The 142,705-nt window shown below is 39.0% G+C and overlaps 10 protein-coding genes and 5 long non-coding RNA genes across 34 annotated transcripts in view; 7 read left to right on the top strand and 8 right to left on the bottom strand.

The window, feature by feature from the left end:
- The first annotated feature begins 2,218 nt into the window (after positions 1–2,218).
- Positions 2,219–39,423, top strand: LOC133732228 (dnaJ protein homolog). The gene is made up of 7 exons (XM_062159729.1): positions 2,219–2,368; positions 37,147–37,342; positions 37,668–37,845; positions 37,941–38,076; positions 38,190–38,466; positions 38,578–38,776; positions 38,886–39,423. Exons 2-7 carry the CDS (start codon positions 37,184–37,186, stop codon positions 39,212–39,214), a joined length of 1,278 nt encoding a protein of 425 aa, XP_062015713.1. The 5' UTR covers positions 2,219–2,368; positions 37,147–37,183; the 3' UTR covers positions 39,215–39,423.
- Positions 2,362–4,691, top strand: LOC133732229 (dnaJ protein homolog). Its single transcript, XM_062159730.1, has 6 exons — positions 2,362–2,551; positions 2,864–3,038; positions 3,128–3,266; positions 3,386–3,662; positions 3,771–3,969; positions 4,081–4,691. Exons 1-6 carry the CDS (start codon positions 2,396–2,398, stop codon positions 4,401–4,403), a joined length of 1,269 nt encoding a protein of 422 aa, XP_062015714.1. The 5' UTR covers positions 2,362–2,395; the 3' UTR covers positions 4,404–4,691.
- Positions 10,053–11,249, bottom strand: LOC133734003 (uncharacterized). The gene is made up of 2 exons (XR_009858008.1): positions 11,041–11,249; positions 10,053–10,214 (listed from the first exon to the last, which is right to left on the bottom strand). It is a non-coding gene; the product is annotated as an uncharacterized LOC133734003 (long non-coding RNA).
- LOC133733700 (tropinone reductase homolog At2g29330-like) lies at positions 19,083–20,839 on the bottom strand. Of its 2 annotated transcripts, XM_062161341.1 has the most exons (5): positions 20,665–20,839; positions 20,160–20,370; positions 19,665–19,887; positions 19,487–19,593; positions 19,083–19,414 (listed from the first exon to the last, which is right to left on the bottom strand). In XM_062161341.1, the coding sequence occupies exons 1-5, from the start codon at positions 20,751–20,753 to the stop codon at positions 19,232–19,234; spliced, it is 813 nt and encodes a 270-aa protein (XP_062017325.1). In that variant the 5' UTR covers positions 20,754–20,839; the 3' UTR covers positions 19,083–19,231. The 2 variants fall into 2 exon arrangements, with proteins under 2 accessions (XP_062017325.1, XP_062017326.1); XM_062161342.1 differs by lacking the exon at positions 19,487–19,593 and having other exon boundaries at positions 19,272–19,414.
- Positions 25,351–26,257, bottom strand: LOC133733615 (uncharacterized). Its single transcript, XR_009857801.1, has 2 exons — positions 26,044–26,257; positions 25,351–25,948 (listed from the first exon to the last, which is right to left on the bottom strand). It is a non-coding gene; the product is annotated as an uncharacterized LOC133733615 (long non-coding RNA).
- Positions 39,424–40,228: 805 nt separating the features above from the next.
- LOC133732230 (probable receptor-like protein kinase At1g49730) lies at positions 40,229–44,662 on the bottom strand. 2 transcript variants are annotated; one of them, XM_062159731.1, is made up of 7 exons: positions 44,379–44,631; positions 43,054–43,309; positions 41,697–41,749; positions 41,551–41,618; positions 40,961–41,050; positions 40,770–40,839; positions 40,229–40,560 (listed from the first exon to the last, which is right to left on the bottom strand). In XM_062159731.1, exons 1-7 carry the CDS (start codon positions 44,440–44,442, stop codon positions 40,256–40,258), a joined length of 906 nt encoding a protein of 301 aa, XP_062015715.1. In that variant the 5' UTR covers positions 44,443–44,631; the 3' UTR covers positions 40,229–40,255. The 2 variants fall into 2 exon arrangements, with proteins under 2 accessions (XP_062015715.1, XP_062015716.1); XM_062159732.1 differs by having other exon boundaries at positions 40,366–40,568; positions 44,379–44,662.
- An 11,449-nt stretch (positions 44,663–56,111) lies between these two features.
- LOC133732224 (uncharacterized) lies at positions 56,112–60,543 on the top strand. Its single transcript, XM_062159726.1, has 4 exons — positions 56,112–56,351; positions 56,547–56,648; positions 59,099–59,259; positions 60,140–60,543. Exons 1-4 carry the CDS (start codon positions 56,261–56,263, stop codon positions 60,245–60,247), a joined length of 462 nt encoding a protein of 153 aa, XP_062015710.1. The 5' UTR covers positions 56,112–56,260; the 3' UTR covers positions 60,248–60,543.
- An 814-nt stretch (positions 60,544–61,357) lies between these two features.
- On the bottom strand, positions 61,358–63,040 carry LOC133732223 (anthocyanidin 3-O-glucosyltransferase 5-like). Its single transcript, XM_062159725.1, has one exon. The coding sequence runs from the start codon at positions 62,925–62,927 to the stop codon at positions 61,482–61,484; it is 1,446 nt and encodes a 481-aa protein (XP_062015709.1). The 5' UTR covers positions 62,928–63,040; the 3' UTR covers positions 61,358–61,481.
- A 183-nt stretch (positions 63,041–63,223) lies between these two features.
- On the top strand, positions 63,224–64,996 carry LOC133732225 (uncharacterized). Its single transcript, XR_009856987.1, has 3 exons — positions 63,224–63,580; positions 63,709–63,899; positions 64,273–64,996. It is a non-coding gene; the product is annotated as an uncharacterized LOC133732225 (long non-coding RNA).
- A 15,397-nt stretch (positions 64,997–80,393) lies between these two features.
- Positions 80,394–81,884, bottom strand: LOC133728809 (uncharacterized). The gene is made up of 4 exons (XR_009856017.1): positions 81,723–81,884; positions 81,495–81,621; positions 80,892–81,192; positions 80,394–80,784 (listed from the first exon to the last, which is right to left on the bottom strand). It is a non-coding gene; the product is annotated as an uncharacterized LOC133728809 (long non-coding RNA).
- A 2,487-nt stretch (positions 81,885–84,371) lies between these two features.
- On the bottom strand, positions 84,372–87,851 carry LOC133728082 (uncharacterized). Of its 2 annotated transcripts, none has more exons than XR_009855608.1 (3): positions 87,596–87,851; positions 84,925–85,183; positions 84,372–84,845 (listed from the first exon to the last, which is right to left on the bottom strand). It is a non-coding gene; the product is annotated as an uncharacterized LOC133728082 (long non-coding RNA). The 2 variants fall into 2 exon arrangements; XR_009855607.1 differs by having other exon boundaries at positions 85,071–85,183.
- A 1,039-nt stretch (positions 87,852–88,890) lies between these two features.
- Positions 88,891–92,812, top strand: LOC133734032 (uncharacterized). Its single transcript, XM_062161693.1, has 3 exons — positions 88,891–89,319; positions 90,800–91,047; positions 92,130–92,812. Exons 1-3 carry the CDS (start codon positions 89,016–89,018, stop codon positions 92,484–92,486), a joined length of 909 nt encoding a protein of 302 aa, XP_062017677.1. The 5' UTR covers positions 88,891–89,015; the 3' UTR covers positions 92,487–92,812.
- A 4,453-nt stretch (positions 92,813–97,265) lies between these two features.
- LOC133730662 (uncharacterized) lies at positions 97,266–98,632 on the top strand. The gene is made up of 2 exons (XM_062158213.1): positions 97,266–98,135; positions 98,564–98,632. The coding sequence occupies exons 1-2, from the start codon at positions 97,266–97,268 to the stop codon at positions 98,630–98,632; spliced, it is 939 nt and encodes a 312-aa protein (XP_062014197.1).
- A 4,661-nt stretch (positions 98,633–103,293) lies between these two features.
- On the top strand, positions 103,294–114,520 carry LOC133732218 (ubiquitin carboxyl-terminal hydrolase 8). Of its 3 annotated transcripts, XM_062159717.1 has the most exons (13): positions 103,295–103,528; positions 103,782–104,036; positions 105,515–105,656; positions 106,871–106,930; positions 107,010–107,102; positions 107,664–108,008; positions 108,158–108,298; positions 108,395–108,565; positions 108,965–109,222; positions 109,373–109,518; positions 110,412–110,966; positions 111,637–111,910; positions 113,469–114,520. In XM_062159717.1, exons 1-13 carry the CDS (start codon positions 103,437–103,439, stop codon positions 113,583–113,585), a joined length of 2,649 nt encoding a protein of 882 aa, XP_062015701.1. In that variant the 5' UTR covers positions 103,295–103,436; the 3' UTR covers positions 113,586–114,520. The 3 variants fall into 3 exon arrangements, with proteins under 3 accessions (XP_062015702.1, XP_062015701.1, XP_062015703.1); XM_062159718.1 differs by lacking the exon at positions 113,469–114,520 and having other exon boundaries at positions 103,294–103,528; positions 110,412–110,974; positions 111,637–111,858; XM_062159719.1 differs by lacking the exon at positions 113,469–114,520 and having other exon boundaries at positions 110,412–110,970; positions 111,637–111,816.
- A 27,861-nt stretch (positions 114,521–142,381) lies between these two features.
- The window catches only part of LOC133734435 (adenosine kinase 1-like), a 5,198-nt gene continuing 4,874 nt past the window's right edge, over positions 142,382–142,705 (bottom strand). For all 15 annotated transcript variants that reach the window (XR_009858278.1, XR_009858272.1, XR_009858277.1 and 12 more), the window contains one exon: positions 142,382–142,705. This exon is cut by the window's right edge and continues 308 nt beyond it. The gene's annotated coding sequence lies outside the window, so the exon portion shown is untranslated.

The following is a 142,705-nucleotide window of genomic DNA, read 5'->3' as shown; positions in this document are numbered from 1 at the left end:
GAACCAGATTAGAGGCAGCACGAATTAGATCGAAGTTAACCAACCAAATCCGCGCACTGTCGATCCCATCTGGATTTCGAGCCGCTGAACTCGAATCCGCCCCTAGAAGACCACGCAGCAACACCAGCCATGTTCGCTAGCCAACACACCGCCGCCTCCACCACCCAACTGCCCCTTCAAATTGTCTGGACAGCGATCCCATCACTACATCACCTTCACTTTGATTGGGCTTACCTCCGGGAAGACCCACTCTCGGACACAAGGTCTGCTCTCTCTCTTGCCCGTTCGACAACGACGCCTCTAGGGCGTGCCGCCGGACAAGGCATGAACTCTCAGTAGAAACGACTAGGCGCGTGAGGCGTGTTCTTTTTTGCTTTTTAGTAGGTACTGTAAAATTTTCACCTCTCTCTCTCTCTCTCTTTATACTTATTCTCAGTTCTTATAATTCGTCTTTATTCTTCTTCTCATTCTTCATCTTTTTTTCTTCTTCCTCCTCTGCTTTATTCATTTGCTTCACTTTGCACAAATCTAAGGCTTATGAACCTCAAGATCTAAAGAAGTGAGATTCATAAAACCTTTAAGAATAGTAGATCTACATAAGTTATGGCCCGATTATTGCTCGATCTTATTACTACAACCATTTACTACCTCCAAATTGCGATTGTTTGAATTCTCAAAAACTAACCGAAAAGTCAGTTACCCTCATTAATATACCGATTCAATTGGTCTGCTGCGGTTTGAGATTTGGAGAAACAGACTAATATTAGTTCAACATCTGTAATACTCATCCACCAATTTACTTGGTTTGCTTTGTGGCCTGGTTGTTTGTAGACCATGTTTGTTTTGATAACATAAATGTTTCCTTTCTTTTATAAACTTGGTATGAAATGTTTTTTTTTATTGGACCATATTTGACAGAACCCGCCCCAGATTTCACCCTGAAATCCTAAGTGGTTCTGTGGGGGCTCACTTTAGAAGAAATTCTACCAAAAATTTGGTGGAACTTCCCCTAAAGATGAACTACCCAAAACATCAAACCTGTAAACAAAAGGAACACTTCTAATATCGACAAAGCCAACCAACCATCAAGAGTCTAAATGCTCTCCTCAAATAATTCAACTCTTACAAGACATATGTACATACATAACACTTGTCAGCCATAATCAGCACTCATACTTAACCATGTCACCTTGTCGGAATGACTTCAACGGTGTGACCCCTGGAAACACAGCAAGACAACCTTCACCGGCAAGCCAACTCCAGGCCGAAATATGCCTCGACGCGCCGACATGCGCCACCCAAAGTTGTCTCTGCAGAAAGGACCAAAACTCAGCAAATTGAAGTATATCAGTCCCACATCGAAAACAAGAGTGTGGTAACTCACTATTTCACCTATAAAAGGTCCACTTCTCTCTCTTCATTCATTACGCATTCAATAGCTATCTACCGCTACATTTGTCAATACAAGTACATCGTCTAACTTTAGCACCGGAGGAGCGAAGACCGCCAACTGCGGTCTCCCCTCTTGATGCCGTTGTATTTCTCTTGACAGATTAACTGGATTTCCTGAACTCTATACATATCAGAAGATTGGACATCAGTCCACGTTATCAGAAGCCGACATCATATGGCAGTATTCTGAACATTAACAACATATGAGAAAACTTAAACTCAGATCTCGAGTCTCAAATTCAGTAAAAATTGGTGATAAGATTTAAGATTAGGTTATTTTGGTCTTTTGCCTTTTTTTTCTCTCGACATGCTTGCCACGGAGACGTCATGGAAATTTGATGGAAGTTTGTCATCAATAGCAATATAAGACTTCACGTATCACATTGATAGCTTTGTGAGTCTGGGTATCAAATTGGAATTGGTACCAAAATGTGGACAGTGATGGTAAATTTTTCTCTGAAAAAAAATATTCAAGCCGAGCCGAACTTGAGCTTGAAAAAAAATTAAAAAATTATTCGAGCTAAACCCCGACTTGAACTCAATCAAAAACATTGACCCGAGTTAAATCACCTTAATAATATTAATTTCGACACGAGGCATAAAGGCTAGTCAAAAAAGTTCAATTCCTGTTTCTTTAATAATCAACAATTCTCTGGATCACACCATCGATCGGACGGTCCAGAATCCACAACCAATAAAAACCCTGCGGGACATGTCATTCTAGATCCTTCTTTAACAAAACCAGAAACGTCCCCCACTCTCTCGAATAATAATCACCTGCTTTCCTCCTCTTGCTATAAAACCTCTTCCAAGTCTTCCTCATCTCTTTGAGTTCAAGTCGTTGCGTTTAGGTCGTGTTGCTTCCCCCAAGTCTTCGTCGTTGTTGTCCTCCTCGTTAAGAGAGAGAGAGAGAGGGGTCGTTTTAGTTAAATCGAAATCGAAGATGTTCGGAGGAGGTAGGGCGCCCAAGAAGAGCGATAACTCCAAGTACTATGAGATTCTTGGAGTCTCCAAGACTGCCTCGCCGGAAGATTTGAAGAAGGCTTACAAGAAAGCCGCCATCAAGAACCATCCTGATAAGGGCGGAGATCCTGAAAAAGTACCAATCTTTACCCTTTTTCCATGAATCTTTGTCGATTTAGAGTTTTTCCAGATTTGGGTTTTGAGTTATAATCTGAATTTTGATGGGATCTGTTTTTTTTTTTTATTGATTTAATTGCATATATTATGGTGAAGAATTTTGTTAAATTATTAGTCTTTTGTTGGTTTATGACTCATGGGTTGGGGTGTTTTAGTTGATTTGAAGCTCTGGGTGTAGATTTTAAGCGAGATATGTTTGTGGGTTGAGGTGTTTAGAGTGATTGAAACTGTAATATATGTAGGCCTAATTAGATTTTGAAATTATTTGCAGTTCAAAGAGTTGGCTCAGGCTTATGAGGTTCTGAGCGACCCGGAGAAGAGAGAAATTTATGATCAATATGGTGAGGATGGACTTAAGGAAGGAATGGGAGCGGGTGGCCATGACCCGTTTGACATCTTCTCCTCTTTCTTTGGTGGTGGTGGCAGCCCATTTGGAGGCATGGGAGGTGAGAGCCCTGTGATTTTGTTTAGGATTATGCTGATTCATAAGTCGCAAAGAGATTAGCAAGTGTCTGAATTTCCCTTATATGAGCAGGTGGTAGTAGCAGAGGACGGAGACAGAGACGTGGAGAAGATGTGGTTCACCCATTGAAGGTCTCTTTGGAAGACCTATATCTTGGAACCTCGAAGAAACTTTCCCTATCTCGCAATGTGTTGTGCTCTAAGTGCAAAGGGTGAGTATTGTTTCACATGCCAGTACTTTTGCTAAGTATTGCACTTTCTGGTAGTGTTAGCTTTGATTGAGTTGTGATTTGCATATGATGCTTATATGGGCACCTGTTGTAAATGGCAGCAAAGGATCAAAATCTGGAGCCTCAACCAAGTGTGGTGGTTGCCAAGGAACTGGTATGAAGGTCACTATTAGACATCTTGGACCCTCTATGATTCAACAGATGCAGCATGCTTGCAATGAATGTAAGGGTACCGGAGAGACCATTAGTGACAAGGACCGCTGTGGACAGTGCAAGGGAGAGAAGGTTGTTCAAGAGAAGAAAGTTTTAGAAGTCCATGTGGAGAAGGGTATGCAGAATGGACAGAAGATCACATTTCCTGGCGAAGCTGATGAAGCTGTATGTTTTCAATTATCCTGATAGTAATGTATACTTCTTAGTTCTTTCATGCTTAGTGAAGTGTGGGATTGATTGGTTTGCCTGCTTCCATTGTTTTTGTCATTGCAGCCTGACACAATCACTGGTGATATAGTGTTCATCATTCAGCAAAAGGAACATCCCAAGTTCAAGAGAAAGATGGATGACCTTTTTGTGGAGCACTCTTTATCGCTTACAGATGCTCTATGTGGTTTCCAGTTTGTGCTGAACCATTTGGATGGCAGGCAGCTACTTATCAAATCAAACCCTGGCGAAGTTGTGAAGCCTGGTTAGTAGAGTTCATGAACTCTGTACTTAGTGTGTTTTTTTCTAGCTGGATGTGCCAATTGTAATTTCCTCACATTGTTATTAATCTTGTGGGTTAATTATGAAATTGCAGATTCGTTTAAGGCCATCAATGATGAGGGTATGCCAATGTACCAGAGGCCATTCATGAAGGGCAAGCTGTACATCCATTTTTCGGTGGACTTCCCTGAAACTCTGAGCCCTGAGCAGGTCAAGGCTTTGGAAGCTGCTCTTCCAAGGGCATCACATCAGGAGCTGACAGACATGGAGTTGGATGAGTGTGAGGAGACGACTCTGCATGATGTGAACATGGAGGAGGAGATGAGGAGGAAACAGCACCAGGCTCATTCGGAGGCGTATGATGAGGACGATGACATGCCTGGTGGTGCACAGAGGGTGCAATGCGCACAGCAGTGATTGTATTCTTAACTTATAAAAATGTTGTATGTGCAGTTGTGGATTGGTTATCTTGAGCATAACATGCTAATGTGATGCTCTCTGTTTGTCTCTTGGCAAGAAAAGTGAGAAACTGTTTGACCAACACCTATGGCACATTTTTACACATTTGTACTTCTCTCATGATCTTCAAATGTCACTAACTGTTGGTTCCAGATCCAAGCTGAGCAAGCTACTTTTCGGTTTGTATGATCTATGTATTCTCCTCGTAAAATTGTAGCGCAATGAACTTGGTCATTTTCTTAGTAAGTTCAACTTTGTTTTGTGGGAGCTCCTCATTGCAATTCTTCGGTTGAAGAGTGATGCTTTGGCGTATTTTACAGATCTCTACTAAACTATATTCCAAAGTCATGTTTCGCTATTCCAATTGAATGATTTAACAGATTAGGGTATCACATAAGGGCCGTATAGCTTGTGGAATGATGAGTTGATGAATTTGCCAATTTTTTGTTTTATATTGCTTGCTGCATTTGAGGCTTCTGAGTGGAGAGAAATATTCTCCAGCTGTACTAACACGTAGTACAGGTTTGCTTTCACAGCTACATAACAAGTTTGTGAGGACTCTCCGTCTTCTCGAGATGATATTCTACAAATTAGTTAACACCAAAATTATGTTGTCAGGCTGGGGATTATGACCTCCCTTTTCTAGCTATGTGAGTGAGTGTGAGAAAGTAACTAGTAACTAGCTCACATCTACTACTGTTCTCTGTGTTATTTTTTCATTCATGTCTAAATTCTATTCCTTCATCATTTGGAGATGATCTTCTGCAAAACTTATTTTAATATATATAAATGTTAAATGTCTTCCAAATTCCCATTAAATTATTATGAACAGCAGAAAGTATTTAGAGGCAACACATTAGCTAAAGAACAGCAGAAAGTTCTCAATAACAACGTACTGGAATCTTTATATATACCGCTTCAAAACCTTAAAACAAGTATATCCAATCTTTATTAGCTTTCTATTTCAGTTTTCCCCAATCAGATAATGTTTATCATTCAATATTGTTCTAACCAGTTAGTGGAAGTTATAGCTTCATAATTAATGTTGCTCACTGAGGTATTTCAGTAATGGAAAGCAGATTTGAGGTATGGCCAAAGTGTCAAATTTGAGGTATTTCAGTAATGTAAAGCAGATCTAAAACTGTAAATAAGATGGTATAATCTTGATTTTCCATTGTGTTAGTATAGATTTTATTGTATATTGGCATTATGAGCAAAATTCTAGTAGTGCTTTCTTGTTTTCGATGTGGGACGGATATGCTTCAATTCCCAGCTTCTGATGCTTCAACGAGGTGATCTTGGCGTGGTGCATGGTGGTGCATCAGCGGTGATCTTGGACTGAGCTGGAGCTAAGGTGATAGCCTGGTTGGCGGTATTTTCGTAGGTCACACCCTTGATAGTTGTTGGTACTGCTGGCGGTAGTATGAGCATGACTCATTATAGCTAATTATGGTTAGGCAAATGAAGACAAACAATTATAGCATGACTCATTATAGCTAATTATGTAAGTACAATAGGCATGTATGAAGACAAACAATTTCTTCCAAATAATCGATAAGGAGACTATTTGGTCCACTCTTAGTGAACCGTTCACTTGCACAAATTGGTGACGTGGCAGTTAAGGTTATCTAGCTCAGCCGTTAGTCAACACACAGTAAGACAGTTAAAATGAAAATTACCAAGATCAACGGGAAACGATGTTTGACCTTCGTATTCCCATATCAAAACACCAGCACAAATCAATCTACTCTTGAGTGCTTATTCCATTTGATTTTTGTAATGAAAGAAACCATAACACAAAATTCCTCTCGACCCATGAAGCTAAAACGGTGACCCAACCGTATCTCCCCTTCGTCAGGCGACGTCGTGGCGGCGCACCAGTCCCATCCGACTCGTCTTTCCATCGTCGATGTCCCTGTGGTCTTGGTTTGTCCATTGGTCGAGTGTGGAGGGAGACTTAATGGCCATAATCTTTCGCAGCTCCGGCCGTTCTTCTACGCTTTGCGACTTTGGTCACCTTTGGCTGTGCATGAGTTATAAAACGTGATCCCTCTCGTTAAGTCGGACAGCCAGAGTGACGGCCCACGGAAGAGGAAGTCGCGCTGGGCCAATGAGGAGCTAAAGCCAGTAATTCAATTGCCACAGTTCATGGGAGGTATTGAATTCGATCCTGAGGGGGTGTATTGTATTTGGATTTGTGCAGACTTTTTTTAAATGACAGACTTTTTGAAAAGTCCATAGACTCTTTAAAAAGTTGATAGACTGTTATGGATTTTTTTTTTTTGAATAAACTGTTATGGATTTCTTAAAACCATTGATTTTAGCAACAGACTTTTATTGATTCATGAAAATCTATATACTTTATTATGAATGACTTCTACAGATTTCCTAGCATGTACAAAATATAAAAACAAAACAAAACAAATGCAGCCCAAACACAAAACAAGATAATAACTCGTTGTTTCTTCAATGCTCAAGTATCTTCTAATAGAAATTGACTCAAATGAATGATCGTTAGTCTGTCTAGAGAGTTTGTTCTCATTCCTAATCTCCCAACAACATAAATATGCAATATAGATCACTTGATGTTTATGACTAATTATTCTCATCAATTTTGTTTTCGCCGATTAACATATATTGTAGCAAATATTGGTCAATGTCTTGATATAATCAATCAATTGAAATTCAATTGTTCAACCTTTCTTTGAACCATAGTATAAATTCAAATTAATGAGAATAATTAATTAATAAGATAAAATTTAGTATGCCATAGCAACACTATTCAAGGTCTTAGGGGTAGACCACAATATTTGGGTTTTAGGGTTTCATAAATCATTTTTATTGCTATTAGGGTTTGAAGTATCACAATTGAAAAAAAAAAAACAAAAACAAAAACAAAAATCACATTCAAGAACTACAATGAACATGTTGGGTATCAAAAAACGTTGATATCATAAAAGATTAGAGAAAAAACAAAAAATTAAGAAAGAGAGACGATGAAAGACTAACTTCTTCGTGCGTAGAGAGAAGAACTTTGACAGACCTTTTTTTTTTTTTTTAAGAGGAAACTTTGATAGACTTTTTCAAATCTTTGGTCTGGAGGCTAGAAAATTATTGGAGTGTATGTATAATTAACACTACAAAGTCCATGATTATCCATGATTTTCTAATTCCATAAGTATGAATGATATTTTGAATACCTCTGTACTTTTATTCATTTTTAAAAGTCCTAATTGAATACCCCTAGATTTTGGTGGAATTCATGAAGTCTTTAAAAATCCTAATTGAATACCTCAAGACTTTCATGGACTGTTAAAAGTCTATATTGAATACACCCAGACTTTTAAATTCCATAGATTTCTTTAAAAGTTCCACTAATTCCATGTACAATACACCCCTCCTGAATTTCAAGCTTTGAATAGTATTGAGATCAAAATCTTGCATATTAATTTGGATCCACAATCACAGTTCTTTCCTTTCAATTGTATATTATTTCATTCCTTTAATTGTATGTTAATTCCTTCACCGTAGGATCTAGTCTTGCTCACCAAGCAACTAGATGTTATATATATATTGTTGTAAATGGCTGATTGTAAAAGTGTGAGACATTCAATAAAAGTCTTCCCTTTTTAACATGGTATCAGAGCCCTCGTAAGGTTCCTGATTGTTTTTTTTTTCTCTCTGCACAACCTTATGGTGATCATAGAAGAAGTAGAAGCCAAGAAGAAAGAGACCACAGAGACAGCAAGAGCCATGACGGGACAAATGATCCTTCAAGCCCTTATTACATTCATCATTCTGATCACCCAAGAATGTTTTTGGTTTCAAAACCATTAATTGGAGAAAACTACGGTACTTGGAACCATTCCATGAGTATTGCTCTTAGTGCAAAGAACAAAACTGGCTTCATTGATGGAACAATCGAGAAGCCTTCATCATTAAAGCAGCCATCTGAATACTAGTCTTGGAAAAGATGCAATGATATGATCCTATCATGGATCCTTAACTCTCTTGAAGCGGACCTTGCCAACAATGTGATTTACGCTGGTACTGCACATGAGGTATGGAATGATCTAAAAGATAGATTTTCACAAAGTAATGCACCCTGTATCTTTCAAATTCAAAGGAACATTGCTTTGCACACACAAGACCTTTTACCTCTTGCAGCATATTATACAAAGTTGAAAGGTTATTGGGATGAATTAGCGTCCTATAGTAATGATATCGAACCATGTACTTGGAGGGCAATGAAATCATTGGTAGTCCGTGAAGAAAGACAAAAGTTGATGCAATTCTTGATGGGACCTAATGAGTCCTATTCCGCAACTCGTGGACAAATTCTGTTGATGCAGCCTCTTCCCTCTGTAAAGAAGGCTTATTCTATGATTTCACAAGAAGAAAAGCAAAGGGAACTCACAATTGCTCGCACGAATGGTAGTATGGCTATGTTAGCCATCAATAAATCAAGAGACCAACCAGGTTCATCAAAGCAGAACACGAGGAACAACTACAAGGGAAAGAGGGAATCATTGTATTGCACTAATTGTAAAAATGAGGGTTATTCCATTGAAAGATGTTATTGGATCATTGGATTTCCACCTGGACATCGATTACACAAGGAAGGAGAAAGCTCCAAGCCTACACAAACCCCCAAGCAACAACCTAGTGCTCATAATGTCTAGACCACAACAACTATAGTACAGCAGCTCCAAACTATTGCACCAGGCTTAATGGCAGAGCAATATGATCAAATTATAGGTGCAGTGAACAACGAGTGCATTAATCCCTCAGAATGTCTGTCTTTTTCTACTTGTTTATTGTCTCGAAGTTCATCTAAATTGTCTGATGCTTGGATAATTGATAGTGGTGCCACAGATCATATAACCAAGTCCCCACACCTTTTCACTAATACCTCATCCACTCTAGTTACATATGTTCATTTACCTAATGGACAAAAGGCAAAAATACATTCAGTAGGAACAGCTTCTTTAGATTCAAATTTAAAAATCGAAGATGTTCTTTGTGTACCTTCTTTTAATACCAATTTGTTATATGTTCCTAGACTAACTCAGTCCCTCCATTGTTGTGCCATATTTTTCCCCACCTTTTGTATTTTACAAGACTTGGAAATGAAGAAGATGATTAGCTGGGGTAGGAGACATGGGAACTTATACTACATCGAGCCGGCAACCAAACCTTTACCTTCTCATCCAGTTATACATCACATCACCTCTCCTTAAGATCTATGGCACTTGCAACTTGGACACCATTCTGCTGCTAGACTTAAATTTTTATCTAAAAATTTTTCAGATATTTCTTTTGATTCTAATAAGCAGTGTGATATTCGTCCCTTAGCTAGACAAACAAGACTGCCATTTAAGTTAAGTTCTATTTCAAGTAGTCATCCTTTTGAGTTAATACATTGTGACATTTGGGGTCCTTATAAAACCTTTACATATTCTGGAACTCGTTATTTTTTTAGTATTGTCGATGACTCTACCCGTTGCACTTGGATTTATTTGATGAGCTTTAAAACTGAAACTGGAGGTTAACTTAAATCCTTTTTTGCTTTCGTTGCCAATCAATTCAATCAAAAAATTCAGAATGTGCGTGTGGATAACGGTGGTGAGTTTTACTCTTTAAGATATTTCTTTGCATAAAATGGGGTGATTTATCAACATACTTGTGATTATACTCCCCAACAAAATAGGGTTGTTGATTGAAAACATCGTCATCTGATCACGCTAAAAGTGAGCGCGCAATTTAACCCTGCAAAATGTAGTTGTCAGTATAGAATAAGTAGGCATCGTTCTAGCCGGGGATTAAGGGTACACATGTAATTGCAAAAACAAATTAATAAAAGTAAAGAGTATTATTTACAAAAATAAAACAAAGAATGAAAATATATACAAGTACACACAAATAAGGGGGGTTTGGAGTTATAAAATTGAAAATTAAAAGAAACAAAAATAAAAATGTAAAATATATATACAAGGGTGGAACGCAAGGAACAAAGATCAAAACCACATCCATATGCAAGAAATCCAATCACAATTCCTATAGTTGATTATCTATGTCATGAGAAAGAAGTTGACCATGTGAAACGTTAGAAAGCAAACGATTTCCCATAATTTACTTTCCTTCAATATTTAATCTAAGTGAAAGCACCTAAATTAAACCTATTGAACATGCAATCATAGTCTAGAAAGCTAGCTACTCAAGAACACATTCAACGCATGAAGAACAAAGAAAGGATGTCAACCAAAGTGCACAACCTAGTATGAAAAAGTTCATCTATTTGCAATCCTCCTTAATTGATTCCGACTTTTGTCCAAAGCCTTTACTACTTAAATCTAGCTCCAATTACATGCATATCCTAAGTTGGCCACCAAAGAACATAAACATGCAAAAGTTTTCTGTAATCCAAAATCAATCAAGCAATCTCACATAAGCAACATAGAAATCAATATATAAAAATCACAACTTTATTTCAAAACATATAAACGGGCTTTAAACTTTGCCCTTAACGTCATGTTAACTAGAATTCATAACTCTACGAATCAAACAAAGGAAAAGAAAAGAAAGTATGAAATACACCGTGAAAGATGGATGACAAGCCTTGAGATGAAGAACTTGAAGATCCTTGAAAGCAAGCAATCTTCTAGGGACGACACAAGGGTGCATGGCGGATAGGATCTTGATGTATTGCATGACTTCTCCTCCTCCTTCGTTGAAACGCAGAGCTTCTGAAGACTAGAGAATGGAGAGAATTTTTCTGATGTTTATTTTCTGAGGGAGAGAGGTGTTGTGTTGTGCTGTGTAGAATTGTGTAGAGAATGCTCCTATTTAGAGGAGGATGACAACTTAGTCTTCAAGATTGATCCACACAGCATCAGTCAATCAGATAATTCCACGTCAGCTTTGCTTTGTCATCCAACCAATGAGAAACCTCCAATTTAACACCTTGATTTAGGGAGATTATTTTTGAATTAATTGCATGATTATTTTCTGATTTGTCTCCTCAATTTCAGCCAAGAATAAATGTGGACATCAATGAATGTATCTGGACCTGTTTTCAACCTTTCTGCTTGTTGCAATCCCTTGAATTTCTCCTTCCTTATCTGTTGAAATCTTCCTTTGGCCATAATCATGCATTTAGGATTTAATTGAGATGTCATTATCCATATATATTCTTGAAATTCGGCCAAAATCAGTTTGCATCTAATACGGACCCAAAATCTGATTTTTAACCATCTTTTCTTGCAAAAAATGACTCCCAATCTATATCACATTTGTAGATGACGTTTTGAGCTTGTTCTTGGGCTCTCCTAGTCCACCCAGGTATCCTAGTGTCATCAAGACTCCTCATTTTTTGCCATTTTTCTTCTTTTTACCTCATCTCTCCGATGTACCTAAAAAAATAAAAACCAAATTAAAATTCATTTATTTAAGGAAATAACTAAGTAAAATATGAGAAAATAATTATTAAAACATCGCATTAAAATGCTCCTATCATCATCTCCTCGAGGTGGCATGTGCTCTTCGTTTTCACGCTCACTTACCTCTTGAATTTTGGGGAGAATGTGTTCTTACTGCAGCATATTTAATTAATCGGTTACGCACATCTCTTTTATTTGATAAATCTCCATATGAAATGCTTTATCACTGTTAATGTTTGTGACTGAGGGGTCTAATTAACGTTAAAGATAGAGAGTAAGAGAGAGAGAGACACAAGAAATATAGTGGTTCGTCTCCCGCCTTAGCGGGAGACTACGTCCACTTGAAAGCTTAACTATGTGTGTTGGGCCTTGCGGCCCAAGGGGATTACATGAGTTGTAATGGGATGATGTTTAAGTGGGAGGAGGGGTCCCTTTTATAGGTAAGATATGGTTACTTATCTTATGCCGATTTGCGAGGCCGTGCGTTGAGGAGAGCTTGGCGGACGAAGCTTGGCGGAGGAAAGCTTGGCGGACGAAGCTTGTCCGAGGAAAGCTCGGCGGACGAAGCTTGGCCGAGGAGAGCTTGGCGGACGAAGCTTGTTCGAGGAAAGCTCGGTGGACGAAGCTTGTCCGAGGAGAGCTTGGCGGACGAAGCTTGGCCGAGGAAAGCTCGGCGGACGAAGCTTGTCATAGGAAAGCTTGGCGGACGAAGCTTGGCCGACGAGAGCTTGGTGGACGAAGCTTGTCCGAGGAAAGCTCGGCGGACGAAGCTTGTCCGAGGAGAGCTCGGAGGATGAAGCTTGGCGGACGAAGCTTGGTCGAGGAAAGCTTGGCCGACGAAGCTTGGCCGAGGAAAGCTCGGCGGATGAAGTTTGGCGGACGAAGCTTGTCCGAGGAAAGCTCGGCGGATGAAGCTTGGTGGACGAAGCTTGTCCGAGGAAAGCTCGGAGGACGAAGCTTGGCCGATGAGAGCTTGGCGGACGAAGCTTGTCAGAGGAAAGCTCGGCGGATGAAGCTTGGCGGACGAAGCTTGGCCGAGGAGAGCTCGGCGGACGAAGCTTGACCGAGGAAAGCTCGGCGGACGAAGCTTGGCCGAGGAAAGCTTGGCAGAGGAAAGCTTGGCGGACGAAGCTTGTCCGAGGAAAGCTCGGCGGATGAAGCTTGGCGGACGAAGCTTGTCCGAGGAAAGCTCGGCGGATGAAGCTTGTCCAAGGAGAGCTCGGCGGACGAGAGCTTGCTGTTATTGATGCTTGTACTGGGCGGATGAGCTCCTCAGCTAGAGCAATGAGAAGTATTTGATGTTGGCGGTGATTCACCACAAATGTTGTCGTTGACCATTGTTGATTCACAACAAGTACTTGATCTTTTTTTTTTCTTTTGAGTTGCCGTTGACCATTGCTGATCAGTGTTGACTGGCCCTGATGGGCGTTGACCAACCTTGACCTGTGTTGACCAGCCTTGTTCGACGTTGACCGAGCGTTGACTCGACGCCTACGAGTCAAAGTTCATGGTACGTGACGAAGCCTTTGTGTTGGCTTCCCACAGACGGCGCCAATGTTAATGTTTGTGACCGAGGAGTCTAATTAACGTTAAAGATAGAGAGTAAGAGAGAGAGAGAGACACACAAGAAGTATAGTGGTTCGTCTCCCGCCTTAGTGTTGTGAAATTTTAATTAAAACTCGCAAGCGCACGAATCGTCTTTAGTATAGTGTGCAAGTACGAGGTCGTTCCAACTGAGGATTGATAATCAATTTAAATCCTAACTCAGTTAATCCACACACAAAATCACATAAACAATCAAACTAAAGAAGATATGGTTTTAAGGTTTTCGACTAAACAAATAATGTGAAAATTAAAGAAAGAAAGAAAGAAAGAAATAATGATAAAACCTAGGGTTTCAGAATCAACCACTAACAATCTTATTTATGTTTCAATGCAATTAACAGATTCTTTTATCTCTTTTGATGACAATTCCCGTATCTAAGTCATTCTCAGGTACTCTAGACCATAGTTTTCCTTAAGTGCATGATGCTCTCCCTCTCGGGTAAAGATCGTATATCCTAACTATGCAGTTTATCCTTCTCAGGTATAAATTTAACATGCAAGACTCATTACGCTTTAGAAAACAAGGGAATCAAGCAAACCATTAGTCTTTCTCAAGTAATAATGTAATTTACCACACTTAATCACAAGAAGCTAATCAAATAATATTGCATCTCTGCTTCAAATTTGTCTTCCAATTACTATATGCAAAGCCCTAAGGTGATCAATCAAAGAACTTAAACATAAAGCATCAATTCAAATAGTGATTAAGCATTCATAATAAAGAAACTATAAATCCATCAATAAAACATCGAAGTACATAAACAATCATGATAGGGCATTATCCTAACCCTAGAAAAGGTTTAACAAAAGATAACTAAATAAAACATAGGAAAAACATGAAAAGAATGGAAAGGGAAAAGAAGGTGAAGATGGGTGAGTCGTCTCCGCTCCTTAGGCGTCTTCAATGTGCTCCCGAGACTCCCTTTCTCATGTAAATTCGTGCTCCATTATATGGGGAAAATTTATGCTCATCTTTGACTTCAAGTTTCCTTGTAAGACTTGGGTTTAGATTCCTTTCTTCATTTGGAATCGGAAAACCTTGAAATATCTCTTGTAGAAGTAGGAATAAGTTCATCATTTAATCCTCATCTGAATTAACTTCCTTGAAACATTAGGATTGATGATCTTGTGCCACGGAACTTGAGTTCTCCACGAATGGTTGTAAATTTCCGAGCAGATTTCCTGTCCGACCTATCTTCACTCAAATAATCATAACTTTCTCCAGAAGTATCGAAAACGAGATCCGTAAAATTCAACAGAAAGTAGACATCCGTAGCTTTCCATGCATATAAGGATCATTGTCTGATTCGATCTGGGTAACTCCCAGTAATTCAGTGAAGTTGGGTGTTCTGCACAGACAGATTCTGGGACCTGGGCGTCTTTCAATCCTAGTTTAGCTCATTTTAGCTTCTTTTCTTCTCTTTATGAGACAAACCTACAAAAACACTATAACAACATAAATGACTCGAAATAAGAAGGACTAAGCATAAATACTAAGATTAAGAGGCAAAGAAATATAAGAAAATATGAGCACATCACTTAGCGGGAGACTACGTCCACTTGAAAGCTTAACTATGTGTGTTGGGTCTTGCGGCCCAAGGGGATTACATGAGTTGTAATGGGATGGTGTTTAAGTGGGAGGAGGGGTCCCTTTTATAGGTAAGGGAACCCCTCCATCTTACATTTTCTTCCATGTGGGATGCTAAACCCACTATTCTAGTGTAGAAGTCATATTATGGAGGTAACTTGGCAAGGCCGGGAAGGTGGCTTCTTGGCGAGGTATTGGCCGCTTCCGACTATCGTGGCGTAGCTTGGACATCGGACTACAAGATGCAAGTAGCGGTTGGGTCCCACCATGGCTTGTGGGCCCCCCTAAGAGGGTTTTACTTATGCTTGGTGACACAGAAAATAGCCTTGCTAGTAGAGGTATCTACAAATATCACAAACCACCATCTTATTCACATTTATGTGTTTTTGGTTGTTTATGTTTTGCCACAAATCTCACACCAGCACACAAGTTTGATCAACGTGCACGTAAATGCGTCTTTGTTGGTTATCCTTTCAGTCAAAAGGCGTATAAACTTTATGATTTGTCAATCAAGAAATTTATGTCTAGCCGGGACGTAGTCTTCCATGAAGACATCTTCCGTTTTCATAATGATAAAGTGCCAACTTCTAAACCCACTACACCAATTGAGCCTACACCATTTGTGGACACATCACGCATCCCTTACTCCAATCCAACTACACCAATTCAACCTACCCCATTTGAAGACACATCACCCATCTCTCATGCAGAACCAAACAATACACCACCTCCTCCACAAAGTTGTCCATCCCTACCAATTAATTCAACTCCAGAACCTATTCTAGACCCACCACACCATTTCACCGCAAACTAACCCTTCCCCACAAAATACCCCACTACAAACCTCTTCACCACCAACCAGCCCTTCACCTTCAAATAGTTCATCGTCCTCAAAAAGTCCCTCACCTCCGCCTCCTCAACCCACACGTCGTTCAGACCGTCCCCATCAGCCATCGGTTTTGCTGTGCGATTTTCATGTTTACAACACCATGACGGCTGCACTTGCTCTAGCATCTTCTTCGCCTCCAACCTATTGACAGCACAAAGGTACCAAATATCCTCTTCATAATTTTCTTTCCTACCATAATCTCTCTTCTGCTCACCTTTCTTTTGTAGCGTCCATTTCTAGTAGTGTAGAACCTTCTACTTTTGCCCAGGCACAAACAGACACAAGATGGCGCGAGGCTATGGACAAAGATTTAGAGGCCCTTGAGTTGAATAATACATGGACCCTCACTCCTTTACCTACAAGCAAACAACCAATTGGTTGCAAATGGGTGTTTAAAATCAAATATAAGTCTAATGGTTCCATTGAACGTTACAAGGCTCGCCTTGTTGCCAAAGGGTACAACAAAAAAGAAGGCTTGGATTACAAGGAAACCTTTTCTCCAACGGCGAAGTTGGTCACTTTTCGTTGTTTGCTCGCTATTGCTTCAGTCTGACATTGGCCTCTCGATCAACTCGACATTTAAAATGCTTTTCTTCATGGTGACTTGCATGAAGAGGTCTACATGTCTCCTCCACCGGGGTTTAGTTAACAGGGGGAGAATCTTGTATGTTGACTAAACAAATCTCTATATGGTTTGAAGCAAGCTTCAAGAAATTGGTTTGCCAAGTTTACCCATGCTATTCATGATGCGGGTTTCAAGCAATCAATGGCGGACTACTCACTTTTTACAAGGTCTTGTGGCTCTTCCTTCACTGTTATTTTGTTTTATGTGGATGATATTGTTGTCATAGGAAATGATCCAAAGGCAATACAATCTCTAAAAACTTTTCTTCATGACCGATTCTAAATAAAAGATCTTGGCCATGTCAATTTTTTTTTGGGCATCGAGGTGGCCTGTTCAAAGCAAGAAATTTTTATTTCACAACGGAAATACACTTTGGATATAGTAGATGATGCAGGACTCCTTGGTGCAAGACCCACCAATTTCTCTACGGAGCAACATCTAAAATTGAGTCCAACAGAAGGATCCTACAAGGTATAAAAGACTGGTTGGACGACTTATCTACTTAACAGTCACTAGACTAGACATAAAGTTTTCAGTCCATATGCTTAGCAGGTTTATGCATCAACCACGAAAGCCGCATCTAGAAGCAGCCCTACGAGTGATACGCCATCTCAAAAGTTCACCAGGTCAAGGTCTTCTCTTTCCAGCTCAGAACAAGTTGAATTTGAAAGCCTTCTGCGAACTCAGATTGGGCTACTTGTCCCACTACAAGGAGATCTGTTACTGGATATTGCACCTTTCTTGGTAATTCCTTAATTTCATGGAAAAGCAAGAAGCAAGAAGTCCCTGCCATGGCGGATGTTAGTTGTGAAGTTGCTTGGTTAAAATTCATCTTGCGGGATCTTGGTGTGAATCATCCAAATCCTGCTATCCTTCATTGTGATAACCAAGTGGCTCTTCATATAGCAACGAACCCAGTGTTTCATGAGCGCACTAAGCACATCGATCTTGATTGTCATGTGGTTCGACGTTACATTAAATCGGGCATCATTGCAACAACTTACACACCTACTTCATCACAGTTGGCAGACATTTTTACAAAGCCCTTGGGAAGAGCTTCATTTAAGTCTATTTTGGGCAAGTTGGGGGTTTGCAACATCCAGTCTCCAAATTGAGGGGGAGTATTGAGATCAGAATCTTGCATATTAATTAGGATCCACAATCATAGTTCTTTCCTTTCAATTGTATATTATTTCATTCCTTTAATTGTATGTTTATTCCTTGACTATAGGATTTAGTCTTGCTCACTGTTGATATCACTTATATTACATACCGCCAAGCATAATCAACGACCTCATAGGTGGGCCCCGCGGCATGGCTAGCCCCGCCTATGGCATGCATCCGGTAGGCCGACACCCGAGCTACGTTGCCATGGTGGAGGTCGGCCGGTATCTAGTCAGGAGGCCACCCTCCCATGCTCTCCAAGAGGCTTCAAGAGAAGCAATATATGTATTATTGTCCCACATCGAGGATATGTAAATAGAGTGGGACTTCCCTTAGCTATAAAGGGAAGTCCTCCCCTTCTTAGAGAGGATGGATCCATGATCCCTATACTTGTATCACTACAAAGGCTACTTGGCCTCACTACTAGTGGAATCTCTAAGTGGACGTAGCATTGCCTCAAGTGCAAGGTGAACCACTATACATGCGGTGTTATCTCTCTCTCTCTCTCTCCCCATCATGATCCACACACACTTCCCGTTCCGTATTCTTCAGTAGAAACACTCACCAAGCAACTAGACGTTATATATTGTTGTAAATGACTGATTGTAAAAGTGTGAGACATTCAATAAAAGTCTTCCCTTATTAACAAATATAGTACCTAAGCATCTTGAGATTAGTAGGATGTTGTCTTCCGGTGTGCCTTTAGATGATCGTCTGGAAGGGGATAAGTCTTCGTCGCTAGAGACGATATATGATAACCTTGCCTCTAATAATTATGCCCAGAAACTCAGAAAGACAAAGCTCTGATGATTATGCCCCAGCAATTTACCCAAGCAACACCATTTTTTACCTCTAATTCTAATTGATCGAACTAACAGAGGTCTAACTGAGAATAATGGCTAGATGAAATATAGAACAAATCAATGGTTTAGATTTGATAGTGAAGTCCACTCGCGGTGGATGAAATAGTTTTCGTAATAGATGACCAATCAATCAAGTGTTTATTCTTCCTATTCAATACCTCGATGTTATGAGACAAGTTCATAAAGGATAGGGCTAGTTAGCAGATTGGGATATGAAGCGAAAATTCTTCAAGTGAACTCATCAAAATGCCAAATGCCAAATGCCAAACAAAATTGTAAAAATTAATTAACTTCTTAACAATTATTTCGATTGTTATAGTCAAATCCTCTTGGTCCAATTGTTACCCAAATAGATGAATTTGAAATCCTACGATTTCAATCACTCAAATTTTAATTACATTAGATTTGAAATCAAAATCAAATTCAAATTCCATTTCCAAATGGGTCCTAAGTGAACTCATCAGAATGCTGAATGCCAAATAAAATTGTAGAAATTAATAAACTTCTTAACAATTATCTCGATTGTTATATAAAGTCCGAAGGATATACTACAGATAATTCATAGAAATTGCGTAGCTGGCATTTGTGCCTAATATTTGCAATTAATTAATGCTCACTGGAATGAAAAGCCATTGATAGTCATCCCTCCATCGATGCAAATAGTCTGTCCAGTTATGTAAGAGGCTGCGGGCAGGCACAAAAATGCTACCAATGCAGACACCTCTTCTGGCTCTCCAGGCCGTCCTAAAGGGGTTCGAGAGTTCACGACCTCCAGAATTTTTACATCATTCAGATACTGCATTTAAAGATCTAGAATTGTCAATTAGGTGGAACACAATTGAATGCATATGCATATAAATGATCTTACAGGTTCAGCGAGTGGAGTTCTGATGAAATAAGGTGCAACACTGTTCGTCCTTATCTTATCTTTCGCCCATTCACACGCTAAGTTTTTTGCCAATTGATTCATTGCTCCTAGATTCAACGGGTATAGTACGTTAAGAGAAATTTAGCTAAAGTCCAAAGAGACTATGAATGATAGTTACCTTTAGTGGCGGCATATACACTCCCAGCAACCTCCCCAAATGATACCACACCAGCAACAGATGATAAAAGAATTATGTTACCAGCTCCTGAAACTTTGAGAAGAGGATGTGCAAGTTGGCACATATTGTAAGTAGATTCAAGGTTGGTACTCATGATGAATGAGTAATCTTCAGCCGTGAACTCAGTTGTTGGTTTTGATATATTTGTTCCTACATTGTTTATCTACAGCCAAACATTAAGAATAATAATTAGCTAGTTAATAACTTTAGTCGACCATCTACATTCATAGATGTTGGGATTATGTTGGAGAATATGGTTGCTCTCACTCACATCAGAACAAAAAGCAACATCACTTTTGAAAAAATATATGGTGAATGACGAGATGTATGTAGTTAGGTTGATAACAATATCGGTGCGAGTAATTTTTCTAGGATTTTATGCCATTTATTGGGGTCACTATTGTAATATATGGTAGGAATATATGGAATACTTACAAGGATGTTAAGTTTCCCTTTAAACAGTAACGAGACCTTGTGTATTAGCTCCTCTCGTTGGGTTTTTGAGACCATATCACAGACCGAACCAGTAACTTGATGAAAACCCTTCAACTTCCATTGACTCAAGCAGTCATTGAGTAGGACTTCATTTCTAGCACAAGTATGTACGCTTGCCCCTAGTCCAGCCAATTCCTCCACAATAGCATAACTGAAAACAACACGTGTGTCGTAGCAATAATGTAATAGGACAAAGATAGTACTAGGATCTAGATCTGAGTGAAGCAAACGAGGAAACTAGGCAAACCATTCGGGAGCTTAATAAGTTACTCAATTTTCATTTTTACCCCATGAAAAAAGATGAGGACCTCATTTTTACATTTGGACTGGGACAAACAAAATTTCAGAAGTACTCTGACCTCAAAAGGAACTAAGGAAGCTTACGAAATTGAAAAATTGATAAAAAGAAATTGAATCAGTGAAGACTAATAAATAGGGGACTAACCCAATCCCTTTGGTTCCACCGGTGACAAGTGCAGTCATCCCCTCAAGAGACCATCTCCTATCTCTGCTATTGATATCTGTTCTCGCCATCTCTCGCTCAACTTCAATCACTTCAGATCCAGGTTGTTGCAAGTACTTCAGAATTTTTAATGTGGGTAGGATTAATATTGAGCAACTAAAAGTTGTAGATATATATGAAATAGTCAAATACGAAAAGGACGTTCATCTAATCAAAAAAAAGAAAAGGACGTGCATGATATAGATGGCAAGACATGTCAATCATTGAAATGCATACCGCCACAAAAACGTACCAAAGATATCAAACAAAATATCTGCTTAATTGTGTAGAGCCAGGGTTCTCCCGAAAATTCTTCCATGCTCCAAGCATGGAATACTCGGCCACATAAGCAGCCAATCCAACGGTCAGTGTTTGTAGTGTAATCGTGACCGTATATTTCGGTAAACTGGTAACCGGCTAAGAATTTTAAAACTTTTTCTCTCACTTAAAACCTGCATGTTTCCTTCCTCTCACTCTGCAACTCGTCTCCATCAATTTTTGAAGCATCTTCCTTGCTTATCTCTTCACCATCAACAGAGAAGTATGATTTTATAACTCAAAAATCAAATTCAAAGTTGTTCGGTCATTAACTAATCCCTCATCTCTTCACCACTAAAACAGAAACATGCTTTCCATTAAATAAGATCAACAGATTGAATTAATTTTATAATTTTCAGTTGTCTTGAATTTCTGCTGCAGCTCTTACAGAAGAGCTCAAATTGATATAACAACTTGATTTTTGTTGGACATTCTCTTCATGAAGATGGGTACACAGACCCGGTCTACAAATTGGATTTGATTGAGCCAAAAAGAGCAGAACAAATTACAAGGAAATAATTTTTGGCTTTGATTTTGAGGGAGAAAGTTTGATTGAGAAGAGTTTTTTTGGGTTTGAGAATGAGACGAGTTGCAGACAGGTGTAACTGATGGGCCTTTTCAACTTGTTTCAATTTAATTCAGTTGCTGTATATGCGAACAATAAAGAAACACAAGAAAGCGTGGCTGTTACTAGAGCACAGCAGCACCGCCAACGGTGATCGAGTCGCCGGAAAACTGAATCGAAGAACCACCAGAGATGCCACAGATTTCGGCCTTCGATTCTCTCTTCAAACTCGACCAATGCACAAACCAAGATCACGGGGACGCCGGCAATGGAGAGGCAAGACGGATGGGACCAGTACCTCGTTGCGACATGGCCTAGCGGCCGAGATACAGTCGACTCACTGTCGTAGCTTCGCGGGTCTGGAAAACGGGTCGAGAGGCCCGATGCTCTGGCCCCTTTGATCTGAATTGGGTATTTAAAAGCCTAGAATTAAATTTTGATAAAGGGTAGAGATCAAGCGGTGGGTTTATCGACGGCTAACATTGCACAACATTAATTAATAATTTTAAATTATTTTGGAAACTTTAAAAATCATAATAAATAACTCAGGTGTCTAAAAAACTTGCCGAAAATTCTCACAGACTTGTCTCATCCTGTACTTTATTATCAAATGAGTTTTGCTATTGGAACCTCCAAATTTACTCACTTAACCTCTATGTTTTTTGCACCTCTTCTCAAATTTTCAAATACTAAATTTACTCATTAAACCTCACTAAACTTCCTCAAATAACCTCACTCATATAATTTGCAGACAAATTATTATCTTTGAAATAAAAAACTTAGTCTTTTCAATGATTTAATTACTCTATAAATCTTAATTACATATACATTTTTTAATCAAACAACATGCATAAATCTCTTTTCCAATAAATAAATAAATAAAAAAACCAAACACAAGGTATTGAGTTTCAAGAATTAATTTCTAATCAATAAGAAAATAATATGAACTGTTCTGTGTTTTTTTTTTTAGTTGTGCAAAAAAAATATATGAAGAAATCATTTTTTTAATGTTTATTTTTTTCTCTATTTTTTGTACCTCATGATTAATTATTTAAATATTTTTTTTAGTATTTTTTTTTATTGGTGGCTAGCTCTTTTTTTTTTTTTTTTTTGCAAATATAATGTATAATGTATAAATCATAATAGAATTTACTCACCAATATGCGTTTAACATATATATCATAAATTTTTATGTCACATGATCGTACTCATATTTTTAATTCTTATTTAATATATATGAGAGCTTTAATGAGTATGTAGTGAAATTGGAAAATGAAAATAGATACGCTTCGATCCATTTGGTCAACTAATTATACGCTTGTACTTCCCTAAGGGGAGCTAAATCACAAGGAGATAAACTTTCCGAAACATATAAGGATTTTGTGCGATCTAAATAATCGAAATTAGAAATTGATAAATTTTAAATTACCCGTCTATTTATAGAGTATTAATAGATATTATGTAAAAAAAATTAACTCCATCCGCCTTCATTTCGACATGAAATAAACCGGTCAACCCTTTAAAAACTTCTACTTCCCTAAGGGGAGACGACCCTTGATGAGATAAAATTCCCTAAATTTTTATATTATTTGATATTGCTCCTACCCACGAGAGCGTGAGAGCTGACAGATTGAAAAAATAAGTTACGAGTGAGCGGTTATGAGCATATTAGTTTTATGTTGTATTTAAGGTTTAGGGTTGACCTACTAGATTGAGACCCAAACGACGACGAAAATAGCTGAAATTTTGACCATAATTATATCTTCTTATCATGATGACATCCAACGGTCGATTTTGATAAAGTCTATTTCCTACACATTGTTGCTTATGGAAGGTATACTTTTCATTACAACTAATAAGCTAGTTATACCACATTAGTAGACATATAAGAATTTTGTGCAATTCAAAAAATTGAAATTGAAAATTGATAAATTTGATATTACTCATCTATTTATAGCGTATTAGTAGGCATTGTGTAAAAAAATTAACCCAATCCGCCGTCGTTTTGACATGAAATAAACCGGTCAACCATTTAAAAGCTTATACTTTCCTAAGGGGAGCCGACCTTTGATGAGATAAAATTCTCTAAATTTTTACATTATTTGATATTGCTCCTACCCACGAGAGTGTGAGAGCTGACAGATAAAAAAAATAAGTTACGAGTGAGCGGTTATGAGCATATTAGTTTTATGTTGTATTTAAGGTATAGGGTTGACCTACTAGATCGAGACCCAAACGACGACGGAAATAGCTGAAATTTTGACCATAATTATATCTTCTTATCATGATGATATCCAACGGTTGATTTTGATAAAGTCTATTTCCTCCACATTGTTCCTCATAGAAGGTATATTTTTCAATACAACTAATAAACAAGTTAAATCATATTAGTAGGCATATAAGGATTTCATGCGATCTAAAGAATCGAAACTGGAAATCAATAAATTTGACGGTACCCATATATTTATAGCATATTAATAGGTATTGTGTAAAAAAATTAACCCGATCCGCCATCATTTAGATGTCAAATAAAGCTGTCAACCACTTATACACTTATAACTCCCTAAGGGGAGCTTAACCACGAGTAGATAAATTTTATGAAATTTTTACATTAGTTGATATAGGTCATACCCATGAGAGTGTGAGAGCTGACAGATCGAAAAAGGAAGTTGCGAGTGAGCGGTTATGAGCATATTAGTTCTATGTGGTATTTAGGGTTTTAGGATTGACCTAGTAGATCGAGATCCAAAAGACGACGATAGTAGCTAAAATTTTGACCATAACCATTTCTTCTTATCATGATAACATCTAACGGTCGATTTTGATAAAATCTATTTCCTCCACCTTGTTGCTTATGGAAGGTATATTTTTTTATATAACTAATAAAGAAGTTAGACCACATTAGTAGGCATATAAGAATTTTGTGCGATCCAAAAAAAATGAAACTTGAAATTGATAAATTTGACATTATCTCTCTATTTATAGCGTAATAATAGGTAATGTGAAAAAAAATTAACCCGATTCGTCGTTATTTCGACATCAAACAAAGCGGTCAACCTTTTATACACTTATACTTCCCTAAGGGGAGCTGAATCATGAGGAGATAACTTCTCAAAATTTTTACATTAGTTGATATAGTTCATACACACGAGAAACCGATTGTTGGATGAGAAGATTGGAATGTTTCATGGTGTTATAAAAAATCCAGCCAGTTTCGCATTCGTTTCGACTTCAATCCATTTGGTCAACTATAATTACTTTTATAACCTATATTTATATATCAAAATTTTCAAAGAGCAACCCCATCAAGACATACAAAATTGGAACAACTGACCGTTGGATGAGAGAGTTAAAATATTTTATGCCTATTGTAAAAAATTCAGCTAATTTCGTTATCGTTTTGACTTCGATCAATTCCGTCAACCAAATTTACCTTTATAACCATATATTTATTAATTACATTCTTCAAAGAGCAACTCCATCAAGACATAAGAAATTAGGGAAACCAATAGTTGGATGATAAACTAAGCGATGCGACGAGTTTATAAGAATTTTCAGAGAATTTTTTGGACTCCCGAGCTATTTATTAAATTTTTTTTGAATGTTTCAGAATGTTGAAAATGATTTTAAAGAAAAAAAAATCCATGCGGTGCAATCTAAGCCGTATGTTTGTCCACTGCTTGATCAGGGCCCTAAATTAAAATATATGAAGATTATATATGTGGCTCATATGAGATCAATACATCATCTCAAAAAAAAAAAAAAAAAAAAAAAAAAAAAAATTAGATCAATGCATTGGACTCCCAACCCGGTCCCCGCGACCCGACGACCTGAGTCGGCGACCTGCTGGAATCCTCCGTTCGGCCACTTCACGGTGTCACACCCGTGCCGTTCGATTCATCTCATTGTCGCCGACCTTCCTCTGGTACTGGTTTGTCCCGAAGAGGGAGAATCGAAGGCCGAAAGCTTCTTCAGATTTTTCCGGCGAATCCGGTGACTGTTGGGGATGCATGAGGCAAGAAACTTCTTCTACTCACCATGCTATCCACTCATCATGCTATACACTTTGGTATAATTTGTTTTCGAATTCGGTTTAATTTTGAAGACTTGGATTTCTGGGTTTTTCGTGAAAGTCAGCCTCAGATCCATGAACCTTGTTTGGTGCTGGTTCGGGGCAATGCCGGTGTGCCATGGAGACGGTGGGCTAGTTGGGCAGTACCGATTCGGGGGTAGGAGTGGTGCTTCTGTTGTGTTGTATGGCGTGCTTTTGCTTTTTGCTGGGATTGAATTGGTTATGGCGTCCAAGGCCATGAATTCGAAAGAGGAATCGTTTGTGATGTTGGTCTGCGTTTGAAGCACAACCAATTATCAATACCGGAATTAGAACACAGCAACACGCAGATGAGATTGGTTCAAGGAAGCAAATAGAAGAAGAATACCAGAAGCAATTTACTCAAGCAATTTTGATGAGTTACCCAAGCAATTCGTCCTCGTTCGTCATCTCTCAGTGTGAAACAAAAAGAGAGAGAGAGCAGAGAGAAGAAGAGATGATGAGAGATGTTATTGACTACCGGGGAACAGGCTAAGCCTTTCCCACCTACATGGTACTGCTCACGTGACTGGGCCCAAACAACCCGAGCACTCCAAACTCGGAGCATGGAAGACATTCTCGGGTTCTCCCAGTAGAATACGAGGCCTAAGGCGGATTTTTTTTTTTTCAGTTTAGTTTAATTTATAGTTCTGATTTTAAATTTTAATTGAATGAATTTTCTTGGATGTACGTATATCTTTTTTTGCTTTAAAAAGAAAAAAGTTACAAGATATGAGAATGAACAAATTGTAAAGTATAAGTGGGTCAATTTTAATAGAAAAAAAAATGTTTTAATCTTATTATTACAATTTCTAAAGGGAATATGATAAAAATATCAACTGAAAGATGGAAATGATAAATAAGGTAACCTATTGGTAATGTTTTAGCTGTCTCGGAAGGGTTAGATCTAGCTAAATCACGGGTTGGTCTGGTCTGTTACTATCGCTCTCGATCTCGCTTATCTGTAAAACGAACAAAGGTTAGAGGGAAGATCGGGTGTGTCGGCCTTCGACTCTCCGATGTCTAAGTCAGTATTGATATAAGATAATGATAATGGAAAGCGATAGTAAACAGTTACCTCTTTGGGTTGTTGGAGATGACCTTAATGTAGCAGATGTGTGGAGGCTTGGTTCCGTTTCTTTCGGTGTGGGACGATCGGGGTTCCTGATATCGCCGAGAGGGGTATCGGGACCCTCATCTGGGAGCTTTCCCTACTTCTGTATAGACGATATGAGTCTTGTGCTTCCGATACTTGTGCCTAGGAGGTATGTGCATGTATACCAAAAATTCCCCCAAGTCCCCGGTCAAGAGTTCTTTTGGGTGGGGAGTTTGTCTTTGGTGGAAGTATCGGAAGTGCAAGGCGAGTTTATGCCACATGGCTTCCGTACAACCATTACCCCCTGTCCCCCAAGTTCCCATCTAAGAGGAGTCTTGGCTAGGGTGAGGAGTTCGTACTCGCGACTGGCGTTGTGTCACTATCGTGAATCTGTGTTGGGGTTTATGCGTCTTTTGGCGCATAGGCTATGCCCTAGTGACACATGTGATGTTGTCATTCGTTTTCCGTGAGCGGGAAGTCCGGTGTACTGGAGTCCGTAACATGTAATAATGGCGTAGTGGTAAGGAGTCGAGGCGACGACACATTTTCTCTGTAACGCTTAGATATGTCGGACACGTGGTGAGATCTGGTGTCGTCGTCCTTGCACGTCCAACGGTCCCTGTATTCTCCAGGTCCCTATATAAGGACAGAGGAGGGAGATGGGGTGGTTACTGTTCCTTTGTTCTTGTTGGAGATTGGGATAAGAACTGATTAAAGTTAGAACCTTTAGCGTTCTGGGAGCTTGAATCTTGCGTTTGGCGGTCGGAATTCGTGGTGGTTTGTGGCGTTGTCTCTGTTTCCTGGTCGGAGGAGTGGACAGGTATGTTGTCTTCACTTTTCTGGGTTTCTCTGAGGGCGTTTGTGTGGTAGTGTGGGTTTTGTTGGTGAGTCGCTTGCCGAAGGTGAGATTTGACGGTGAGCTCTGGGTCGTCGTGTGTCCGGTTAAGTTTTGGAGAAGGTGAATTTTGGGTTGAAGTGGGCTTGCTGTTGCGGCTCCGGGCTAGGTTATTAGATTTTGAAATTTGGTGGGGCGGGTCGGGGAAGGCGATAGACAGGAGTCGATTGACTGATTGTGGGTATTGTGCCCAGTATGGTACGGGAGCATCACGGTCGCGGTAGGCGAGAGGGTTCCTCCCGTGGAGGTGAGGGAGTTTCTCATGGGGGTGGAGGAGGTGCTCGTCACGGGCGTGGCGAGGGTGTTCCTCACGGGGGTGCCGTGGGTACTTCCCGAGGAGGTGGCGAGGGTTCGTCTCGTGGGGTCCCGAGTAGGGTTGAGCATATCGCGGGCCCCGAGGTTCCCGAGGGTGAGAACGTCAAGGTTTTGGAGATTCCTCACTTACCACGTGGGCGGTTACATCTTGGCGATATGCCCATTGATCAGCCGGGTCCGAGTATGACGGAGGAGCAGATTGCTGAAATGAGGACGACCTGGGGCATTCCGGGCAATGTGTTGCTACGCCCTTTGAGGGGTGGTGAATGTTTTAGCCACCCCGAGATGGGGTGGTCGTACTTTTATGAGTATCAGCTCAAGTGCGGGCTGACATTCCCGATACCAGAGGAGTTGCAGTATCTATTGTCCGGCCTAAATGTATCGTTGGGGCAGCTATCGCCAAAAGCAATTAGGCAAGTGATGGGAGTATTGCTGTTGTGGAAGCTCAGCAGGCTACTATGTCCCAGCATTGGCGAGTTTAACTCTTTGTTCAAGATGCAATACTCGACGAAGGCTGGCGATAGTGGTTGCATTAATTTCAGGGCGCGTGGCCGCGCGATTATCGAGGACCTTCCGTCAAATATCTATGCTCGCTGGCGGGGCAGGCCTTGCTCGGTTGGGGGCCGCTGGCAGAATCCAGACATGGTGTACCGGTCTCCGACTCGTTTCCAACCTATTTGTTAGTATCGTGATTGCATTTTTGGTGAATTTTGTCATTGGTGTGTGCTAACAGCGTGTCTTTATATCGTAGTGAGGCAGGAGGCTGTCCTGACCACGCTAGAGCAGAAGCGTGTGGCGAGGGTGAGTTTCCCAGGGGGACGAGGGGGTTCTATAGCCTGTGTAGGGTCCTGATATATGAGAGGTGGGAGTTGGGTAGGCGTCCGGGTGAGGGGCTGTTTATTGTTTAGTGTTTAACCATTCCTGTTGTTTGCGGTTCTCCTAATGTTATTTACTTGTATTGTAGCGGATATGCCTAGCGAGGCTGCTAGCAAGAGTGATGCCCCATACGCGGAGGTGGATACTGATGTTATCATCAAGGAGTTGTTGCGAGAATCGGAGACGGCAAGGCGAGTTGATATCGATCTTCCTGATAAAGTACGTGTGACCGACCATCGGGTGAACATGTTGTTGCCCGACGAGATGTATCTGAGGTTTCCCGATACTGTGTTGGAGTATCTCAACCAAAGAGCCGAGGAGCAGGCGGGTGCTGAGGGGCAGTTGAATCAGGGCCATCCAGAGCCAGGTATTGGGGAAGCTACTCAGTTGCAGCAGGTGGGCGAGGCTGGTCAACGCTCCCAAGTACTCGCTGAGGAGCACCAATCCCTCGGTGGTCAGGAAGGTACAAGGCAGTCCCCCCCAAGTCTTGGCTGGAGGGGTGGACCCTGCCGTCGTGGGCCGGCCATCAGAGCCAGTGGTCGAAGTGGAGATCTCCGTCGAGGAGTTGTTTCAGGAAGTTGAAAGGCGCCAGAGCGATACCAGTGCCAAGGCTCGCCTGGTACATGATGCCATGTTAGAGAAGCTGGAAGTGGTCTTTGGTGACGATATTGGATGTCCGGTATCACGAGAGGTCATTACTGTTGATAGTGGGGAAGCAGAGGTGACTAGCGAGGCTGTTGGTGATGCGATACAGGTTGCCGAGGCTGCTAAAGAGTGGCAGGAGGTTGGAGAAGGCGATGTTGGGGGTACCCAGGTTGCCGAGACGGAGGCTCCTGCCCGGGTTGGCGAGGTGGAAATGACCCGAGTGTCTGAGACTTGTGCTCGCACTGATGGAACTGGGTCGAGGAAGAGGGTTGCTTCACAGCTTCGTCTCGGGAGTCCCCCAGTGGGTGTTAATGTCGATACCCGTGGAGGTAAGAGGGCTCGGGTTGACGATGTGTCGCGCTCCAGGTCTACAAGTAGGGGTTCTCTTGGCAAGATTGGGATCTCAGATGGTTCCATTTTGCACATGGTTGCTGACTTATGCAATTACCATCGGGATCGCGGTCGTGTGAATGTCAATGACCCTCACCCTCGCCTCGGGTATTGGGAGGCACAGGAGAGGCTGATGAGGGTATGTATCGCGATCCATTTGTATGCTTTCATTCCCTTGGCATTTGTGCATGTTCTAATTGGGGATGCAGGTTGTAAACATGAATTATCAAGCCTCCGCCGAGCTGCTTGCGCATTTTGATCGGGAGACAGCCCAACTGCAGGGTGAGCTGAATGCTGAGAGAGAGAGAGAGAGTGCGCGAGCTCCAGGAGGCGTTGGACCGTGGTCAAGTGGAGTGCGAGGATATGAGGTGGGCGATTGACGATGGGATTACGAGAAGGATGGAGTTGGAGCGAGCGCTCGCATTGGAGGAGTCTCGTCGGCAAGATGCTGAGAACGCTGTGTCCCCGTTGAGGGAGTCAAACCTGGACTTGATCAGAAAGCTGCAAAAAGCAGAGGTTGGCTTGAAAGCCTTGGAGCAGGTTAGGACTCGGGTAGGTGAGGCTGAAGAGCGTCTGCAGGAATTGGAGAGGCAGGTATGAGAGCGCGATGCCGAGTTGGAGCTACTTGGTGCCGCCTTGGAGATTTTGGCTCCCTACCCTGATCGTGTGGTGGAATTGGAGGGACAGGTTGGCACTTTGCAAGGAGAAGTTGACAGCTTGCGAGTCATTGAACTCTAGGCAGGAGAGAGGGAGGCAGAGATGGAGCGACTGAGGAAGGAGTTAGCTGAGCAACAGACTCGGGCTAGTGACTTCGCCGAGGAGTGTCTTCGACTGCGTGTTGCTGCCGAGACCCACGTTGATAAGCTTAAGAAGGCCAAGCGTGATGGTATGGACAAGGCAGTGGATCTCTATCTCAGGTCGGCACCCTTTTAAGAGAAAATGAATAAGGCCTTCTCGGATGGGGCTTTGCACTCTATCCGTGATGGTATCGACGCTGGCTGGATTGATCAGGAGAAGATGGTCCGTGATATGCAGGCAAAGAAGGCGGCGTGATCGCAGGCTAGTGCGGGTAGTGGTGGTCGGAGAGCTGGGATTGTGATCCGCGAGCCGGCTACAGCAACAGAGCATGTTTCAAGCCAGGCTAGCGATCGTGAGGCGGCGGGTATTATCGGCGAGCAAGGGGAGGCGCTCATGGATGCCAAGGGCGGGCTGCAGGGCGAGAATGCTGGGGAGCGAGATGGAGAGGGAGAACGAGACCGAGCAGGGGAGCAGGCCCTCAGTGCCGAGGGCGAGACATAATTTATTTGCTTTTTTTCAGTTTTGCTCTGCTAGCGATAGGTTTGCTGGATGTGTAAATGCTTTGGATTTTGTGGAGACATTGACCGATTGGTCTGCTTTTTGGAATGTCGATTTTGCGTTGGGAATATGGAAAATTTATTGGAATGTCCATTTTCTGGGCGATAGTCCCCCGTGCGTTGAATATATTTATTGCTTTTTCGATTTAGTGCCTTGTCATTATTGCAGGTCATTAAAGCAGCGCGACGATTGGTTATCTGGAGGTGGTTAGTGGCGGTTTTCTCCCCTATAAATAGGTAGGGTGGGAAGATGGTTTGATCACATTCTCAACATGGCACTCTCTCTACAAAACCTAGAGTCTTAGGTCTAAGTTAGAAGTGTGCCAATCATTAGAGTGAAGACCTAGTCGAATGAAAAGAAAAACTCAATGCACTCAATGCTTCAGCTGACTCCTCAAGGTACTTCACAGGTAATTGCATATGCATCTCATATGTTTTGTATTTTATGCATACTGGGATTGATGCATGTGTTGTAATCCCGGTTAGGTCAGAATATGTGAGTTGGTCTGTGTTCGATTTCTTTAGTTCGGAGATCTTTCGTGCATTATTGCTGTCAGTCATTAAGTTGTAAAAGGATATTTATTCTTCATGATTTGATCAGTTAAGTCTATCTTTTTCATTAGGGATAAAATCATGTTTATTTGTAGAATATCTTTTTAGGATATGTCCCTTCCATATAAGGAGTCAATTAGGTTTTGGTGTCTTTATTGTCCAAGGTTTTAGGGGGAGTCTGCATATTATAAACAAGAAGAAAATGCGTTCATTTTTCAGGCTTTTGACGTGAAAAAGATTGTGTTCATCCATCGTGATTTAGAAAAAGGCTTCATTCATCTTTGAATAGTGATGTGTTTCAAATCATATCAGTAATCTACTTGTTCCATGTTAAAGTAGATTGTTGAGTCACTTTTTCATTTATCAATCATATACTGCATATCAAGTACTCTCGAGGTCAGTTGGAGTTGTTGATGTGCAAAGAAGATTGAAGGTCGAGGTCAGTACCTGTCAATGCTACCAGTGAGAGCAATTCATCAGTGGAGAAGATTTACGAAGACGTGATCATACAACCTTCTAGAATGAGTCTAGTAAGTATAGCCGAGGTCAGTGCTATTGGTTGTTTGTAAGAGAACGCGTATCTTTCCATTAAGTGAATTGATTTTCACTAGGGCTTTAGAGAGTTAAGGCCCCGCAGTTGTTTTCCTCATTTTGAGGTTTTTACTGCGCAAACAATTCTGGTCTATCTTGATTGCTGTGTGATTGTGTTTACCTTTCTTTTCTGCACTTTATCTACACTGCTATATTCAGGGATTCATATATGGTTTTCAATCCTTGAATGTTTCTTGTTGGAGTTTTTTTTGAATTAAAGAAAGGGTTAAAGTCTGTTTAGTCCCTGTACTATGCCTCTCTCATCGTTTCAGTCCCTGACATTCCAATTTAATCTGAAAAGTCCCTGAGGTCTCAATTTCCGTCTAATAGGTCATTTCCGCGGGAAATTAGGAATTGGCCATGGGTGAAATGTCCAATATACCCCTCAGTTATTTCTTTTTTCTTTTTTTTTTCCTTTTTAATTTATATTTTTTTCCTTTTTAATTTCTTTTTTTTCTTTTTTCTTTTTCCTTTTTAATTTCATTTTTCCTTTTTTTATTTTTATTTTTTTCCTTTTTCCATTTTAATTTCTTTTTTTTTCTTTTTTCTTTTTCCTTTTTAATTTCTTTTTTTTTTCTTTTTTTTTCCTTTTTAATTTCTTTTTTTCCTTTTTTATTTCTTTTTTGCTATTTCTTCTTTTTTTCTTGTTCCTTTTTATTTTTTTTTCCTTTTTAAGTTCTTTTTTCTTTTTCGTTTTGCCTACTTTCTACTTCCTCAACCCACCAATCCCATTCCGATCAAACTCCACAACCCATCTGTTTACCAATCAGCTCGGAAATTCGCCGCTAAATCACTCCCCTCTTGTTTTCACAGCCTACTTCTCTCTCTCCCACTCAAATCCCACATTCTCTCTCCACATCAAGCCTCAATTTGGAAACTTTTCACTGAAAATTACAATTTTTTAACTTTTCACTGAAAACTACCATTTTTTCAAACTCTGAGGTTTTTGGGTCTTGCTCAAAATGGTGATTTGGATTTTGGGTTTGGTTGAAATGGTGGTTTTTGATGGCCAAGTTGACAAAAACCAGAAGTGAAGAAGAAGAATAGTGATGGAAAAGAAAAATGGCCGCTGGCCTGGAGAACAAGAATTGGGGTTTCGGGTCGATCTGGATTGGTTCGCCGACGTGGCGCTACTGATGCAGCAGAATACGATGGTCATTAAAAAGGAAAAAGAAAAAAGAAAAAAAAAAGGAAAAAAGAAATTAAAAAGGAAAAAAGAAAAATAAAAAAAGGAAAAAAGAAATTAAAAATAAAAAAGAAAAAAGAAATTAAAATGGAAAAAGGAAAAAAAGAAAAATAAAAGGAAAAAGAAAAAAAAGAAATTAAAAAGGAAAAAGAAAAAAGAAACAAGAAAAAAAGAAATTAAAAAGGAAAAAGAAAAAAAAATGAAAATGGAAAAAGGAAAAAAAGAAAAAGAAATTAAAAAGGAAAAAGAAAAAAGAAACAAGAAAAAAAAGAAATTAAAAAGGAAAAAGAAAAAAGAAAAAAAAAAGAAATTAAAATGGAAAAAGGAATAAAAAAAAAAAAGGAAAAATGAAATTAAAAAGGAAAAACAAAAAAGAAAAAAAAGAAATTAAAAAGTAAAAAGAAAAAAAGGAAAAAAAAAATTAAAAAGGAAAAAAAATAATAATAACTGAGGGGTATATTAGACATTTCACCCAAGGCCAATTCCTAATTTCCCGTGGAAAGGACCTATTAGACGGAAATTGAGACCTCAGGGACTTTTCAGATTAAATTGGAATGTCAGGGACTGAAACGATGAGAGAGGCATAGTACAGGGACTAAACAGACTTTAGCCCTTAAAGAAAGTTGTGGTTTCTGTAGGAAAAGCCTATTCACCCCTTCTAGGTTTTTTAGTTTCATCCCAGTATTTTCACATTGCACATATTTTTTTTTTTTAAAGGGTTTGGAACCCAGTGTGACTGGGAGGCTCAGCCCCACGCCCGAATATTATTAAAAAAAAAAGGAAGATTGTACTACGAGGGGGACATAAAACCTTCACCTCGAGCACTAGTACAAGTGTGCAACTTACATGAGACACACCACAGATATAACAAAATACAAGCTGGAGCCCCATAAAGGAGCCCAGGAAAACTAAGACTAAGAAAACCTATATAGTTTGGGGGAGCTGAAAAATCATGACCAAAAGATGATAGCAAAAAACGGCGGTAAAAAATCCCACCAAACATAATTCTCCATGGTTGCACCATAGTTGGCTAGTCTATCGGCAACCGAGTTACCCTCTCTAAATATGTGTGAAATGTGGACATTCATCTGTCGTGCAATATGCATGCAATTTTCCCAAGTTGTACGCAGACACCAAGGAACAGACAAAGGTTCCCTAAAATATTTTAGTAAAATCAACGAGTCCACCTCCAACCATAGATTATGCCATTGTTTTATCCAAGCAATGTGCACTGCCTCAGTGACTGCTAACATCTCTGCATCTAGAGCACTAAGCACTTGTACATTGGCAGAAAAAGCACCCAGAAAAGATGCATCATAGTTTCTGAAAATGCCACCATAACCTGAGTGTGCCTGATCGTGAAAAGATCCATCCGTGTTCACTTTCACCCAATGGATAGGAGGGGGCTGCCATAACACTTGAAGAACTCTAGGGGCTGTAGGTCGCAATGGTGAAAGACCCAACAAATCAAAAATTGGCATAGATTGAAGATTAGAAGTAGAGGTAAAAATCAAAGAACCTGATTTTTTGAGTGACAAGATCAGCTTCTGTTTGAAGGCAACCTCAGTATAATCACCCCCTTCATGTTTTAGTCTATTACGCTCCATCCATAAACTCCATAATAAATTGCAAATTGTAATATGCCAAAGCAATTTGGAGGAAAAAGAAAGGCTAGAGATATAAGTATCACCAAAAAGATCAACCAGCAACATACCTGGATCAAAATGAAGCCTGAATAGAGATACAACCCAATACCAGACTGATAATGAGACTTCACAGGTAATAAAGAGATGATTAGTGCTCTTTAGATTTTTCCTGCACAACTGGCATCTGGAACATAGAATGGAGCCACGGCGCTGGAGGAGTTCATCAGTGGGTATTCTATTTAGTATGCTTATATTCAATCAATGCCTTTCCTTTTCATTTCACATGCAAACTAAATCGTATCAACTTCACCAACAATAGACCAACCATACCAGAAACCTTAATCAATCAGGTATGAATTTCAAAACCCTAATCACATTTAATTTCATTTCCCAACCAACCCCAAACCCTATTGTTGTTTATTTCAGAAAGCACAATGCGACAACACAGAAAACACTAAAATACACCTTAAACCCCCAAACCCTAGAAGTGGGAATTGACTCCCATAAACAAATATGGAAACTTTGGACCACATTCATTCAATAATACCCTAAATGGAGACAAAACCTTAAAAGGAAATCAAATCGAAAAAGCACCACGTTTTCCATACTTCAAATTCAGGTGGATCTCCACCGAGCCTAAAGTATCTCCAATAGTTGTCCATTCTTCGAAGAAGCTAAGATTCCACAATCTATTCTCCTGCAACAGATCACGATTCTACCTTGGATTCTCTGATCTCTGTTTTTTCTACTGCTGAGGTGAAATAGTCAAAGACCAGACTGAGGTTTCAACTTCCAAATGAAGAAGAAACGACGTTGACTCCAACTGACTCCATGTCGTCTTATATATCGAATAAGGTTAGGGTTGCCAGCTAGAAAAAGTACAATTTTACCCTTCTATTATTTGACAATGGCAGGCATCGACATGAAGCCCTTAACTGCATGTACCCAAATTGGGTGGAAATTCGAACTTGATGTACCGTTTTGATTTTAACAAAAGTTGATTCACCAAAAGTTAGAACGAGCCATAACTCATGTACTGTCCTTGAAATTTTCCCAAAGGAAAATTGTAAAGAGCCTCTTCCTATATGCATGAGAGACTTCTCTTATAAATGTAAATTAATTTTTTTTCCCTTATGAAACTAAAGTGAATGAGCATAATAAAGAGTAAACCAAATTGATTCGGGTTCAAAGAGATTGCTAAGACAAAAACACCGAATCAAGTATGAATTTATTAACAGTAGAAAATCACATTATCATACTTATTGAGAAAACATGTTTGCACGCGCGAGCGCACTTCATATAAAAGCAATTCAATTCATTAATGTGCAACAAATAATTTGTTCATTAATGTCTAAAAACAACGGATTAATTTTGTTTATAAGAAAATAAAACCAATTAAAATCGGACAAACCGGATCGCGAACCACGTCCCAAGTCCCAAGTCCCAACTCCCAAGTTGGGTTACTATTGTGGTCATCGGAGTTGAATTCTTGTGCAAGTTCCACTTCTGTGGTTGTTGCAACTTGCAACTTAAGGAATTGCAAGGAAGTGGGAAGCCTTCGACAAGAGGCGGAAAGGGAAGGAGGAGGTTTCAAGGAAGCATCTAGAACCTAAAACCTTTCCTTTTTAATATTTTCCTTTCCTTCCCCAATAAAACAATCAACAATTCTCTGATCACACCATCCGACGGTCCAGAATCCACACCCACTTGAAAACCTAGAGACAACAAAGTAGTCTAGATCCTTCTAACTAAGCCCGAACCACCTGATTACCTTCCTTGTATAAAACCTCTCACAGAGGGCACGGCACTTCTCTCCTTACGTTTAGGTCCTCCAAGACTCCAGCTTTTTCAGTTTCAAGAGTCTCTGCGCTCCTCGTAAAAATCTGATCTGATACGAATTTAAAGAGAGAGAGGGGTCGTTTTAATTAAATCGAAATCGAAGATGTTCGGAGGAGGAGGTAGGGCGCCCAAGAAGAGCGATAACTCCAAGTACTATGAGATTCTGGCTGTCTCCAAGACTGCCTCGCCTGAAGATTTGAAGAAGGCTTACAAGAAAGCCGCCATCAAGAACCATCCTGATAAGGGCGGAGATCCTGAAAAAGTACCAATCTTTACCCTTTTTCCATGAATCTTTGTCGATTTAGGGGTTTTCCAGATTTGGGTTTTGAGTTATAATCGATGTGATCTGTTTGTTTATTGATTTAATTGCATATTGTATGGTGAAGAATTATTGTGGAAAGTCATGGTTGACCTAGAATATTTTGTTAAATTATGAGTCTTTGGGGGGTTCAATGACTGTTGGGTTGGGGTGTTTTTGGTTGGTTTGAAGCTCTGGGTGTAGATTTTGAGATATATTTGTGGGTTGAGGTGTTTGGGGTGATTGACCTGTAGATGTAGGCCTAATGAGATTTTGAAATTGTTTGCAGTTTAAAGAGTTGGCTCAGGCTTATGAGGTTCTTAGTGACCCGGAAAAGCGGGAAATTTATGATCAGTACGGTGAGGATGGACTCAAGGAAGGAATGGGAGGACCGGGTGGCCATGACCCATTTGACATCTTCTCCTCTTTCTTTGGTGGTGGTGGCGGCCCATTTGGAGGCATGCCAGGTGAGAGTCCTGTGATTTTGTTTAGGGTTATACTCATTCATATGTTTAGAAGTAATCGGGAAGATTCTGAATGTCCTTTTTGTTTATATGAGCAGGTGGTAGTAGAGGACGGAGACAGAGACGTGGAGAAGATGTGGTTCACTCGTTGAAGGTCTCTTTGGAAGACTTATATCTTGGAACCTCGAAGAAACTTTCCCTATCTCGCAATGTGTTGTGCTCCAAGTGCAAAGGGTGAGTTCACATTCCGGTACTTCTGTTGAGGAATGCACTTTCTAGTAGGTTTTGCTTTGATTGAGTTGTGGTTTGCATATGATGCTTATATGGGCACCTGTTGTTAATGGCAGCAAGGGGTCAAAATCTGGAGCCTCGACCAAGTGTGGTGGTTGCCAAGGAACTGGTATGAAGGTGACTATTAGGCATCTTGGACCGTCTATGATTCAACAGATGCAGCATGCTTGCAATGAATGTAAGGGTACTGGAGAGACCATCAGTGACAAGGACCGCTGTGGACAGTGCAAGGGAGAGAAGGTTGTTCAAGAAAAGAAAGTTTTGGAAGTCCATGTGGAGAAGGGTATGCAGAATGGACAGAAGATCACATTTCCTGGTGAAGCTGATGAAGCTGTATGTTCTCAATTATCCTTATTGTGATGTATACTTCTTGGTTCTTTCATGCTTATTTGTGAAATGTGGGATTCATTGGGTTGCATGCTTCCATTGTTTTTGTCTTTGCAGCCTGACACAGTCACTGGTGATATAGTTTTCATCATTCAGCAAAAGGAACATCCCAAATTCAAGAGAAAGATGGATGATCTTTTTGTGGAGCACTCTTTGTCACTCACAGATGCTCTATGTGGTTTCCAGTTTGTGCTGAACCATTTGGATGGCAGGCAGCTACTCATCAAATCAAACCCTGGCGAAGTTGTGAAGCCTGGTTAGTAGAGTTCATGAACTCCGTAGTTTTAGAATGTTTTTTCTATCTGAATATGGCAATTGTTATTTCCTTGGATTATTAATCTTGTGGGTTAATTATGAAATTGCAGATTCGTTTAAGGCCATCAACGATGAGGGTATGCCAATGTACCAGAGACCATTCATGAAGGGCAAGCTGTACATCCATTTCTCAGTGGACTTCCCTGAAACTCTGAGCCTCGAGCAGGTCAAGGCTTTGGAAGCTGCTCTTCCCTCAAGGCCATCATCTCAGGAGCTGACAGATATGGAGTTGGATGAGTGTGAGGAGACGACTCTGCATGATGTGAACATGGAGGAGGAGATGAGGAGGAAACAGCACCAGGCTCGTTCGGAGGCATATGATGAGGAGGATGACGACATGCCTGGTGGTGCGCAGAGGGTGCAATGTGCACAGCAGTGATTGTATTCTTAACAACTCAAAAAGGATGTATTGACTGTGATGTGATGAGTGGCGGTCTAGCTGGGACCCTAGAATTTTGGCAAGACTATAAGATTATTTTGTAACCTTTTCTATTCTATTCTTGAACTCTTTATAAATGACCATCATTCTGTGGTGAATTTGAATGGTCTGTTCCCAGCTATTATTTTAAGTGCTTTCCGATTCTGTTAGCTTTCTGACTCTGAATTGGTCGACTGACCAGTTCCTTGATGCAGTCTGTTTATCTCTTAGTAGATGCTATTGTCTACCTCTTTTGCACCGGAAAATGGATACAAAATCAAGCATTTAATGATACATGCTAGGTTACTAGGTTTAGCTGTGTTGGCCTCTTTCAGAAAACATTACTCCACTTTGATTCATTCAACCTCCTAACCATAGCAAGTAATGAGAAACCGTTTGACCACAGCAATCCGGCACAATTTTACACATCTGTGCTTCTCTCATGATCGAGCTTCTATTGTTACTGTTAGTTCCAGAACCAAGCTGAACAAGCTACTTTTCATCCCAAGTTTAGTCATTTTCATAATAAGTACCACTTGGTTCTGTGGGAACTCCTCATTTCAATTCTTCGTTTGAAGAGTGGTGTTTTAGCGTATTTTACAGACCATCACCAAACTGTCTATCCAAACTCATGTTTCGCTATTCCAATCCAATGATTTCTTACGTGAGTCACATGATCAACAAAAGTCTATTTGACGCTATTTCTCGATATCAGTACCAAGTCCCAATCTACTTTAGATTTACATCAAATAATTCTTACAGTTGGGTTAGTTCCAACTTCCAACCAGTGTGTGTTCTGGTATCGGGAAAAAACCAGTGTTTCTTCAACATGAAATTGCAGCAATATTATTGTAGCCCTTGTCTATGGTAATAACACCAACAAACTGGTGAACAAAGCAGTGATCACCTAAATCATAGGGCGATATCTCCATGAAACAATCAATGATTTCAGTAGGGGGGAAAAAATGAAAATAATATATGAAGTGACATTGTGTATTAACACTAGTCACGAGAAATAACTAATTTTTTCTGGAGATACCGGAGTATATGCAGAATAGAAGTCGTTGACTTATCCCCAGATTTAACACACAACTTTGCCACAGCTAGAAGATTTCTAAGCTCCCTAGAATCATAACTATTACCTAGATCAGGATCTATCATATTGTCAATCGAACTGCAGAAGCGAGACTCTCGGATCCACTGAACTAGATCAGCACCCCCATTTTCAGATGATTGACCAGTGATGAGCTCCAGGATCAGCACCCCAAGCTGGAACATAATGTTACCACATTCCTGACCCATGCAATCTGCACGATTGTAAAGGATGAGTTTTAACACAAGAAAGTCAAACTACAAATTTCGGTTGATACAAACTCTTTTTCATTATTATTTATCATCTTTTGGAATCTACTATAATAACGAGAAAGATTTCTACATATACACAAGGCGAACTTACTAATATGATACCCTAATGTATTGGAATAGGTTTATAAGGGTGACAGTAAAGAAAATCAACCTTTTGGACATGAGGTATGAGGCACCGTGACGCAATTTTCACCGGAACTTTGAAAGCCCATGTCTGAAAGCTGTGATCATGACACAGTGATTTCTTTCACAATTAGCCTAAAGGAAACCAAAGCAAGTAGACCCATATCTTGATAATTTGAAAACTATATGAGGAACTAACGCAGAATGAAAGCGATTTACCTTTGCATTGAAGTTTTCATCTAGCATTATGTTACTTGAGCTAATGGAGACATGAAACATTGGGGGTTCATTGAAAAGAAGCAAATATTCCTGCATTAGAAACTTAAGGCAGTGTAAGCTAAACTGCTATGTCTTTGAGCATAATAGACTTCCAATATGTATACAAGTTTCAATTACATAATCAAGGCACAAGAACAAAAACTTGAAAATTGCAAAAGCTTGTATGATGAAGATAAGAAATTAACTGGCTAATTAAATCCGCCTCAAAGTTATATGGATGACTATTACATAAAAGAAGAGTTTATTCCTAGGCAAGTACATAGAACCTATTAATTTATATTTTAAACGCGGAGCTTAAAGAAAATGGTATGGAACTCTTAACTACCGATGCAGTATCAAGCACTAATTTACCATCTGCTAATTATCTTTAAAATGTAACTTTTCTTTATCTATCAAAGAAATCTCTATATATATATATACACATTCATCTTGTATATAAGATAATGCAAGGTGTATACGATGTGTATAATAAAATCACGTTGTACTTCTGACAACACATTAAGATGACTAACTTTACTTCTCTAACGTACCAATGCTGCCACCACACCAACGGCTATTTTAAGTCTTGTCCTCCAATTCAAGGGAGTCCTAAGGGGATCTGCCACCCAATGAAGAGAAAATCAACTTATTCACTAGTACACACATACACGAGTTCGTCTAGAATCTAGAATGTTACCATTGAGATGTTCCTTCAAGCTCCCTCTTTCTATATTTTCAAACACTAGCAACCTGCAAAGCAAAGAGAATAATGTTAAAACAGAGTAACTATTTTGTCACAAAACAGCTAAGTAATATAACTATAACTACAAATACTATGGACAGAATTATCACATATCTATATTACTGTCACTCCCTGTTAGGTATAGATTTGAGAAAATCAACAGGAACTTCAAGACCAGGAGCAAAGACATTCATGTAAAACACCAAACTTTAACACTTAAAGACGAGAAATAAACCAATAAGAGCATAGCCATCACAAGGAAGATGGATCTAATTCTGTTTACGAGTTAAATAAAAAACAAAGTGTCCACTATTACGTTCCCTAAACAGCAACAAAGCTGCAAAGCAAATATAATAACAACTTTGTAGAATGCAGATAGAAATTGAAAATTTTCCTTTTCTGGGGCTATGAATACAATACTCCCTCAGCCATCACAAGGAAGATGGATAATTACCTCTAATGCAGTTTACAAGTTAAATAAAAAACAAAGTTTTTAAGTCCACTATTACGTTCTCTAAACAGCAACAAAGCTGCAAAGCAAATATAATAACAACTTTGTACAATGCAGATAGAAATTGAAAATTTTCCTTTTTGTGGGGCTATGAATACAATACTCCTTCCCTCCCTCTTCCAAAAAGTAGTGTGTGGCAACAGGTTATCAGGAAAGGTTTTCCACTATGTGATGTGCCTGCTGGTTCTTGGTTCCTCAATAGTTGAAATGTACCCAGAAATTAAAATGAGAGAGAGGGAGGGAGGGAGGGAGGGAAACAGTTATTAAACAGTTATATTGTTATATGGGTCAGCGACTCAGCGGTCACTGATTCTAGCATGAGGCTAACACTAATTTGTAAGTAGATGCATTACCCCGCAGAGAAAGCGTGTAATTTGTAAGGAGATGCATAATGCAGGAAACTGTAAAGCTGCTGATGCAGAAAAGGTAATGATTTTGTGGTCAGTTATGTAATCTGTCATTTGAATTTAATCTCCTAGGTTAGTTCATCCCAAGGGCTTCGAGGTTAGTTCATCCCTTCTTGATAATTTAAAAATGTCTCCTGTTAATCTTAGCTAGAATTACACGATATTAACCTGAGGACTGGGTACCCAAGGAGGGGTTTTACCACAAATGATTTTCCATGTCCCCTCTATTCATGAGGCTGGCAAACCATACAAAGCTCTAAAGTCACTGTAGCATATGTCTAAATCATAAAAGAACACATATTTTTTCCCTTTCTGAGAAGGTGACTGTTTGTATAGTGGTCAGGTAGAAATTAAAGAAAGAAAGTGTCAAAGTGAGAAGAGATGGCCACCAGACCGTTTATTTCCGATAGAGAAACCCCTAAGAGCAAGAAGGTGCCGATGATGCAGACGCCCCAAGAGTTGCACTTCCCTGTAGAAGACATTTTCTGCTTGACTAAAATCTCTAATTTCTTTTATCAAAGCAACCCCGCCATCTTGAAATCTGGCCTTGTAGACGGCTACGTGAGAGTTGGAATACATGATCCTATGAAAACTATCTGTAGCTCTCTTTATATCCTTGTATGGAAAACGCTTCATAAATACTATTGGGCCTGAAAAAAAAGATAGTAAAAAACATTTCATATCTTCATAGCATAAGTTCATTACCATGTAACTGTAAAACAAAGTGCACTAATTTTCTGTCTTCAACACATTAAGACATCATGGATACATTTGGATGAGCTAAATTCAATGTCACTACTTCATAAGTCATATTTACTCTCTAAGCGTTAAATGTAAAGACGAACTAGGAATTAGGCATTTGAACTTCAATTTTACATGAAAACAAACTTCAAAGCAGAGCTTTAGCTTGCTTAGTACATATGACAACGTAGTTATTGAATAGATACTTCTTCTAGTTCGATGAAGGTAACAAGTAGTAGATAAGTTTATACAGTTAATTTGAAGAGAGACTATGGCAGGAAATATGAATCGACTTCATATGAAAATGATCAAGTTAAAAGTGACAACTGATACCATTTGAATCCGATATAATGAAGTATTACAAATTGGTGATGTTAAAGTTCATCATGAACAGCATCTTATGGGGTAATGTTGTGTGCTTGTTTATGGTCCCATGACATAAAATAGAACTACAATTGTAAATCAAACGAAGAAAACATAGGAAGCCAAATTGTTACTTGTAGAGTAGTCTCTATCAGAATCAAGCCAAGGAAAATTCTTTCTGAAATCATTTCCAGTTTAACTAGCCAATTGTTGTAGAAAAATGTGATATATATATATATATATCGAGTTCTGACAATGCTGACCTATGCAATTACTGGAACAAACAAATATTAACAACTCAATTTTGTACAATCTCACAATTCGCAATCAAATCCGGCGTGATCCAAGAGAATGAACCACACAAAAACACACTCCCTTAAACTAAAACAGAGCAATAGCCAACACCTCCAAGACAATTCCACCATATTAAACTCCGAAACAAACCAAACCCATGTAGAATTCCACAAATTCAACTCCAAATGCAACCAAAGCACACCAAATGACAGAATCAGAAACTCCACATTGTTAAGAAACCAAAGCAAAAAAAAAAAAAAAAAAACGCAACGTGAAGGAAAAAGAAGGTGAAAGAGTTGAAGGAGGTGAAATATGAGGTACCGGGGCGAGATCTGCAGAGCCAGGCGAGGAGACGAGATCGGAATTTGGGGACAGAGAGATCCATTATTGGGAAATTGGAGCGGGTGATCCAAGTGGGAGTTGAAGAAGAACAGAGACGCAGTAAAATTTAAAATCCATGGGCTTTGCTTTGCTTTATTTATAAGGTAAGGGAGGGTCTCTTTTACTTTTTTTGTGGTGGGACCGTCCTGGGAGTGATCATGAATAGTAAATAGTACTACTAAAGATGAAGCGAAGAAGGAATATATAGAGAGAGCATCGTTTGGGTAATTTTGTAGCTTTTGCAGAGACAGACTGTACTGGCTGCGGTCAACTTGGACTGACTCCACCGCTGTTAAAAGCTGAACAATATATGGTTGACTATTGAGGTATGAAAGAAAAAAAAGGTGAGTGTGAGATATTTTGATTTTTTTTATTTTATTTTATTGAGATATTTTGAATTGATTTATTTGAATCAATGGTTGTGAAACTCACTTTTCGTATTTCGGCAAATCAATTATTAAATTTTATTCATATATACTCATGATTAGATATATAATAGAAAAGTGGGTCTCACAACTATTCATTAGAAAGTCCTCATGAAGTTGTCATTAGAATCTCTCCCTTAATTTATATCTAATATTTGGGTAAATGATTTATATGATACTTGAACTTTGCAGGAAATCCTTTTTGGTACCTGAAAAACACTGGACAGTTTCGTGGTGCTTTATTTATAAGAAATTTGTGCGTACGTGGCGGTGCGGCTAACCAATCAAAAGCCAAAAAAATTTATCCTTATTTCAAATCTACCCCTGCATTTTAAAAGGGAAATATACAAAATTTATCATGCATGGGCACTAACTGATCAGCCGTATCACACACGTGGTACGGCTGACGTACGCAAAAATCTTTCCTTTATATTATTCTATCAGTCACTTTGGTACTATCATCCATAGGCCTGTTAAGTTTCCAAATGTGATACTATTTTAGAAAGGCAAATTGGCCAACTTTACCTCTTTACTAAAATTTATCTTCTAAATTTGCCTTCTCTTGGTGCCAAAAGCTATTATTTAGGGTCATCAGCTAAGTTAAGTAAGAAAATTTCATAGATAGTCCAAACCAATGCAACCTGAAATAGCCTTGGGAGGAAACACTTTCAACTTTGGTTATTACATAGTAAAATCCTCCAATTGGTATGAAGCCATAGAACCCTAGCATCATGGTAGAGACGAAACATCATAGTATTACAATGTGCAAACCTGCATATTTTAGTTTTGTCATTTGAGAAAATTTCTTCACAAAAATTGTAAAGGACGTTAAACCGAGTCCGTGACACGTGGCACGCTTAAATCGGAGTCCGTGTGAAGAAGTTATGGTTAGAAAACTAAAATTACTGTTTTAGGAAATTTACTATAAATAGAAAATCTTACTTTAGAAAGTTACTATTTCTGGAAAGTCACCTAATTACCCTATTCACTTTTCCTCTCCAGCTCGACCCATTTTCGTTGTGCAACCCGGACGTAGACCCGACCTGACCGGGTTGTTTCTCGCTGCTCCGACCTCCATTCGCCGCCTCACCGGTATCATCTGAACTGGCATGTCCTTCTCTTCTTCTTTATGTAGTGGTTTCGGTCAATTTGAATTTAGGTTAGGAGTATCGAGCCAAAAACCCGTGCGGCCGAACCGAACTCGTGACCCTATCGGAACTTCCAATTCAACGATCCTTGTCGGGTTTTGAAGCCCTTGGGACGTACAATGATCCCTCCAAGCCTCTTGATCTAATTTGAAGTATGGAGGCTCTTTGAAGTTTTAGGTTTTCATTTGAATGTCCGAGGTAAATTTCGGCCAACCTATGCATTTTTGGACTTTGTTGTAGTTATGAAAGTTGTTGGGCTTGTTGTTGTGAAGATTTTGACATAGGTGTTGTCACCCAATTTGGAGGTTGGAGACGGTGGCGCGTGGGGCCGATTCTGACCTCCTAACTTGGCTGCTAGTTGGGTTCATTGTAACATGTAGAACTTGTAGATATGTTTTTGGTGAAAATCAGAGAAGTTTGGTATCGATTGGAATTTCTGAAGTTTCAGATTTTTGGATTTTGATTCGAGGAAATCCGACTTTGGATTTCTCTCGATTCTGCCCTAGAACTTATAAATCAATGAATTGATGTTAGTGGGTGAAGTTTGGGTTGAATCCGAGAAGTTTGAAGCATTTAGGATTTCAGGATCGATGATTAGGGTTCAATTTCTAATTAGCGTAGACTTGATTTCGGCACTTGGTTAGTTGATATCGCTTGAAGCAAGCGCGCAATTTAACCCTGAAAAATGTCATCGTTAGTATATGGTAAATAGGGATAGTTCTATTTTGGGGATTGAGGGTACACCTGTAATTGCAAAAACAATTAATTAATTAGTAAAAGTAAAAAGTATTATTTACAAAAAGTACATATACAAATAACGAAATAAAAGGGGGGGTTTAAGAATTAGAGTTTTGAAAATTAAAATAAATAAAAGAAAGAAAATATAAAAAAACACATATACAAGAAGGAAACGTAAGAAACAAAGATCAAAACCAATTCCATGTAATTCGATTCAAACCCTATAATTGATCATCTAAGTCATGAGAAAGAAGTTGATCATGTAAAACATTTGAAGCAAATGATTTCCCATATTTTACTTTCCTTTACTAATTAACCTAAGTGAAAGCACCTAGATCAATCCTATCAAACATGCAATCAAAGTCTAGAAAGCTAGCTAATCAAGACATGTTCAATGCAATAAACAAGTGAAAGGTTATCAACTTAAGTGCACAACCTAGTATGAATAAGTTCACCTATTTGCAATCTTCTTCAATTGAATTCGACCTTTGTCCAAAGCCTTTACTACTTGTGATTTAGGTTCACAAAACTATTAGGTGAATCGTTTGCCTAAATCTAGCACCAATTACATGCAAATCCTATAAGTGTCGACCCTAATAAGATAAACATATAAAAGTTTTCTGTAAAGCAAATTCAATCGAACAAACTCACATAAGAAACTTAGAATCACAATCATAGAATTTGAAAACTTTATTTAAACATAGAAATTGGGCTTAAACTTTGCCCTAAACATTATTGTTAACTAGAAACAAGTTCATACGAAATCAAACAAGGAAACCAAAAAGGTTACAAGGAAAAGGAACGAATTACACCGTGAGTGGAGATGGAGATGGAGAGCTTGATGGTTGGATCTTGAATCTTGGAAGCAAGCCTTCAAGGTGGATGATGGAGGATATGATCTTCACGGCTCCTTCTTCTTCTTCCTCTCCTTGCTTGAAAACACAGAACTTTGCAACTAGAGAATGGAGAGAATTTTTCTGAATGAAGAGGTGTTGTGGTGTTCTAGTTTGATGGTGTGTAGAATTGTGTAGAGAATGCTCCTATTTATAGGAGGATGGCAACTTAGTCTCCAAGTCTTCAAGATTGATCCACACAGCATTAACCAATCAGATAATGCCACGTCAGCTCTGCTATGTCATCCAACCAATCAAAAAGCTCCAAAATCAATCCCTAATATATTGTTGCTGATTTTCCCAAGATTTAATCTCATTTTATTCTCTAATTTCAGCCAACATATCTTGAGGGAATTAAGGAACGAATCTGGACTTGTTTTGAGCCTTTTCTTGTTGCACAATCCCTTGAAACTCTCCATTGATATTCTCAACGTAATCTCTTTGATTCTCTCCTTGATTTTCACATTATCTTCATCATTTCCCATGCAAAAATCATATTTAATCTCCCATAATATCTTCAAGCCATGTGGTCTCCTAATGCCATCAGGACTCCTCTCTGTTCGCCACGTGTCTTCATTTCAACTCATTTCCTTGTCATTTATTCCAATGTACCTAGAAAATAGAAACTTTTATTAAAATTACTAAAAATAGAAACTTTCTAAAGATGGAAACTTTCCTAATCAAGAAGGATTTATTTAAGGAAATAACTAAGTAAATATGAGGAAATAACATTTAAAATGTCGCATTAAAATGCTCCTATCATTAGTTGTTTATGAGTACTGTTTTGTATAGGACGTGAGGAGACCTCACACGAGTAGAGTGCTGATCGACGACAGGCTTAGCCATATACTTTGAGTGGACACTTTATTTTTAAATAACATGCATGCAATAATGTTTCGTAAATAATCATTTTATTTATTTGTTTGAGAATATGATCTTGGTTTCGGAATGTGAAATTTGAATTCGATTTATTGATTTGGCTTTCAGAATCGAATTGTGATTTATTACTGGGAGTGATTTCGGTTATGATTTCGGGAATAGATTTGCGTTACTATTTTATTTGATATTGAGCTTTCCGATGAATTTTCTGACATGTGGGTTTTTTTGTTGATTTATGCATTTTTTTATGAATTGTGTGTTCTTATCGAGAATATTTTTGGCGTGTGCGACCCCTTATTGAGTTTATTTGATTTTCTCATGAGATTTTTTTGCCAGTACAGTTGGGAATCGTACTCGTGCCTTCATTTGGATTGATTTTACGGTTTTCGAATGCTTTTCTTCACCATACTTGGATTGATTTATTTAGTTCTTCTCCTCACGTGGGTTGCAGTCAAGGGTTTTGGTTTAGTACTCCTCCTCACTTACTTTGTGTTGTGAGTTGCAGTCGAGGATAGAGTCTGTGAGGCTCTTTTATTGTATGGTGATATTTATCTTCCCCATGTTATATGTTTATACTTAACCAGCAGGCTGGTCTGTTTTTACGAGATTTCTAATTTAAAGAAAAATATTTTATAAATGTTGTATGCATCAAGGCTTTATAAGTTTATTACGTGGGAAAGTATAAATTTCCTCTTTTATATCATTTATTACAAGTATTTATTTTCATCCCCTCACGATAACGTTTTTCAATTACTTTCCCCTGGGCCCTTCAGTTTCAAATGCCAGTTTGTAGATTAGGTGGTTCGGCATAGTAGGATTCGAGACATAGCATCAGCTGCTGTTATATTCTATATTGTAAGTTACTTGTTTAACCTACTGGTATCTTGATTTATTGTTTCTTCATTAGATTGCTCTGATAACCTGTGGGATAAATGTTAATCAGTTGAGACTTGTATTTGTGTATTGGAGTTGATGTGATTTGGGGAGCAGGGTGGCTCCAGGAGTTAAGGATGGTGTTTGACATTAGAAGTGTAAATGTGTTTTGAACAGGTTTTGGGTAGTCCATTTTTAGGGGCGAATCAGTCGAAATTTCGATAGAGTTATTCCTAAGGTGGGCCTCGCATGGCCACCTCAAATTTTAGAGTGAAATCCAGGGCGAGTCCTGTCATAGGCTTACAAAAAAATACTTTAAAGAAAAAAAAATGAAAAATTTAGAAAAGAAGAATAACATGGTCAAATTGACTATGCAAATTTTTGAACTCTTTGTAGATTTTGTAAAATTATGTTATAGCCAAAGAAAATAAAGAGGAGAAAATGTTGTGCCAAAAAAAAAAAGTGGTTCTAGTTGGACCTCCATATTTAGTACAACTTTAATTTACTTTTTATAATACTTGAAAAGCTAAGTAACAATATGTTACTCTACTTTTTATCTCTATCTTCAACCACGAGAAGAAGAATGAATCAAAATCACATGATATTGCTCTCTTATAAGTAGGTCTCTCCTCCACCAAAATTAATCAAAGGGTTGGTTCTCGATCTTGATATATTGTTGGAACCCTTTTTTTTTTTTTTTTTTTTTTTTTGAGAATGTTGTTGGAACACTTTGAATTTGCTAAACGAAGGATTTCAAGAGTTTTGAGTTGGAAGATCAAGTAATAACTATATCATAATATTCAATTAATTTAGTTTAAGAAAATTTCAAATTAGATTGTTTTGAATTTACTTTTGTAATAAATGATGGGCCATGTATAGAAATTATTATTTTTACTTAATTGTTTTAGGTAAATTATAAAACTATATAGGCAATATAAGGAAATTTTGGAAAAAAAATAATAATTTAATTGAATGTTATATTTGGTTGGAGGAGGTGATAAGAGTTTTTTTTTTTTTTCTTTTTTTTTCTCTCTTTGTCCTTATTTGTCTTTTCATATAAGTTGACAAAATATTTTAATAATTGAAAAAAGTTGGAGGTCCAAATATCAAATTTGGAGGTTCAACTAGAACCATAAAAAAAAAAAAAAAAAAAAAAAAAAATTACATAGTAGCACATGACTAAAGATGTAAACACAGAAAACCCACTAAAAAAATTTATACAAATAAGGACATAAGCTCAGGCCCAAAAGCTAAATAATGCAAGTCTGACTCTTAATTTTAATGATAAATGACCACAATGCTTAGTTTGATGAAATATTTACGCGTATGCCACTGACCCAATACCAACCCCCTAAAACGAAAACCCATTACTACTTTGACTGAACCTCTTGCTCGCACATCGTCTTCACCTCCGCCTCCGGCAACGTCTTGCACTCCATCAAATGCTCGATCTGACGGTCCAGATCCCCGTGAGACGGCATCGTTTCACCTCCTCGTCCCGCACTTTTTCCTTAGATCTCAAACCACCGCCGATTCCGAGTATATCTAACGGTTGCGCAGCGATGCTCAACGCCGGCCGGACGACGATCTAAGCGTTGTTGCAGATCGGGAGAGCGAAACGAGTCGTTTTGAGGTTAGGTCGAGTCTCGACCCCTCTATCATACTCTGTGAGATGGCCAGTTCTACGACTTCATTGAGCCTTTTTCTGGATATGAGGCAACGCTCCTGATATTAATTACCTTTTCATGGGTGATTATGTAGGTCAATCACTTCTCTCTTTCCCCTTTCCTCTTTAATCTTTATCTCTCTCATTTTTGATTTTCACATTTTCTTTATGTTTTTTGTGAGGTTATTTTTCATTCTGATTGAATGAATGAGGATTTGGATTTATCTTGCTGAGAAATTAGATTGAGGCTGCGGATTATGGATTTAGGAAATTTGTGTTGCGTGTTGTTCTTGTTATGTGAATGAATTACATGCGTAGAATTATGTGTGATCGTTTGATCCTTTTCAATTCGAGTAATGGAAGCTAGCTTTATTATGATCTTGATCTTTGGGCTTAGTTTTGGAAACGAATTGTGCGGAAATGAATAATGATCGAATTTTTTCTGTGATGTTTTGAAATTTGACGGAATAGCTTAGTGGATAGAAGTCTTGTGATGAGCTTTGATGTGTTGTGTTCTTCATCTCTGTTGATGGGCTAACATTGTGTTAAGTTTGTGGAACATATGTGGTATAATTCAAATGCATCATTTTGAAATTTTACGTTTGCTGCTTATGTGTGTCTAAGACTAATATATTGGCTACACAATGTAGATCGTGGGTATTATTCTGCGGAGACTGTCACACTTCTGGTGGCTCTGAAGGTTCGTTATAGAGATAGAATTACAATTCTGAGAGGAAATCATGAGAGTCGGCAAATTACTCAAGTGTAAGAATGTCTATTTTATTTACAAGTCTGGTACCCGTACTCTGTAAAGCATGTGAAGCTGTGTCTAAATTCTCAAATGTAGAGCTCCTCTTAGTATTGTGTATGATTTTGTTGATTGAATTGTGGCAGGATTGGGCGAATGCAGTAGCAGGATTGGACGAGTGCAGTAGCAGGATTAAAAGATGACGAGTGCAGTAGCAGGACTGGACGAGTATGAGTGCAGCGAGTGCAGTAGCATGATTGGACTAGACGAGTATGAGTACAGCGAGTGCAGTAGCATGATTGGACGAGTGCAGTAACAAAACACGAGTACAAGTGTAGTAGTAGGACTTGACGAGTATGAGTGTAGCGAGTGCAGTAGTAGGATTGGACGAGTGCAGTAGCAAGATTGGACGAGTGCAATAGCAGAACACGAGTATGAGTGCAGCGAGTGCAGTAGCAGGATTGGACGAGTGCAGTAGCAGGATTAGGCGATGACGAGTGCAGTAGCAGAACACTAGTACAAGTGCAGTAGCAAGCAGCATGATTTGAACAAAAAGAGTTTGGATTAAAGAAAATAGGAAAAATTTCAGTTTAATACCTTGAGGTTTGGGGGTAACATCATGTCAGTCCCTGCTGTTTCAATTTGATCAGCAACACCCCTATGCTTTCAATTTCAATCAGCCGTGTCTAAATTTTACTGTTCCGTCCAATTTGAATGTTAACTTTGACGAAAGGGCCCACTTAAAGGGCTAAATTTGTCATTTCACACAAATTTTCTTCTTTTCTCCTCATTTCTCTCATCTTCGATGGTTTTTCTTTCTTTCTCTTTTTCTCTCCTCCCTCTCTCTCTGGGCCTCACGACCCTCTCTCTCTCTCTCACCCACGCACTGCCACCGCCGGAAATCATGGCGTCCGACCACTGATTCTTAACACTGCCACCACACTCGAACCACAGCACAAACCCGACCCAAACCCAAAGAGAATCGATGATTGGCACTAACCCAGCCACCGTACACAGCCACCAGTCCTTGCCATCTTGCTTCCTCCAATTCCGGCAACTCCTCCATCTCCACCCACCTCCTCTCCAGTTACCCTCAGATCAACCCAATACTCAATCCCAACCCATCTCCTATTCTGTCATCAAAAGAAACTCATCTCCGATTCCACTCTCTCCGACCTCCAAACCCTCTTCGTCTCCAAGCACGACGAGCTCATCAAATCCGGCAAGTCCCGACTTCAAAACGAACCGAGGACCAAGCTAGGAGCCTCGACATCCCTCTCTCGATCCTCGACGACCACCCGAAAATCGATCTGGCCATCGACGGCACCGACGAGGTCAACCCCAATCTGGATTTGGTCAAGGGCCGCGGCGGCGCGTTGTTAAAGGAGAAGATGGTGGAGGCCGCGTCGGAGATGTTCGTGGTGGTCGCTGACGAGACGAAACTGGTGACGGGGCTGGGAGGAAGCGGGCTGACAATGGGTTGTTCTTGAATATGGCGACCGCGGTGATCATTGCAGGGAAGGATGGAGTGGATGTGCAGACCAAGTGATTGGCTTTTTTTGGGATTTTGGTGGTGGTGGTGGTGGTGGTGTGGAGGTGAGTGCTGGAACCTCTAATTTGTACTTGTTATGTGTTGTGCAAAATGTTTATTGGTGTATTGTTAGAATGGTGAAATGGATAATTGATAGAGGTTTGGAGGTCGGAAAGAGTGGAATCGGAGATGGGAGGTGGGTGAGATGGAGGAATAGGGTCCTCCGATTAGAATTTTTTTTTTTTTTAAGGAAAATTGTGTGAAATGACAAATTTAGCCCTTTAAGTGGGCCCCTCCGTCAAAGTTAACATTTAAATTGGACGGAACAATAAAATTTGGACACGGCTGATTGAAATTGAAAGCACAGAGGTGTTGCTGGTCAAATTGAAACAGCAGGGACTGACATGATGTTACCCCCAAACCTCAGGGTACTATACTGAAATTTTTCCAAGAAAATAATTGAGATCTAGTTATCAATGCACGAAGGTTAGAATTGTAAATGTCTTATTGATACATGGCAACAAAGTAACATAAAGAAATTATTCTTAAAAAAAAAAGTAACATAAAGGATTAGAAGTCAGAAGAAATAGTTAAAGGTAAAAAAGTAAATTAACTCATGACATGTGGCAAGTGGAGAGCAGATTGTTCTTATTTGTAAGATTTAATCATTATAAAGGGATTAGAAGTCAAAATAATTAAGTAGTTAAGGGTAAAAAAGTAAAAGACTAAATTCATATTAACCCCTCCAACTTTAGGACAAACATCAGTTTGGTCCCTGATCTTTTTTAATCATGATCGTCCCTGCATTTCCAATTTTCATCACATGAGTCCAATTTCTAAAATTCGATCCAAACATGACGTCACATCCTGAGTTGGCCCCGACAAGAGGGCCCACTTTTCAGATATTGACCCTGAATTTGAACGAAATGTCCAGACTACCCTTGTTACCCCAAAAACAAGAAAATGGCCGACTCCCTCTCTTCTTCCTCCTCCTACTCCACCATGAAAGACAGAGAAACCAAATACCCCACCACTCTCTCCACCCAGCTCCTCCGTTCCAACTCTTCTGAAATCCCGCTCATCCCACCTTCAAAGGCAAAAGGGCCTTAATCAAGGCTCGCCAACCTCCGAACCCAGCTCATCGACTTCGCCGACTTCCCCACCTCCACCACTAACCCTCTCGCTCTAGACCTGCTTCTTTCATCTCCATCAGAACCCAGAAGAACAAGGTCAGACACAGCAAATTATCAGACTCTAATGCTCTTACCATTTCCAAAAATCTCTCAGCAAACCAAACAACCTCCGAATCAAATCCAGATGAACACCACCAAGGTCTACCCCGATTCTGAAACTCCAGAATACATGGAAACGAATTGAATTGAAACCCAAATCCAATCGCAAAACAAAGGGAACATAATCAAAATTGCAAAGTAAATCGAGCCATCGCTTCGATTTTGATGGTGTCAAAATCGGAAATTGGAATCGAAGACAGTGCCGCCGATATCTCCCCAAAGCAAATCCGCCTGCGTCTCCTTCTTCATATTTGACATCGCTGCTGATATCTCCGCCCTTGCACCCTCATGATCTCCACGCCCCTGCTTCTCTAGCTGCTTCACTTCTGCCCATCAATCAGAGCCTGAAATTCAGCCCCAATTCCATCCCTATTTCTGCTGCCGACTTCTGCCCTATCGATCCAGCTCCGGCCACCAAATCTCAGCCACCATTCAACCCGATTGCCGCCGTGACCTGATATTTTCCCAGACGGCTTCGGCGGGAGCTGGCGGATCACATCGGCCTCCCCAAAGCTGGGCGAGTTGCAAATCTGGGAATTCGAGGTTTGAGAGTGTATGGCGTTGGAGTCCGGATGCAGTTGAGGAGGAGGTGGAGGAGGGCGTGCGGTGGTCGGAATCTCGACCTTGAGGATGGAGGAGGATTGAGAAGATTGAGAAGCTGTTGGATCGATTTTGTTTTAGGCTTTGGAGAGATGAGAGAGATGCAAAGCGAAGCAGAAGAGAGAAAATACAAAGAAAAACGAAGAGAAAAAAAATAGAAATTAAATTAATTTCTAATAAAAGAAAAAAGAAATTAGATTAAATGGGAGATGTCCATTTTGCCCTTTTTGGAAGGTTTAAAGTCTGTACAGTGGGCCCTCATGTCGGAGCCAACTCAGCTCGTGACGTCATGTTTGGAGCCAATTTTAAAAATTGGACGTCGGTGATGAAAATTAGAAATGCAGGGACGATCATGATTAAAAAAAAAAGATCAGGGACCAAACTGATGTTTGCTCCAAAGTTGGAGGAGGCAAACTGAATTTAGTCCAAAAGTAAATTAACTCATGACATGTGGCAAGTGGAGAGCAAATTGTCCTTATTTTTAAGATTTAGTCCTTATGTGTTTAATTCAATCTTTAAATGATGTATTTGTTAAGTCATCAATGTAATTTGTTAAAAAAAAAAGGTATTTTGATAAAAAAAAAAAGGTTATTAAAAATATAAATATAAGGAAAAAAAAAATCAAAAGAGTGGAACATAAGAAATATGCCAAAAACAAATAAAAGAAAGATTCTTATATGGGCATTCGAATGCAGAAACCTCCCTGATGCGGCCACCCCACGTCCCGGCGCTACCTCCCTGCTGAAGGACATTTATGTAATATTACCTAATTGTCAGTGAAATCATCATTTTTTAATTATTTAAAAATGATGATTAATTGTGAACCATAATACTACACAAATTTGTCCGGGATCACAGTCCCACCCTGCAGTGGCGTATTGGCTTCTTGCTCATGTTATTGCACGTAACCCCTTTCCTTTCTTTGGCCTATTTGACACCTAATCCTCCTTTGTTCCCTCTTAGGTTTTCAGGACCCATCTCTATTTCCTACTTTTACTTGCGTTTCTGCTTAGAAGAAGGAAAAAGGCGATGACTAGTGTGCTGGTTCACTTGGTTGTGCTGAGCTTCACCTCGTTCCTGCTCCTACCGTTTTCCCACTCTGCTGATGTTAAGTACTGCGGTCAGTCTCTCTCTCTCTCTCTCTCACTCTTGATTTCTTTCTAACAATTTCTTTATTCCTTTTTTCTAGTATTTTCACCCTAACCCAATTCGGCTTTGCTTGCTTATAAATTGTATTTGAAGAATTCAATTTTGATTTACAGCTCTTGGTACTTATTGGGCATTGGAAACAATGCTATTTCTATGAAATTTTCAGGTGCCAAAGATGACTATGCCGTGAAGGTCCAGGGAGTCAAGATATCGCCTGACCCAGTGGTGAGAGGCAAGGCAGCTACCTTCAACATCTCAGCCACAACAGGTAATCTGCTCAATCTAGTGTATTTTCATATTGTTTAGGTTTTCTACTTTACATTTCGATTGCAAATTCTTAAATTAGGTAATATATATGTTCTTAGCTTCATTTAGTGTCAGTATTCTGGTTAGTTTGTTATAACCTTTAGCCCTTCCCCTCAACAGCATTTGGCAAACTCTATAAATCTGTATACAACTTTGATGAGACCTTTTTTTGCAAATGCTTGATATGAAACTCTGCCTCGCATGTAAATTGAAATGTCTTTGCATATAGCACCAAAAACTTCCGAAAATGGATAGAGGGTACTTACATCATGGTTATGATAAAGGTACTGGAGCGCATCGAAAAGTCTAAGTTCCCTTAATCCTTTTACAGTCTCTCATGTATTTTGAAGGTTCTATTTCACTGTCCTGCAAGCCAAATGTCGTCATGGTATTGTCTCTTTAGCTTATGAAAGACTTTTGTCCCGTTGCAAATGATCCAATAAATCATCTGGCAAAAGGGACAAAAAGAACTTGTTGAGCGGCATACTATCACTAGTCAACAAACATCCTCCCTGAACATTTCTTTTTTGGGGAGTAGGGTTGATGGACTCTCTTTCTCTAAAAACTCCCTTGGCTAATACTTAATAATTCCCCATTCTGTCCGACATAATCTCTCATGCCCATTGGGGCTGACGGGGTAATGAGATCTACGTCAGGTAAACCCCAGAAACAGAACAGATTGATGCCATATGCCTCTCACAGCTACTATCCTATGTGGAAGCTCACAGAAAAATACATGTTGGCATCCTTGAGGAGTTTGACCACATCACCAAAAACAACCTGTTTCTTTTCGTAACAAACACACTACTTGTAAGCAACATAGAAAAGCACCTCATATATAGGTTACAGACTGCAGTAATTAGGAATTTTCGGCCTCGCTGTAAGTTCTTATTGATCAGCATTATTTCCCTTTTTTTTTTTTTTCTTTTTTTTTTTTGAAATCTTATTAATCAGCTGTATAGTTTTAGATTTTTGAAGATAAAATATAGTATGTGGGGGTCCAGATATAAGGACTATTTCTTACTCTATGGAGGCAGTGGGGCACTTTAGTTATGTGTACAGCTGAGGGTCCATGGTTGTTTTGGGTTATCAAAGATCACATATCTTCTGTCAGGAAATGATTTTTAGTAGTAATTCTTCGTTCATTTTGTCATAATCTTTGCTAAGATGTGAGAAATGGAAATGGAATTAAATTCTTGTAAGATACTAAGATAAGTTTATTAGAGAAACTCCTTTGCATTTAACAGTTATTATTCATATGTGCCTTATAGTTTGTTCGACCCATTAGGCTCCATTACGAGTTTGAAGGTTCCCTCCTAGTTTCCAGTGGGCTTGAATTTCAATTTTTATAGAAATTTCAGTGATATGCAAATAACTGTGCTTTCTCTCCTTATCTCGTTGATTGAAATTGTTTTATTGCATCCTTTGAACTGTTTAGATAAAGGGTCTTGAAAAATCTAATCTTCAAGATCGTTGAAATCTTCTTTTAGTTGTTTAATTAATGCATCACCCATCTCTTTTAGATCCATGTGAGAAGATTGGAAGGTCAGTGTCCCTTGTTTAAACATTCTTGTTTCGTTAATTGATTCTACCTGTGAATCTGTGATAATATTAGCATCACCTTCTTTGTGTTTCATGTACAAAGAGGGAACAAACAATGTTAATAATTTTTCCATCATTGATGAATTTGTTAAGGCAATGTTTTGTTGCTTTATTCCATCTTTATAAGAAAAAGAAATTTTGGTGGACAGGAAAATGAAAAGTTTTATGGAGTTTAGTGTGTTGACTGGTATTTGGTGGGTTGGAAAGGGATAGTAGGATTTTGAATAGTGGGGAGGAGGTGAATTTCTTGTCAAGTAGAGTATGGTTTAGGGCTTCGCATTGGTATCTACTATCTAAAGAGATTGTAGATATACCAATTTTCATTTTCATGCAGATTCGGACTGCTGTTTCTTGTAGTGTCCTACCAAACTTACCAAGTTACTGTTTCTCTAACTGTAGTGCAGCACTGCACGTGATGGGTCTCTAATACAGATTTTCAAACCGCATTAAAAATAGGCGGGGACTTCTACAGCGTCTTGTCTAAGGTTCATGGAATACCATGTCCTGCAGCCATCTGTTTGGACTGTAATCTATTTGAGGGCCACTAAAAATCTTCTCCAGTCTTCAAGAGACATACTTCAGTCCACAAAGATGGCTTCACAATGTACACGGTTTTTTTAGTTGTAGTTGTTGAATTCAAAACGCTCACACTAAGAAATATGTTTAACCTTACTGTCCGTCAAAGCTTTTTTATTTTTTTCGGTGATAGACATGTCAGTGCATATATCTTAGAGTTCCTTTCTATGCTTTCGTTCATGTGTCATATCTGTTGGCTTTCAATAGATAATTCATAACTGTGGCTTCATACAGGTCAAGCCATCTCAGGTGGGAAAGTGGTGATTGAAGTTTACTATTTTGGGGTGCGTGTACATACAGAAACTCATGACCTTTGTGAGGAGCTTTCCTGTCCTGTCTCAGCAGGCAACTTCGTACTCTCTCATACTCAAACTTTACCTGGGATCACTCCGCCGGTGAGTTTCACTTCAGAAGATTTATACTTACTGCTCTTCCCTACTGTTTGTTAGCATTCCAAAATTCTACCCTACTTTTGAGGGCACGCTGAATCTAATTCTACAATGAAATGTTCTTGGGTACTTGTGAGGTTGTGCATAGCTTTAATATTTCTTGATGATTACAGCAGTTTATTTTGCTCAAGATTGTCTTGTATATTATCATGCATTCATGCCCTTTCATATCGTGTCAGCTATAATCTTTTGTTCTCCTTATCTATACTTGACTCTATATATTTCAGATATTTGGTTTTACACCTTTTCCTTTTTTGGGCAGAAACCTATCCGGAGATGAGATAGATTTGGATTTTCTCTGTAAATGTTGTTTTGCAATAGTTCCTTTCTTTTTACCTGCATCATATTTGAGCTCCAGATCTGGTTCTCCAATTAAGCTTTCCTAAGTTTAGTGAACTAGAAGGTATATAAGAAGTGAAAGTAAACTGGAAGTCAACCTAAAGGAAAGCAAGACAAGAACAGAAAAAACAATGCCAACAGAGAACCACAAGCCTGAGCAACGAAAAAGAATCAACTTAAACAACCTAAGAAGTCCTTCTCCATGTTGAGAACGTTTTGATCATTTTTGTTTAGGTCTTCAGGAGTTCTTGATGTGGTACTAAATCTAATTATGGCTGAGCCTCTAGAGGCATTAAAGAGAAAAATATTGACTCTTGCTTTGTCATATGTAGAAATTAATTTCCTTTCACATGCATGGCTAAGATGTTACGATATTCAGTTTCTTTTGCATCAGCATTTCTACTAAACAGTTGCACTTCAGTCCTTTTCTGATTTTATATGTATTTTTTAGATGTTACTCATAGATAACAGTATTTCCTATTTGCAGGGCTCATACAATCTTAGGATGACAATTGAGGATAATCATAACCACAAGTTGTCTTGCATCAGTTTCAACTTCAAAATTATCTTCGGATCTCTGGTCTCTGCTAGTTGAGCACCGACTTGCCAGTACACCATGTAATTGATCATATAAGCATAATCTCTAGTCTAGTGGATGTGTAGTTCATGAGTACTGCATGCTCTTGTATAAATAAAATAAAAATGCACAGGAGAGTGAAGTGAGTGCTGTGTTCCCTTTGCCGTACATTCATGGTGTTTGTAAATTATACCACTGCCTATTATTGCTAGTATATATGGCAAAGGAACTTAAGAAAATCTGTAAAAGCAACCCGAGTCATGAATCTTCTGTTTTTCCATTTATTTGAGCAGGACCCCATTTAATTAGTTTCAGACCTCGAAATGTCCCATTGGAAGATACCATGACTATAACAGATGGTTAGTGGCACGGTATACATTTCTTTACTGTTGTGGAATAATATTCTTCCAATAATGAAAAGATCAAAAGAAAGAAAGAAAGAAAGAAAGAAGTATTAAAACCACAAGAGAGCATATTATGTAGGGTGACAGAAATGCTAATATAGATGGATTTTTATTTAATGCTCCAAAGTATACTGCCCTATTCAATTATGTCGCATAACCATTATACTTTTGTGCTGCACTGAAACTGCATTCCTCAGAACCTGGATACTATGAGGATAGGAATTTGAGTATAAGATTGGAGAATGTGCTTATAATCAAGAAGGCTGATACTTGCAATTTTGGTGTAAGATTCTTTTGCAACATGATTGTTCTGTGTGACTTTTCTTACACTTATATGGTTGGATGTCAGTTTTGGTGAAACTTTGAATCATATCACCTGTACATACATTGTTATGAACTGAAATTGTGCTTGAGTTAGCTTAGTCACACTATCAAATTGAATTAGGTGGCTTAAATTCTTCTCCTTCAGTGATGAGTGCACTGTATGGTTTGAATGCTATGCTAAAGATTTGTATTAAAACCAACTGAGAATCATTGTCTTTAACTCACCTGATTCTCTGTGAAATTGCTGTTGTTGGGGTCGAGCTGTGTGGCTTTTTCTTATCTGATATGTTTTGTTCTCTCCAGAGGAAGTTAAATGACGTGAGTCTTTTAACACCCGAAGAGTTCCAAAGACCTCTTGCTTTTAGAAGTTAGAACAGCAAATAGGCTAATAAAGCAAGAGTTGTGTGCTAATAGAGCAAGAAACTATATAGTTTTAGAAACCCATATGTTTACATCCCATCAGTCACACTCAAAGAAGACTAGCAACACGAGCAAATACTTTTAGAAACCAGACATTCAAAGTATTAAGCCAGTTTTTCAGTGTCAACTTTCTGGCATTGCTGTTCGGTATTGATCTTGCATAGCCTTGACAATTCAGACAGCATACTGAAAGAAGACCCGCCCACACTCAGAGCTTCTTCCCCACTTGCTTTCAGTTCTTTAGCTCTTGCCCTCATTGCATCTCCTTCTTTCTGCTCCATAATCTTCCTCACCAACATCTCAATCTCCTCCCTCCCTGCTACTGCTTTTGTTGGCAAAACTTTAGGTCGAATTGCCACCTTGAGCTCCTCCACCAGCAGTGTAGCAACCATTTTCTGCTCTGCATATAGCGGCCATGCGATCATTGGCACACCATTCAGTATACTCTCCAGCGCCGAGTTCCAACCGCAATGCGAGAGAAACCCTCCCACCGACGAATGAGCCAAGATTTCCGACTGAGGAGCCCAAGTGGTGACCACCACACCCATTTCATGAGTCCGAGCCATGAACCCCTCAGGCAAATACTCCGAAATGTCATTGCCTCCAGCACCTCCTTTGCTTGGTGGCTGCACCACCCATATAAACCTCTGCTTACTAAGCTCTAAACCGCAAGCCATCTCTGTGATCTGTTCAGCCGAAAGAACCCCACCGCTCCCAAACGATATGTAAAGCACAGACTCACTAGGTTGCTTATCCAGCCAATCCAACAACTCACTCCTCGGACCACCACCACCGGACTGCCCTGCCAGTCTAACCATCGGACCGATAGTGTACACCGGAACCGTAACTATCTTCTTCCACTCCGGGTGCTCTCTCATAGCCTTAAGACAGTTGGGCTCCAGATCCTCCCACGTGTTGATCAAGATCCCATCACTCATTGAAGTAATCTCCTTCCCAATTCTTAAGAAGGACTGGTATTCACGATCCTTCCTATTCATCATCGGCTTCACCACATCTTCAGGTCGAACCGGCTTGCAACCCGGGATCTCCAGCAGCTCTTTGCGATCCAAATACTCTCCATCTATCTGTTTATCTAGAATTGGCGCATATAGAAGCAAGGTTAGTGGCCAGGCACAGGAGACTAGAGTTACGTACTTGAGCATGTGGAATTCTTGTGCAACAGTGAGGACTGCAGTGCTGAAAAGATCGACGATCATGGCGGCGGGTTTGAGCTCCATGGCGGAGATTGCAGAGCGGAGAGATGATCGGGTATCGAGCATGATGGCGGAGAGGTGCGTGAAGACTGAACCGGCGGCGTTGGAGTCGTGGCCGGAGGGTGCTGGGAGCTCAACTATGTCGTAGAGCTTCTGGGTCTTGGCGGATTGGATGAGTTGGGATTGTGCCGGAGAGGTGGCGTTGGATGAAACGACGACGACGAGTGTGGCCTGGCAGTTGTGGTGGGTGACCAGGGAGCTGGCGAGCTCCATTAAGGGGATGAGGTGGCCCATGCCGGGGCTTGGGACTAGCAACGCATGTGCTTTTGCGCTCATCTCCGCCGTGAAATTCAATCTGGAACTCCTGAATCAAATCTTAGTTTGGGAACTTGGGTGGAAGCAGAGCAGATGTGCTTTTCATTCGAGAAGTTATACCGAGTGGGTTTTAGTTGGACTTCCAAATTTGATATTTGAACTTATAATTTTTTTCAATAGAAAATTACATAGTAGTACATGATCAAAGATGTAAACACATAAAATTCACTTTAAAAAATATTTATACAAATAATGACATGAGTTCAGACCCAAAAGCTAAATAATGCAAGCCTGACTCTTAACTTTAATGAAAAATGGCCAAAATGCTCGAATTTCATCATAATTTACGGGCATTGCCACTGACCCAATATTCAATACCCAAATCTCCACGCGCTCGGGATCGTCTACTTTGACCTCTGCTTCAAATTCGACGTCGTTCCGACCTTCGAGCGCCGCCCGGCCGGAAATCAAGGAGATCCGCCAACTGCTTCGGATCGAGCGAGCGAGAACAGAAAGAGGTGGAGACCGATCTCCACCGCTCTTGGGTTCGCGTAAGTAGTAGTACTAGTACTAGTGGTTTCGTTTTTGTTTTCGTTTTCTCTGTGTATTGGAATTCGGATACTGGAAGATTCGATTTGCTGTGCTTGATGTGCAGAGGCTGTAGCTTTATGGAGGTACTACTAAAGTCTCCATCTTTCTCATGCTATCAGAAAGATTGCTTTATGTGAAGATTCATTCTTGACATTTACATACGTAATTGCAATGGCGTTTTTGACATTATAGATTGCTTTACTTGTAACAGGCGATTGATGCAGTTGACAATGGGATCAATCAGTATGACACAGACCAGCCTCCAAGATATGTGAATAATACACACTTATCTTCAAGGGTGGGGAGGTTGAATTTGGACTGGATAGATCCTGATCAATCATTTGAGAAGGAGAATGAAGCCTTTCAAGAGCAATGGCTCTAGCTGGCAGTGAATTTTAAGATGTGCGTCTTTCTTTGATTAAGAGTTATGAGATATGAAAAGGCGTTTATTTGATTAACGTACAAATTTGAACACATATCCCAAATTGAAGGGGTTAAAGCTTTAATGAGGTTGTGTTCTATTGCAGTTTCAGTTTATTTGTATCCCCTTTTTAATGATCTGTTTCCAAATTTCAGAGTCTGCGTTTTCCTGCTAAATCATGATTAGCCATCTTTATAATCAGAGTTGCATGAAATCTCTTAGCTCCATCATGTCATATACCAAGGCATCAGCTGCTTCTTAAGCCTTGTTTTAAGTTCAGGCTTTGGTGGAATACTGTGTTTTTGGGGCCAATCATAACTTGAGACTGAATTATATGATTTCCATTGAGTGCAGTAGCAGAACTGGACGAGTATGAGTGCAGTAGCAGAATTGGATGAGTGCAGTAGCAGGATTAGGCGATGACGAGTGCAACAGTAGAACACGAGTACAACTGCAGTAGCAGAACTGGACTGAGTATGAGTGCAGCGAGTGCAGTAGCAGAATTGAACGAGTGCAGTAGCAGGATTAGGCGATGATGAGTGCAGTAACAGAACACGAGTACAAGTGCAGTAGTAGAACTGGACGAGTACGAGTGCAGTAGCATGATTGGACGAGTACAGTAGCAGGATTAGGCGATGACGAGTGCAATAGCTGTAGATACCTTTCACTAGCATGACTAATTTACTATCTCACCAAGCATAAGTAACACCCTCTTTGAGGGACCCACAAGCCATGGTGGGACCCAACCGCGACATGTATCCCGTAGCCCGATGTCCAAGCTACGTCGTGATAGTCGGAAGCGGCAAATACCTCGCCGAGAAGCCACCTTTCCAGCATTGCCAAGTTGCCTCCATAATGAGCCTTTATGCACTAGAATAGGACTTTAGCATCCCAAATTGGAAAACTTGTAAAGGAGAGTGGCTCCCTTCCTTATAAAAGGAATCACTCCTCCCACTTAGAATCCATCCCATTACAACACCTCTTGTAATCATGTTGGGTCGCAATGCCCAAACATATAGTAAATCTTTCAAGTGGACGTAGTCTCCCGCCTTAGCGGGAGACGAACCACTATACATAATGTCTCTCACTCTCTCTCTCTCTCTCTCTCTCTCTCTTTCTGTAACGTTAATTAGAGCCTTCGGTTTCTAACAATAACATTGGCACCGTCTGTGGGAAGCTGATACAATTGGCTTCGTCTGTGGGAAGCCGATACAATGGCTTCGTTACTTACCACGTGTTAAGTTAGCTTAACGGAACTTTCTTATTTCTTTTTTGAGTTATAATTTGGTTGCTCACAGGGCACCAATTTTCTTTGATTATCACTCAGTGTTTTCAAAATTATCATCAGCTCTCAGAGTCTCAGTAGCTCCCTTCGTTACGTCAAGTATCACACTTGGCGGTAACACAAGAAAAAACTATCCCATCCATGGCGGTAAAGGCACAAAAGTATCCCATCCTTGGCGGTAACAAAAAAGAATTTTCAACATAAACTTGTTCCCAGTGCTTGGAAGGTTTCAACATTCAAGCCTTGTTCTTACTTTGTTCTTGAGATTTTGTGGATTTGTATAGTGATTTGGGTTCTAGAAACCGAAATCCCTATACTTTGAAGCATTTATCTTCTCATATAGCATCTAGGAGGCAAGGGAGACATCTTGTGCTTTTGGTTTGGCTCCAAAATGAGTCAAACCCATGGGTATATCACTTGTTCTCCACTCTTTGCTCTCTTTTATTTGTTATTTATGATGTTTATGGCTTGTAGTTGTGTAAATATGAGTTGTGAGTAGTTGAATTTGGGGCTAGGGCAAACTTGTGCACAAAACAATGTAATTTTTATGTTCTTTGATGTTTATGCATGTTTTGAATCTTTTGGCTAGTATACTTTCATGTATCCTAAAGTGTGTTTATAGATTTATCACCTAGAAGCATGCTTTAGGAAATTAGTGAATCGGAAACATGAACTTGATAAACTCCTGATTCCGTGAGCATGTGTAGCTAAATAGGTGGTGGCTTAGCTTATTCTTACGGGAAGAACTAAGTTGCTTGAATTTCTTACCTTGAAATTAAAGCATGATGTTGTGAGTTTAGGTTCCGAAAGAATTTAGGCTCACAACACCATAGGCCATTTAGGATCCGGAAGATTTGAATGGTATAAAGGTTGTGTAATTTAGCTTTGCTTCAGAAGAGATTGTTAAATTGCATGACGTACTAGTTGGTTTCTTGGTAGCTTCATCAAAACACTAAGGGGAAATTTATCAAAACATGTTATTACATTAAATATGAGTTACATTTTGTGCAAGAGTAAGGTTAGGTGCGATGCCTAAGTCTCTATTCTTCTCATTAATTTAGTCTCTACACTTTTATTTGTCTATTTTATTTTATGTACCTTAATTTTCTTTATCAAAATTAAAAGGACTAAATACTGTTTAGTCATTGAGCTTTTGATCATAAAACACTTCAGTCATTGACCTTCTAATTTCACACGTTTAGTCCCTGTACTTTAAAATTTCAGACCAATAGGTCTTTGCCGTCTAAAAGTCGCGGCGAAATGTCTATTATGCCCTCAGTTCTTTTTTTTTAAATAAATTTATTCCTTTCTCTTTTTTATTTTATTTTTTTATTTCTTTTTTTATTTATTCTTTTTTTTTTCAAACAGAAAGAAAGAAAGGGAAAAAAACAGAAAAAAATAAATAGAAAGAAAGAAAGGGAAAAAAAATTCCTTTTCCAAAAAAAATAAATTAATTAATTAATTAAAAAAAAAAGAACTGAGGGCATAATAGACATTTCGCCTCGACTTTTAGACGGCAAGGACCTATTGGTCTGAAATTTTGAAGTACAGGGACTAAACGTGTGAAATTAGAAGGTCAGGGACTGAAGTGTTTTATGGTCAAAAGCTCAAGGACTAAACAGTATTTAGTCAACCAAGCCGATCACTACCACAATTGTTAATACCATCCTCATGAGCTTTAACTTCCAAAGGGCTAAGGTTGTGAACTTGTAAAAAGGTAGACTTTACATGTGTTTTCTAGGTTTCTTTTCGCGGTAATCTAGTTAGGGTAGAGTTACTCAATCCGTTGGGTACGATACTCTTTACTTTTTTCATTTACTAAAACTTGACCTCCTATACTTGGGAGTATGACACATCATACAACAAATTGCACATAGTTTTCATACTCGTGATGCACCCAACACAAATGCAGTAGCAAACAGCAGGATTTGAACAAAAAAGAGTTTGGATTAAAGAAAATAATTAAGATTTAGTTATCCATGCATAAATGTTAGAATTGTAAATATTTTATTGACACATGACAACAAAGTAACATAAAGAGATTATTCTCAGAAGAAAAAAAAGTAACATAAAGGGGTTAGAAGTCAAAAGAAGTCATTTTAAAATATAAAAAAAAGTCAAAAGAAGTAGTTAAAGGTAAAAAGTAAATTAACTCATGACATGTGGCAAGTGGAGAGTAGATTGTCCTTATTTGTTAGATTTAATCCTTATAAGAGCAAGTTCACCCGTAGTCAAGAAATGTCAAGGTCGAAAAGTCAAGGCATCGACCAGTCAAGTAACTGTTCACTGCCACTGGACATGGGTTTCCACCCGTTTTTTTTCTTGACTAGTCAAGACTGTTCATTATTTTTATTTTTTCACTGTTCATTGAATTTTTTACAATTTTATTTTACTTTTTCAATATTAAAAAAAACCTATAAATAGGCATGGGATCAGATGGACGATCCAGAAAGCTCGAGAGAGAGCTTGGAGCTCTCTGACCCGAGATGCACCCACTACCCGCGACCGACTGGAACTTCCACGTCCGGCCACCCCACGACGGCCCGCGACCACCGATGTCTTCGTCTCCTCGTCGTCATCACGCTTGCGGTCTCGGACTGCTCATGCACCCGACGAGGAGGGAGAAACGACAGAGAGAAGCCCGAACCTTCACCAGCAAGCTCTGCAATTTCCGGCGACTTTGGCCACCGATTGGGCCGCATGTGGTATGGAACTCACTCCTCTCATCATGCTCTACACTCTAGTATAATTAGATTTTCGATTTGATCGAGTTTTGACAATTTGGTTTCTGGGTTCATCTCGGTTTCGTCTCTGTCTTTGACGCCGACAGCTTTCCGGCACCTCTGGGCTTGGCTTCTAGCGTCTCGTCCTCCACTTTCTTCCTTCAGCGCGTCGCCTTCTCCAGTTGTGTAGACGACGTCACCCACGTTTGGGGCTGGGCCGAGCTGGCAGAGGGCTTGACTGGTCAAGGAAAATGTCATGGAGTTGCCTTTTTTCTTGGCTTCGGTCAAGAAAGGTCATCCTTTGGCTGGTTAAGAAGCAACCGGTGGAAACTGAATTTTTCCCTCTTTGGTCACCACCTCAGCTTTTCCTAGCTGGTGACCGGTCAAAAACAAACCAGTGGACTTGCTCTAAAGGGATTAGAAGTCAAAAGAAGTAATTAAGGGTAAAAAAGTAAATTAACTCATGACATGTGGCAAGTGGAGAGCAAATTGTCCTTATTTGTAAAATTTAGTCCTTATATGTTTAATTCAATCTTTAGAGGATGTATTTGTTAAGCCATTTTTTATCAATAACTTATATGTAATTTGTGTTGTAGAGAAACTGAAATTGAGAGAAAATCACTGTGTATTCTCATTGATAATAGGGGCCTCTTTATATAGAGGATTACAATGCATAGAGTCTGAATCATACAAGGAAAGATAATCTCTAGATTCTTCTAATTAAACCCTATTACCACTAGGTCAAGTAATCTAGAGTTTGGGCCAAACACAAATTAGGGTTTTACTTGAACACTCCCCCTTGTGTTGCCCAAACGCGGTGCTTCTCTCGTTGCCTCATTAAAAACCTTGCCGAGTAACAAAAACCCAGTGGGACAAAAATAACCTCGGTCGAAGGGGAAAAAGAGCACAACACACCCTTCACGTTTTGAGACCATACATGTAAACATCTCCCCCTGATGTCTGCATCTCCCCCTGATGACAACAGTCATGGGAGTTCGGATAACTTCCGCAAACGATGCTACCAACATGTTTCTCGAAAGTGGAATTGAGGCAATGACTTAGTGAGCAAGCCTGCCACACTGTCCTCAGATTGAACCTAGTTCACTTTGATCTTGAGGAGAGTCTGTTGTTGCTGATTATCCTTGGTGTTGTCGCTTTTGATGTAGCCTTGCTTCATTTATACAAAACAAGCAGCATTATCCTAAATGCTCGTAGCCTCATCTGTGGTATACTTCAAACCACAATTGTTCGAACATGCGTAATTATGGATCTAATCCATATACATTCACGAACCTCTTCGTGAAGAGCAATGATCTCTGCATTGTTCGAAGACATAGCGACTAGGGTCTGTTCTGTAGACCTCCAAGATATCATGGTCTTTACCCATGGTGAACACTTAACCACTTTGGGAATGACCTTTGTATGGGTCAGAGAGATACCCAATATCAGTAAAACCTTCCAAAACACATGTTGTTTTGGGATGGGGATAATGGACGCAGGCCAGTGTTGGCGGCGTTCCTGGTGTGTGATGGGTCCGAATCCATCATCTTTCTGTAGGGATAGAACAAGCCCATATCAATCGTACATCTCAAGTACCGAAAAATATCTTTTACACCAATCCTAATGGCGTCGCGTTGGCGCAGAGCTATACATTAGCTAACAAGTTCATGGCAAATGAGATTTCCGGTATTGTGCATTGAGCTAGGTACAATAATGCGCCTATTGTACTTAACTAGGGCATTTCTGCCCCTAGCGCATCTTCGTCATCATCCTTCGAACGAAGAGGATCCTTTTCAGGATCAAGACTACGGACGATCATGGGGGTGCTTGAAGGCTTGACCTTGTCAAAATGCCTAAGCATCTATCAACACGATGCTCAAGTTCCAAACAGAGACATAATCGTGTTCTCCCATAATCCTTCATCTCAAAATCGGATTTCAAGTGTTCAGCGCTTTTCCTTAACTCTTTAAGGGCTTCCAATGAAGATCATGTCCAACATGAACCGCGATAGAATCCGAAACTTGTTATGGAAACGCGTGGGCATATCCCTTCCCAATCAAGTAGTCACTTTAGTGAGCGTTTCAACCTCTTTGTAAACGCCCGTGGTCTAGAGCCACTTGACTTGGGTAAATGAAGTTCACCATGAACCTTCATGTATATTCCGTATCTAGATCCCTATAGAGATACGTAGTGACCACATTTGTAAGCTGCATGTTCAGTTATTCGGAAACTACCAAACTGACAGGGTAGTGGAGTGCAATGACATCCATTACGAGAGAATATGTCTCATCGTAGTCAATTCCAGGGCGTTTTGTGAGAAGCCTTGCCCCATAAGGCGAGATTGCCATCTCTTTTTCTCATCACGCTTTCTAACGAAGACCCATTAGTCAATAGGTTTTATGTCAGGAGGTGTTGGCATTACTGGCTCAGAAAACCTTCCTATTCGTTAGAGAATCCATCTTAACCTGGATGGCATCTTTCCATTTAGGCCAAATCTCTCTACGTTGGCATTCATTCATCAACGGAGCGTGGTTCGATATCATCTGACTCAACAAACTCATGCGCAACGAAATGCGCAACTACATCATCAATTATGATGGAGTTTATATCCCACGTCTCATGTACACTAGTGTAATTTTCATAGAGCTCTATATTCTCAGGAATAGGGTTCTAACGTTGAGGCGTCCCCCAACGATAACCATAACCCAGAAGATTCTTATGAGACGGATTTTGAGTGTCGATGATCAAAGGATTGGAATGTGCCGAAGTATCCTTCAAACTCACGGGCCTCCCACGCATCCTAGCTGGGGCCATGGCCTATAACGCCAGAGTGCCACTCTCTTTGGCATTGGCGCCATGCCTACCTCTGTGTAGGGTGGTGCTACGTCCTCTCGTAGGGACGTCCATCCTTGCAGGCATGTTTGCAGCATATTTGTGTGATCTCGTCACTTTAGTAGGGATCGAGATGAGACAAAGTGGGGACAGGCCACGACAATTCCTGTCGTTCCTGCTGAACATCTGTGTTCTTATCTCCCCCTAACGACGGGAAGACTGTCTCATCAAAGTGACATCCGCAAATCTAGCGGTAAGGAGATCGCCATGCAAGGGCATTAAGTGGCGGACGATTGTTGGAGTCTCAAATCCAACTGAGTTGCTCATTCGTCTGTAAGGACCCATTATAGAGCGCTGTGGCGGCGCAATTAGCACATAAATGGCACACTCAAATATGCGTAAGTACGATATTTGTACCCAGTCACTAGCTGTAACGCAGAGGTAGATTGAGTGGCAGTGGGTCGTAGACGAATTAGCATAGCTGCATGCGATATTGCATCACCCCAAGCGGATATAAGGAGGTTGGTGCGCATTACCAATGTCCGGACTACCATCGTAGTCGTTTCCGCGAGACCATTTGGGTGTGCTCATGGGAATATGATGTCCAACATCAGTCCCAAATGCAATAACTATCGAAAGTCTTCGATGTAAACTCACTAGCATAGTCAAATCCAATTGACTGAATAGGATGATTCGGGGAGTGAGCCCGTTGTCATATGATGTGTGCTAGGAGTGTTTCATAAGCAGCATTACAAGTGGACAATGGCACAACACGTGACCAGCGTGTTTGCATGTCAACCAACATCATGAGATATTTAAACGTCCGCAAGTTGGGTGAATCAGTCTAGAGAATCCCTACGAATTCTATGTAAGAACATAATGAGTATTGTCATATCCTTTGTATAGGACGGTCTCAGTCCTAATTTCCCTAAGGAACAGGCTTTGTAAAATGAGCGAGAGGCCTTAGAATCAACCAATGAGGATTTTGGTCGGGCCTAAGCATCTGTAACGCTATTAGAAGCAAAATATGTGACTACATCTCCCATCATGGCGTTGGGGCCATGGAAATAGCATGTATGGCGTCATGGCCACTGGGAGGAACAACCATGGCGTCATGACCATGGTTGGCGCCACTGATGGCGTCATCACGAGGGACTTGGGCGGCCCTATGGCGTCCCAAGACAGCTGCAGCACCAGATGCTGCAGTGGCTGCTATCTAATTTAGTCCTGGGATCAATTTTCGATTCTAGCTTCTTCTCACTCTGAAGAATGGATATCCGTGTGAAGTGTTTAATAGACGGATCATCATATCATGACTAGGATGACCTATCCTGTCATGACAAAGCCAATATGTGTCTAAATCCAAGAGATCTTCTCTCATAACTTTTATTGGATTAATAGCTCGAATAGAGTCCACTAGAGAGACACATAAACTTCTCTAAGATGCGCCTTTGTTCGCAATCATTAGAGGTATTGCAAAGGAACTCATTTCCGTTCTCTACATGCGTTTCTGCATGGAATCCGTTGGCTATTCATAGGTACGATTTGCCCTAGGAACGTAGAGAGTATCCGTGACAGTAATCAAGGTGCCATTTGGCAAGGGGAACTTGGGCTATTCCATGTCCTTGAATTAATTCTTGATGGCCCAGCCATCGTAGTCACAAAGTAACATGCTCATGAATCAAAATGGAGTCATAATGAAAAGAACTCAAAATTTTATTCATAAGCCAACGGAGTACATCATTGTCTCTTAATCATTAGGAGAATCTAATCCAAATGCTAGCTAATGCAAAACAATGGTAGTCGTCTAACTTCTTTCGGTAATTCCAAAATAAATGTGACCAGGTGAGTAGAGAGATGTCGGTGGAGCAAGGCTCGCTTAAGTACCACTAATCTCAAAACCTTCCTAGACATCACATTTATGTTGAGTACGCCTACTTTGAAGAAAGACAAAAGCATTGGCATCTACTACAAAAATGATATGGCAATTGCCTACATCTATTGGAAAATAAAGACTTAAACAGAATTGGCGATCTATTGATCCCAGCCAGATTTGTAGTCTTAAACCCTTCACTCTAGATCATCTTCTTGATCTTCTTGTTCCACATAGTGAGCTTCTCTTGCTTCACAATATGCTTTGTAGGCGGTTACAATTTCTTCACGAGCTCTACAAATGTGTGCCCAATGATCAGACACTCCACATCGAGAACATACATCTCTTTGCTCAAACTCCATTGATTGAGGCGCTTTGAAAGCGTCATTTAGATGGCTCTTAGTGTTGGTGGCGCCACCAACATGGCCAGAGGCGTTGCCTCCCTCTCTCTTTCCACGTTGACCTCTTCGGTTCCGTGTTCGCCTATATTGGCGGTTACCTTCCCAAGTAGAGCGATTATATGGACCAGAACGTCCAGAAGTATCCCTAAGGTTAGGGTTTCGCTCTTGGCGCCTTCTCTTAGGGGCGCGACTATAATTGTGACAGGACCCGCCCCGAATTTCACCCTGAAATCCGAAGTGGACCTGCGGGGCCCACCTTAGAAGAAATTCTACCGAAAATTCTACCGAAAATTAGGCAGAACTTCCCCTAAAGTGGACAACCCAAAACCTGTAGAAAGAAAATTTACACTTCTAAATCATCCATCCTTATTCTCCTGGAGCCACCCTGCTCCCCCAAACAACAACAACCAAATTCACAACACACAAATCTCAACTTAATAACCTTAATTCCGCAGGTAATCAGAGCAATTCTAATAGAAAGGTAAATGAGGAAAACCTAATTCAAGGCAATTGCGGAAGCCATACTGTTGACTATGCCTCGACTCCATGTACGCCCGACCTCAACTAATTTCTCCTGCACACTGGGCATTTGAAACCGAAGGGCCCAGGGGAAAGTACATAAAAACGTTAGCGTGAGTGGACAAAAATAAATAATTTAATATGAATAAAACAAAATAAAACTTCATACTTTCCCACATTTTTCGATATATAAAATCCGGATGCATGCAACATTTATAGAACACTTAAGAAAATAATCCGAAAAACGTTGAACTCCAGAAAACCGACTAGCCCCGCTAGTCAAAACAACAGAGTAAGAGATTGAAATTTCAATACTCGAAAATATAAGTCCAACCCCGCTGGTTAAGAAAACTCAGACTAGTCCCCGCTAGTCAAAAATAGTATAAGTAGGGGAAGATGATAGCCATACGAATAAGCCACTCAGGCTTGGGTGATAGCCTCCCAGGCTAAAGAACTCCCATAACTCCCGTAATATACCCTTACGCCACTAAGTGTAGCGATAGGATACTGGGCTACAGAATTACTGTCACAGAGACAGTAACCTGCGCCACAAAGGCGGAAGGGCTACGGTGATCCCATCACCGCGCCACAAAGGCGGAAAATCAATGCTAGCATGATAAAATCACCCCTCAGTATGGCACAGGGAAACATAACCGAAAATCCAGTAAATCCAAAATACATAAGGCTTCCCCCATCTCTCGTAAAAGAATTTCCAACGACGTGTCCCACACGCCAAAAGTATCTCCAAATCAATAGCAGAAATGCGAGATCAAACAAAATCACAATTCTCAAACCGAAATCATTACTAAGGCATTCCCAATGCCAAAACCAAAGATCGAATAAATAAACAAGAAATAATTCCATCGAAATCCCATTTCGAAACTCCTTTAGAAGTCTCAAATCGAAATAAAATATAATTAGAGAATAATTCCGGAAATAACCTCGGAAATAAGATAATTCACCATTAAGATTATAAATCAAAAGCAATTTCGGAAACGAATCAATAATGAAAGTATTTATATGAGATAATACGAAATCAATTTATAATCTCATACTCGAAATGTAAATTGATGAATAAATAGAGCATACTTTAAGAAATAATGCATGCATCAATTACTTAAAAACAAAAGTCCACTCACAGTACTATTCCGACGATCACGTATACGAGTTCCTTCATCGAGCCAGGGCTCGGTACGACATCCTGTACACGATTATATTCCGTGAATAATTATTCAACAATTTAATATAATTCCTAAACTCAATTCCTCATAATTTACATCTCCCATTCTCCTCGGATTCAGCCCAAATTATACCACTAATACCAATTCGTTAATCTAAAGGTTCCAAAGCAGAACCGAGAGATATCCGACGGTCGGATTCTCGTAATTCGATAATCGAAACCCTAAACTTCAAAAATTCATAATTAATTCCAAGTTTCTCCAAAAATCACCAAACTTCACATACAAGCTCTACAACATTTATAGAATTTAATGGGCTAAAAACTGGAATTAAAACACTGCCCTACACGCCTCCACGCGCCACCAACAGTGGCGGCGCGTGGGCCCCACGCGCCGGCGGCCACCACCTCCGATGGCCACCAAATTTGGACAGTAGCATCTACTCAACACACCCAACCATTCATTCAACTACAACAAGTTCCAATTTTACCTGAAAAAGCTCCAATTCGGCCGATGAACACAAGCCCAGAAATTTCTCAAGAACCCTAAAATTTCAATTCATCAATTCGACTTCTACACAACAAATCGTGACACAAGGCCATAGGGGAAATGATCAGTGATGAAAACCGAACCTCCGATGCCAATTTCGTGGCCGGAAACTGCCGGAATCGCCGGAAATCGATGAAAGTTCCGATCGGCTACAGTAACCTTCACAGCTCAATTCCGAGCTCTACCGGTCGAGCCACCGCCAAACACCACCCCAGGCGTGACAAGGAGGAGGAGGCGAGCCTGCCGGTGCCCAGATTCCGTCGTGGGTCGGCCGGAGAAGGAAGAAACCGGAGGGAGAAGAAATCGGGCCGAAGAGGAAGAAAATGTTGGGGGAGAAGAGAGAGAAAAGGCCGGGTAAGTTTCCAAAAATGGAAACTTACCACAGTAACTTGGCTATTTATAGAAACTTACCATGAACAGTAACCGTAAACAGTAACTTTACTATTTCGCTTATAACTATCGCATACTAGCTCCGATTTTTACGAACCACATATGCACGCGCTCGGTTTAACGTCCTCTACAACTTCCATGAAGAACATTTTCCCAAATTTTGACCCGAACAAAAAGTCAACTTTTAGGGCCACAAAAGTTGCTGAAAAAGAGTAAAAGTAAAACAAATTACCGTTTACTGTCCAAATGACTAGTAAACCGGTGAATTTGGGTTCGGGACGTTACAAATTGGATTCCGGAATATGCTCTATTTCCACGGATCTCGAATTATAGTTCTTCACAAGGATGTTGTCATGCTTTTCAGCGACATTCATAGCTCCAATGAGCTCATGAAACCTTGTGATCCGTCCTGCAGTAACATCGATTCAATAGTTCTTAGCAACCATCAATGCAGAGACGAGGAAGGTAGAGAAAGTCTTCTCAATCAACATCGCATCTGTGATCTCTTTACCACAGAGTTCCATTAAGGATTTAATGCGAAGTGCTTCCGAGTTGTAGTCAAGAACTGACTTGAAATCACAGAAGCGGAGGCTATGCCATCTCACTTCTAGGTCAGGAAGCAGGGAGTCACGGACGTTGCCAAATCTTTCTTCGAGTGAAACCCACAGCCTTCTGGGGTCTTCTTCATTCATACACTCGTACTGGAGCGAATCATCCATATGACGAGTCATTAGGATGATGGCCTTCGCCTTATTTGCCTCTAAGGCTGCTCTATTTGCTTCCAAAGCTTGAGCTTGCTCAACAGTTAGCACGTCCTGGCTAGGCTCGAGAATCGTATTCAAGATTCCATCGGCCTTGAGATGCTGGCGGATATCACGAACCCACCTGTGATATTCAGAGCCAGTTGTTCCCAATGGAGAAAAGTCCAATTTGTTCAGGTTACTCATCCTGAAAGAGAACAAGAAAAGGGTTAGTTTCGGAGCGGAAAAAGCTAACACGTAGTCGCTTCCAATAAATTCGATTCCAAGAGGGATTGGATTAGATCGAAACAATGATGCAAGTGGTCGATCATAAATTCTCTACAAACTCTAAGTTTGGAGATCTCAACAAGCTCCAAGCTTGGAGTGAGCACGAACCCCCACAGTTCGGCTTAATTAGGTCTCCCCTATGAAGAAGAAAAGGGGGGTAGAAGAATGGAGGTTGCAAGTCCCCGAAAAAGAAGAGAAATTGAATTAAAAACTCTAAAAAAACGGGAACGTTTAATAAAAAATACCTCAAAACAGGTCGCCGGAAAATTTGACCTGAAAAGTGGTCGGAAAAAGTCGCCGGAAATGGACGGAAATCTAGACGGCGGTCGTTGACCGGCGTTGACTGTTGACTGCTGACCGAGCTGACGTGGCAGTGGGGTCCGTGATGACGTGGCAGCGGGGTCCTGATGCTGACGCGGTAGTGGGTCCCTGGGTGCTGACTTGGCAGTGGGGTCTGAAGCTGACGTGGCAGTGGGGTCTGAAGCTGACGTGGCAGTGGGTCCTGGAAGCTGACGTGGCGGTGGGCCTTGCCTCAGTGGGCCTCTGCCTTGGGCTTGGTCTTGGGCTTCTGGGCTTCTGTTCCTTTCCCCCCCTTTTTTTTTTTTTTTTTCTTTTCTTCTCTTCTTCTTTTTTGCCGGTTCAAGACGCAGATGCTCAGATGGCCGGTTCACCTAGTTTTAGGCCGGTTTTTGAACGTTTTCTTCCGGTTCCTGAAACTTCAGATCAGTGGACTTCTTCTATCAAAATTTGGTGGAAATTGGAGGTCCGGAAGATGGTGAACCGGTGGAATATTTGCTGCAAGTTGTATGGAGCTTCCGGTGGCCGGTTCGGTAGGTTTCCGGCCTGTTCTTGGGGTGCCGCCGCCGGTTCTGGATTCCTGGAATCGAGTTCTTCAAGGTGTGGGGTGGAGGCAGAAAAGGCTTCAAGGTTTTGTATTCGGATTCAAGGTTTTTAGCTTCTTGAATCAGGGTTTGGCTATTTGTTTCAGGGTTAGGGCGTCGTGCTGATAACGTGTTGTAGAGAAACTGAAATTGAGAGGAAATCACTGTGTATTCTCATTGATAATAGGGGCCTCTTTATATAGAGGATTACAATGCATAGAGTCTGAATCATACAAGGAAATATAATCTCTAGATTCTTCTAATTAAACCCTATTACCACTAGGTCAAGTAACCTAGAGTTTGGGTCAAACACAAATTAGGGTTTTACTTGAACAATTTGTTATTTTTTCAATTATTAATAAACTTTGTCAAGTCATATGAAAAGACAAATAAGGACAAAGAGAGCAAAATGGAAAAAACTTCTTACTTCCTCAAATATAACATTCAATTAAAATATTTTTTTTCCCAAATTTTCCTTATATTGTCATATAGTTTTATAATTTTTTATAATTTACCTAACATAATTAAGTAAAAATAATAATTTCTATACATGGTCCATCATTTAATACAAAAATAAATTCAAAACAATCTGATTTGGAATTTCCTTAAACTAAATTCATTGAATATTATGATATAGTTATTACTCGATCTTCCAACCCAAAACCCTTGAAATCCTTCTTTTAGAAAATTCAAAGAGATTTCAGCAATATTCTCAAAAAAAAAAAAAGAGATTTCAGCAACATATCAAGATTGAGAACAATCCTCTGATTAATTTTGGTGGAGGAGAGACCTACTCATAAGAGCAATATCATGTGATATTGATTCATTCTTCTTCTCGTAGTTGAAGATAGAGATAAAAAGTAGAGTAACTGATTGTTGTATCTCATGTTCAAGGGTGTTTTGGTAAAATTAAGGAGGTCTACTTAGTTTTTCAAGTATTCTAAAAAGTAAATTAGATGTGTACTAAGTATAGGAGGTCCAAATAGTAAATTTGGAGGTATAGGAGGTCTAAATAGTAAATTTGGAGGTCCAACTAGAACCACCCTAAGCATAAACCAGATTCATCATTGTGAGTTAGACTGGCATGGCAGTCCGGTGGTTAGACTGGTTGTTGGGACTTATACTCGCTAGCAAGGTTCTAAAAATTGATAGGCGCTAGTCGGGCGGTGGCTAAGGGACTAGTGCCCAGACGCCTAGGCGGTTTTTATTTTTTTAATTATTTAATTATTTTTATAGCAGATGAAAATAAATAAATAAATAAATATATATATATATATATATATATATATATATATATATATATATACACAATGCTTCTCGGTTACGGACGTCCGCAAATTTCAAAATCTGCGGATTTGCAACGTCAGCCGTTGGATCTGCTTAAATGAAGCTCTACGGCCATGATTAAAACAAGAAGGCATGGGTCATACGGGTTGGAGATTAAAATGGATCCGACCCTGCAAAGGTTTGAGTTGAATCTCGATTCTTCTCAAGTTGTCTTCTTTAGCACAACTTCGTCCGTTTCTTCAGTCCTTCAAGCCCACCCCAACTCCCAGTTCTTCAGTTACTTCAAGGTTGCTGCGTACTGAAGAGCTTCACTCCTTCAAGCCTTCAAGCCCACCTAGAGTCCTGACCAGGCGACCAGGTGACCACGATCGTCGAGCAAGGAGCAAGGTGTTGCATTCCTTTTTCTTCTTCTCTCAGAGTCTTAGAGATCGAAGGCTCCTTCTCTTCTACTCTTCTTCTTCTTTGGGGCAATCAATTGAATGTAGTGTAAGTAAGATTCAATTTTGTTGTATTTATTCAATTCAATTTGGGGAAATTTTTAGGGTTAAGAATTGATGTTGATTTCAATTTCGTGGGTGTTGATTTAGGGTCTGGAACATGCTCTCTTGCTTACAATTTATTGTGGGTTTCTCCTTCTCTTTCCTCCAATTCGATGTGAGCAACTGACTCAACTGAGGACTGAGCCACTGAGGAACAATGGTTTCGAATTTATTGGTATGGTTTTAGTTTAATTTTCTTATTGGTATGGCTTTTAGTTTGATTTTTTTTTGTGTAATTGTCACTCTAAATCCTCTCTTTCTCAATTCATTCTTTTGGCAGAAAGAATAACTATTATCAAGATGGATCTGTTTAAGGTCATACGGGTTGGAGATTAAAATGGATCTGTTTCGCTAAGCTGCTCTGTTTTGCTCTATGGGAGGTGCTGCTCTGTTTTATACAGTGGGATGGGCTGCTTCGCAAATGTTTTCCTCAGCAGCTTGATTAATAATATATTAAGAAGTTTGCACTATACCAATTACAAGAGAATCATACTGGCTTGGTGACTTGTCTACCGTCCGAAGCATTGTACTAGCTGGCTTCTAATTTTTAGAGCAGAGAGGGTTCGAACTTATACCTCACCAAACATTATAGATAAGAAATATTATTCGATCGCTAACAGTTTATCGTTAATTATTTTTTCATTTATTATCTTTTTACAAAAATATGGAGCGTGGCAGATGATTTAACAGGAAATTTGTAAGACTACATAATGCATTCATTTTCGGAAGTGCAACGATTAAAGTCATTGCATCCAAGAATTTTGACACTCAATGAAATTAAACAGTTGTTTTCAGACTCTGCAACTGGCCAACTGGGGGCTTAAACCACAGGTGATACGTAGCTCACCGGCAAATGCCCAAGGCCGGTGTGTTTTAGTTTCGTAGGAAAAACAGTTCTTGCTATATATGAAGCGATAATCTGTGGTTAATATACTTTTATCCAAAACTTCATCTCTTCAAAATTTGAGCATATATATAATGTGTCTGGAAACATTGGAAGAAGAGAGAATCATCATATACAATGTCAAGTCTAACAAATTAGATCAGCAAGCAGCTGCCAACACTAAATTGCCATCACTGTTTCTAATCTAATACCTATCCTGTAGAAGAATAACTACAAGGCCAAAGAAGCAGGCTTTGTTTCCAGTTAATAGTTGTGTATCCACTGAGCAGAAATCTCCTATCTTTAACAGTCGCCTCTCCCTTCTAAGATCCATAATCACAAACCCAAAATTGGAGCGGGAACAGGGGCAAAGGCTGCAACTAATCATCTTCAATGGAGAAAACTAGCCATCCATTGATTATGCTACTTCCCTATGAGCTTATTGTACGCGTACAATCCAGAACCAAGAAAACCGAGACATTGCCCAATGACATTCAACTGCACATACAAAGAAATATATCAGTTTCCATTCATAAAAAAGAAGCAAACGCTTTTCTTCTAACAGTATTGTTTCACTGTCAGGATGAGAACCGGTTGACACTTACAATATCAAATGGAAGGCCACCAAATATCACCCAACCAAGTCCAATGGTAAAGAAATCCTATACCAGTATAATAACCAGAAAATATAAGAGCCCAAATAAAGAACTAATAGATCAATTAACAAAACATTGCACACAGGCTGCTAAACTATGTTGTAATACATCCCGGAGATGCAGAAATTTAGTGGATACAAACCTTCAAGTTACCGCAAATTGTCTGCGTTAGTGCTGAATTTAGTGTCGTATTAAGAAATATACAGTAATTCAGGAAGAATGCCAGTACACAGGAACAGAGCAAGACAACCTGCCATATTGAAACAATATATCTCAATCAAAACCCTCTCAAGTTACTTGGGAGTGTACTTAAACAGTACAAGACGCAAAATAGGCATGCTATACTTTAGTCTGTTCCTGTGATATCAGTTGAATCCATGTGATGCGGCTGATGCCAAATTCCAACAATCTTACAGTGACTATATAAATTCTTTATAAATTATTTCAATACTCATTCTGTATGATCAGAATTTGAACAGTCAGACAACTGAACTGGCTGAACATGACAAGATAAATCTGTTGTCCAATAAGAAAATTAAACTAAAACCATACCAATAAATTCGAAACCATTGTTCCTCAGTGGCTCAGTCCTCAGTTGAGTCAGTTGCTCACATCGAATTGGAGGAAAGAGAAGGAGAAACCCACAATAAATTGTAAGCAAGAGAGCATGTTCCAGACCCTAAATCAACACCCACGAAATTGAAATCAACATCAATTCTTAACCCTAAAAATTTCCCCAAATTGAATTGAATAAATACAACAAAATTGAATCTTACTTACACTACATTCAATTGATTGCCCCAAAGAAGAAGAAGAGTAGAAGAGAAGGAGCCTTCGATCTCTAAGACTCTGAGAGAAGAAGAAAAAGGAATGCAACACCTTGCTCCTTGCTCGACGATCGTGGTCACCTGGTCGCCTGGTCAGGACTCTAGGTGGGCTTGAAGGATTGAAGGAGTGAAGCTCTTCAGTACGCAGCAACCTTGAAGTAACTGAAGAACTGGGAGTTGGGGTGGGCTTGAAGGACTGAAGAAACGGACGAAGTTGTGCTAAAGAAGACAACTTGAGAAGAATCGAGATTCAACTCAAACCTTTGCAGGGTCGGATCCATTTTAATCTCCAACCCGTATGACCCATGCCTTCTTGTTTTAATCATGGCCGTAGAGCTTCATTTAAGCAGATCCAACGGCTGACGTTGCAAATCCGCAGATTTTGAAATTTGCGGACTTCCGTAATCGAGAAGCATTGTATATATAGACTTTAAAGGACATATAAAGACATTTGAAGTGTAAAAATATGTGTAAAATAAAGTGTCCCAGGATCCGGACCCAATATATATATATATATATAAGAATATGATAATATTTTAAGTAGATATTTTATTCCCGTTTCCAATGCCGGTCAAACACATGACCTGATGGGTTCCCTATTCAAGTGGAACACAAACTCAAGTATTCATTAGACTACTTGGACTCTCAGAAAGAAAAAAAGAAAAAAAATCTGGAGAACTCCACAGATAACATCGTCAAACTCGATAGATCAATCTGGTTCCCTATCTTTTCTCTTATTCTCTTGTCTTCTCGCTCCGATCAACCATTGTGCACAAACGCCGAGTAATTTATCCAAGGTGAGCTCCAATCCTCTCTTTCTCTTCCCCTTTTATACTTTTTGTCAAGCCTGAAAAGCCACAGCTGTCTTTAGCGTGACCTCAATTTCATGACCAGAATTGGTTTGATCGGTAAATTTGGATCTCAGGTTTTGCGACGAAGGCTCTGGTTTACAACGGGAATTTGGATCAACGCAAGTGAGTGACAGGGATCTTGAAGATGAGTCGGATGTTTGCCTTTCTTCGTAACCCATCCAAACAGCCCGCCTAGCGCCTAACTACTCGGCCGCCCAAGCTCCTAGTCTCCCGCCTAGGTGGCCGCCCAACTCCACCCCCCCCCCCCCCCCCAATCGTGCCTATTTGACATTCCTCGAGTCGGAGAGCTGCCGCCCAGCGTTTAGGCAGCCTGGGTTGAATGTAGGCACACTATCAAGATCCTTAGAGAAGTGATGCAAATCAAAGACATGCACAAAGATGGACCATAAAACCTAGAGCTGAAAGTGTTCAAGACATGCATGGGCGTGAAATTCAACTAGACCCTAAGTTGCAACAAGCCTCTTGGTACATATCCTTATGTTCCACCTACATTAGGATATCAAGCAGGGGCTTCTGAAAATGAAAAAGCACACAAATTAGCCATGACAAATGCAGAGAAGTTAGCAAAAGAAATTGAAGACTTGCTACGGTCTGAAATGAATGCTAATGTGGATGAGAATGGCCATACAACTCAATCCACTCCTACTGAACAACTCAATGCAGATGGTAATGTGGTAAATCAAAAGGGCTAAAGAAAAGGGAAACATCTAGAGGAAGAAAACAGAGAATCAAGAGTCAGGTGGAGATAAGCATGAACAAAAATAAAAGACAGAGGCAATCCAGTAAAAAAGCAATGGAGGTATTTTTATTTATATAAAACTACTTTCTTATTGTTTGTTTTTAAATTTATTTACAGATATCATTCTTGGATTTTATAATTCAGGTTACTCCTGATTCAATGAATAATGTATATAAGGTGACTCTTGATCCATGTAGTGAAGAGAATGTTACTCCTGATCTAACAAACAATGCAGTGAATTTTACTCATGATCCATCAAGTAATGCGGAGGAGAATGATACTTTTGATATAACAAGTAATGCAGATCAATTTTTGGAACAAGATTTTTGTGCATCTTCACTTAGATTTCTTGCTTGTGACTAGGTACATTAATATTCACTTAGTTGGTCTTAATAGTTATGGTATTAGAGTTCAATATTACATACTAACCTATTTCACTATATCCCAGGAGTTTGATTTAAACAATGTCCCCCAATGAAATACATGTTGTCATGGCCCTAGGATATAAAAGGTGTGTGTTCAGCTTCAATATGAAATAATGGTCTTTCATATATTGTGGCTGCTTATGTAATTTATATGATATATGGTCTGTCATATATTGGTCTTTCATATACTATTTCTGTAATTTATATGAGGAGAAGGCTTCCGTTTTGTTTTTAGCAGGTTGTGCAGGCTTTTGTTTTGTTTTTGTAAGAGGAGAAGGCAATTGTACATGCTTCTGTTTTGTTTTTGTAGAAATGAAGAGTGCAATTGTGCAGCCTTATGTTTTGTTTTTGCAAGATGAGAGGGCAATTGAGTAGCCTTGTACTTGCTATTGACTTGCCAACAGAAAATGAATAGTTCAGTTTGTGCAGCCTTATGTTCTGTTTCGTTTTCGTAAGAAATGGTTTACTAATTGAACCAGCCATTCATCAACAATTTAAACAAAAATAAAAATTCAATCTCTCCAGAGTTTTGTCAAATCTATTATTTTTGGCAATAAAATAAAAATCTATCATCATCAAAGATGTATCCTCCACTTCTTTTTGAACTGAATTCAAATGATTTACAAACTAACATATGACTTTATCTCTACAATGTCAAGTTCTGTCAAGCTTCCAGATAAATCTACGTCAGCCCCAGCATCCCTAACACTCATTACATGCTGGAAGTCTTCATGGATGATAGTTAAAATGTCCCCCGTGAATCTTGATCGTTGAGTTTTCGACATTGAAGTTGTTGCACATCATGTGGTATAGAGGGACATTAAGTTCGCTGCACCTGAAGGTATATATCATCCTGAACCCCATTGCATCAATAGCTATTTGCTTTTCCTCTGACAGACTAGTACATGTTCTTCTAAACTCCCTCATTCGGTGACCTATTATGGGACTCAGGGACAATCTCTGTTTCTTACATCACACAGCTCCACATTTTCACCTCCATTACTATGTCCAATTGAGCCTTCAAGGGTAGAAACTGTCTCCTGAAATATTTGCAATTTGGTTTCTCATTGTATAAACTCCTAGTACAGAAAATAAAAATATTAACAAAGTGTCATCTACCTTAATTTGTATAGGCCGATGATGATTTTGAGGTAAACTTCGAGTTATTTCCGACAGGTGGCGTTGGTTAAAAAATATGAGTGTTATGCTAAATTTTTATGATTATAAATTAAACACAAAAGACAATGTAGATAAATATTTCGTACACTTCAATTTAGTCGGATTGCACGCCGCTGTCACTACTTATTTGGTCTGTGACTCCCTTCCCTCTCACTGGAAGCCTTTCCTTTGGTTCTTCGAATGTGTTCGACCTCAAATGCTGCACACATTACAAATTTACATTGTTATATGTTATATTATTGTGACAGTCCCTACAAAGTATGTGGGTTGAAACTTTTCTCGTGTTTTAATAAAAATCAACATATTTCAATTTGTGATTTTTTCCTTAAATACGGTTAAGATGCATGTAGGTGATTATATCATACGTCTACATATAATATAAAATTACAAACATGCTTATATTTTTTCATACATATTTAACAACGGTATCTACACAATTGTAAGACTCAGTTTCTAATATATCTGCATCATATGTTCTATGTTCATGAATCGTAACTACCTATAAAATCAAATGAACGGTTATGATACACAGTACTATTTTTTTTCTTTTCGGTAAACCCAACTATCCATAATATATGATACCAATTCCCAACTGTTTCTAATTACATATTTTCATCTACATATTACAATTTGTTGGGACACTGGCAACCAAATATACCAATATATCTTTACTTTTACTTTAGCTCAACTAATTATACATAAACTATTTAAAACTATCCAGCAACCTCCAGATTATTTCACCAAAGTTTGTTTTATTTGTTCTTGGGTTTTGTCATGTACAACCAACTCAATCTGACTATTATAGTACATCTTACATTGCGTGGTGTTTTCGGATGACAATACAATGACTCGCGTTTATAGATCTGATTACAAGCAACTCTACCAAAGGTTGATTGGTACTCCGATTCTAAAATCAAAATAGGTGTTACTGAATCATGCAAATAGGAGAAAGAATATGTATTCTAAACTGTTGCGATTCTAACTCCAGATCCAGCAAGATCGGTTATGTCAAGCAGTTTGAGTAATTATGCCCAACATTCACATCACAAGATAATGTGATTGAATTTTCAGATGATATTTTACAATACACAATTGATGGAATATAGTGCTAAAACAGACTATAGAAAGACTGGAAAATATGGTATGCAAAATTCAAGTACCAAATTCTCACAACTAATAACACTCGGTTAAAAAACCATACCCCAGCATGCCAATAGAAAACGCACTTGATAGATAGGTACACCCAAGTGATATGGAACACATGTCCCAATCTCAGAAACACATGTCTCAATCTCAGAAACACAAAACAACCACCTCTAAGTAAATAAGCAGGAATCAGTGAACTTAAGCCGTCAATACTCTTCTATATAGTTTTTCAATACAAATAAACTAGTTCTTATATTTATAACAATATAACAACACACAACACATATGTCGAAGCTCGAAATAATGTGCACATTATTCTAAAAAAAAACAAAAAAATAATGTGCACATTCCATATAGCAAAAAACAACTAATTGTTGGGTTTAAACAACAAGAATGAATAATGGGTTTTTCACAAGATAAGTTTAAATATTCAACCATGACCCAAACACAAAGAAATTAATGAACTTCAATTCAAATCAATGTTTGACATATATGACAAGTGTTTTGGAATGACTAATGAACACTCAAAGTTATTTATGTATGCTATTTTGCCTAACAATATAAGTACAGAAGACTTGGTCGATCAAAGGCAGGTCAGGTGGACTTTGGGTGGTGAGTTAGTGTTGACAAAGTTGAGTGTCAAGAATTTACTGTTCCTGCGCATGTTGTCTTTGCCATATAGTTGTTGTGCAAGTTTTTTTAGTCTTTTTTTAAGTCTGTAGTTGCCATTTTGTGAAACGTGATGGCACCAAGTTTGCTCACCGTTTGGCAAAATGGCTTTGTTTGGAGTCGGGGCCTTTTGGCTCCTTCAGTCAGTCTTCATTGAGTATTTGACTTCCAGTGTGAAGTCTAGTGGCCGTTTCTGTGTAAGAGATGTTACCCAAAACTCGTTGTAACCAGTTCATTATTAATGAAGTTTTTACTTGATAAAAAAAAATATATAAAGAAGACAGCTTTATCCTCTTCAATGCCCTCACAAGCTTCATTGTATAGAACCAAATAGAGAGACAAAATAAACAAGAACAAATAATAAAGGTTTGCAAATTCGACCCCAGCATTGAACCAAGTTCACAGTCCAGGAGACACGAAATTGTTTTGATCATTCAACTGAGTTTGAACAACTTAAATCAAATCCATTGTACTATTATATTCAATATGAAAATTGTATACTCTAATACGACACAACATTATATCAAAATATTATATCAATTCAAGGAACTTGTAATTTAACACTTAACATCGAGACTAACCCAGAATCTCATCATTAAGCATAATGTCTATACTAATTTCATAATTAATCAAATGCAAATTATTTCTCAACTTCCCATATCATAAATATTCAAACCACTCCATGCTCAATTCCAAAATGGCAAAATCGACAGATTCAATTTCTTATTCCCTACAATTTTGTATTCCCTCTATATACTAAACGAATGACAACAACAAATCGGAGCAGAGATATTACCTGAAACTGGTGACGAAACCTGAGTCTATTTTTGGCAGCCAATACTTAAAAGGATTTGCTTGATTTCGCCCTATTTCGGTAGATATGAAACTTTTGTTTTCAATATACAGTGGCTTTCTTTGCAGGTCGCAATTTCTTCTCAATGAAGATTGAACAGGGCTTCAAAATGAGCTCTGTTTGCAGATTTATGTTTTCTTCAAAGGGGATCTTGATGTTTTGTAGAGATGAAGGACGACGGAGAAGACTTCCAAGTCTTCCAACCTTATCTCCTCGATACACGTGCCTTTCTTCTTCTCCCTTAAAAGCCCTTGTGGTAACTTGATCAATCACAAGACATTAGAACCATTGCAGCTTCCTTTTCTCAAATTACCTTTAAGCATATCTATAGGGAAGCAAACTTTATAGCTGATGCTATTGCAAATTTAGGACATGATCGATGCTGCTTCTCCTATGTCTTGGAGTGATAGGGTCCCAAGTGAGGCTTCTAAAGCCTTAATGTTTGATGTTGTAAACTTTGGTTGCCCAAGAGGCTTCCTTCTTTAAATAGTTTTCTTTTCTTATATAAAAAAAAAACTTGATCAATCACAGTTTCATCTTCCTTGTCCTATGCTAGTTGACGGGGTCAATGTCACGGTTGACTTCACGGCGTCTGTCGGTGTACAAATGTTTTGGTTCATTGCAGACAGCGCCATAGTTGATAGATTTTAATTTAGCTATAGTTTAGCCAAAAGATAAGAGGCTGACTCTAAGTATGAATCTAACTTAACAATGGTTGATAGATTCGAATTCAGCTACAGTCAAGCCAAATGATTTTGGCAAAAGATCATGGTTAGGAAGATAAGCAAGTTTGATCAACAAATTAACAACAAATTTGCGGATTGCAATTGAGGGCATGTTTGATATTGTTTTGTGAAATTCTAAAAACGCTTTTCAAATTTATCAAAAATATTTCTCAAAACAAGTTTCAAGTGCTTTTTACATGAGTCTCTATTTTTCTATAATTTTTTTTTGATTATTCAAAATCTTTGATAAGATGTCAAACAAGAATTAAGATTTTTCCTACTAACATTTGTCAATCAGCAACTAAGGGAAGCAAAATAAATTCAAATTCATCTCTTCTACATTAAATCGCATAAAAGAAAAAAACAAGGAATTAAAAAAAAAAAAAAGTGGTAACATTTATAACAAAAATAAATAAACTTAAAAAAAAATTAAAAAACCAAAATACCCTAAACTATTTGCCAAAAAAAGAAAAAAGAAAAAAAAAGAGATATATATTCTTTTGTTTTTTGAAGGATCGGTAGCATTGCCCATTACGGTGTTCCCTGAACCGGAGGAAGTGTGGCCTACTTGAGACCGAAACGCTTGTCACCCCGAATCAGATTGAACTCGCCGTGTGTGTCTGTTAGGTCCTTCCCTTATGATGAGACGCCAGCAGGCGCAGTACGCCGGCGATTCAGGCGGCGCCAATTCGTATGGTGGCGGAGGCGGTGGCGCTGCGGCAGCTTCAATGCACCACCACCACCACCATCATCAGCAGCAGCAGCCGAGTAGTGTTGGTGCTAGTGATTTTGAAGGACGACTCGAAGCGTTCACACCCGAGAGGGATAGCAATCCTAATCCGTACGCTACTTCTTCCAAACCAGAGGCCCAGTGGAGATGGGAAAGAGATGCATCCAATTCCAAAGCCTCCAATCCATTGACACCTCACATGTTTAGTGAAGGCAAGTCTTGTTCTTATCTCTCTCCATCATCTTCATTTGTGCTGTGAAAATCAATCTTAGTTTCTGGTTTTCTTTAGGCTAGGAGTCTCTTAAGTTTATTGGTAATGAAACAATTTTGTTTTACCTGCTTAGCATAAAACTTAACAACTCCAGCTATACCCTGTCATTCGTATTTGACTAGGAAACATCAGCATTTTCGTAGAGGAATGCAGACATACCTATTTTGAACAAGTATGCTATATCTATATCCTTGTCGTAGCTGCAATTGAAACCATTAGTTAGGTCTTTTTACCAAAATTGTCATCAATCCTGAGTTAAGGAAAAGGAAAAGGAATCTATTTCCTTAACTCCTGTCCCAGTTATGACAATTGGCACCAATCGGCACGTAATTCAGATGCTTACATTTCATCTGGAGGACACTTGCAATGGCATTTCTCGACAAGGATTGATCCTTCATGAATCCCAATGAGTTTGGAAGTTAGTCAGCATCTCTTCCTATAGTGCCTTAATGGTGAATGGGGAAAGATAGGTCCTTCCTTTTCTTCAGTTCCCTGTGTTATAAGATATGAATAACTTGTAGATCTTTATAAAAATAGGGATAGCCTCGGGACATTCTGAAATCTCCCATCCAGTTACATGGCAATGATGAGTGTCGTATTCTCCAACCAGTGCCAACTTCTTCTCAGTTGTAATAAATATGCTCCATGCAATCCATTTTTCCATTGAAAATTTGAAGGTTTGGGGTTGATAACTCTTTTGGATCAGTAACTGTTGGGCTAATGGACAAAGCAGTCCTGGTTAAGTGGTTATTGCCTGCTCGTTTTTCTCTTCCATTTTCCATGCTCTTCTTAGTAATATTCACCTTCAGTGCATTACCACTCGTCTACCATTGCATGGTACTAGTCTACAACACATGGAGCTGATGCAAAAGTCATGTATCGATGTATTAATGCACTCTAAAGTCTTCCTGCAGTAAGAACTTAAGATTTTTTCATGTCGGAAACAAAACAAGTACTTGATGTCCCTGCCCGATATTAGTTTATATTGCTATTGTCTATGTGAAAGTGCTTTCTTTTGTATATAAAATGGTGATGTACTTCTGAATATGTGCACTCCCCAGACTTGTTATGGTATTTGACGAGATTATATTTTGAAGAGTGGTAGTTATATTAGTTTTTTATTAATGAAAAATTGTGAGGAAGACTGAAGGTTAAGTTACGTAATGCCAAGAGTGGTAAGACCACAATGTGACAATTGAAGTATGATGTAGTGTCAAATAAAATGTGTAAAACAAGATGTGGAACAGGGGTTATCAAATTTTTTGACAAAAAGGCGCTTACCTGAGCAGTCTTTAGATTTAATCCAACGACTGCATGATTAGGCACTCAGGTAGCGCTTCTAGGTTATGATTTTGCTTAAAGTACTTTATTAGTTCATATTTTAAAGTCTGTATGCTTAAGATCACATGGTTGTTTTGCAGGTCAAGTGGGTGATACATCTAGATCCTATTTCCAGGGTCAAAGGTCCGATCCAAAACATGCTTTAGAGACACAGAGCAACAGCGATCCCCGATCTCAACCTCATATTGAAGATATGGACCTTGGGTACGAGGATAAGCCTTCGTCACAGTCCTTTGAAGTTCTGGAGCAGAAATTCCTTGATGACATTAGGAAACTAACCAAGGAACAGAATGATGCTGAGGATGCAGAAAATGCTAGACACAGAGAGGTTTGTTCGTATTTGAAAGTGGATTATGTTCTCTTATATTTAGATTCCCTGTTTGTGTCTCGATTATCTTTCTACATTCTCCTGCCAATCTCAAGCTAAAGAGCTGAACAGATTCTTTGCAGCTTTATAGTCTTAGGACTTACCCTAGTGCCTCCCCTGGTTTCTTATCTTTTTCAGCTGACAAAGAATCTAATTAGTTAATCAGGAAACGGAGAAGAGTTAATCATTGCATTATTTATGCTCAACTTGTGAACTCAGTTTAAACATTGGCAGAAAAGATATTTATCTAAACCTTGATAAAAACATAATGAATCCAAAAACTACAATAAGATACTATTTTCAGAATTCACATTTTAGTTTTACACATTTGAATATCTTCCTAGTTGGATGGGCATAGGTAAGTACTAATTTAAACAGCTATAGGTCTACAAAATTTTTGGTGGGCATGGTAGGTTCGATTCATGCATATCCACACAAGAAGGGGATGTTGAAGTATCTTTCCTCAAGTTACAGTGTTCATCCATGCTTCAGTTGCTTCTGTATTTTCACTATAGATTTACTTTTGAAGTCCTACTGTCCTAGACATAGTAGGGGATGAGACTAGTGCTATTCAGAATCAACTTTACACAATGTGAATTCTGATAAAATTAGCTCTAACCTTTCTAGGCTTGTTCAAATCCAGTCACGGTTGGGCATCAGTTTATGACTTTATTAGGATCCACTACTGTTTAGTTACTACCCAATGGATAGAGGAATAATAATTTCAAAACTTCAGACACAATGTTGCAGTGCTCAACACCTTGTTTCATAAATATACTTTCCAATGCATTATCCTCTGGTTTTGCTCTTTTTATTTATTTTTAGTTGTTTGATAATGGAAACGGAGTATTAAGGGGAATGTTGGATGCTACAACATATAACAATCCCATATGAAACGTCAGTATTTTGAGTTTTATATTCCTTTCTATTATTATGTTTCCCATCTACCTTTCTTAATTGGGGATGGGGATTTGTTTCATGCTTGTTCCTTTTGTAGATAAAATGTTGATTTCTCTTCGACTGTTGGCATCTTTATTTGTCAGAAAATTGGTACAATCAATGCTCAGTATGAAGAACAATTAGCATCACTACGGTGCCAGCATGCTGGCCGTAGAGATGATTTACTTAAGAGGGAATCAAATGCCCGGCAGCATCAATACCAGCAATCCATGATGGATCGTTACTCTAAAAGCAGCATGGGCTCCTCCGATCTTCATGGTTACAGTGGAATTGCGGCCTCAGCTACAGCTGGCGATACACGCAGAGGCTACGAAACTGACCAATATGATTCTTACAGAGAGCGGGCTCGATTTCTTGGGGGCTCCCGTGATCATGGGTTTGAGCCTAGGGGACCATATCCGGGAGGGCGTGTTTATGATACTGGCTCACGTTATTACTAATTCACTTTTTATTTAACTTCTCCCTACGGGACTTTCTTCGCCAGGCATAAGCATATCAGTGAAGCAGCTTATAAGTGCAGGATACTGCTGTTATTTCTACTTTTGTTAATACTTTTGTTATGCAGTGGTGTTTGCGTGGAATGCTTCTCGTTTATGAAGTATCTTATTTTTTAGCATAAGATAATAGTAAGAGTGCTTCTATTCATACCTCCACAATTGTTATATGGACCTCTCTTAATTTTTGTAAAATTTATATTCTTATTATGACCCTAGAGAACTGAAAAAATAAATAAATAAATAAAATCGCAATCTAGTTCCATGCCACCGGAGATGCATCCCCTAATTGAAATCGTTATTTCTCATTCTCTCTTTTTCTCGTACTCTCTTTCTTTCTCCTTCTTCCTCTTTCTCTTTTTTCTATATTTTTTTGTTTTTGTTTCTGTAGCCAATCCTTCCTTTTGCTACAGAATTTGTGCTGCATATGTTTCTATATTGGAATTGGCAAGTCCTCTTTGAGAGTCTCAGACTGAAAGTTAAAGTTTCACCAAATCCGCCTAATTGAATGGCTCCTACTCTGTTACTTTTTCTGATAATATAGTGATGGGGATGTAATCTATGATTAAACAGACTTGTTTACTTTGCCTTGGTTGTAAACTGCATCCACTCAGAGTAATCTACAATCAGTTGAGTGTTTGGTAGTTTTCTTAATCAATTTTGCATTTGTTTCTTCATAATCAACTAGATGCGTTAATGAAATTAACTTCGCAACTTGATATGTTGAGAGACATTGAATTGCAATCGTATAACACTGGAAGGCCCAACCCTAAGAAGGATTCCCCTTTACATTTCATCCAAACTTGAATCCCAAGTTGTCTTATTTATCAGTTCTCTCAATATTCTTCCTTGATCGTCGTCTGTGTTCTATTTATTCATCAATCTCTGTCTCTCTCACGATGAAGTCGTTGCTGAAGATACACAAGTCTGGTGAGAAGGTAGAGCCGTAGAGGTAAGGAAGTGGAAGAAGGTAGAGAAAAGGAAAAAAAAAAAAAAAAAGGGCAAAACTAGAAATTTGGTTATAAAATTTTGAGCAAGAGGTCCACATACCAAATGTAGAGGTATGAATAGAACCACTCTAATAGTAATAGAAGCCTTCTCTCGTGTATACCAATGAACCTGCATTGCACTCACTGGTCATTTTTGTATTTTACACTAACCGGCTTATCTACGGTAACTAAGCTCCAACCCCTTTGGGTTGAATTGTAACTTGAAACCAAACAGACAGCCCATATAGGTTTAAAGGTTTTTTTTTTAGGAGGAAAAGAAAATTACAACTTGAAACCCCTCCTACAACCAAATCTAAAATTATCAAAATTAAAAGCTGAGGGAACCGAGAGTGGCAACTTCTTTGACCAAGTGATAAGAGTATCTGAACTGTGGCCCATATTTGCAATAGCATCGATGACAAAGTTGGCTTTCCGGAAGTATAAGAGAAAGAGATTGCTTCTAAATAGCTTGCTAGATTGGGAATGTCTTTCACAAGGGTACGAAGACGCCAAGGTGGAAGGCACTTCTTGTTAATAGCGTCAATGATTAGCTTCAAATCACCTTCAACCATAATCTTCTGGCAATTAAGAATAAGAGTGTAAGACCCCAAAAAATTGTTATTAATTTCTGGGAATCTCCTGGAATTGATAAAGTGTTCGTTAGTACGATTTCGTGGTTCGAGGGTGGAACATAAATTAATTCGAACAATTATTCGTTGGAATGGTTCGATTCAAGAGTTGAATTTTTGTACGTTTTGATTTTGTGAAAACTTCCTTCACGAAAGTCGTAGAACGTGTCAATACTAGTTCATGCATGTGCGGAACGCGAAAATCGAAGTTCGTATGAATTAGTTATGAATTTTGGAAGAAATTTCCATTTTAATATAAAGCTTCCATTTTTGGAAACTTTCCAGAAATATTTCATTTTTCCAGAAATATTTCTCTCTCCCCGAGCCCAGCCACCCCGCCACCTTCGCCGGCATCATTCTTTCTCCTCCGGCCACCATAGGACACGATTCGAATTGGGTTTTCTTCGCCTCAATCTCCTCTACACGTCTGTGGAAGCCATCGAGCACGGGAAGGACTGTGGTGGGCGCTGCAAGGCCGAGAAGAGGCCGCGACGGGGACGAAATCGCCCTCCTTGGTTCTCCCTCCTCCGGCCACCATAGCTGGAGATTCTTGAGGGGTTTTGTAGCCCGGAGGCTGGGGAAGGATTCTACCAAGGTATCTTGCAACCATTTCACGCGTGGAAGACGAATCGAAGATTTGAAGATCTAGGGTTTCAATCGGCCTGATTTGTTCTAAGGTAATCGATCAATTGGCTTATAATTTGACTTTAATGTAGTTGGGAAAGTTGTAATTCGTGTTGAGATGAAGATCTTTTGTTTAGGAAGTTTGGCCAAATTCAGACTTTTTGCCGGCGGCGGCGCCGCCACTTTGGTGGTGTTTTCCGGTCACTTCCGGCCACCTCAAGGACAGTTTATGCCCCTCCTTTCAATCTACACATGATACGATCGTATCGATGTACAATGCATAATTTTTGGAAATCGTATGAGCAAGTTATGATTTTTAGCGTTTTACGGTTTTCGGTTCGATCGGTTTTCGATCCATGTGGATTCGGCCGTCCGATCGACTTGTAACTTTGCTATATTGATCGTATAAGTATTCCGGAGACCTCGGGTGGTCTCGGATGAAGTTTCGCCTCAATTAGCATTACTTTCGAGATTTTAGGGCAAATGGGAGTTCGAAGTTTAATTGTTTTTGATTCGCGTACTAAGTTAAGACCGTATTGTACTTAGGTGACTAAAGGAGCGTATTCGATACATTATCTGCTGTAAGAGAAGACGCAGCAGGATTTTGAGGTGAGTAAATCTCACGTGGTTTATTTACGAACCAAGTTATTTAATAGTCGGAATTGATTGATAATTGTAAATCGTTTTCGAAAATAAAGATTTGTTTGAAATAATATGAACTCGATCGACTACGGTTCATAGGGCTACGGCTCACAGGTAAGAAAATGAATTTAAGTATAAAATGAATTTATTGGTTTTGACACATATAAACTATAGTTGGTATTAGTGGTCATTCCTGCGTGAATGACTACGTATATATATATTTACGTGGAATATATATATCTGGATGGTGTGACATTGTGATATGTAGACCTTTGATGATTTCATTCATATTATTGAATTGAACTTTTACTTATGCCGGAAATATATTTGATGACTTATATTGCTGAAAGAGTGATTTGGAGTTATGATGTGACATTTGTGAGTCGTGTGTGATTTCTTTAAATGTCTTGTTCCGAAGGTTACAATGGTAAACCTGGGTTTTGTTCTGAGGGCCGAGTGGTCCGAAGTCCGAAGGTTATTACAGTGGTAAACCTGGGTTTTGTTCTGAGGGCCGAAAGGTCTGAAGTCTGAAGGTTACAGTGGTAACCTGGGTGTAAAGATATCGGACGCTTGAACCTTGGCCAAGGTGACAGGCAACGATTCAGTTAAAGCTCTAGTCTGTCGTAGTTTCGGGGAAGGTTTCTGGGGTTCTTCTTTAGTGTTTACGTGAGATTTGGATTTCCATGAATTCTATTGTTTGGTTTAATTGTAATCTTCTGAACTAAAATACACGCAGGGATTACTATGACTTTGGATTGAGTGCTTTTTGGTGATCTCCTGAACTAATTTTCTATGCAGGGATTACTGTTTTATCTAGTTTATTTGTGAGTACAATTGTGGTTATTTGAGTTTACTCATACGAGCTTCACAAGCTTACCGGGTTTGTTGTTTGCAATCCTGGTGCACTATTCCATGGTGTTTAGGGTTTAGGACCACCAGGGTTATTCCTGCAGGTCAGGACCGCCAGGGTTGAGTTTGAGGCGTAGTGTAGTAGTTTAGGTTCTTAACCTATTTTTGTTATTAACTGTTGTTCGTATTATGCTCTTAGTGAGCGTTTACATTCGTAATTCACTTCATTCGGGTCTTGTAATCACTTGTTGATATAACATTCGACTCGAGTGTTTGAGTCTTTATTAAGAGTATGCTTTTGGACTATTGTTATTGCTTAGATTAAATTGAAAAGTTTCTTTGCAATTTCGAGAAGTTGGTTAAGTTATCGCGTTTCGGATTCGAATATCTTTATTCGAAATTCAGGGCGTGACAGTTTGGTATCAGAGCGTAAGGTACATATTTGGTGACAATCAATACTACTCAAGTGATGGCCCGTCTGCAGCGGATCCCCATCCTATACTCTTCAGTATTGATATAGTCATCGGGTATGTGAGAATGTTAAGTGTCGTCTAGAACGTTAAGTCGTCAGAGCATAGGTCGGCTCTGTAGGTGATGTGTTGGAGCTTTGTGTAGCTTCTTGAGTTGTAGTCTTTTGAGGAATGAGAACCTCTAGATTGAACTCTTGTTATACTTAAGAGATTTGTTTATAGAAGTGTATCCTCCTTGTGTTAGTATCTTGCTTAATACAGTTCTTGTATATGACTTATTCATGTGTTTAGGTTTTATACAAGTGTTAACCAAGTGTTGGAGCTTTGTGTAGCTTCTTGAGTTGTAGTCTTTTGAGGAATGAGAACCTCTAGATTGAACTCTTGTTATACTTAAGGGATTTGTTTATAGAAGTGTATCCTCCTTGTGTTAGTATCTTGCTTAATACAGTTATTGTATATGACTTATTCATGTGTTTAGGTTTTATACAAGTGTTAACCAAGTGTGAGTATGCTTCTTAGGTGATGGATCCTCAGAGAGGCAGGGCCAGGGGTAGCGGCATGGTTAGCTCTCAAGAGGAGTTCTATCTTGAGAAGGAGGTGGTGCAACCTGTTCCATCTATTGTTGGGACGGTTGATGCTACTCACCTAACTAGGCTGACTAGGGAAGTCATTAGATTGGGGGCAGTGGCATTTCAGGGTGGTACAGATTACTTGTTGGCCGATCAGTGGATTGAGAACATGGAGACCTACTATGATATGGTTGTCTGTACCGACATGGAGAAGAAGATTACAGCTACGTTCCTTCTCCAGGGTGAGGCAGGACGGTGGTGGGATTCTGTGCTGAAGACAAGGAACATATCGACCATTACTTGGGAGGGTTTTGTGGAACTCTTTCGGGACATGTACCTTCCCGCTTCTGGGAGGGAGAAATTGGGGGTTGACTTCATTTCTCTAGTCCAGGGGACTATGAGTGTCAAGGACTATGAGGCCCGGTTCTCACAATTGTACCGGTTTGTTAGGCCGATGGATCCAGTGTCTTTGGCTCGGAAGTTCCAACGGGGACTGAATCTGGTGATCAGAGATAGGGTGACTCCTTTTCAGTTGCCTACTGTGGCACTTATCTTTGCTAGTGCTCTTGGATTTGAGCAAGAACTTCTGACGTCTCGAGGGGAGATGACTACTATGGGAGATTCCCAGGGAAAGGGAAAGGCAGTTGCCGGGAGCAGTGATGAGATGGACAGTCAGGGTGGGTCCTGGAAGAGACAGCGTACTTATCATCAGGCGCCAGCTAGGGTAGCAGCTGCACTTGTTGGGCAGGCAGCACACCTGAGATGTTACAACTGCGGCGAGTTAGACCATGTTTCCAGAGCGTGCACGAAGCCGAGGAGCAAGGTATGCTTTAGATGTGGCCAGACTGGGCATGTAGCCAGAGAGTGTACTCGACCTTAGGATGGCAGGCAGGGGAACCAGCAGAGGCTGTTGCTTCCTGGTCAGGCTAGAGTATTCACTATCGGCCAGCGAGGTGCTAGAGCAGAAGGTATTCTACCTAATTGTGTTTATCTTGCGTGAGTGATGTGTGATGAAGATCACTTCTTGTATCAGTTGTATGTGGTGTTGGGTTGGGTTTTGCATGATATCTATGGTTAGACTTTTGTGTGTGAATTCCTATTGTTAGTATGTGTTGTTGTGTGCTGCATGCTCTAGGTTTGCTTTGAGTTGAAATGAAGGTTTCGTTTCCAATTCTTGTAATTCAGGAGTTACATGATTGGTGAAATGATGCAGATACTGTTGTGATAACAGGATTCTTGACTTTTATGTAGTCTGTGCATAGAACTGTAGTTTTCCAGACTTGTAGCAATTTTGGTAATGGTGGAGATGCGATTGTGTAGGTTGGCTGTGCTTGATTGTTTGGTAGTACACTTAAATTTTGGGACGAAATTTCTTTAGGGAGGGTAGAATGTAAGACCCCGAAAAATTGTTATTAATTTCTAAGAATCTCCTGGAATTGATAAAGTGTTCGTTGGTACGATTTCGTGGTTCGAGGGTGGAACATAAATTAATTCGAACAATTATTTGTTGGAATGGTTCAATTTAAGAGTTGAATTTTTGTACGTTTTGATTTTGTAAAAACTTCATTCACAAAAGTTGTAGAGCGTGTCAATACGAGTTCATGCATATGCGGAACGCGAAAATCGGAGTTCGTATAATTAGTTATGAATTTTGGAAGAAATTTCCATTTTAGTATAAAGCTTCCATTTTTGGAAACTTTCCAGAAATATTTCATTTTTCCAGAAAAAGAAACTCGGTTTCCTTTCTCTCTCCCCAAGCCCAGCCACCTCGCCACCTTCGCCGACATCATTCTTTCTCTTCCGGCCACCATAGGACACGATTTGAATTGGGTTTTCTTCACCTCAACCTCCTCTACACGTCTGTAGAAGCCATCGAGCACAGGACAGACTGTGGTAGGCGCTGCAAGACCGAGAAGAGGCCGCGACTGGGACGAAATCGCCCTCCTTGGTTCTCCCTCCTCCGGCCACCATAGCCGAAGATTCTTGAGGGGTTTTGTAGCCCAGAGGCTGGGGAAGGATTCTCCCAAGGTAGCTTGCAACCATTTCACGCGTGGAGGATGAATCGAAGATTTGAAGATCTAGGGTTTCAATCGGCCCAATTTGTTCTAAGGTAAAATTCGATCAATTGGCTTATAATTTGACTTTGATGTAGTTGGGAAAGTTGTAATTCGTGTTGAGATGAAGATCTTTTGTTTAGGAAGTTTGGCTAAATTCCGACTTTTGGCCGGCGGCGGCGCCGCCACTGTGGTGGTGTTTTCCGGTCACTTCCGGCCACCTCAAGGACAGTTTATGTCCCTCTTTTCAATCTACACATCGATACGATCGTATGGATATACAATGCATAATTTTTGGAAATCGTATGAGCAAGTTATGATTTTTAGGGTTTTCGGTTCGATCGGTTTTCGATCCATGTGGATTCGGCCGTCCGATCGACTTGTAACTTTGCTATATTGATCGTATAAGTATTCTAGAGACCTCAGGTGGTCTCAGATGAAGTTTCGCCTCAATTAGCATTACTTTCGAGATTTTATGGCAAATGGGAGTTCGAAGTTTAATCGTTTTCGATTCGCGTACTAAGTTAAGATCGTATTGTACTTGGGTGACTGAAGGAGCGTATTCGATACATTATCTGCTGTAAGAGAAGACGCAGCAGGATTTTGAGGTGAGTAAATTTCACGTGGTTCATTTACGAACCGAGTTATTTAATAGTCGGAATTGATTGATAATTGTAAATCGTTTTCAAAAATAAAGATTTGTTTGAAATAATATGAACTCGATCGACTACGGTTCATAGGGCTACGGCTCACAGGTAAGAAAATGAATTTAAGTATAAAATGAATTTCTTGGTTTTGACACATATAAACTATAGTTGGTATTAGTGGTCATTCCTGCGTGAATGACTACGTATATATATATTTACGTGGAATATATATATATATATCTGGATGGTGTGACATTGTGATATGTAGACCTTTGGTGATTTCATTCATATTATTGAATTGAACTTTTACTTATGCCGGAAATATATTTGATGACTTATATTGTTGAAAGGGTGATTTGGAGTTATGATGTGACATTTGTGAGTCGTGTGTGATTTCTTTAAATGTCTTGTTCCGAAGGTTACAATGGTAAACCTGGGTTTTGTTCTGAGGGCCGAGTGGTCCGAAGTCCGAAGGTTACAATGGTAAACTTGAGTTTTGTTCTGAGGGCCGAGTGGTCCGAAGTCCGAAGGTTACAGTGGTAAACCTGGGTTTTGTTCTGAGGGCCGAAAGGTCTGAAGTTTGAAGGTTACAGTTGTAACCTGGGTGTAAAGATATCGGATGCTTGAACCTTAGCCAAGGTGACAGGCAATGATTCAGTTAGAGCTCTAGTCTGTCGTAGTTTCGGGGAAGGTTTCTGGGGTTCTTCTTTAGTGTTTACGTGAGATTTGGATTTCCATGAATTCAATTGTTTGATTTAATTGTAATCTCCTGAATTAAAATACACGCAGGGATTACTATGACTTTGGATTGAGTGCTTTTGGGTGATCTCTTGAACTAATTTTCTATGCAGGGATTACTATTTTATCTAGTTTATTTGTGAGTACAATTGTGGTTATTTGAGTTTACTCATAAGAGCTTCACAAGCTTACCAAGTTTGTTGTTTGCAATCTCGGTGCACTATTCCATGATGTAGCGGTTATTCCTGCAGGTCAGGACCACCAGGGCTGAGTTCGAGGCGTAGTGCAACAGTTTAGGTTCTTAACCTATTTTTGTTATTAACTGCTGTTCGTATTATGCTCTTAGTGAGCGTTTACATTCGTAATTCACTTCATTCGGGTCTTGTAATCACTTGTTGATATAACATTCGACTCGAGTGTTTGAGTCTTTATTAAGAGTATGCTTTTGGACTATTGTTATTGCTTAGATTAAATTGAAAAGTTTATTTGGAATTTCGAGAAGTTGGTTAAGTTATCGCGTTTCGGATTCGAATATCTTTATTCAAAATTCAGGGCGTGACAAAAAGCATGGTAGAGACCATCTCGGACTGCACTGCATTCAGCAATAGGGACAGATGAACGACCAATAGCCCGCGCACCAGCAAATAAGGGGGAACCCTCACCTTTTTTTTTTTTTTTGTTACAGTGGAGAGGGATCGAATTTTTGATACTGTCTAATTTTAATCCAGTTTTTTATGATTGGGTAGTTGAAAGACTAATTTATAGTCCTACTCAGCCACATGTCTTCAAAGGCTGAAATCTTATATAAATGATTTTCATTTATAAAGCCGAAACTGCACATGCATCAGCTTTCTAGACTCAACGTCTCAACCTATGTATCTGAGGGCCAAGTAACTATCAAACATGACAAAATACAGCTCATTAAGTACAAAATGAATCAAGCTTTAAGTGAGCTTAAGATCAATAGAACACCTCGCCCCTCAAAGCAAAATCATCTTTTACTTACCTCCTACCAAGCACACAATTTTGGTATGGAACAATAAGTACTTCTTAAGAAGCTCATAAAGCAATTTCACCAAGCTTAGGCTTTTTTTTGGTCTGACCAAGCTTAGGCTTGCAAATGACAAAACCAAGATATTTACCAATTTCAACAGCTTGCTGTCATTTTGTGAACTAGTCCGTAAAGAGATTGCCACTTAGGACCAATGAAGGATACAAACACCCAATTAGGTCCATAACTCGGGAGGGAACAAGCCAAGTCTCTAAGTAACAAGGCAGGGTGGCAAAGCACCCTTCTTGAATGCCCAAACAAAAACAGATATGCAAGAATAAAACTAAACAAAAACAGATATGCAAGAATAAAACTAAGATACAAATAAATCACTAGGCTTCTTTAAATCTGAAATGGTTTGTTAATCAACCAGATTCGTTGAAGGTGAAAGTAATAATCGGTCGTTTCAAACTTCTTACAGGTCAGAGGCTTGGCCAATAAATAGGATTGAGAGGATTTTTTTTATATGGCCTGCCTCTAATCCTCATCAAATCCATTCCGCCACCACCCCTAACCAAAACCAAGGAGGTAGAGAAGCTATTGATGATGGAATATGTGGTCGTTACAGGAAGGAACTCGTAAAGAAGGAACTATGTTCAGATGTTGGTTTAGTTTGGAGACTATAGTAGATGAGAGGGTTTTTCTCGTGATAACTATTTTTTATTTATTTAGTCTGCAGCTTTTATCAAAATTTAGATATGTAGGACTTTCTCTTTATCTTTTGTGTAACATGTTGTTCCTTATGGAAAAAAAAATGAAATATAATGCCTCTACTCCACTCCATATGATCAATTAATGGGGAGACATACTGTAACGTGGTTAGAGTCTGCAAGGGCGTAATAAAGCGAAAGTTTTAAAGATAACCACTTACATATGATCCTAAATGGCCACCAATCTTCCGGTAACCCTCAACTGATAACCATAATAAAGACGCCTCTCAAAAAGAAGTGGACTATAAATAATGAGCCTTATAAATTCGTCCCATAAGAGAATCAAAATTTTATTACAATGTTACCAAACATTATAATGAAAAATTCATGAGAGCATCTCTAATGGAGATGTCTTTTGCCACATGGCAAATCCAACAACTACTTTTGACAGATTAGGTCCTCCAACCCATATATCAATTCTGACATCTCATTTCATATGTTAAATTCAACCCCTTTATTTCCCAAGGTCATTTCACTGTTCACCAACAGGAAGGAAACATTTCTGAATTTTTTTTTTTCTGACATATTGGTTGGAGATAAGATTAGTCAAATGACTAATTTAAAACAAAAAGTGAATTTTACCAATATCAAATATTTGACACAAGTTAAAAGACATTTCCATCGAATATGAGATGCTAGAATTTCAGATTCTCCACCTAGCTGTGGAATTACTTTTCTTTCGGCAAACTAAATAAGTCCAAGTTTGATTTTCCACGTAAGACGCTAAAATAAAACTGATCGGGCTAATTAATTAATATACACACACATATTTATATATTTTTCCCTCCTTATCGAATCATCTTGGCAGAAAAAAGCTCCATTTGTTTCTCTGCAAATCCGCCTTCTCTCTCTCTGAGATGATCTGCATTCTCCGAACCCATTTCTAAGCTCTTTCTATACATAATAGTAGAGAATAAGAAGATAATGGAGAGCGCTGGTCTCTCTGAAGATCTCTCCGATTCCACTCAGCGTCCCGACTCCGACAGCGAGCAGCGAGTTTACTTTGTTCCCTACAGGTCTCTCTCTCTCACTCACTCACTCATTCACTCCCCAATTTCAGTCATACTATCAATTTTCTATCTGCTCCAATTTTCTGCAATTTTGAAATCCGGAAATGAGAGTTTCCATTTGGATAGCACAGAATTAAAAAAAAAAAAAAAAAATTGAATAATGAGGTTCCCGGACTCTGTTGTATCGATTTTTGGATTTTAGATTTGGGTGTGGCTGCATTTTGAATCTTTTGATTGGATTGTTTTTTTCTTTTTTCAGTTGGTGGAGGGATGCACAAGATTCAGTTGTGGGCGATTCAGATGGGAACAAAGGGGTTTTGTGTGTGGCATCCCCGGCCGCTTCGTCTTATGGTGGCCCTATGAAGATCATCAACAACATTTTCAACTCAGATCTCGTCTTCAATCTCAGGAGAGAGGATGAGGCTGTGCACAATGCTGAAAATGCCGAGGTCGGTGTATCGGGCCGGGACTATGCATTGGTCCCCGGAGAAATGTGGGTTCAGGCGCTCAGATGGTGAGTCGTATTCGTTTGATTTTTTTGCCCTTCTTATCACATTGGTTCCTTTAATAGGTTAGTGTTGAAATTACGGAGGTGATACCATCTCTTGGCAAAAATAATATGTGTTTGATGCTTGCACTTATGGTTTTTGATGAACTTTTAATTACCTGAGTAGCTGGCCCAGGAGTGCTCCTGGTGCTAAACATAAGTTCGTGCTTTAATATGGAAGTGAATCGGAGTGAATCGTTACTCACTATTATCTTCAATGTATTTTGCAATAATCACCCTTGAGTCACTAATTTCTAGATTGTGCAGTTACTTGTGTGCTGCGTTAAGATATTGTGCGTCTTTTTTTTTTATGTAAATGTGCACTGGAGATATTGTTTATTCGATTCTACTTGTGCGTTATAAGTCTCATTGATATCTCCACCAGTTTCTCAATGACATCTTTTGAAACTTTGGTTCTGATTTTGGAGAGTCAGTTACATTTTACTGCAGATTGTAATTTTTCCTATGAATGCTCTGATACCTTTGGTCCAGATCTTGGCAATTTTGATACACTTAGGAAGATTGTACGCCTGTCATAGGTTTTGTAACATTGCAAAAGATTTAATTAAGTATAAAATATGGAACTATGTATAGAATACAATCTCTACATTCTCATTTTGATTGAGCTCTTAATTTGTCCAAGACAGCAGCACTTTTTATACTGCACAAATATTAATTAATTGTGTGTGTGTGTGTGTGTTTTTTTTTTTTTTTTTTGTGATAAACCCACGGCAAAGCCTCCTACCCTCTACTTTAAACTTGCAGCTAATGAGCAAATTGTGCTTGAGAGACTATTTTTCATGTTATGATTGGGATAAATGTCATTCGTCTTGGGGTTTGCAAATAACTAACATCATTATAGTTTCCACCCTCCATAAGTAACTCCTGCTGTTTGATGTGCTTTAACCATATCAGATTAGCCTTCCTGGAGCTACTTAATTGTTTCCTACATGCATTCCTATGCTTCTAAAAGAAAACTACACTTACAAAGATCATAGTTCTTTGACTGAACTTTGGTAATTTCATTCCTTAGCAATATCCTAATTCAAGTTCTGCAGTTTGAGAATACTGCCTCATCTGTTAGTAATTTGACAATAGTTATGTCCTGTTCTTGCATTAACACTCAGAGAGTAAACTGTTCAAGCCCACTTGAGTTATGTCTAATGGATTTTGATTGTTTCGATAAAGATTCGAGATCCTTTCAAATGTCGAGGCAGTCAATTGTATTTAGGACTGTTGTTTTTTTTTTGTTTTTTTTGTTTTTTGTTGTTTTTAAAGAGTTTTGGTTTTTATGATTATTATTGTTTCACATTAAGTTCTATGGTTGTTGTTGACGAATCAATCAATATTGTACATGAATGTTTAATCTTGCATGTTATTCCAAACTCATGGCTTATTTCTCTTAAAAGTATCTTAATCATGGTATGCTCATTGTATCAATGTAGGCATAGTGATCCTAAAGCTGCAGTTAAGGATGTTAGGAGTTTTTCGGCTGCAGAAGATGACAAGACCGATGTCTATCCCCTACAACTGAGGCTTTCTGTTCCACGAGAAACAAATTCATTGGGCGTAAGAATTACCAAAAAGGTTGGTATATGGAATTAATTTTATTTTTTATTTTTTTTGGCCTTTGATCTCTATTTTAGAATTTGAAGATTTGGACTTGGTAGGATTGTGTGAACTCTAATGTATGATGCCTGTGGCCTCAAAGGTTGCATGAATCATATTGTCAGAAACACAGATATTAGCCTAAAAAACTGTGAACTGCAGTACCAGTCAAAAGTGCGTATGAAATGAAATGCCTCCATTTTGTTAAGCATTCTTAACTCTTTAAGTATTGGTTTTGCCATGAGCTACCAACAGGAACTTTAGTAGCCAGTTGTCCAAGTCATTCATTTTCTTTTTTCAGTGGTGCTGTTGTCCCCCTTCCCTCCACTGACTTTTTTTTAAAATTTTATTTTTCTAATTGCAATTTACCCTTTTATAAAATGGCTTAAATGAATCTTATGATTAAACGGTAGAAAACTGTACAAAGTTAGGGTTTCCCATGGAGTGAGCGCCCCTTTAGGGCACTGCTCCCACTGGGTGTGCATCCAACTTGGGGCACAAGTGACCCTTCCTCTTCCATGGCAGCATACTTATGAAGGTGGCACAATGGTGAGTGGGAGAAAGAGAGAAGAAGAATGAAATGGTTCTGTTTAGATGGGTGGTTAAGACTTGGAGCATTTGAAATTTGGGTGGGTGGTTTGAGTTTGTTGTAATCTTTTAAAATTTAGTCATGGGTGTTCAGAGTAGGTGGGTTACACTACTGCTGCTTCATTCCATTGATGAAAAACGTGCCATAGAGGTGAGTAAGATAAGGGAAAAGCTGATTTAAGGCACACAATCTCAATTGTGAAATATTCCTAATATAGCTTGCCTAAACAGGGTGAACATATGTACTAATTCAGTGCTGATTTTAAGATCAAAGGATAATACATATCCTTTTCAATATTCTTCAGCAATGTGCTCCTCGTGGATGCACATTTGGCTTTGGATGGCTCTGCTTTTTGATTGACTTTTGGAATCCATTGAAAATAAAATTGCACTAAATGAACAAGTGAAGGATGGAAGAGTTATAATTTCCTTTAAGATTACGAGTTCATTGGAAGCTAGTGTACGTTCCATGTTTCCGTTTTACCCTTTTAAACACCTGGTGATCGTACTTTTTATGGCATATATATATATATATATATATATATATATATATATATATATGTTAACGTGCTTATCTGTTTTCTCATTCATCTTTTTGGTTTTAGGATAATGCAGTTGAGTCCTTCAAAAGAGCCTGCAAAATCTTCAGTTTGGAGTCTGACTTGGTAATTAAGTTGTTTAATCAAGACTGTTATTGTATCAGGATCAAGTGGTTGACTTTTTAAATTTCTGTTATTGCATCAGTTACGCATCTGGGACTTTTCCGGCCAGACTAACTTATTTTTTACAAATGACAAAACCAAGTTTCCAAGAGACTTGCAACGGCAGTCAGATGAGGTAACTTCTACTTCATGCTTGTCAATCTTTCTGCTATTCTGGATTCTGGATACTCTATGATGTGTTTTATTAGTGTGCTTACTGTGGATGCCGTTTCAATCTGATTCACAATCTACCCACTGCTTTATCACACTATACCCTTTGTTGCTTTATGTTTTTATATGCATTTCCTAGTTTATATGAAGCCTCTTAGTTATACTAGTTGTTGGTTTCAAAAGGAGGTAACACAAATATTTCAAGGAGTTCACCTTTTTGCATTTAGGTGGCGTCAAAGGTGTAATGAAATGGTCGAATTCTTTGCATATCATTTGGTTGATTGCCCCCCCTCTCTCTCTCTCTCTCTCTCTCTGGTTTTTATTAGTGAGTTAATTGACTGCCACTGTATCTTGTCTTGTTTAGATTATGAGGTTAAATGTTAAATCTACTGTTGATAAATTGCTCCTGGACATATTCATATTGGACCTATGAGAAATAGATTACAATGACTTGAATATTATGATTTGTATCTTTTTCATGCACATGCTCTGATAGTTTGAAGGTTATTTTATGAATGAATTACAGATCCTACTGGAGTTGCAAGTTTATGGATTGTCAGATTCCATCAAGTGCAGGGAAGGGAAAAAAGATGAGATGGCCATGCAACATTCTACCATTGGAAGTTCTTGTTCTGGTTCTTCAGTTATGATGAATGGTTCTGCTGGCAATATGCATTCCAATTTCATTCGTTCTTTCTGGGGAAGCTCTTGTGAAGCTGGTTCTTTAGGGTTGACAGGATTGCAAAACCTCGGAAATACTTGTTTCATGAATAGCTCCATCCAGTGCTTAGCTCATACACCAAAGCTTGTTGACTATTTTCTTGGAGATTATGCTAGAGAAATAAATCAGGAAAACCCATTGGGCATGGATGTATGTCATCCCTTGTTGCACTTTCCATCAACGTATTTCTTAATATTCACAACTTGATGTTGAGCACATAATGTCTGATAGAGATGTTGTGTGCTTTCTCAAGAATATCTATCCTCTTTCTCAGCCTGTTAGTACACATTCTTTGTCAGGGGGAGATTGCTTTAGCATTTGGAGATCTGTTAAGGAAGTTATGGGCTCCTGGAGCAACTCCTGTGCCTCCAAGGACCTTTAAATCAAAACTTGCTCGTTTTGCTCCTCAGTTTAATGGCTTTAATCAACATGATTCACAGGTCAGTGAAGTTTCTTCTTTCTAGAATTGCTTTCTTTTGGTTTCAGGGTTTACGAGGGTTGGGATTTTCATGTATCAAACCATATTATTGTCACAGGAACTCCTGGCCTTTTTGTTGGATGGACTTCATGAAGATCTTAATCGTGTAAAATGCAAGCCTTACGTAGAAGTCAAGGATGGTGATGATCGACCGGATGAAGAGGTAGCTGATGAATATTGGCGAAATCATTTAGCCCGCAATGACTCTATCATTGTTGATGTGTGCCAAGTGAGCTTCTCCCTCATATTCATGTTTTGCTTCCACTCCTTGCTGGACTAATCTGCAGGGATTCTTTTGTTATTACATTTTTGATGAACTTGTTTGTGAACGAGTCTAGAGTTCGTCATTGATGTTGTATTTGTCTTACTAAGTAATACTAGTGGCCATAGATTTTTTACTGTTTCAGATCATTTAACTTAAAGGAATGGTGAATGCTTGATTAAAGTCAGAAAATAATTCATTAAAAGTGGATTTGTATGCTCAACCATTTCCAATGATTTGACAACTCCAAATGGAATACTTACCTTTAGTTTCTTTTTATTTTATTTTCTGTTTGAGTTTGTTACAAGGTCACTTCTGGTCAATGTAATTTATTTGATCACCTCTTTTGTTTTTAATAAATTGCAGGGTCAATATAAATCAACATTAGTTTGTCCTGTTTGCAAAAAGGTCTCTGTTACATTTGATCCGTTTATGTACCTGTCACTACCATTACCTTCAACAATGATGCGGACAATGACTTTAACAGTTATCAACACTGATGGAAGTTCGAAGCCATCTGAATATACCATTAATGTGCCCAAGCATGGAAAGTTTGACGATCTCATCCGCAGTTTGAGTGTTGCATGCTCACTTGGGGTTGATGAAACCTTTTTAGTGGCCGAGGTATTTTGCCATGGCTATTGTATGAAATTTGTAATATATATATAGTGTGTGTGTGTGTGTGTGTGTGTGTGAGCGAGTTTGGGTGTGTTTTGCTTTTTTTTGTTTTTTTGTTTGTAATGGTTGATCTCTGAAGCTTATAGACTTGGGCAGATATACAACAATCGCATTATACGTTATCTCGAGGAGCCTGCTGATTCATTATCCTTAATTAGAGATGGTGACCAGTTGGTTGCTTATCGGTTTATGAAAGATGTTGAGGAAGTACCTCTGGTAGTTTTCATGCATCAACAAATGGAGTAAGTATTATCGTCCTTTCTAATCTCTTTTATAGTGGCATTTTTTTGTTCTTATTGAATTGTAATTTGTGTATGCAAGTTGCAAAGGATTACGGTGTAAAGGCGTGCGATGTTGGTTTTACATATAGATATAGAATAGCACACCTCAATGAATAGGTGTACAATATCGGTTTAATAACTATAAATAATAAAAAAAATTCAAAAAAAAGCTCAGTATGAATGTTATTATGTATAATTCATGTTTATATATTGTGAACTTGTTTATGAAGTAAATATTAGTTGCCTATGAAGTAGAACCTTGATGAGAACACAGAATACACTTTTGTAAGAATTACCAACTTTATGTATGATTTTTATTTAATAGGCAATGCTGTAAAATATGTTCCATCCATTGCCTGGATGTGAATGGATTTTACTGTCTTTTCACAGTTGGTGCTCCTTGATAAGTTAAAAGTTAGATGAACTAGATTGGTTTCAAGCAATGAAACACATTCATTGATAAGTTATTTCTTCTATAAGTTGCAAGTTTCAAAGCAAAGAAATACGTTCACTAATTCTTCATTTGACGTACTGGGGCATTGGCTAGAATTGCTGATTCTAACAAATATATGTTCTTTTCTCAGTTACATTCACTAATTCTTCATTCGATGTACTGGGGCATTGAGTAGAATTGCTGATTCTAACAAATATATGTTTTTTTCTGAGTCATTCATGATCTCCTTGATTGTAGATATTAGTTTCATTTTAGTACCCTCTTACTCCTAGTCCCACAAAGAGATGATTTTTTCTTTTCCATCTTTGTTTTGCCTGCTCTGTATATTTTCCCATTTCATGTTTCATTATTTACCATGCCCACCATCAACCCAGTGTCTTTATGTATTTGATATTGTCAGGCAGGACATGCATGGGAAGTTGAGTTCAAGCTGGAAACCGTTTGGAATTCCTCTTGTATCAAGACTTCGTACTTCGGCAACTGGATCTGATATCTGCTATCAGTACTTAAACTTAGTTAAGCCATTTCAAATACCTGGAAAAGATTCCCAAGCACTTGTTGATAATTCACAGGGCACTGCTCCTATAGAGGCCACTGGAGCAGAGGGTACCGCACCTCCTGTTTCAGGTGGGGATGTGAACCTCTGTTATGAAAATGGGGCTGACTCACCATTGGATTGTGAATTTCAGTTTTATATAACAGATGAAAAGGGTATTCAAAAGGAGAAAAAGATAGTAATGAATGAGATAGTCGAGAGGAAAATGTCGGAGCATTTATATGTTGCAGTATGTTGGCCAGAAAAATACGTTGAGCAGTATGATACTCGCGTTCTGAGCTCATTGCCGTTGGTTTTCAAGCCTGGCCTTTTTTCTAAAAAGCCTCAGGAGACTGTTTCTCTATATAAGTGCCTTGAAGCATTCTTGAAGGAGGAGCCTCTTGGGCCAGAAGACATGTGGTCAGTGGGTACATCTTGAGCCTTTTGACTTTCTTTTAAAGTAATTTACATGGCTTATAATGTAATCTGGATCACTGAAATTCTTTTTCATTTATGCATTCCAATACTTTTGACATTACTTTTGAATGAGAGGTCATTCTGTCCGTCTTAGTTTTTTCTTTTTGTAGTAGAGCATAAAAGCTCTACTATTTGGTTTGAGTCTCCATATTATTGATATTGCGCAGACAAAATAGCAGCTTTTTGGAAGCATTAGCTCCAAATTATTGTTCTCCTCACTTGTGCTGCTTGACTTTTGTTTGAACTCGAACTGGAGTGAAAGTTCTTTGGTTTTGTAAATCAATATTATTTTTTTAGGAAATGTGCTTATCTGGTGTCTGTCTTCCTAATGTGCATCCATAAAACCTTACACAGCACTATAATCTAATTTGAACTGCATCTGCATGTGCTATTGGTAATCTTTCAGTGCTCAAATTATTGGTCTATTATTTGTTAGTTTTTATTGCTTAGTATGATTACTTTGCTTTACCACACTCTTAAAGTGTTGACGAGATAATCTCTTGGTATGATTTAGGGTAGTTATAGTTATATACAATCGCTGAGCCTCTAGCTATCTTTTGTGAAGTTGTGGTCATGTCATTCCTAATATTGGGTACTGTTATTGCTGTTATAGGTATTGTCCTGGCTGCAAAAAGCATTGCCAGGCCAGTAAGAAGTTGGATCTCTGGAGACTGCCTGAGATCTTGGTCATTCATTTAAAGCGGTTCTCATATAGTCGATTCTTCAAGAACAAGCTAGAGACATATGTTGACTTCCCTGTTGATAATCTTGATTTGTCAACATACATTGCTTACAGGACTGGTGAATTAAGCAATCGTTACATGCTTTATGCAGTTAGTAATCACTATGGAAGCATGGGTGGCGGTCATTATACTGCATTTGTCCATGTAAGTGGTGTCTTTTGCTCAATGGTTTTCCTTTTTTCTTTTAATTATTTTCTTTTAGCTTTTTCTTCATCCACTTTATTTTGACCAAGTTGCCAATGACTTACACCCTTTGTTTGTCTTTTATAGTATAATTTCAGTGGATTTCAAACATAAATAAAATGAATCAACGTCAAATAATTTTTCTTTTAAATGCTTCATGAGATTAGTTCGCTGTTTTGTGAACCTGGTGTAGTAATGCAATGTCCGTATTCTTGCTCTTCCCCACGCAAGTAAATTCTAGTGAGTGCATCTCGTTTCTGATTTTGATGGATATGTGAAATCTGTTTCTATTAGGTGCAACTTTTAGGCTGACCTGGTTCTGTTTATGTAGGCATGAGTGTCTGAGACAACTTTTTGCCAAGCATTTTCTTTTTCTCACTCCAGAATATTTGTTTGTTTTTTTTTTTTTCCAACTTTAGATGCATGTCAACTTTTTCAGCTTGTGACATCATCTAAGTATGTTTGTTGTGCCCAAACAAAATTTATAGGCGTCATTATTGTATATGGATCTTTTAAAACCCATTCTCTCATCTTGCTGTTATGTGATTGTTAATTGCTTAGTAATTTATGTCTTAACAAAAGATGCAAGTTCTCAATTGGCTTAGAACCACATCAACTCGGTATGACGAAATCATGGTATATAAGATTCCTTGTTGCGTCTGTGGTCAGAATGCTCCTTTTATGGTCAAATTAAGGTTCAACTTCTTGTAACCTAAGATTCCCACAGGAATCAAGTCATAGGAGTTTTGGTTTACAGTCAGGGTTAATACATTTGGGATTCAAACTTGACAAGGTTTCTGATCTCCCTGATCTGGAATTTCAGTTTTTGACCAAAAAGAAATAAGATTATTGCACTGGATGTCAGTTATGTTAGACAAAAATAGGTGGTATAGATCGTCTCAAAAAAGAAAGAAGTGAATGGTATATGTACCCGTTTTCTGATCTCCCTGATCTGGAATTTCAGTTCTTGACCAAAATGAAATAAGATAATTGCATTGGATGTCAGTTATGTTAGATAAAAAATAGTTGGTAGACCGTTTTAAAAAAGAAGACATGATTGGTATTAGACTTTCGTATAATTTTGCTACTTAATCTGATAGCATTACCGAGGATTTCATAATCATTTTGAGTTTTCACTGGGTCCTTGAAGGATTTTAACAAATTTATTCAATATTCCTATTTCAAGGGGAGTGAAATTGTGCCACGCCAAACAAACCACACCCCTCTCTTCCTATTTTCATGCACATATGTTGGTTGCTTTTTTCTTTCAATTTTTAATACTGGTGAGGCTATGCATGTTGATGCTAACATTCCATGTGGGCTTCTTTTAATTCTCTCAAGACTGGCAAGTTGCGGTCAAAATGTAAAATGTAGATCCTACTAGAGATCAGGGTCTGATTAGTGTCATCACTTGGGAACTAGAGGCTTGTTTTGTTTGTTTTTTTTATATGTTATTAAATGTATACATTGACATATGTTGCTTCACACTGAATGTTCAACTGTCTTTTTTCTGATGTAGCATGGGGGCGATCGGTGGTATGACTTTGATGATAGCCATGTTAGCCCTGTGAGCCAGGACAAGATAAAGTCTGCTGCTGCGTATGTTCTTTTCTATAGGAGAGTAGTAGAAGTGTGACTCTTGAGTAGATATGCATCTTTGAGTTCCCATATGGGGTTCAATATCATGGTGAATATATACTTTAGGTATATACACATATTACATCAGTCCTAGGACTACATACTCAAAAGCTGTCATTCTTTTGTCTTTGGCATTGATAGTTCAGATTGAGAGTTTCAGGCATGGATGAAATTGAGGGAAGACAGTACTTGGAGAAAGTGCTGAAGATGATTGTAACATACTAACAAATGAAGAGATGAACGATGATAATGAGATACTGTATACAGTTATAACCATTTATGAATACAGAAGGGAAGTCTACTAGCTGGATTAGACATATTTCTTGAGGACCCTGCTCCTAGATCACTAGTTTTTGGTTTTGATAGCTGATGGCTGGTCATGGATTAATCTGATAGGCGATTAAGTTGTAATAGCATTTCGGGATGTTCATTTTTTGAACTCTGAGTTGTATTTTTACTTTGGAGTTTGGCTTCATTCTCGTTTGTCCTCAAAATGTCGGCTGCTGGAAGAAGGTGCTCGGAAGTTGTGTCAGGACTTTGAATTATGGAATTAAATGTCGAATCCAAGAGCTTTTGATGATCTATTCACTGTGGCAGTATTGTGCTACTATACCGGGTCCTATGGATGGATCTTACTCCCCTCACTCATTTTTGTTGGAAGGAACCGTGATGGGGGGTAATTGTTTATTTTTATGTTAGTTGGTGGTGAAAGATGGGTTAGACAATTGTTCAAGGCTTTAAGCTTCATCTGGTGAGATTTGTTGGTTTCCTCCCAAATTGGTCTGACTGTGTTGTACTAGACTGCTGCATTTTATTCAGTTATTCTTATTAAGCCATGAATTAGCAGGGGATGTTATGACGCAATCCTTCCTTGTCTTCATGTGGTTATCTTTTGTAACAATTAATGATGGATTTTCACATGGTTTATTGAAATTTCGTTAGTAGGTACAAGGGAATCAGACTAGACAGATATGAGAACCTACCCTCCCAAAAGTGAAACTTAAGTTACAAAACTCGAGACGGTACTGAACTAAAATTTGGAGGATGGCCATTTCTTTATGCTCAATTTATTCACAATGGGATTGAATAAAGTCGCAGTGTTTGTACCTTGTCATTATAGTAGGTTTGAGGACCACATAATACCTGTCTTCCTATCTTGGTGTAAACATGGGACCAAAGCCTCCATGTTGATTTCTGTAGTACCATGTTGCTCTATCCCAGTCGATGCCAGGACCACTGGGATGACTCGTCTCACAATGCCATCTAAACTTTGGTTTTTAATCTTTATGTGACAAATTAGAAATCTTCCATATCCACATTATTTCACTCGATTGCTTCCCTGAATGTCGGTGGCCATGACATGCTCACATGCTTTTCCTTAAAACATAGAGGGGTTCAATACTGAAAGCTAATCTTACTGGATTCAACCAAGGCAAGGGATGACTTGAGGTGTACTCCTAGCCAAGGGAGGTACAGGGTCTTAACAATATCGGGCCACATGCTACGTTGTCGCTATTAAACATAGTATCGGAGCAGTGATCCAATTGGGACTTTTGGCGCTTCTCTTTGATTTCTGACTTTTACCTTGCAATTGAGGTTTGATCTCTTGTCCATAAGAGAATTTCTTTTATGGAGTACTTACAAATCAAAAGTTAGTTTTCAAGTATTTAAACACAAAAAAAAAAAAACTTTGAACATTTTTCTTAAACCTGTATGTCTAGGCGCTGCCTAAACTAGTCAAGGTGGCTAATCAACTTCTAGAACCTAGGCTGCTGCCTAGACGGATTTTTACAACACTGGTCATAACTTGTTTCAGATGAACAAAGATGTATTTATAAGATTGTGTGATGGTTTGAAGAATGTCTATAAATTGAAAGATTCAATTAGAATAAGTGTCGCTAAGAAGCTGAGAATGTTTTTGTACACTTTGGCCCTATTTGTTAACCAGAAAATTAAACCTGGAATAAGAAATAATTACATTCGTTTAGCCATAATCTAGGAAAGAAAATTGAAATAAATGAGTTGAAAATTTACTAAACGTAATCAAATCTAGACTATGGTATTTCAATTCCTTCACTCAACGTAATTGAAAATTTACTTGTATTGCCCCTCGTAAAATCTGGTAACTTGATAATAGGCTAAATTCTGTTTAGTCTCTGTCCTTTGCCTCCAACATCATTTCAGTCTCTGACATTTCAATTTCATCCAAAAACTCCCTAACATCTCAATTTCCCTCCAATAGGTTCATTCTGTTAACTTTCCATCCAAATGCTCCATTAAGTCGCTGACGTGACAATCCCTTCCACGCCAGCTCAGCTCGATAATTATGAAATGTCCAATATAACCTTATGTTCTTTCTCCCTTCCTTTTTTTTTTTTTTTTGCTCCCTACCTACTTCTTCTTCACACCCAAAGCCCCACAACAACCACCAAGCTCTCTCTCCAAACCCAACCATCAATTCAATCCACTCCGGCCACGGGTGCACCATCTCCACCTCCTTATTGACGGTCGTGGACTTCTCCAATCCCACATCACCGGTGACGGGATCAATCAAATCGACCCTTCATTCTAACTCATTGCTTGCACCACTCACTCATCTCTTTTAGGCGACCCTTTATCCTCTTCATCATATGCAAATCCCAACAATCACTGTTGGGTGCATCACGAATATGAAACTATGTGCAAATTTATGTATGATGTGCCATACTCCCAAGTATAAGAGGTCAAGTTTTAGTAAAGGGAAAGTGAGAGTATCGTACTCAAGGGATTGACTAACTCTACCCTAACTAGATCACCATGAAAAGAAACTTAGAAAAAGCATGTAAAGTCTACCTTTTTACAAGTTCACAACCTTAGCCCTTTGGAAGCTAAAGATCATGAGGATGGTATTAACAATTATGATAGTGACCGGCTTGGTTGATTTTAATTTCTATAAAATAAAATAAGTTGCACAAAAATAAACTAAGCTAATAAAAATAAAATAAAATAGAGACTTTGATCAATGAGATAAATAGGAGCATAGATTTTGCACCTAGCCTCCCTTATGCAATGTAACCCATTTCCAAATAACAACATGCTTTGATAAATTCCCCATCGGTTTTCGCTAGAGAAACCAAGATACCAACTAATCATGCAACCTAACCATGTCGCTAGAGCAAAGCTAGATCACACGACCTTAGTCCCATTTACATTCGTTAAAACATAAAAGGGCTTTGATGCCGTAAAGCCTAAGGCCTCTCGACTCTTAAACACATGGCACCAAGCATTAATTTTAAGGCAAGGAACCCAAGCAATCTAGTTCTTCCCGTAAGAATAAGCTAGACCACCACCCTATTAGCTACACATGCTTCTCGGTTACAAAAGATTGTCAAGCTTAAGTTTTCGATTTCATTAATTCCTACAACATGCTTCTAGGTGACAAATCCAAAAACACATGTAAGAAACTAAAGAAAGCATTAAAGTAAAGTAGCTAAAGGATTCAAAACATGCATATTCATCAAAAACATGACATCACACTATTTTATACATGAGTTTGGCTAGGGCTAAGGCCTAGCCCCAAATTTATTCTACTCACAACCCAAAGTTACATACATCAAACCCATAAACATAATAACATCAAGCAAAAGAGAGGAAGAGTGGAGAAAGTGGTTGGTTACCAAACTAGCTCCCCTTGATGCAAAACTAGTGAGAGATGTTTCAAAGTATGGAAATTTTGGCTCTTTCAAACCCAAATTGCCATATAAATCCACAAAACTCTAAGAAACTATGAAGAACAAAGGCTTGAGATGACGAAACTAAGGTGTGATTGATCAAAGATGTATAGTCTCTTCAGTTTTAGAACAAAACCCAAGAAGTTATACACTTTTCTCTACACAAAAGCTAAGATCTATGAACTACATGATCAAGAACTATGGAAAATGGAGAGAGAAAGGAGCTGAAATGGATGAAGGAAGACATGAAAAACGTCTAAGTGAGGGGAGGGTGTTTGTATAGGTCAAAAGTGATGAATGGAGGGTGATGATCAAAGGAAAGGAAGGGCTAGATGTAAAGACCAAATGTGTAAGTACAAAATGTGGATCTAATCTTTAACTCCACATGAAAATGACTTAGAAAGTTCATAGATATTTTGGTGGAGGAGATAAAGTAAGAGTATGAGGGTAATAGAGCAAGGGAACAAGGCAATAAATGGGAGACAAAGGTATAAGATGTAAGAGGGGGACCACTTGTCATCTTTCAAATTTTGAATTTTAAAATAACCTAGACCTAAAATCTTCCCACCTAAAGTCTCTAACATTAGTCAACAGCTCTTCCTTGTCCTCCACACATATTCTTGGCCTACCAACTTGGCCGGAAATGGTCGGAATCCGTCGTTGACCTCCGTTGACCCATTTTTTGTCCGTTTGCGCACTTTCTTCTCCTTTCTTCCTTCAATTGAATCTCTACCAAGACTTTGAAATTGGCATTTGACTTCTGCATATCAAATGCTCCTCCATGAGTGTAGATCTCAAATGTTCTTCTCCTTTCTTCCTTCAATTGAATCTCCACTAAGACTTTGAAATTGGCATTTGACTTCTGCATATCAAATGTTCCTCCATGAGTGTAGATCATCTTGGTAAAATTTTAGAGCTTAGTTCACTGTGGTGTGGCCGTAAATGCTGCCGGAATTGGTACAGGTCCGGTTTTGCAGTTTTCGTCTTCTAGTGCAGAAACTTGCACCGATCTTTTGAAGTTCTTCCACTCAGAACTAGCTCTTGAACTCTTCATACTAAATGATTCTTAGGATGTCTATAATGTGTCTGTAAAGTTTTAGCTTATTTGGAGTTCATTTGATCAGGCTACCGCTCCTCCCTCCTTGATTAGCTTGGATTCTCCTAGCCGGAGTAGGAAAATGAGCTAAGGTTGACTTTTAGTGCATTTTTAAGCTTCTCCATCATTTCCTAGCATGATAAGAAAAACACAATTAATGAATATAAATAAACACAAAGGTTAAGCAAAAGTGCAAGATTAGAGGAATAATTAATAGGTAATTATGGACCTAACAATCACCCAATTCATAAACCCAGAAAGATAAAAGAAAGAAGCTTTAACTTTCATAAATTCAAGAATCTGAAAGGCATTTTCACAAACAAATGGAGTGCATAAAAAGTTACAGTCCCCACAAGAAAAGTTCATCCTCTTCTTCGCCTTCGATTTCGAGTAGAGTCGCCTCTTATTCGCTTCCTCCGCCAACAACATCTACATCACCCACCTCTCCTCTTTCCATGTTTGCCTCATTTAATTCCACTCCTCAATTCCTAAACTTTGAATTCTGATTCCCAAAATCCTAATTCGACTTTGAATGTGATTTGCAGCATGAGTCAGTATATTTCCGAGTCAAGTGTTGCAAACACAATTAGAATTCTATGTCATACTTGGTCATCTTGCCCCCTATTTATAGGTGCATTATAGCTTGGGCTGCATATAAACTTGCATGGCAAGTCACTTGTGACTTAGGCAGCAAGTCACTATTAATATCGTACTTATTCATGTAATTATTGCCACTTATGACTACAATCATTGCCGTACTTAATTTTGCAACGATTGCCGCAATTATGGCTGTAATGATTGCCGCAATTACGGCTGTAATGATTGCCACATTTATATTTGTCTTAATTGTATGGCTAAATTGGTTGACCAACCCCATAATGCCCCCAAATTTTGTCTTTGGCCACTCATCCTAAGAGGAAATTTCCAAAGCCCAGATATAACTTGGGGGCTTGGAACCTCCCTCTCTTCTGACGCCTTACGGTCTCCTTCTCCCTCTAGCCTCGATGGGGTTTTCACCTCAAACCTCGACAGGGTCATCACCTGAAAGAGGAGTTGTCATTTTGACGGGTTCAAGCATTCGTCGCAGACACCTCCTTGAGCATGAGCGTTGGCCATCTTGGGCATGAAGCTGACCTCCTTAAGCGTGAACACTTGCCTTCTTGACCATGACTGTTGGTCCCCATGACAATGACTGCCTGTCTCCATGCTGGTCTCCATGACCGTGAAGCTGCTTTCCATCATTGGGACGCTGATCTCTATGACCGTGACGCCTTCCTCTATGATGCCTCCCCTCGACAAGGTAAAATTCGGATAGAGCACAAAGGTAACTGTCTTACTCGAAGAACTAGTCCTGAAGCATCAAGGTAACTGTCCTACTTGAGGAACCAGATTTAATGAATCAAAGAAACGATCCTACTCGAGGAACCAATTTCGAAGCATTAAGGCAAATGTCTTAATCAAGGAACCAACTCCTACGAATCAAAGAAACTGTCCTACTCGAGGAACCAGTTCCGAAGCATTAAGGTAACTGTCCTACTCGAGAAACCAGCTCCTATAAATCAAAGAAACTGTCTTACATGAGGAACCAGTTCTGAAGCATTAAGTCAACTGTCCTACTAAAGGAACCAGCTCCTACGAATCAAATCAACTGTCATACTCCAGGAACCAACTCTGAAGGATTAAGGCAACTGTTCTACTTGAGGAACCAGCTCCTACAAATCAAAGCAAATGTTCTACTCGACGAACCAGTTCTGAAGCTTTAAGGCAACTGTCTACTCGAGGAACCAATCCCATTAATATAATTCAAGCAAGAAATACAAAACACATAATTTTGATAGTCTTCTGAACGGGATACCAACATGCACAAAAATGACGAAGCACTTTTATTTTTCTTACCTGATTTTTACAAGTCACACCAATATTTTTGTCAAAATGAAGTCATGGTATTCGTACCTTCTCCATTAATTGAGATGAATTTCGGCACGTGGACTTTTCCATTACCCTTTTGGTTGCCTTGATTTATGTCATTTTATACTGAAGGAGTTTACCAGCCTTCATTGCTGTAAGGATTTCTGGTCGTACTCCCTCGCAGTTATATATTCTGTACTCCTTGCCTCGTGGAGCGGGCAATATCGACCTCTCCCATCCTCATAACTAGCCTCCGATTAGGGGGGAGGGGGGAAGGCGGCTTCTCAAATATTCCTTCGTGGCTATTTCTTTTGTATATGGTCATGGAGTGAATCGTAAACCATTCTTCAGGGGGACAATTTTGAGGTATCCCCCTGCTATTACTCTGAATGTTCCTCTTGGTGTTATTGCGTTTGACCTCTCTCGAGGCGACGACAACAGTAACCCAGGCCTCTTGTGCCTCATTTACCCTCTCGATCTGGACTTTACCCTTAACTCTTGTAACGATGTTATCCATGTCTCTTGGGGGATTGTGCAACAAACTCTCGTATAAGAGTGTGTTTGGGAGAAGTCCTTCTCTGAATGCAATCGCGGAAAACTAAGGCTCACAGTTGACATGTCGCATTTCAGCCTTGAACCGTTCAAAAAATTGTCTTATTTTCTATCCCGTGGTTTGCTTGGTGGTGAACAAAGTCGCCATATCCTTCCTTTGCTTATGACTACATAAGTATTGAGAAATGAAAACTCGGCCCAGCGTGTCAAAATTTGGGATTGGTTAAGGCTTGAGATCTTGGAACCATGCTGACGCCGGCTCGTGAGGCTTGACGGGAAGAGCTTGCACATGAGCTTCTCGTCGGTTGTTTCGATGGACATCTGCTGTTTTTACCCCTTGATGTGTTCCACTGGGTCGGTGGTTCCATCGTATAATTGGAATGTGGAGGTAGTGAAACTCGGTAGTTTCGCCGTATTCAAGATGTCATCAATGAATGGGCATCTATCGACATCCCGTGCGAACTCGACGGTGAGCTCTCGAGGGCTGGCTCGCTTGTGTTCGTCGATCATTTTTTTCATCTTCTCCCGCCATGACTTATTGTGTGCTCTCTTGGATTGGCCTGCACCGGTTCCGCCATTTAGTCCTCTATCTAGTGTGTTGCCCACCCCCTCGACGAGAGGTATTCCGAAGCCTCCGCTGGTTGTGTCGCCAGCGCCTGCGTTTGTGACTCTGTTGGTTTGGAGAGTATCGCCGCCAGCCTCGTCACCTGTCAAGTCATTGTCGAGTTGTAAAATTCTTACGAGCTGTCACCTTCGGCGGAACTCACGATCCTGTTTTCCTTTCCAGAATTGCTCAAGTTCTTGCCTCATCCTTTGCTTCTGGTCAATTAGAGGCAAGTTCAGAAGTCCAATTAGGTTTGGGGAATGTCCATTCGGGGATTGGATTTCGTCACTCCCATCCTTAGTCACAGAAAGGGGATTCCATCAACTGCAGCTTCCGCAATCACTTTTTAGGGAAAAGTGTTTCCCACAGACGGCGCTAATTGTTGGTGAAGAAAATATTTGTACCAGATTTTGACTCACTAATAAATACGAATTGGAGTAAGAGTTAGACCAGGAACAATCGAGAAGCTTCTATTCGTCGTTGATATAACGACAACGAGTCGGAGGCTTCTCTTCGTCGTTGACATGACAACGACAAGTTGAGGGGGGGAGCTGACCTGCACAAAAGTTAGTGCTCAATTTAAAACCCTATCAATGTAGTAAGAATAAGTAGGGATCGTTCTCAACCGGGGATTAGGGACTAATTAATTTCTGAAAAATAAAACGTTAGACCAAACAAAACTATATATTATAAACAATATTTACGATTTACACATAAGGGGATTTAGGATTTTTATTTTCTAATTCAACTAAGTAATTATATACATGTGACACATCAAAACACAGAATCAAGTAGAAATAAATGGATGGAACAAAATTAAATAGGATTAACTAATATTAACACGTTGGCAAGGTTTCAAACATCAAATCACGAATCAAAATATGTTAAAGCATAGGATCAATCAAGAACAAAGATGAACGCATACAAAGTTCTTTTTACTTCCCTTAATTAAATTAACTAGATGAGCGCACCATAGTTAACTCTATTAATCATGCAATTACTAGTGGTAGCTAATCACTAACAAGAAAACTTTCAACGCATTAAGAATCATGGAAGTTTAATCAATTCAAGCCAAGAACACAAGTTAGAATGCTAATCAAGCATGCAAGACTCATTGTTAATTTACCTAAGTGATTATAGGTTTTCCACCAAAATTATTAAAGCCTAGAACGCTAGCACCTTAATATGGATTCAATTACATGTTCATCAACCTAAGTATGCATCCAAAGATCAATTAACACATAAAAGATGGGATTGAAGCTCAAAATTAACAATCATGCTCACATATAATGAAATCGCAATTTTTCAATTCAAAAACCTAAAACCTAAAACATGCTTCATAGTATTCGAAAATCACATATCTAAAATCAACACTTCATCATCCATAGAAATCGCAAATTATAAATCTAAAACAGAAAATAAAATCGCAATTCATTGAAAACCCGAAATAACTTTCTTATACAAAACCGAAAACATGGAGTTGTGTTCATGGTTACACTTTTTTATCTTCAAGGACGTAAGAAGCTTCAAAAGGTGGTGGAATGGATGAGGATCACGGCAAGGATGCTTGAATGGAGAGGATGGATGCTCACGGCCTTGAACTTGGAATTTCTTGAGATTGCCGAAACATGGAAGAGAAGGGGAAGTGTTTGTGGCTTTTGATTCTGAATTTTGTGGTGTATAGAAGAGCTTCACAAACCTCCTTTATATAGTGAACGGCAAGGGCTTGAGAATCTAGGTCGAAATGTACTTGTGACATCATTCAACCAATGAAAATATTCCATGAGAAGTAGAGAACAAGTCGCCTCCTGGTTTGCCGAATTCACCATTTATTTAGACCTAATTTCGAACTCCTTGGAATTAGGAATCATATTTCAATACTTATTCCTCTATTTTCTTCTCCAAAATTCCTTAGAAATCCAAAATAATCCCAAAAGATATTTGCCGGAAATCCCTTGATATTCTCCTTTAAATGTCACGGCAAAAAGCAATGAGAATGGGCCATGGACTCCTCAAAGACGTCAAGAAGGATCTAGAGCATCATGTGCAAGTCACATGCTTCAAACTTCGGGCCAGACTCTCCCAAATTGGGTCAATTCGAAATCCATATACATTGTTGCTGAAATTCTTCATTATTCCAGAACATTCTTGAACTATCTTGAGTCATCTTCAAGACACAACATCTCCTAGTCTCACCAGGTCTCCTAGTGTCATCAGGTTTCCTAGTCCAACTAGGACTCTGTCATTTCTCATTTCCGAACATCATTTTTCCGAGCTCTTTCCTAGTTGCAGTAGGATTCCTACTTCAATTGGGATTCCTTTTCCTAGTAGAACTGGGAAAACTTCATTTCTCCATTTCTGCGCAAATAACTCCTTGCCTTCCATTTTCAGACTCAAAACTTCCTAAAAACACAAAACAAGTTAGAAATGACATTGTTAAGAAAATAACTAAGCAAAATGTAGAGAGAAATGTACTAAAAATGTTGTAGAAATTAGTCTCAATAGGAGCATATATTCGTCACTGGCCTGAAGATGACGATTCAAAGGCTTCCCTTCATTGCTAACTTGACGGTGACAAGTCAGAGGCTTCTCTTCGTCGCAGACCTGACGATTATTAGTTGGAGGATTCTGTTCGTCTTTGACCTGATGACCATGAACCAGAGGCTTTCCTTCGACGCTGGCCTTACGATGACGAACCAGAGGGTTCTCTTCGACACTGTTTTGAGGAGAAGGTGGATACCTTTAGAAAACTCTCTAATGCCTAAGTCAGTATATTTCTGAGTCGAGTGTAGCAAACTCAATTAGAATTCCATGTCATACCTGGTTGTCTTGCCCTATTTGTAGGTGCATTACGGCTTGGGTGGCTAGTCATGATGAATACCGTACTTAGTCTTGTACTTATCGCCACTTATGGCTACAATCATTGCCATACTTGATTCTGCAATGATTGCCGCAATTACTGTTGTAATGTTGCAATCATTTCTATATTTATATTTGTCTTAATTGTATGGCTAAATTGGTTGACCACTCGCACACTAACTCACTCTAATCGACATAAAGCTCAGGAATTTGACTACTTAGAAATTCGCCCAAGCAATCACGCGACGGGTGTAAATCACCATGCTTATAACCCATACAATACGAAATTGAGGGTTCTATCTTAGGAATTACAGGGGCTCAAGCCTCTAACTCTGTCTTAGACATGCTCAAATACACACCCTAGAGTTGCTAGGCTCCTAAACATGCATTTTAACCCAACAATAATTGGTATAAGTATCCATCATATGAAATTGCATCATTACATTAAAGTAAGGATATTTTACACATGATTTGAGCTAGGGCACACAACCCTAGCCCCCAATAAAGGAATTATTCACTACCCATAATCATAAACATCAAAATTACAAAACTCAAAGAGAAAAAAGTAGAGAAGTGTAGGAGAAAATAAGGGTAGTCACAAATCGCTAAGAAGCTAGCATGGCTATCCTTAAATTACAATTCCCACAAATACCCAATGACAGGACCGACCTCGGATTTCACCCCGAAATCGGAAGTAGTCTTGCAGGGCCAATCTTAGGAGATATTCTATTGAAAATTCAACAGAAATTCCCGTAAAAAGGGACTAGCCAACCCTGCAGAAACAACTGAACACTTCTGATCATACAAATCATTTCCCTTGGAGTCTACCCGCTCTCCATAACCTCAACCACCCACCCACTCAATTATAACAGGGGTCACAGCCTCTCAGATCTCCATCAAACATAAACATAATAAATCATAACATCGTAATATACGTATCACAAATCAATAGTTACATCGGCAACCAGCCTATCCCTCTTTCTCCTGGTGCCACAACCACGATATCAGCCACCAGTCCGTCAATCAAATGTACCAAGTGAAATATGAACTAACCAATAATTCCGTAAATATATAATTCTCATCAGTCATGGCTTATTGATTTAGATAATTCAAAACATACACGAACATGCAATCGTAACATATAAGTCTCAGATCAATAATCATCACGGCCACCAATTCATCCCCTCTCTCCTGGTACCATAATAACAATCATGACCACCAGTACATCCCCTCTCTTCTGGTGCCACAACAACAATCTAGGCCACCAGTTCATCCCCTCTTTTCTGGTGCCACTGATTGAGACCACTAGTCTATCCCCTCTCTCCTAGTGTCTCCAACAACATAACACATTCCATTAACGATCATTACATCCACAGTTCAATAATAGTCCGAGCATCCATAATTCTTGACTAAATTTATAGTCTAACCCATTTATCCCAATTCATACTCATTAAAATAAATTTCTACCAATGAGCATAATAACCATACATGATAATAATATAAACAAGAGAAACATAATTGGCGAATAGCATACAATTTGAAATATTCAAAGGAAATTATAAATTTAATATATAAGATACAAATCTGAAATATTTATTGAAATTATCCATCAAATGTAAAATCAAATCAAAGTAATCGCTAATCATAATCAATGTTCAAATACGACACCCTCATCGGAGATGAATTAATATTTAACTATATTTGCATTTAAACGAAACCTTGAAATCCTAATTTACTAATTCCTCGTGATTCCTGATAATCTGAAATCACATTGGAATCATCTCAAACTTCGGAGGTTTCGTCAACTCGCTAATTCTAACAATCCAACGAAGATTCACGATGATTCGACTATCGGATTAACACAAATTCATACTTTCGTAACAATGGAAATTCCGATCAATTCCAAAACGTATATCAATAGCGTCAAGAATCATATCAACACGTTCCTAACTTCGAGGTCTACGTAACAAACAAAAAAAGAGAGCCAGAGGAGGCCGCACGTGCCCCACACGCTGCCAATTCCAAACCCCAATTCGGGGGCCAAAACCTGTATCAAAATTTTCTCCATAATAAGTAACCTTTTCAACTACACTTAAGATCAATTTAAAGCAAGGAGACCAGATTTTACCTTGGAAGCCCAAAACTTGAACTCTTCGATTCATTCTCCTCAAATCGAATTGAGATGTAAGGTTAGTACCAGAAGAACCAGCATGAAGAGAGCTTCAAGACCCAGTCGGTTACATGTCTGGAAGTCTCCGGAAAAAGGCGATCTGATCGGGTCGTCTGGCGCGACACCGCAAGCGGTTTTAGCTTTGATTCTCCATCCTCATAGAAAAATGAACCCAGAAATCAACACGGTTTTTAGAGAGGAGGAGAAACCTGTCATTTTTCGACCGATCTGACAGTCTGAGTTGGCTGAACGGCGGAGAAACCAGCGAGTTTCCGTTTCGGGTCGGGTCGGGTCGACCCAGAAAAACTCTCTCTCTCTCTCTCTCTCTCTGGGTAGACAGACCTAGAAGAAAGGGGTCTTCCCCCCAAAACTATAGGGTACCCAATATATATAGTAACAACTGGAAAAGTCAATTTTTGCCCCCAAAAATTTCGACGAATTCATAAAGTTTTGCCGACCGCATCTTTCACATACGAACTCTAATTTTTGCATGTTGCATATCCACGGACTCGGTTTATTGTGCTCTATAACTTTTGTGAAGGAAGTTTCCTCGAAAAGTGAACCAAAAAAAAAGTCAACTTTGAAATCCTCCCCAAGATATTCGAAATGAAAATAATAATAAAGATTTCGATCGTTTACCGTCTGAATGACCAGTAAATCGATAAGCCCAGGTACGGGGCGTAACAACCTCCTTACATTATAAAATTTTGTCCCTGAAATTTCATACCAGCGTCTAAAAGGATGGAAGTACCGGTCACACTAATCTCGGGCAACAAAATCCGCAAAATCGGATAACCTAGAGCTTTAATACCAAATTGACAGGACCGACCCTGGATTTCACCCTGAAATCCGAAGTAGTCCTGCGGGATTCATTTTTAGGAGAAGTTCTACTGAATTTTAGGTAGAATTTCTCCTAAGATGGTCCCCGCATGACTACTTCAGATTTTGGGGTGAAATACGGGGTCAGTCTTGTTATCCAAATCTTGTATTCTTGAAGCATTGGGTGAGTTATACTTCAAATTTTCAAAATAAAACTAAAGAAAATTAGAACATGGAGGGGAAGAGAGAACCAGTGCAACCCAAAGGGTTGCCCCTTTTTGGTGGTATAGTGTTTAGGGTTTAGGGGTGGTAGAGAGAATGAGGTCGTGGTCTTATGGGTTAATTGAATATATGAGCTGCTACATAAGAACGGGATGAAGAATGGACTTTTGTGTCAACACGTGTTGCATGGGTAATGGATACGTAGATCAATAGGCTGATAGAGGCCCGCATGGCCCGACGAGTAAAAGCCCGGCTCGACCCGCATTTAGGCCAGCTAAAGCCCGACCCTTTCGTGTTGAGGGCCGGGTTTGGTTTAGGGGTTTAAAGCTCGGCCCAGCTCATAGGAGGGGCCCGAAAAATGCTCGAAGAAGCTCGTCCAGCTCGGCCAGTAAATACCCGGCCTATAAGCCCGCAAATTAAATACCATACTCTATATGCAGTTAATTACTCACATACACACAAATAAATTATTTAACCACACACACACACACACATATATATATATATATATATATATTGCTTCTCTGCTAAGGACCTCCGCATATATTAAAATATGTGGATTTCCTTGATAGACTCACTTTTCAATTGCATATCCACATCTCGATTGTTCAGTTTTTAGGTCCTATTCTATAGATCACTTCTGCAAATTTTTAGCCAAATTGATGATCGTTAAGGTATCGAACTAGATTAAATCAATGAACGAACCAAATCTATCCAACCTGAACCGTTGGTGTTCATAATTGTAAATCGTAGTTTTGAATGCCTTCATGATTATCAATTTGGCTGAAAATTTGCAGAGATGATCTACTCATATATACCTAAAAACTGAACGGTTAAGATGTATGTGATCGAAAAGTGGGTCCATTAAGGAAATCCGCATATTTTAAAATATGCAGAGGTCCTTAGCAGAGAAGGACTATATATATAGGGCCCTTCCACTAAGGGAACCCTTTTTTTGGTCTTTTTTAGGGATAGGGCATTAGATCAACTTTTCGATCACATTTCATCATCTCAACTGTTCATTTTTTAGGTCTTAATGTGTAGATCATTTCTGCAAATTTTCAGCCAAATCGGTGATCGTTATGGTATCAAACTAGATTAAATTAATGGACGAACCAAATCTGTCAAACTTGAACCGTTCATACTTATAATCTTAAATCCCATTTTGAATGCCTTAACTATAATCAATTTGGCTGAAAATTTGTAGAAATGATCTACACATTAGGATCTAAAAACTGAACGGTTGAGATGCGAAAATATGATCAAAAAGTTGGTCAAATGCCCTATCCTTAGAAAAGATCAAAAAAGGGATCCCTCACTAGAAGGGCCCTGTGTGTGTGTGTCTATATATATATATATATATACAGTCCAGCTACGGTGCGGACGTTGATACGCCTAAAAGTAAGCGCGCAATTTAACCCTGCAAAATGTAGTTGTCAGTATAGAATAAGTAGGGATCGTTCTAGCCGGGGATTGAGGGTACACATGTAATTGCAAAAACAAATAAAGAATTAATAAAAATATAAAATATTATTTACAAAAATAAAACAAAGAAAAGAAATATATACAAGTTAATGTGAAAAGAGGGGATTAAGAATTAGAGTTTTGAAAATTAAAATAAATAAAAGAAAGAAAATGTAAAAACACATGTACAAGGGTGGAACAAAATGAACAAAGATCAAAACCACATCCATATGAATGAAATCCAATCACAAATCCTATAGTTGATTATCTATGTCATGAAAAATAAGTTGACCATGTGAAACGTTAGAAAGCAAACGATTTCCCATATTTTACTTTCCTTCAATATTTAATCTAAGTGAAAGCACCTAAATTAAACCTATTGAACATACAATCATAGTCTAGAAAGCTAGCTAATCAAGAACACATTCAACGCATGAAGAACAAAGAAAGGATGTCAACCAAAGTGCACAACCTAGTATGAAAAAGTTCATCTATTTGCAATCCTCCTTAATTGATTTCGACTTTTGTCCAAAGCCTTCACTACTTAAATCTAGCTCCAATTACATGCATATATCCTAAGTTGGCCACCAAAGAACACATACATATAAAAGTTTTCTATAATCCAAAATCAATCAAGCAATCTCACATAAGCAACATATAAATCACAAATTTATTTCAAAACATATAAATAGGCTTTAAACTTTGCCCTTAACGTCATGTTAACTAGAATTCATAACTCTACAAATCAAACAAAGGAAAACAAAAGAAAGTATGAAATACACCGTGAAAGATGAATGACGAAGCCTTGAACGAAGAACTTGAAGATCCTTGAAAGCAAGCAATCTTCTAGGGACAACACAAGGGTGGGTGTCGGCTAGGATCTTGATGTATTGCATGACTTCTCCTCCTCCTTGGTTGAGACGTAGAGCTTCTGAAGACTAGAGAATGGAGAGAATTTTTCTAATGTTTATTTTCTGAGGGAGAGAGGTGTGTCCAAACGTCAAGCATAAGGGAGTTTATATAGGGGGACGGCCAAGCTTCATGATCCTTCTTTTAATTTCCCAAGGAATTAATCTGATTATGCCACACAGCTTCGACCAATCACGTAGCGCCACGTCATCTCTGTTGTGTCATCCAACCAATCAAAAAGCTGCAAAATCAATCCCTAATATATTGTTGCCGAATTTTTAAGGATTATTTTTGATTTTATTCATAAATTTCGGCCAAATTAATATCTAGGCATGAACCTAGACAATGTATCTGGACGCATTTTGGACCTTTTCTCCCTTAAATCTCTCCATGGCTTTATCCTTAATGTCCTCCCCTTGATTTTCTCTTGATTTTCACATTAATACTGCAGATTTTAATTCCTTAATTTCGGCCAACATATCTTGAGGGAATTGAGGGATGAATCTGGACTTGTTTTGAGCCTTTTCTTGTTGCACAATCCCATGAAACTCTCCCAAGATTTTCTCAACGTAATTCCCTTGATTTTCACATTATCTCCATCATTTCCCATGGCAAAAATCAGATTTAATCTCCCAAAATATCTCCAACGTCATCTTCAAGCCATGTGGTCTCCTAATGCCTTCAGGTTTCCTAGCCTCATCAGGATTCCTGCGTTGACTGGGATTCCTAGTCGGACTCGGAAAACTCCATTTCTTCATTTCAGCTCATTTCTGCATCCCTTGTGCCTTGCCTTTGTCATCTCCAACGTCTCACATCCTTCAAGTGTCTTTAACCTCATTTCATTGTCATTTATTCCAATGTACCTAGAAAATAGAAACTAAATTAAAAATGATTAAGTAAAGGAAATAACTAAGAAAAATATGAGGAAATAATTATTAAAACGTCGCATAAAAATGCTCCTATCAGACGTCCGTACCGTGCGGACGGTACGGTTTTCCCGTTTTCCCCCACTTTCCGATCACATTTTCACATCTTAACCGTTCAGTTTTTAGGTCCTAATGTATAGATCACCTCTGCAAAATTTCAGCCAATTTGGTGATCGTTAAGGCATCCAAAACTGCAATTTACCATTATAAATACGAACGGTTCCGGTTCGACAGATTCAGTCCGTTCGTGTAAATTGCAGTTTTGGATGCCTTAACGATCACCAAATTAGCTGAAATTTTGTAGAGGTGATCTATACATTAGGACCTAAAAACTGAACGGTTAAGATGTAAAAATGTGGCCGGAAAGTTGTCGAAAACAGGAAATCCGTACCGAAATTTCGGTACGGACGTCTGCACCTGAGAAAAATCATATATATATATATATATAGATTTTATCCAGAGCGATGCCTCGCTTTGAAATTTCAGAGCGAGGTTAGAGTTTAGGGTCACTTTTCGGTCTCATATTCACATCTCGACCGTTCAGTTTTTAGCTACTAATGTATAGATCATCTCTGCAATATATATATAGAAACTTCCTCAGGTGCGGATATCCGCACCAAAGCAAAAAGGTGCGGATTTGCCATTTTTTCCCACTTTCCGATCATATTTTCACATCTTAACCGTTCAATTTTTAGGTCCTAATGTATAGATCATCTCTACAAAATTTCAGCCAAATTGATGATCGTTAAGGCATCCAAAACTACAATTTACATGAACGAACCGAATCTGTCGAACCGGAACCGTTCGTGTTTATAATGGTAAATTGCAGTTTTGGATGCCTTAACGATCATCAAATTGGCTGAAAATTTGCAGAAGTGATCTATACATTAGGACCTAAAAACGGAACGGCTAAGATGTGAAAATATGATCGGAAAGTGGGGAAAAACTGGAAATCCGCACCGAAGCAAAAAGTGCGGACGTCCGCACCCAAGAAGGGCTATATATATATATGCATGCGCATGCGCATGTTCTTCCCCAAAATGAAATACTGCAAACTATACTTCAAGAACCCTAATTAACTTAGATAAAAAGTTAAATGTAGATTAAATTGTTTGGAACTAGAGAACATAGGCCTGGCCTGGCCCGAGGGCTACCTGACCCTGTTTATCTAGACGAGCTTGAATCTTGATATTTAAAATGAAGCTCGGCCCGGCCCAGCCCGTCATTATGTAAAAATGTTGTAAGGCTTGGCCCGTTGATGGCCCTTATGGATAAGGAGAGAAGAAAAAAACAATGGTCTTGTTGTGTAGACATGGTGCACTTGCTGTGTTAATACCAGCTATGCGTTGAGTAGAAACACCACAAGCACTCACTATTACACCAGGCGGGCCTTACGTTGGTAACCTACATTTAGGCCCATATGGGAAGCAAAAGGGTTCAAAACCCTAACCTACACTATAAATACAGGGATCTCCTCTCATTCAAGGGAAGCCACCATTCTTCACTTACTCATACTTTGCATACATCCTTACATGTATATGACTTAGGCATCGGAGAGTCGAAGGTGTGGATCTTGAAGACGGTTGCTCCCACAGTCACCCATTTCTGTAGATGACGGCATCTCGACACCGCATCAACAATTGGCGCTAGAATGAGCCCTCCGGTGGTGCCACCAGATCACCATGGAGCAATTTCATCATCTAGCCAGAAAATTATTCTTTCTGGGCATCCAAATTTTCTCTCCTTATACATCTTTCTCTTATCAAGACTTCATGTTTTCCACATCTCCTTCTTAATTTTCATCTCTTTCACATGAAAAATCAAGCTTTTTTCAGCTTCTGGGTTTCTGTTTCACAAGACATGAAAATCAAACACCATGACCCCAACAACCAAAAATATACAACCGTACAAAAGGATACAGTTTTTCATGAAAACAATCCTCGAAAACTCCACTCAAGTTCAATCCAGAGGTTCCCTTTTCTCAAAAGACTGCAACTCAAAGAAGCGACACAAAACTCCACTACAAACCTACTGGGCAAACCTGAAGTTCCAAAGACTTACTCCCTGACTACCTAACACTAAGACATACCTAATGATTATACCAGTACTGAAGAGTATCAGATAAGGATCTGCTGCAGACGGCCCATCACTCGAGTAGTACTGATTATCACCAAGTATGTAACCTTAAAGCTCTGATACCAAACTGTTACACCCCAATTTTCAAGCACAAATAATAAACAATTTAAACAAACATAAATACTCTAGGTGTGATGTTTCAGACATCAACACTAAATACTTGAGATTTTTTTTCTTTTAAAACAAGTAACAAAGATGCTCTGAACCCACAATGTCAATAGAGACTCATTCTTCAGAGTCACATATTACATTACACCAAGTTTACATATTAAATTGAAATAACAATTCAATAAGTAAACATACCCACCACACTTACTACACAGCGGAAGACTAACAAGTGCGAAACCACAATTTAGTTCCTACACCTACGACTGCAATAGCAAAGGACCCCTCAGCTTTAACTACGTTCACCTTAACCTGCAGGATATCCCCTACACCATTGGATAGTCCACCGGGTTGAAACAACAAACCTGATAGGCTTTTGAAAGCTCGTGTGAGTAAACTAAAAAAAACAAAGAAGTAGCACATACTTAAGTCATCTCAACCTAACAAAATCGATATGTAAATATCATGAAAACAAGCATCAAATTCACATACTTCAATGTCATGCTAACATAAGTTAACTCATAACTAAAACCCACATGCTTTGACTCTCATCTCAGTATCCAATTTCACAAAAATTCAACTAAACAATTCCAACTCAAGTAAGGTTTTAAAACAGTTTAAAACGCAATTACAAATCTACAAAATCATCGTTCATTTGTCTCAACAAATAGTTGTCACCTCAGTGACATTTCAAATCATTTTTAGTCTCAACAACAAACCTAAGAAATCACACTCATTTCCTCTTGACAGGAAGCATTTGTCATCACTGTGACGTTATAAATCATTTCACAGCTCACTACTAATCTTGACCATGCCACAACTGCATTCACAATTTAAACCAAGTAAAACCAGTAATCCTTGTATAGAAAATTAATTCAGGAGATCACTTAAAAGCACACAATCCAAAATTATAGTAATCCCTATGTAATGATTAGTTCAGAAGATTATATTAAAATCAAATAATTCAGAAAATAGTAATTCATGCATAGAATTTAGTTCAGGAAATTACAACAAAGTAAAACAATTCAATACCAGAAATAAACTAAAAATCAATACTAATTCATCTACTGATAACACCAATCACCAAATCTTCAATCTCAACATCAATCACTCAACAATAAATCACAACCTTTACACAACAATCACCACACCAACTATCACCACTTTGGCTATTACCACTCGAAATACAATTTCACCATTCTCAAAACAATATAATTGGTCACCTCAAAATATTGTTCCCTTGATCCCAACAATCTCATCGAACTCAATTTCAAAATATTATTTTCACAACTCAAAATCATTACCAAAATCATACATACTTCTTTCAAGACTCAAAGCTGACAATACCGTCTTTTCCTTCCAAATTCATTTATTTTCTTCAAAATCACATTGCACAACAATAGTGAATAAAACCCACAATTCCATCAAGATATATATTTATATTTCTCATATATATATGTGTGTGTGTGTGTGTGTGCGCGCGCAAACGTAGTCATCCACTTAGAGATGCCACTAATACTAATTATAGTTCAGAAATTGTAAAACCCAAAAATTCATTTTTATAAAAAAACTTCGTTTTAACTTACCATGAACCATTGACGATCAAGTTCATATATTTCAAAACAAATATCAATTTGCGATAAATATGATTTTACAGCTAACAATTATTTCTAATAAAACTATAATATAACAAATCATCATCCAAAACGACGTGAGATTTGCTCACCTCCATATCCTGTTGCATCTTCACACACAAATCGAGACAAGCACAATCCACAACAATCCACTCAAAAACAACATCGTCAAGCACCTAATCACAAAGAGGTCATACTCAATACAACGCAAAGTACACAAGCGTTTTAAGGTTCGAAACACGTGAACTATAAACCGAAGGATAAGTCAATCGAGACGAAACCTCACCCGAGACACCACATGATCTCTGAAACATTTCTAGGATCAAATCACCCAAGCAAAAGGACGATCCTATGGTCAGATCTTCACAGATCGAAAATCGTACAACCCGAAACCGAAAATAACCGAACTCGTCCACAAAGTCGAGCAAACACAAAATTAAACGCACCTACATGTTAGTATCGAAGAACGAAGGCTAGCAAAGTAAAGAATTTCTCCTGAGGAGGCCGGACGCGCCGCCAGAAGCAGCTGTGCGTGAGCCGCACACACCGCCGGGTGAACTTCAACAACAACAAAATCAACTATGGCCAAGTTGTAGATCACAACACGAGGATCAACTTTCATAACTAGCACTAAGGTCGATTTGGCCTAGATCGAGCTATATCAAGCTCTAAAGATTTCAGCCGCTAAACTTCAAACCCCGATTTCTCGCTCCACACTTCAAATCGATCATCAAGGCTTACATGGATCGAACCATGAGGAAGGGAGCTTCAAAATCCAAGCATTTTCGAGCTCAGCCGTGGTCGGAGGAGAGACGTAGCTCTGGGTTAGTCGCCGCCATGTTTCCGCCTTCCGATCCGCCGCATACGGTGTAAATCGAAGGAGAAGAGTGGCCGGGGTCCCAAGAGAAGATCGAGGCGCATGGTCTGGGCCGAAAAATGAAGATTTCACCAGGTCGGGTCAAGGGTTTCTCAGCCAGGTCAAGGGTTTGAAAGAGAGAAAAATTTTTCTGAAAGAATGAAGACTGCAGAAGAAAGGGAAGAAGAAGAGGAAGAAGAAAAAGAAATAAAAATGGGTCTGATGATTAAGGAGAAAAAAAGAAAGAAAGAAGAGTAGAAGACATCTAAAAAATTAAGATACCGGGCCATCATGCTTTATATTTTTTTAAGATTCAGAATCGGGACCAAATTAGGTCTAACGCGGTTCTAACCCGGACTAAACCAGTCGGTCTGAGTTGATTTTTTTATTTTTCGGGTATTTTTTCCCCAGCCCTAGCTAGAATAGCAGTTAATGCAGATGTTCTTGCATGTTTCAATTGACTAGCTCAAGTTACGAATGATAGATAGACAGCCAACTAGTTCTACAAATATAACATGTCAATATCTTTTAGTCTGTCAGTTTACTATATTATATTATATAAACTAATCAAATCTCCTGTTCTGCATTCACGTATCTTTATATATGCATATATATGATCCCAATTCACACAATGCACGGCTACACATCAATTGCATGAGTTTCGAGGCGTGGCTAAAGATCTCATCTATGAAAATGAGATAGGAGGTGATGCATAAGGTATAAGAATTAGCTAGTTACATTTAGAACTTAAGAATGTAGAACAATTGACAGGTAAACATTCATAGATATCAATGACGCTAGATCCAATGGTTAGTTGACTACTAGAACCAACGTGAACCGGCGTTTGTTGACAATCTATAACCCTCATTAGCAATCCTAGGGCTTGAAACATAAATTATGACTGTAAGACTTGTGTTTGGAGATTCTATATTTCTTCCACATACTTAAAGCTTCTTAGGACTGATCTTAATTCATCGAACCTCCTAACGCCTTCTTTAGGTCACATTTTTAAAAGACCAATGTTGTTGTAGTTGAAGTCGATGACTCAGCAATGGATTGCCATGAACAATCTAACCACATGTTATAACATCAATTGTTTTTCATGCATACTCGAACACAGATTTCACTCACTGACAGCATACAATACGATAACTTATTAGTCCTACTCAACTCTAGATGTGAGCTAGCTTCCAAGCCGTTGAAGAATTACAAATCTTCCCACCAACTGCTGGCAGCTTGGTCTTTCTTCTATATCGTCTATGGTTTACCGGGATTGAGTTAATGAGAATTTTTCTTTAGTTCCGATATATTAATGTGCATGTTGTAAAGTGAAAAATAATATAAATGAGAAACATGCTTAATAGCCCTAATAATAACATTGCAGTCCATACAAAGTGTAGCACTAATACATTCTGTGTACACTACTAGCAAAAAGAGCAACACACACAGATTTTAAACACACTGACTCTCACTCTGATAAAAAATCAATGGATTTTAACTTGTAGATACAGACATCCGTGAGAGATGAATGTCTGGGTCCCACACAAGAAAAATGCTTACACATATACTCATTGAAATCAGTGTGTCTAGATTTTCTTACAGATATCTGTATGTACCAAGTATTTTGTCTATACTGATATCTGTGTAAAACATTTATACACAGATATCCGTAAAGAATAGCAAAATTATAATTTTCAAGATGAGTTTTACTTTATAGGGACATCTGATACAACGACTTCCACATTGTCGTCCGTGTGAATGTGAAATAGCCACTAATATCTGTATGAAGTTTTATACAGCTATCTGTAGCATTGCTAATTTTCCATAGATATCCGTGTGAATATTTGATTGACATATGAATGTGTCACATCTCACATAGATATCAGTTTGCATTATTGTTGTTAATACACAGTGATATCAGTGTGTATTGAGGAATGTGAAAAAGGGACTGATATTTGTATAAAGTTTTACACAGTTATCTGTAACAATTGCTACTTTCTCACAGACGTCCATGTGAGTTTTTGATTGACAGACATGTTTGCATCTCACACAGATATCAGTCTGTATTATTATTGTTAATACACACTGATATCAGTCTGTATTGAGGAATGTGAAAAAGGATTGATATTTGTATAAAGTTTTACACAGTTATCTGTAACAATTGCTACTTTCTTACAGACGTCCATGTGAGTTTTTGATTGACAGACATGTTTGCATCTCACACAGATATCAGTCTGTATTATTATTGTTAATACACACTGATTTCAGTGTCTTCTGGATTAAAACAATCCAAAATAAATAATAGTGATCTTTCTCCCTCATTATTTGTTATTATATATGTCTTTAATAGAATTGTTGGGTTAAGTGTTGGGGTAGCCGACTACGGAAGAAAAAAAAAAGAACAAGGAGGGGAGAGTGGGACGGAAGAAGATATAGTGAGGCCTATGCTACAGATCTGACCTTGGGCTAATAGGGATTGCAGATTCGATCTTCTCTCAGGCTAATGGACCGATGCATGTGGTTATATCTGATCCAGCGTTGTGTTGCTCAGATCCGGAGTTTGGGTGATTTGTTTGTTCTAGATCGAGGAGGCTCATTAGCAAAAATTTGTTTTGGAGGATGTGATTGGGAGAGGGGAAGAGGAGGAGTTGCCCGAGTTTTAAAACAGTGCGTTTGAGGTCGATTGGGGAGGGGTTGGTGGATAGGAGAGAGGGCTTGTGATGAGAGAGTTTCCTGATGAGTATGCGCCACATGGTGAGATTAGGAAGCATGCAATGAGGGAGCTGATTGGGTTGATTCAGGTTGTGCCCAACAAGGAGTTTCAGCATAGTAAGGTGAGTTAGGTTGGGTTGTCTTAGTTGAGGTGGATTATTCATCTTCTATTAGATGTGCTTAATAGCTTTCTTGTTTTTATGTTTATGTATATATTTATGATATTGACTTTCCTAATCCCATTCATTGTTCTTGTCATCATCCTCAGGGGTCCTCTTAGGTCATTCTTGAAGGAGAGATTCTTAGGTAGGGCAGGCGTGCCACGTGGCGATACGCCCAGCTAATCAATGCTTATGCATGAGGGTATTGTGGGTATTTCATTTTAATTAAATATGGGTAGTTTCATAATACAATTAAAAAATAGAGAAGAATGATTGGCTGGCGTACCACGTGGCTGGTACATTTGCCCTACCTAAGAATTTCTCTTCTTGAAGACATTGTTTCTTGATGTGGTTGATGTCCCATTGGTTGTTGTTGGTTCTGTCTACTTGGTCTTCATTGTTTGTTCTTTGCAGTTGCAAAAGAAATTGTAGAACTCTTGTTTGATTGAGGAAGTAAAGTGGCTGATACTTTCACTAGTTTGCAAGGTTTTAAGTGTTCAATCATGTAAGAGCAATTTGTGGTCTTTTGCTTTTTAGATTGTGTATGAAACATTGTTGATTTGGTGCATTTGCTTCTGATGTAATGAAATTTTGGAGTTTTAATGAAGTTGTGTATTTGTTCTTATGTTAATATCTTTAGTTTTTGTTTGTATGTTAGTGTTTAATAATAAGATTTAATAATACTGGTATCATTACGTGGGTACTGTTATCAATGATATTTTCTCATTTCACACATATTTTAATATAGTTTCTCACTTTCCACTGATTTTTTTATTTTTAAATTTAAATTATAATTTTATTTGTATAATGTGAGATGTTGATGGGTCCCACTAAAAAACTCATACTGATTTTTATATCAGTGGGGAAAGACCAAAGACCACCGCACCAAATAGAACAGACGTAACATCTGTGAGTGTAGGGTAGCCATTGGGCTTCCCACACAGATTTCAGTAGCTATTAGGATTTATACCCACTAATTTCATTCAGTGTATATAGCTCTTTTTGCTAGTAGTGGTAATTAGGGCTGTCAATTCCGACACGACCTGATAACATGACTCCAAACCCGCACAAAATAAAGCGGGTTGAACCCGCACGATTAAAAAGCGGGTCAGCCATGGGTCAACCCGCCATGACCCATTTAATAAACTGGTCGGTCGCGGGTCAACTCGCCAACATGAAGTGAACCCGTATAACCCGATTATGCTATACTTCTTCTTGAAATTTTGGACGTTGGGAGTATTTGATCATAGGATTAGAAATTTGAAATATTTTGCTTTATAATTATTGGATTTAATTACTTATTAATTATATATAATTATTTATTTTCTTCGTCTTGTGAATTTTTAATGAGTTTAATCAATTTATGCATTTTTTTAGTTAAATGGATCGCATTGTTTACCCTTCAATAGGTCATTTTGTCCAACACAGCACGATCTATTTATTAAATCTCTGATATATAATCACAATGTAGGCTAGGGTTAAAAGTTTCATCGGTGATATTTTAAAATTTATCATGCCCAATAGTTAGATACAACGATGCTGATCTTCATTTTCACAGGTGGCCTCCATGGTGTATGTAAATTACCGTTTTGATAGAACCTACTCTATAAATGTAACATAATAAGTATGTTTCTATTTTTTTTTTTTAGGGAAAATTGTTCGTATGGTGCCCCAGGTTTGCCTCCTTATAACTTTTGGTACCTCAGCTTTGAAAAATATCAATACGGTACCTAAGATTCTTGGCCCAACTGAGGATTGATACATATGGTCGTTACATCCGTTACGTCGTTTGCCAGCTGGCAATATTTGAAGGGCACTTTTGTCATTTCATGTCTTAATCCTTACTAATCCCAGCCATGTCCCCTCTCAACTGATTAACACCACCAGCAAGCTCTCTCTCTCCTCCTCCTCCTTTATCACTATCTTTGAATCCCTAATAATCACAGAAATTTGATCCATCATGCCTGCTAATTTATCTTTGGATCGGATCTCCTAGCAGTAATTGAACATGTTATAATTTAGAAGGAAGCTTAGGCTTTACAATAATTTAGGGCTTTGTTATAATGCTAATAGTGGTTTTGAAGACAATACCAGTTCTGGGATTGGTCCATGTTACCCACCAAGACTGAAGCCTTGATAATCAAAGCCATTATTGATATGGTAGAGTTTACAAGTTTTTAATCTGTGTTGAGCTATTAATTGCAACAGGGAGTTAATTCAATTTTAGTATACGGTTGTTCCAGTAATTCAAGTGCGGCATCTCAACTCCACATCAGCTCTCTCTCTCTCTCTTGTCTTCTTCAAATTCATAGAATTAGAGATTTGAAATAAAGAAAATTGCAGCCACTTTCTTTCTTCCCTTTCTCTCTCTTTCGTTCTTTATTCTCAAACTCTAGCCTCTTCATTCTCTCTCTTCTGTGCTTTTCAAGGAGATATTGAAACAAGGCTATGACTGCACAAAGAAGGCATCAGAGATATCAGATAATAAAAAAATCAGAGGGATCAAAGCATTTGAAGGAGATTAACCACAATTAAGTCAAAATTATCAAAAATAACCCAAAACTCAACTGCAGCCCCATCACAATTCACAGATGATAATCGAGAACAAGAAAGTAAGCATTTTGTGAAAGCACCCAGAATTACACACAAACCCAACTGCCTCCAATGGTGAAACTGCATTATCAAACACCCAGAAACAAGAGCAAATTACAGAGCTGAGCAGCCCAAATGAAGATTGAAGACATTGAAATATCAATGAGGAAAAGAAGACCATACGAATGCGAGGGTTGTGGTCGGGGAAAGTGAGAGATACGGTGCTGAAGAAGAAAAGAGAAGAGCATTATTATTATTATTCTTCTTCCATTATTGTCAATGGCGGATTGATGCGCTAAAAACAAGCGCGCAATTTAACCCTGCAAAATGTAGTTGTTAGTATAGAATAAGTGGGGATCGTTCAAGCTGGGGATTGAGGGTACACCTATAATTGCATAAACAAAATAAAGAATTAATAAAAAAAGTAAGAATTATTATTTTCAAAAATAAACAAAATTACATAAGATCGAAATTAGGAGGTTTTAGGATTTTCAAAATTAAAATAAATAAAATAAAGATATTGTAAAAATACATATATAGGCCTCATCATTTAGCCCTTAGGCCCTAAACCCGCCCGGCCCGTAGGGCCGAAGCCCTACCCAGCCCTTACATTAGGGCGGGCCGGCCCTACCCTTTCTCAAATAGGGTAGGGTAAGGGTCATGCAAATGAAGCCCGGCCCTACCCTACGGCCCGGCCCGTTTGAGCCCGTTAGCGCCAAGCCCGGCCCGACCCTAAAAGCCCTACTCGGCCCTACCCTAAAATTTATATATTATTTTTATTATTTTCTATTACATAGACTTTGTTTTCTTTAACTATTATTTTCCTTGTTACACAACAATTAATATTGATAGATTTAGAGAGATAGTTAATTGAATATAACCACCTTAACTAAATTAATAAATGTTATAAGTTAATTTCTATATATGTGTGTGTGTGTGTGTGTATATATATATTAAATATGATCAACAAAAAACAATGAGTCTTGTATTACCTATATAATCATTGAGCCACATTTTGAGGAAAAAAAAATAATGTATTTTTTTTTTTTTGATTATACAAAATAAGGCCCTTTTCGACCCTATTTGGCCCTATTCGGAAGGCCGGCCCAGCGAATCGAACTTTTCGGGCGGGTAAGGGTTAGCATATTTAAGCCCTGGCCCGACCCTACCCGGCCCTAAATTTTGTTGACTTTGACTAGGCCAGGCCCGGCCCGACCCTAAGCCCTAAAATTTAGGGTAGGGCCGGTGCTAGCCCGGCCCATGATGACCCCTACACATATACAAGGGTGGAACACAAGGAACAAAGATCAAAATTACATCCATATGCACAAAATCCAATTATAAATCCTATAGTCACTACTAGAAAAACACCATTTAAGGACACTGAAACAGTGTCCTTAAATACATACAAGGACTCTTTAAAAAAGAGTCCTCTATCCAGCAGTCATTATAAGTCTCAAACAAGGACATTGAAAACGTGTCCTCTTTTCTATACGAGGACACAGTTTGTGTGTCCTTAAAGCTCTAGATGCAGTGTCCTTAAATCCATAAGAGGACACCTAAATTGCATCCTTATATCTTCTAATAGGTGTCCTCTATTCTATACTAGGACACACAAACGGTGTCCTAAAAGCTCTGAAAATGGAGTCCTTAAAACCATAAGAGGACACAAAAAATACACTC

Source organism: Rosa rugosa, chromosome 2 (genome assembly GCF_958449725.1).
Source record: "Rosa rugosa chromosome 2, drRosRugo1.1, whole genome shotgun sequence".
In the NCBI taxonomy this organism is placed as follows: domain Eukaryota; kingdom Viridiplantae; phylum Streptophyta; class Magnoliopsida; order Rosales; family Rosaceae; genus Rosa; species Rosa rugosa.
This window is presented reverse-complemented; position numbering and strand designations above follow the sequence as displayed.

Coding starts and splice junctions, on each gene's coding strand:
- LOC133732229 (XM_062159730.1), top strand. CDS start 2,396: ATGTTCGGAGGAGGTAGGGCGCCCAAGAAGAGCGATAACTCCAAGTAC. Junction 2,552..2,863: donor AGGGCGGAGATCCTGAAAAA/GTACCAATCTTT, acceptor AATTATTTGCAG/TTCAAAGAGTTGGCTCAGGC. Junction 3,663..3,770: donor CTGGCGAAGCTGATGAAGCT/GTATGTTTTCAA, acceptor TTGTCATTGCAG/CCTGACACAATCACTGGTGA.
- LOC133733700 (XM_062161341.1), bottom strand. CDS start 20,753: ATGGCGAGAACAGATATCAATAGCAGAGATAGGAGATGGTCTCTTGAG. Junction 20,371..20,664: donor GGTGGAACCAAAGGGATTGG/GTTAGTCCCCTA, acceptor TGTTGTTTTCAG/TTATGCTATTGTGGAGGAAT. Junction 19,594..19,664: donor TGTATATGCCGCCACTAAAG/GTAACTATCATT, acceptor CGTTGAATCTAG/GAGCAATGAATCAATTGGCA.
- LOC133732228 (XM_062159729.1), top strand. CDS start 37,184: ATGTTCGGAGGAGGAGGTAGGGCGCCCAAGAAGAGCGATAACTCCAAG. Junction 37,846..37,940: donor CCCATTTGGAGGCATGCCAG/GTGAGAGTCCTG, acceptor TTATATGAGCAG/GTGGTAGTAGAGGACGGAGA. Junction 38,777..38,885: donor TGGCGAAGTTGTGAAGCCTG/GTTAGTAGAGTT, acceptor ATGAAATTGCAG/ATTCGTTTAAGGCCATCAAC.
- LOC133732230 (XM_062159731.1), bottom strand. CDS start 44,442: ATGGATCTCTCTGTCCCCAAATTCCGATCTCGTCTCCTCGCCTGGCTC. Junction 41,750..43,053: donor TTCTCTATCGGAAATAAACG/GTCTGGTGGCCA, acceptor TTTGCTTTGCAG/GTTGCTAGTGTTTGAAAATA. Junction 40,840..40,960: donor ATGAAAACTTCAATGCAAAG/GTAAATCGCTTT, acceptor TCATGATCACAG/CTTTCAGACATGGGCTTTCA.
- LOC133732224 (XM_062159726.1), top strand. CDS start 56,261: ATGACTAGTGTGCTGGTTCACTTGGTTGTGCTGAGCTTCACCTCGTTC. Junction 56,352..56,546: donor TGCTGATGTTAAGTACTGCG/GTCAGTCTCTCT, acceptor TGAAATTTTCAG/GTGCCAAAGATGACTATGCC. Junction 59,260..60,139: donor TACCTGGGATCACTCCGCCG/GTGAGTTTCACT, acceptor TCCTATTTGCAG/GGCTCATACAATCTTAGGAT.
- LOC133732223 (XM_062159725.1), bottom strand. CDS start 62,927: ATGAGCGCAAAAGCACATGCGTTGCTAGTCCCAAGCCCCGGCATGGGC.
- LOC133734032 (XM_062161693.1), top strand. CDS start 89,016: ATGATGAGACGCCAGCAGGCGCAGTACGCCGGCGATTCAGGCGGCGCC. Junction 89,320..90,799: donor ACCTCACATGTTTAGTGAAG/GCAAGTCTTGTT, acceptor GTTGTTTTGCAG/GTCAAGTGGGTGATACATCT. Junction 91,048..92,129: donor AAAATGCTAGACACAGAGAG/GTTTGTTCGTAT, acceptor TTTATTTGTCAG/AAAATTGGTACAATCAATGC.
- LOC133730662 (XM_062158213.1), top strand. CDS start 97,266: ATGGATCCTCAGAGAGGCAGGGCCAGGGGTAGCGGCATGGTTAGCTCT. Junction 98,136..98,563: donor GCACGAAGCCGAGGAGCAAG/GTATGCTTTAGA, acceptor ACTTTTATGTAG/TCTGTGCATAGAACTGTAGT.
- LOC133732218 (XM_062159717.1), top strand. CDS start 103,437: ATGGAGAGCGCTGGTCTCTCTGAAGATCTCTCCGATTCCACTCAGCGT. Junction 107,103..107,663: donor TGCAACGGCAGTCAGATGAG/GTAACTTCTACT, acceptor AATGAATTACAG/ATCCTACTGGAGTTGCAAGT. Junction 111,911..113,468: donor ATTATACTGCATTTGTCCAT/GTAAGTGGTGTC, acceptor TTTCTGATGTAG/CATGGGGGCGATCGGTGGTA.